This window comes from Pecten maximus, chromosome 15, assembly GCF_902652985.1.
Source record: "Pecten maximus chromosome 15, xPecMax1.1, whole genome shotgun sequence".
Classification (NCBI taxonomy): Eukaryota; Metazoa; Mollusca; class Bivalvia; order Pectinida; family Pectinidae; genus Pecten; species Pecten maximus.
The window spans coordinates 20,142,520-20,271,731 of NC_047029.1; the positions used below are offsets into that span (position 1 = coordinate 20,142,520).

General features: G+C 36.5%; 1 protein-coding gene across 2 annotated transcripts; it reads right to left on the reverse strand.

Moving 5' to 3' along the window:
• Positions 1-5,619: 5,619 nt before the first annotated feature.
• Positions 5,620-64,580, reverse strand: LOC117343907 (integrin alpha-9-like). 2 transcript variants are annotated; one of them, XM_033906462.1, is made up of 22 exons: positions 64,376-64,580; positions 54,887-55,154; positions 40,397-40,518; positions 39,237-39,301; positions 38,064-38,246; positions 36,693-36,750; positions 34,990-35,162; positions 33,570-33,626; positions 29,632-29,796; positions 27,992-28,097; positions 27,081-27,266; positions 26,064-26,249; positions 24,688-24,842; positions 18,264-18,416; positions 16,788-17,248; positions 16,409-16,586; positions 14,812-14,832; positions 10,882-11,046; positions 9,930-10,049; positions 9,008-9,115; positions 7,780-7,899; positions 5,620-7,202 (listed from the first exon to the last, which is right to left on the reverse strand). In XM_033906462.1, the coding sequence occupies exons 2-22, from the start codon at positions 55,066-55,068 to the stop codon at positions 6,924-6,926; spliced, it is 3,243 nt and encodes a 1,080-aa protein (XP_033762353.1). In that variant the 5' UTR covers positions 55,069-55,154; positions 64,376-64,580; the 3' UTR covers positions 5,620-6,923. The 2 variants fall into 2 exon arrangements, with proteins under 2 accessions (XP_033762353.1, XP_033762354.1); XM_033906463.1 differs by lacking the exon at positions 14,812-14,832.
• Between the last annotated feature and the right edge of the window lie 64,632 nt (positions 64,581-129,212).

Sequence of the window (129,212 nt, forward strand, 5' to 3'; positions counted from 1 at the left end):
ACATATGTTCTATGTAAAATCTCTTTAAACAATGACACATATATACTAAACACAGCAATGATATAAACTGTAACAAAGAAAGCAATATTAATAGTTTTATATTAGTCACTAATATACAAATTATACATTAAATTCATTAACATTCTGCCCAGTTTATATTATCAAAGTTCTTCGGAACAATACACAGCAAATAAAACTACTACTTGAAATAATTAATCCGTTTTCTGTTGAGAAGATATCAATTACTCTGTAAAGGAGATGGGTTAAACAGTTTTATTTTGGTACAGAAAGTGTTATCGACCATAGAACGGGTCATTTTGCAGTTGTGTGTCTCTCAAGAGGACCCACTGGTCAGAATTTGTCATACATGTACTTCCAAGATCTACTACAAGGGTTCTATATAGGGGTCTGTCTGGACAGGCTAGTTCTAATATAAATCCGTGATGGTTATCCACAATAGCAAAAGTTACATAATTTACTCTATAAACATTCTTTTCTCTTTTTATCTTTTAAAGAAAATAAATAGTTAACTTAACCCCGAAGAAATATTGTACTCCGCCTCTGTTTATTGTATGTGTAACCTTCGGTCTTGTAAAACGACCATATTGCATGTAGAACATGGATTTTATCATTTGTTGGTGCTCATTAGATTTTATGCATTTTGATGATAAGCATAGATTATGCTGTTGGCGGTGTAGAATGTGTAATTCCTTTAATATCAAATAATGTTGTCAAATGATTTGTTTTTATAAGTCATTATTGTTCAGACAATGACGACAAGTGCATAGTTAGTCTGTTGCTCAATCCTATTGTTCAGTCAATGAGATATATATGAAACGGTAAACGAACAATGAATCTAGAATTTTGTACTTATTTGGCTAATGTTGCTTACTGAACTGTAACTCGGTCAATCTGTCAACGTTTTCATGATGGGTAAAAAATATCCTGATCGTCCATGCTTAAATTACTACTTACAAAGCATTGGTCTATTACCGAGACCACTACACAACTCTCGCACTGCAGTGCAAACAAAGTTGGTCAATGTTGAATGGTTGCCCTCACTATATGTTTCAAGGATCTTGTTAAAATACTTGTACAACTATATATTACACAGAACTAAGTCTCTGGTTAATTCGTCATTTATCAATTGATACAAACTCGTACACAGCAAAACACTACTATCAGAAAATACATTTGGTGATTGCGATATGATCGTCTGCTAGCTACTATCACACAGGCACACAAAAACATTGCTGACTATTGACAAATCATTATCCAAGCAATATATTTGGAATTGAGACTGAAAATGACGTGTTTTCATTAACTGGCAAGGGAATACATGTAATCAAAACAGCAACGTATAAATCATCGTACCATCGATAAAAAACCTATTTGTCCTTGTTTAATACAAATTTTAGTAAAGAAGTTTTTAAATAATATTACACAGTTAACAAATTAGTCATTCGATGTATAAACTGAACTTGCAAGGGCATTATTTCACCAACCGTTACTTAGAGAAATTCAATTTTATGTCAATACATCTATCGTAAAATTTTACAACGAATCAACAAAACAGTATATATTTATCAACAACACCTAATGTGTAGCAAAAGATGTAACTAAATCCAGTAGATAAAAAATTCATTAAAACTTAATATATAACAGGGAGTCCGAATGATTCTGACAATCCAATTAAATATACTTCAGGTAGTGGATGACATTAGAATCATTCGGACTATCATATTTATCCGCAAATGAACCCCAGCCAACAAATAGCCCTCTTCTTAATTTTTGCAGTATCATTGATTTATTTAAATGCACGCCCACCCTCACTTTAATATTAAATTTTTACACTAGGTGAGGGGCCTATTTGAGGATAAATACGGTATATCTAAGACTACACGCATTACATACTTCATTCACACCACATCCACACCAGACCTGAGGCTATAATCATATCTATTATAAGCAGTATTATTGAAAAACATTAACATATACAGATTTATTCTTACAATATTACATAAAACATGTACTATATACAATATCAGTAATATATAAGTTTACATTTCACAGGTACTTGTAGACACAAGTGTAATATTTGTTTTTATTAGATGTAAGTGCGGTCTTATTGTAGGAGGAAACCAGGGTACCTGGAGAAAACTCACATGATCGGGCAGGTGACCATATAGATTCAGATTTTTTTTTTTAAAAGTATGTCAAAGGTCACAGTCAAGGTCAGCAGGTCCACAAATGCAGTACCAATGGAAAGATGTTGTCATAACGAACACCCAGGTCAAATAAGAAAGCCCGATCTCATACAGTTAACATACTGTGGCCAAGGTTAAACACTTTTTAAAGTAAGTCAAAGGTCAAAGTTAGGGTGCTGTTGATGAAGGAATGGAAGTATCATTCACTGCCATAAAACCAAAGACTCCATTTTTGTTATGATTGTTGGAAAATATAACTTTTCACCAGAAAATTTGGTACGCACAATGCCTCAAGCCTACTTTACCTCAAGGTGTAGAGAAAATGTAACAATCCTTACCCGACAATACAGGATTAAAACTGACTTTGGAGTTCTATAGGAAAGGATGTCATTCTCTCTACCTAGGGATGTGTCGGATAAGGAAAAGTGATATCAAGAAGGGGAGACAACTCCCTTGGATTACAGATTACATGGGCACCATTGTAAAGTTGATTATTTGTTGAGGACCAGTGTATGACTTGATGACCAGAGTATTTATTAAATCAGTCAATATCCAGATTGACTTAATTAGGAGTTGTCATCCCAACACTCCTGTGTATTTTTTCAGTCTGCACTTCCCTTTTAGACTTCCTCCATTTGTTATGTTTGCATTGGATCACTGACAAGTTCTAAAAAGGCTATGGTGATTTTTTTACAATATGTATCAATAATTAAGTAAAGGTGCAGTTCACATTTGTGCTAATTATACAAATATACAAGATACACATAGGTGTTTATTTAAACTGACCACCTATCAATAAACATATCTAATTACTGTTATCTTGAATCAATACTACATATAATATATATCTCTGGCAACAAAAACAATACGTATTGTATATAACATAACTAGAAAGATTTATTATTATAACATGCATCACTGGTTTTTTTTAGATGGATATGAAAGCAGTTTATAAAAGTGTAAACAATGATATAGCGAAATATAAGAATAGAACATTATGTAAAGAAAAAGCATATCTTATGATAAAAATAGGGCTTCAAGTTCTAAATTTAATACTATTACAAGGAAAATAAAAATGACAATATTATAATATATTCTAGAATTTGTTATTTTTACACTAATCTTATTTTTGTGGCATATAAACTTTAATCCAATATGCCCTACAATCTGGATTAATTAATCACTGGATTATCACCTATATGACTTCACATATGGCTTGTAACCTTATTTACAACATCGCCATATACTCTACATATTTAGTTGGATTTCTCTGTCACAGAAATAGATATTGAGCCAATAACAAAATCTAAACACATTTCATTCAATAGAATTTTGAACTTGTAGCTTCAAAGCTGGTTGGAGCTACTGCAGCTGATAACAATGATGTACTTTAGGAGAAAATCTAAGATTTTAAAACATTGGAATTATTTTTTTGAAATATTAATTGCTTTAATTTTAGTCAATTCCATCAAAATGTGTATAAATCATTGATGTAGTCACTATGTGTATTTTTTTCAAAATCTACACATATACAAATTATATGTGTATATCCTTACATCCATACACATACACATAAACACATTCCAAATGAACAAGTTGATATATTACATATATCAAATACTTGATCAAACATTTGTTAAATAAAAGTACAATACAATATACTCCAGATGATACATTTAAAACAGTTTGTTATACAATGTATGATAAATTTACAACAATACATTATATTTGCATTATTGTTCTACTATATTAACTACAGTTTTAACACAATGAAGCTAAATTCAACACTGACTTAAACTTATATATGAGCAAATCTGATAATGTACTATCTCCCTTACATTTGAGTGTTTTTGTTTCACTCTACAAAAGAACTGAGCTGTCTATCATTAGACTTCCAATCATACAAAACTGGCACTCTTCAATATTAAACAGAGCTGCACACCTGATTATGAAATATTTAAGGCGCTTTTCAATATGTTATATTTACCATTGTATGGCACTGCCACTATATAACCCTACCAATTCAGTTGCGAGTTCACCAGCTTATGAACTGCCAATTTGAATTTGAAAATTAAAAAAAAAATTGCACGACAAATAAAAAATCGCAGATGGTAAATATAAGCATTGAACAGCTTTCAGCGCGCTTCATGGAATTTGCCACTGTCAAGTTGGCATTCATATTGACTATGAATGCCAACTGAAAGCCGTTCAATGCTTAAATGAATCTCAAGTTCAAACAAATTATATGAAAGTATTTATACTTATTGAACAAGCACACATGTGTGTATAAGAAATCCACGACAACAGTGATTACACAAACACCTTGATTGTCACTGTGAGACGTACGTGGTGGACCGAACACATCACTGTCCCTGGTACCCAAACTGACCTTTTAAAACAAAACAAAAGGCTAAGATTATCTTTATCCTAGAAACTATCAATCAAATCTACCCACACTCATAGGAATGTTCAATTTGGTCTAGAGAAGGATCCATAGTCTCGGCTATCAATAATGTTTTGTTTTACATGCGACATTTATATTGTATGGTATGACAAATGAGTTTTGTTATAATGAAAACTGACTGCATTGATGAAGGGAAGGTTCGTGCAGATTTAATTCACTTCTGATCATTAAAAAAATTATCTATCTGGTTTTCTTTTAAAATTCACTTCATTAAAATAATTATCAATCTGTTTTTTTTTTCCAAACTAAAATTTTACAGGTGCTACATGTCTAGGAAAAGAGTAAATACATGCATGAAAAATTAAAACAATAATATGCTGTAGTTGTGTATATTTTTTATAAAATAAATAGAAAAAGTTTGTAAGACATAAATGCCCCCGCTGCCATGTGATATTTGTATCAAGTTTGACAAATTCTCATGAAAGAATGAAGTTGCTAAGAGTTAAAATTTAATCAGTTGATGATTTTCGATATATAGCAAGTGTGACCTTGGCCTTGGTTCAGGACGAGACATATATGCCAGGGATTTTCCTACCATAGACTCTGGGTCCAAGAAAAGAACCCATTCCCCTAAAGAAATCCTGTGAAAATTCCAAATTTGCCACTGAAAATGCCTGAAATAAAGGTCAATTTTTCAAGGTTAAAAGTAAGTTTGATGTGAAAAGACCTCAGGCAATTTTGAATAAATAACAGAAATAAAATATGAAGTAAAAAAAGCATAAAGGTAATCTCTATTACAATGTAAGAACATGAATTTCTTTGAATTTCTCTTTCCTCTGTTTTCCCAATTTCACATTTTGTCGAGTAAAAAATTCCGAATTAAATGGACTCTGGACATGACAAAAATTTGTAGGAAAATCCCTGTATGCCATTCTATGGGGAGGGCATAAAGAGTTACATAAAATCTGATATATTACAACCCGTTAAAAGGTAGAGCTTCTCTTTTTTAAAGTTGATACATAATTAATTGCATCCAGAAGAAGTTCTGTCGTAATCAGCCTCAAAATTTTGTAAATTAACATGCGTCATCTTAAAGTTTAAGCGAGGTATGAATGAGAAGTTTTTGAGCACGAATATAACAAATTTTTACAAATCATAGTAATGGCCTGACTTGTTTTATCATAGTAATGGCCTGACTTGTTTTATCATAGAAATGGCCCAACTTGTTTTATCATAGTAATGGCCCAACTTGTTTATCGTAGAAATGGCCTGTCTAGTTTAATCATAGTAATGGCTCAACTCGTTTTTAATTGTCCAAAAAATTACAAGATTGTACAACATATTTTGCCATTGCTATGACTTTCTTGTTCTGTCTCTACTCAGATCTTTACTTGGTAAAACTTACAACTTAATACTCATTAAAACACATGACCTCTGACCCCTGTATCATCTCTGTATGTTTCACTAACACTGACATGGCCTTCTTACATTACATAGTCACAAGTACAAATTAAATAAGACATTACCAGTAATCATATCGATACCAATTAAATAAGACATTACCAGTAATCATATCGATACCAATTAAATAAGACATTACCGGTAATCATATCGATACCAATTAAATAAGACATTACCGGTAATCATATCGATACCAATTAAATAAGACATTACCGGTAATCATATCGATACCAATTAAATAAGACATTACCGGTAATCATATCGATACCAATTAAATAAGACATTACCGGTAATCATATCGATACCAATTAAATAAGACATTACCGGTAATCATATCGATACCAATTAAATAAGACATTACCGTAATCATATCGATACCAATGAAATAAGACATTACCGGTAATCATATCGATACCAATTAAATAAGACTTTACCAATAATCATATTGATACCAATTAAATAAGACATTACCGTAATCATATCGATACCAATTAAATAAGACATTACCAGTAATCCTATTGATACCAATTAAATAAGACATTACCAGTAATCCTATTGATACCAATTAAATAAGACATTACCAGTAATCATATCAGTACCAATAAAATAAGACTTTACTGGTAATCATATTGGTACCAATTAAAGTGCAATACAATTAGATAAAATCATCCATGTGGGAGGGATCGGAAGCATTTTTCCCGAGAAAGAATAAAGGAAAAATTGAGGCTTTAACCCCATCTTCCATCAATTCTTAATGCAAGTGCCTCTCAACCCACCCACACAGATAATTCTAGAATAACACTTGGTGGCAGGTAATATTTTTGAGTTTTTTTTCCCATGAACTTTGACCTTTACACTTTATTGCTATCTTCTGTTATGTCATCCGGACTACTGTTGCCTACAAGCTTTTCGGTTTCATCTTGTTTCTCATTTTCATTTCCTACATCCCCATTAAGAGTCTCCTCCTCTGTGAGTTCTTTTTTGTCAACTGGTTCTCCATCAGCTTCGGCAGCATCAGCAGCATCAGCAGCTTCAGCAGCCTCAGCAGGTTTAGATGTGGTTCCAGTCTCCACCATGATAAGTTTGTTCCTTTCTTCTGTCGGAATCTGTTTTCTCTTGAAAAATCCCACCTAGCCACAAAAAATAATTCATGTGATCCTGATCGTGTCAAAATAATAATTTTACAACATGAACTGATAATACCCTCTATATTTTTACTTCAAGCTTTTATTTTCATATATGATTTTGTAATGATGCACATGTCCATTGTATAAACCAAATATCACTGGACAGTTACTGTTTGTTTTCTATAAGTGAGATATCGGTAATAAAATCTAACAGGACATTGACCATGAGAGGTTTGTTATGTATTACTTATATATATTAACATTAATGTATGTGATAAAAGCTGTGAAATATACTCAAACCATACTTTCACAATAATTTCAGGATTTTATGAGGCTAACTTCAGGGATATTTAGAACAGTTACTCAAATTCAATATATTGTTAAGCCTGCAATTTTGAAAGTAAAAACTAATTCACATATCAAAAATCAATATTCTACATTTATGGCCATGTTTTGATCATTATCAAAATTCTGTATTAATTAAACTACATTCTCAACAGACCAGTGATGTGACATCTGTGTTACTGTACACCAGCCACTCTTTGAAAATAAAAAACACTGTTAGAACTTCAGAACTTACCTTCCAGCAGGTGAGAATGATGATAGCAATGAGAACGCACGCTCCTAGTATGCTGAGGATGATGACCCACGCAGGAACACTTTCCTCTAATGGTTTGTTAGGAAGAACAGTTGTGGTTGCCTGTGATGTGAAAAAGACTTTCCTAGAATCTTTGTTTTGTCAGTTTACAGTCTTACCTTACTCTATATTAGCCAATCAGTTTCTCTTAAATTCAGTTTCCAACCTTACCTTATTCTATATTAGCCAATCAGTTTCTCTTAAATTCAGTTTCCAACTTTACCTTACTCTATATTAGCCAATCAGTTTCTCTTAAATTCAGTTTCCAACCTTACCTTATTCTATATTAGCCAATCAGTTTCTCTTAAATTCAGTATACAGCTTTACCTTACTCTATATTAGCCACTCATATTCTCTAAAATTCAGTTTACAACCTTGTTTTAATCTATCAAGAACTATGATATGATTGGCTATTCACTGTTAAGTGTATGATTTGATTGGCTGATTACTGATGAATCTACAATATATGTGGTGATCTGTGATGAATCAACAATTTCGTTGGCTGATTTAAGATATTAATGGTTATGACTAATGAATCGCTGGTCACTGATGACTGTATAATATGCCAATCACATTCTCTAATATCCACATTTTATGACCTTATTATACATTATTAACATATTTATTACAATTATGCAGAATCTTTTTCTGTATTAGCTAATCAGATTCTCTAAAATTCTATCTGCATAAGGTTGTCCATGACATGGGAGGGGGTGGCATACCTAATGTATTCTGTATTAGCTAATCAGATTCTCTAAAATTCTATCTACATAAGGTTGTCCATGACAAGGGAGGGGGTGGCATACCTAATGTCTCCATCCCGAAGATTATCAAAGTTACAAATGATAAAATTTTAAAGATAGAGATCATAATCACTTATTCCTGAAATTCTCCACATTCCAAAAAGTATGTGATCAATTGACTTCGCTAGGGTGTTCGATACGATACTCTCCTTCATGAAAAGGAGAGAATCAAATTGAACACCCTTGGCTAGTGAAGTTAGTGATCCATATCTTATTAGTATACATTTATCAGTTACCAGCGACACATTAGTCATTAGCCAATAATATATTACCTCATCTGTGATGAAATTGTAGACCCATCAGCAGGAATGTGTTTTCCCCTGTTCTTTAATATAAGCTCAAATCTATTACAGAATTAAATATCTTACCGTCTGGGTACTTTCCATATCCTCTTCTATCAAGGCCAGGTTGTCAGGGTAATTTATAGTCACTACAGATGAGATCTTCACTTCCTTCAGAACATCATTTTCACTGGCCTGCAATATTAGATGAGATGAAGATTGATTAAAAAGGAAAAATGTTCAATCAATGTAGTTTTATTTAGTTTCACTATTGAATGATATTTTGCCTTGTTTTATAATATTGAAAACAGGCTGGTTCTCCTGGCCAAAAATTGTTCAAATGTTTACTCTGCTTTTCCAATTTTATGTAGGAAAATGCTCTTAACAAGTCAATTCGTAGAATTCTATCCCCCGCTTCTGACATACATGTATAACACCACTATAAGGCTTACCTTCTCTTTTACCATTACCAAACCCTATTCTGAATTTTGGCTGATAATACATTGAATCCTTTTCCTTAGTTTGAAGACATCTGCATAGTAATTGGACAGAGTTACTTAATGATAAATAATAATGTTTTTTTTTTTAATCAAGGGATGATAACTATGTTACCAAGTTTGATGATGATCTGGTAATATTTGTGGGAGTTATTGCATGGATACAGCAGAAAACAATCTTTCTTTTTATATCCATACAGGGGCAATAACTCTGCCAAATAACTTCTAGCAGTCAAACTTGGCCTAGTCCTTAAGGCAGTTTGAAGAAAATCTGTTAACAACCGTTTCAGTTTCTTCAAGAAAACGGCAGAAAACAACATGTTTAGTTAACCAAGGGGATAATAACTCCTCCAAATAAAGTCCGGCAAAAGTGATAAGCATACTTGGCCAAGCCCTCAGGCTCTAAATCTTGTTACCAAGTTTGAAGAAAATCCTTTCATACTTTTCCCTTTTCTGACACAACCTTTAGCTTTACCAATAGTTCCAGTAATGCCATGGACACCATCACTTACCTGAACCGTAGCTAATGTGTTTGGATTGAGGGTAAAGTTCATCGTTATGGAGACAGCAAACCCCGCAGGTATGGGGTTCACCCCACATGTGAATGATTGACAGTCATCTGTCTGACAGTCCTGTGGAAATGAAAATAAAATAAATAATTCGAACAATGTCATTCATCTAAGTTTATAACCATCAACATCCTAGAGAATCTAGTACCAAACAAGAGGCCAGTGGGCCTAAATGGTCATCTGACATCATACATAATCAGTAGCAGTGTAGTGGTACTGAAAATGGAAATTTACAACACTTGGTAAGAACAATCTCATGATCATTTCTGGCAACTTTCAGTTGAATCCCACTTGAGGAATTTGAGAAGAAGTTTGAAATATGTTTTTCAAAATGGCGGCCATCTTACAATTTCAGACCATCCCAAAAAATTACAACACTATGTCAGGATCATTTTAGAATAATTCAGGAAAGTTAAGAAAAAAGTTGGATTTCAAGTCAACCTTAAAAATATAACAATATTTGTTCTGGACCATCTCAGGATCATTTCAGGCAAATCAGAATTGAATCCCACTGGTGGAACTGGAGAAGTTTGAAATGTGGAAAGTTTACACATGGCAGAAGGATGAAACATGATGGCTAGAGGTCATCCTGACCCTTCAGGTCAGATGACCTAAAATGTATAAATTTTTAGCTGTCTTTTGTCTGTCAAAATTCAAAATGGCCATTTTGTTGTTCAGTCTAAAAATGGAATCTGCCAAACTAGGGAACAATGGGAAACTATATCTGAAATTTGAGAAAGATCCAATGAAGTTCTTCCAGAGAAACAACAATGTCTATTGTAATCGATCAATAACATCTCTCTATTGTGTTTATTACCTGTCTGTTGTCATGTATATAAAGCACTTGTATATTGTAATCTATGTATAACACCTGTTCAATGACTTATCTACTTACCTTGTTCTGTGCATTGCCCTCAAAACTGAACGATTCTTGAACGTTGAATCTGTGACTGACCACACCCTCCCCATCCTCAGTGGTCGCTGCCATGTATTCCATAGAGTTGCCTCTATTCACCCAACACCGTACTGATGTATTTCTGGCACTCGACACATTTACAACCTATGGAAAAACACAGGCACCTTTTATAAACTTGAATATTTGTTGAAATAGGTATACGTACTTGAATTTTGTGAGAATAGATTAGTTTTGCCAAATGTTTGGAACTTACTTTCCAGTAAATATCATAGATTTGTTCCATTTTTTCAACATGAAAATGGGGATAAATAGGTACATATTTAAAAAAACAACATGATCATTGCTTTATATCAAATACAAGGCTTCTTTCAAACTGATATTGAATGCCATTTTTCAACATTTGGGCCAAGACTTATCATTTGTGCTGATCGAGAAGTAAAAATACTCAACCATTCAATCTCTATTCTGACCTGGACAACCCTATTAGACCTGATCAACAATGTTCTGAAGGGAGCCAATCATTTAGACAACATTGCATTAAATGCTCTGGACCAAAATTGGTCAAAAGCCATTGATCCATCGATCCATACATAAGAAGGATTTTGAATACTGTATTGGACTCTATAATTAGTCCACCTACCCCTATAACTACATTCAAAGTTCCTTACCTCACTGATCTGCCAATATTATATATCTTCCCACTTTTAACCAAAGACTCTAGATTGTTTTTCTTATACCAAGGTATGTAAACGAAAAGAAAAAAATACCCACCCAAATTTCTCTCCATTTATCAATGGTCAATATTTTGTACATGGTCTTATCAAGCACACCCCTTTGTGTTTTTGGTAAGTGCACTGTGCATGTACTAGATGGATTATGGTAATATTATATGGGTCTATTTCGGACCAGACCTTGCTTATCATACAACAGTACATCCCATTAACAGGTTAATTAACATCCCTAACCAAATTAAATCAAATTCCATTCAGGTATTCAGGACAAGTAGCACTAGGAAGAAAATGTTGATAGACAAACAGACCGACACCATGGCTTTAAAAAAGATGAGTTGTCTGAAACTACTAACACTGTAAAAAACAACATTAATGGTTAAATAAATCACTAAGTCTACTTGTTAACTAGCAAGCATGCAGGAAGCAAATATGCCTACATAATCTAAAACTATAAAGCTCTGTTTAACAACGGGTCCTTGAGGCTTATACTGTTAACATTGGGTATTCAATTATTATAAGGAAAATTATTCTCATTATCTTCTGAGTTTGATGTCTGATGTTCTGATTGTTTTATGACATTTTTGACATATCTGACCCTACTGATGATGCAAGAATGTCAAGGCCATTTGTATGAGGAAACTTTATGTTCAAGGTTGCAAGCCATTTTTTATAATGAAGAAACAGCTGGCTAAACACGGGATCTTCTAAAACAAAAGACTACCGGTAAGAAAATTCTTACAGTTCTAAACTCTTTTGACACCTCTGACCTTGAAAGAAATTAAAGGTAATTTATATCAGGGAGTTTTATAGCATCCAATCACAGGTACACGCTGACCCTGGATAATCCAGAACGGAAAAGAAAGATTCCTAATAAGGTTTTCAATGTATCTAAGTCCTTGGGAGTACAACAATGTCATATATATGAGTTCCAGAAACCCTGTGACCTTGAGAATAAGTCAAGGTCAGAAGAAGCTTTATAGCCCTCTATCCTAGCTATTTACTGACAAAATATCATCACCTAGGGTATAATACTTTTTTGAAGTTTTTGAAGTAAAACTTGATGGACAGACAGGTGGACAGACGAAGGATGAAAGATGCTGCAATTATAGACTCACAGCCTCTTTGTACTTTGTAAACAAAAACAACATTTTTACCATATCAATATTTGATGCTCCCTGACAACTGGATACAGAAATCATGTTAAGAAATTAAAAACCTGTATACAAATTAGGCACACTGTGTCAGCACAGACAAGATGACATCAATAAGGCTATGTTTAAAAATATCTTGGTTTGCTGTAACCCTGCCAGGGAGATTTACCTATGGTAAGTAGGTAGTACTGAACTTTTTTTTATTCAGTTCTGAAAACAGATTTTCAACCTTCATTACAAAAACAAACCAGAGTTTAAACTCTTTGGAAGTCATTATTTATTTTGTGGTCTTAAACAAAGAACCACACATTAAGCGTATTTGGGTTTGCAAGACATATTTTCAAATTTGAAAAGCAACTTCGGGACATAAATTTCAGGAATGGTCAAGTCATTAAAAAAAAAAGTTTTATTTTTCACAATAAAATTTTCTGGATAGGCACATTTTTTCTGGGTTGGGTGGGTTAAGGCAAACCAAATATATTTTTATTTTGGCCTTACTGATAGACATTCCACCAGGATGAAGAAAACCTAACAGCTTTGGCTGGTGACTCCACCAGTAAACATAGGGGCTCCAATCAACACTTTTGATTGTTCTGAATTTTTATATAATACTGCACTACCGTATAAAACCAAATAGATGTCCTATTCCTTTTACATGTAAGTGCCAAATTATTCTCAGTTTGCCATCCCTCCACCGTATTTTAATGACTACTGTGGCTACTATAGATATGTTTTGGTGAATTTATAGGCTTGGAAACATATCCTTATTCCATAAAAACTACTTAAAACCAGAAAATCATTAAAATCACTAACAGCAGTGAAAATAAGCCCTCTTTACTAATGTAAAAGTTTACCATATTTATTCTCAAATTAGCCCTATCCCCTAGTTCAAATGTTTACCATATTTATCCTCAAATAAGACCCCTCCACTAGTGTAAAGATCCCCCCCCCCCCCCCCCCCCCCCTTCCCTTAGTGTAAAGATTCAGTATCAAAATTCAGGGAGGGCTTATATGTGAATCATTTTTAGCTTACTATTGTAAGATTGATGATTCCGAAAAAGTGAAAGAGGGCACTTATTTGGGATAAATATGGTATGAATATTTCTATTAACCTGTTCATATGTCCATGTTTACCTGCTTCATATCATAGGTAAACAAGAAATTCCTACTTTATAGTAAAAAAAATAATTCCAAAATAAAACACAACACAAACTGGAATGAAAGGAATTCGCATAAGTGCATGAATGTTGGTCAAAACAGGATTCTGAACACAAATCACAGGGGAAACTGAAACATGTAGAATCATATTCAACTTTAAATTTTAGGATGGGATGAATGGAATTTATCTTGAAAGTTTCTGTTTTTAGAGTAATTTTAAAAAAATGGTTTCATATTTACAGTAGAAAAATACACTTTGATTGATTTTGTATTATTTACAATAGAATAATACAATTTGAATAATTTTGTGCTATTTACAGTAAAATAATACAATTTTAGTATTTTTGTGTTATTTACAATAAAATAATACAGTTTGAGTAATTTTGTGCTATCTACAATAAAATAATACAATTTGAGTAATTTTGTTTTTCTTACAATAAAATAATACAATTTGAGTAATTTTGTGTTACTTAATTACAATAAATAATACAATTTGAGTAATTTTGTGCTATTTACAGTAAATTAGTACAATTTCAGTATTTTTGTTTTTTATTTACAGTAAAATAATACAATTGGAATAATTTTGTGTACCAATAAGGTAATTTTATGAAAAGGAGATCTATAAAATACAATTTCCTTAGGCTTGAAAAGTTGAACATCTAAAATTTCCCCTGTAGAAATTCCAACACATGTTGACAAGCAAACTATCAGCATTAATTAGCTTTTAGTTTGTAATTCTATTGAAAATTAAAGACAAAATATTATGTGCTGTTGAAGCTAGAGTTGCCATGTCTATAATGTTGAATATGAGACTACAATAATAAATTGGTTAGATTAGAAGGCAAGGGAGGTTACAACACCAAAGTTACCTTGTCCTGTTGTGTGGTCACCTGTAAGAAATTGTGTAGGACTGAAATTTTATCCAACTGGACACTTCATTGCAGGTAATGACCGAATACATCACAGAAAGAATTCCCTATATATTCTCTCTGACTTAGATTAACCCTTTCAACCCTATATATTCTCTCTGACTTAGATTAACCCTTTCAACCCTAAGAAACATTAGTGGACTCTGCCATTCATTCATAATATGAAGTCCAATATGGTCAGTTGGGGTGAAACGGTTAAGAACACAGGATGACAGATGATGTTAGTTCTACCTGTAAATTTCCCTACCTTGGTATAATTACTTTGTATGCTGGTATCGAATGGGGGAAAATATATCATTATTGTGGCAGGGTCGCATTATAGAATCCAGCAAACTGAAAATAAAGACCCATGGTAGTCTCTGAAATATTTTTCCAGCTGATTTCTCTTTTTCTTATGAAGTACTTTTTTCCACACTACCTCTAACCAGTTAGATAAAATAAAATTGTAAACAGATAAATGCTTTGTAGAAATTATGTAAAATTGCGATTCAACTCTGAAGCAATGCACAAATAAGCAAATCAATACACAACATATCAATGTACTGAGGGCTTCTATTGTAGCAGCAAAATTTTAGAAAGTCATATGATGTTGATATGTTCAATGTTTGAAAAGTATTTAATTCAAAGGTTGAACAAGAGTTATTTGTCAAGAGACAACAATTATTAACTTGTTGAGTGGGTTGAAATTCAGAATTAGCTTTTTAAAAGAACAATGTAGGCTAAAGGTCATGGGTCAAGGTCAGTAGGTTTGCAAATGTAGAATCAACAGAAAGGCCTTATGACAAGGATCACACATGTTAAATATGAAAGCCCTAAATGGTACAGTTAATATACTGTGGCCAAAGTTAATTTTTTTCTAAAGTAGGTCAAAGGTAATGGTCAAGGTCAGCAGGTCCTGATCTGTCACAGAAGTAGGATATCTGTAAAGTTAATTTTCATTCTAAAACAAAATACCATTTAGGCCATGAAATGATGGCAAAAATTTGAGAAACTTAAATTGTGTCTACATTTAAATATGTAACAATTTTTAGTTTCATTTTTCATCGTCTATCTCATCACATTGAGAACTTTCATCACACTCTAACTCATTTTCTTTCAAACTTTGTTTTGGTTTTTGAAAGACTATGTTGTTAATTAAACGTGGTTCAATGTTTCTATTTGTGCCCTTATTCCATTAAGTTTGTTCATCTGTACAACTCTCGTCTGTCAAATTCATTCTAACAGCATACTCTACCTTCCACAGCGCCCAGAAATGATTTCATGTTTTTCACACAAACACTCCTCGGTATGTTAATAGTACCGTCCCGCCCACAACACCGACGACAAGTGGCATTTTCATTAGTTTTCTGAGAAACGCACAAGTGTGTACCAGATAATTGTAAACTTAATAATTGTTGTAAGAAATCAACATAAATTGATGATGTCACTGTGTTGAAGACATCACCATAATTCTAAACAAATTAAATACTTGGAAGATATACACTAGTTTAATAATTTTCAAGGGAGATAACCAGTGGAATCAACAAGTTTTACTCACAATGTACTGTTGAAGGACGAACAGGTCTTGATTGTTAAGTCGGAGGAAAGGAAATTTGGCAACAAATTCTGTTTCAGATGATAGATCACTGGGTCCATTGTTTTCAAAATCAAATTTATGAGTCACTAGCTTCATATCGGTTTCCTCTTTGGTAACATAGATCTCTGGAAACGAAACTCTGCAGAGAGACACAAATATTTGATAATAATTTTAAACATAATTCATAACTCATAGACATTTAATTCTTTCGACAATCATAATTTTTCATACTGGTTGTGATATTAATATTGTATCAACAATCACGTTTTTAAACAAAGGCTATAGGTCATTCTGACCCTTTAGGTCAGATGACCTAACAATTAAAATATATTGTTTTTACCCTCGAAATTCCTCGTTGACCTTTGACCTCACACTGACAGGTATCTCCTGTTGGTTGTTGGCGGGATTAGTATCAGAACTAATGGTCTCTCCGTTGACAGTGATTACAAAGTCCTGAACAGGAGCTTTTGAGGCGTCAAACTTTACATTGAAATATTTGACTTCCTGAGCTTTCAACAGCTCTGGAATCTGACAAACGAGCATTGTCGATGACTTTTGGTAACAGGCAACATCTGGTGGCTCCGACATGATAAAGTCAATGTATCTTGGGACCTCTATCTCTGTATATGGTGAATACGCCCAGTCCTGGCCGTTATTTATCATCTGAACATCTAGCTCAAACACGGCTTTTTCTCCAACAATCAAGTCAGTATCTGGATTTTTGAATTTGATTTTAGACTGGACGGTAACGTCTACTTGGCAGACGTTGTCTTCTCCACATCCTGGTCTTTCTAACATCAACTGAAATAACAAATCAGTATTTTTTACATCAACCATAATACCAGAGTCGTACAGTCTACCATCTTCCATTGACTGGTTTCACTTTCACTGACAAAACCAGTATGAAGTTAGAGTTCAGCCGCTAAAGATGACAATAACAAATTTTAGATATTTTCATCCATCCTTGCTGACATCATTAACAAACTGTACAGGTAACATCCTATTATCTTGCAATGAGCCTGGCTAGAGGTGGAACCTTTCTCAAGTCCTGAGAGACCAATTTATAGGCTTTTCACACAGTGGTTGGAGTGCTTTAGTGTAGGATGATAAAATAGTCTGTGTAAGCATTTTTTCATAACTCCAGCACACAAAATGATGGTTTTTTTACCAGGCATGGGCTTATTCTTTGATATCTATAATAAATAGAGGATATCTAACAGTGTCTTCAGTAATACCAAATATATTTCACGAGTGGGGCTAATATTTTGATATTTTTCACGAGTGAAAAATATCAAAATATTAGCCACACGAGTGAAATATATTTGGTTTTACTGAAGACACTGTTAGATATTCTGTTTATTACATTTTTCATCAACGAAAACCCTACCCCGTATGCTAACTAGGACTACAGCGATAATTTGTAAACAAAAAAAGTAGTTTCCCCTGTCCATGTGCTGACATATATGTCGGGCTTTCTGATTGGTCAATTATTTTGGTATTTTCTAATCATTAATTTGATTGGTCAAATCAGCAAAAGTGATATTCTTCACTAGTGAAAAATATCACTTTTATAGAATGAATAATTTTTGATATTTCACGGGTAAAAATGCAATAAATGGTAAAATGTAAAACTCACTCATTATATATTAAGCAGAACTGTTTAACTAATCACAAAATCACTGTGTTCTAGTTAAAAGAGATTAACAATATCACAGTCACATGAAGCCAAAATCTACTGTAGTCAATATATACCTACCTACAGGTAGATTTTAATGATCGAAGTAAGTGAAGTCAGAGTTTTGAATGTCTCACCTACCTCTTTATCGAATCCTGTTATGGTCGGGTTAGACCGCGCTCCATTGAACGTGTTCACGGTTGGACAGACATTGTTTTTACATGTACTGACTGTGTCATTCCGTATTTGATAGGTGGTGGAAAATACCAACGGCACAAACAGGTCACTATGGGACTGTCAACATAACAAAACTTTATACAAACATCACATATAGTTTGGTGGTCTTATCTGAGATCCTAAGTTTCATGATCTTTCCACAATTGATTAAGAAAACAAGAATACCACAGGGCAGAAAAACATACATACTCCCGTCAAATGCCATAAAGTCTTATATATTAACTTACATTTAAATAAGGTTTGAATCACCTTTAGTGTGGCAGACTGGCATGCTCTAAATCCCACGTTTTACAACAAATATTCAATTTTTTAGCAGTTAGAGGAAAGCATGTAATCAAAAGTCTCATTGTTATCAAGCTTAATTACTATGTTTCAAAGAAAGCAATAGAAAACAATAAATGAAAATGTTTACAGTACTAGAAATAACTTCTGGAAAAAAAGCTGATTCTTCTAATTTTCCAGAAAACAATTTGATATCATAATGCATTACAAGTTTCAATACAATCAGTTGAAAAATGCCAAAATGAACAAAAGGCAATAACTTTTGCAAAAATTGTCAAATCAAAATTCTATTACAGCAAACACGGCTTCAAATCATGATTATAAGGCCTACTAAGTTTCAAAGAAATCAATAAAAAATGTAGGAGACGATCTCTGCACAAAAAACCAAATACATATAATGAAATAAATAAAGAGCAATAACTTTTGCAAAAATAGTCAAATTAGTTTTCTGTTTTGGGAAACACAACAACATATGAGAAGCCAAATTTCTGTTGAAAAATGTCGGAGGAGATCACAAGAACAACCAAAAGCTTACCTACAATTACGGATGGACAATGCCATATATCATAATTCAAATATGTGGGGGTATAAGATTTCTTTTTCCTAAACTTCAGAAATTCTTTTCAAATGGAAATTCTTTTGTCTAGAAGCTGAGACAAGGAATGACCAAAACCATTAATCAAACATAGATTGGGTTAAAACTGAAAGCAACCAATAAAACAAGGATCTGATAATTTTTCTTTTTTTTTGTTATCTTATTTTTATATCAACTTAATTAACAGTGGATATCATTTCTAATATTCAATAACATTAAAAGTGTACTAATTGTTATTGGTGCAGCAGAACAAAAATTTACAGTCATCTCACCTGCAACAATTTATAGCTACTGATAATTACAAAATGATTGTGATACATGAATGTCCCTGGGTACAGAGGTAGGAAACTCACCTGTACTAGGATGGAGTACAGAGTTAGGACACTCACCTGTACTAGGATGGAGTACAGAGGTAGACACTCACCTGTACTAGGATGGAATACAGAGGTAGGACACTCACCTGTACTATGACAGTGTACGGAGGTAGACACTCACCTGTACTATGACAGTGTACAGAGGTAGGACACTCACCTGTACTATGACAGTGTACAGAGGTAGACACTCACCTGTACTAGGATGGAGTACAGAGGTAGGAAACTCACCTGTACTAGGATGGAGTATAGAGGTAGACACTCACCTGTACAAGGATGGAGTATAGAGGTAGACACTCACCTGTACTAGGATGGAGTACAGAGGTAGGACACTCACCTGTACTAGGATGGAGTATAGAGGTAGACACTCACATGTTCTAGGATGGAGTACAGATGTAGACACTCACCTGTACTAGGATGGAGTACAGAGGTAGGACACTCACCTGTACAAGGATGGAGTACAGAGGTAGACACTCACCTGTACTATGACAGTGTATGAAGGTAGACACTCACCTGTACTAGGATGGAGTACAGAGGTAGACACTCACCTGTACTAGGATGGAGTACAGAGGGAGACACTCACCTGTACTAGGATGGAGTACAGAGGTAGGACACTCACCTGTACTAGGATGGAATACAGAGGGAGACACTCACCTGTACTATGACAGTGTACAGAGGTAGACACTCACCTGTACTAGGATGGAGTACAGAGGTAGGACACTCACCTGTACTAGGATGGAGTATAGAGGTAGACACTCACCTGTACTATGACAGTGTACGGAGGTATACACTCACCTGTACTAGGATGGAATACAGAGGGAGACACTCACCTGTACTAGGATGGAGTACAGAGGTAGGACACTCACCTGTACTAGGATGGAGTACAGAGGTAGGAAACTCACCTGTACTAGGATGGAGTACAGAGGTAGGACACTCACCTGTACTATGACAGTGTACGGAGGTAGGACACTCACCTGTACTAGGATGGAGTACAGAGGTATACACTCACCTTTACTAGGATGGAGTACAGAGGTAGGACACTCACCTGTACTAGGATGGAATACAGAGGGAGACACTCACCTGTACTATGACAGTGTACAGAGGTAGACACTCACCTGTACTAGGATGGAGTACAGAGGTAGGACACTCACCTGTACTAGGATGGAGTATAGAGGTAGACACTCACCTGTACTATGACAGTGTACGGAGGTATACACTCACCTGTACTAGGATGGAATACAGAGGGAGACACTCACCTGTACTAGGATGGAGTACAGAGGTAGGACACTCACCTGTACTAGGATGGAGTACAGAGGTAGGAAACTCACCTGTACTAGGATGGAGTACAGAGGTATACACTCACCTGTACTAGGATGGAGTACAGAGGTAGGACACTCACCTGTACTAGGATGGAATACAGAGGGAGACACTCACCTGTACTAGGATGGAGTACAGAGGTAGAACACTCACCTGTACTAGGATGGAGTACAGAGGTAGACACTCACCTGTACTAGGATGGAGTACAGAGGTAGGACACTCACCTGTACTAGGATGGAGTACAGAGGTAGGACACTCACCTGTACTAGGATGGAGTACAGAGGTATACACTCACCTTTACTAGGATGGAGTACAGAGGTAGGACACTCACCTGTACTAGGATGGAGTATAGAGGTAGACACTCACCTGTACTAGGATGGAGTACAGAGGTAGACACTCACCTGTACTATGACAGTGTACAGAGGTAGGACACTCACCTGTACTAGGATGGAGTACAGAGGGAGACACTCACCTGTACTAGGATGGAGTACAGAGGTAGGACACTCACCTGTACTAGGATGGAGTACAGAGGTAGGACACTCAACTGTACTATGACAGTGTACAGAGGTAGACACTCACCTGTACTAGGATGGAATACAGAGGTAGGACACTTACCTGTACTAGGATGGAGTATAGAGGTAGACACTCACCTGTACAAGGATGGAGTATAGAGGTATACACTCACCTTTACTAGGATGGAGTACAGAGGTAGGACACTCACCTGTACTATGACAGTGTACGGAGGTAGACACTCACCTGTACTATGACAGTGTACAGAGGTAGGACACTCACCTGTACTATGACAGTGTACAGAGGTAGACACTCACCTGTACTAGGATGGAGTACAGAGGTAGGAAACTCACCTGTACTAGGATGGAGTATAGAGGTAGACACTCACCTGTACAAGGATGGAGTATAGAGGTAGACACTCACCTGTACTAGGATGGAGTACAGAGGTAGGACACTCACCTGTACTAGGATGGAGTATAGAGGTAGACACTCACCTGTACTAGGATGGAGTACAGATGTAGACACTCACCTGTACTAGGATGGAGTACAGAGGTAGGACACTCACCTGTACAAGGATGGAGTACAGAGGTAGACACTCACCTGTACTATGACAGTGTACGGAGGTAGACACTCACCTGTACTAGGATGGAGTACAGAGGTAGACACTCACCTGTACTAGGATGGAGTACAGAGGGAGACACTCACCTGTACTAGGATGGAGTACAGAGGTAGGACACTCACCTGTACTAGGATGGAGTACAGAGGTATACACTCACCTGTACTATGACAGTGTACAGAGGTAGACACTCACCTGTACTAGGATGGAGTACAGAGGTAGGACACTCACCTGTACTAGGATGGAGTATAGAGGTAGACACTCACCTGTACTATGACAGTGTACGGAGGTATACACTCACCTGTACTAGGATGGAATACAGAGGGAGACACTCACCTGTACTAGGATGGAGTACAGAGGTAGGACACTCACCTGTACTAGGATGGAGTACAGAGGTAGGAAACTCACCTGTACTAGGATGGAGTACAGAGGTAGGAAACTCACCTGTACTAGGATGGAGTACAGAGGTAGGACACTCACCTGTACTATGACAGTGTACGGAGGTAGGACACTCACCTGTACTAGGATGGAGTACAGAGGGAGACACTCACCTTTACTAGGATGGAGTACAGAGGTAGGACACTCACCTGTACTAGGATGGAATACAGAGGGAGACACTCACCTGTACTAGGATGGAGTACAGAGGTAGACACTCACCTGTACTAGGATGGAGTACAGAGGTAGGACACTCACCTGTACTAGGATGGAGTATAGAGGTAGACACTCACATGTACTATGACAGTGTACGGAGGTATACACTCACCTGTACTAGGATGGAATACAGAGGGAGACACTCACCTGTACTAGGATGGAGTACAGAGGTAGGACACTCACCTGTACTAGGATGGAGTACAGAGGTATACACTCACCTTTACTAGGATGGAGTACAGAGGTAGGACACTCACCTGTACTAGGATGGAGTATAGAGGTAGACACTCACCTGTACTAGGATGGAGTACAGAGGTAGACACTCACCTGTACTATGACAGTGTACAGAGGTAGGACACTCACCTGTACTAGGATGGAGTACAGAGGGAGACACTCACCTGTACTAGGATGGAGTACAGAGGTAGGACACTCACCTGTACTAGGATGGAGTACAGAGGTAGGACACTCAACTGTACTATGACAGTGTACAGAGGTAGACACTCACCTGTACTAGGATGGAATACAGAGGTAGGACACTTACCTGTACTAGGATGGAGTATAGAGGTAGACACTCACCTGTACAAGGATGGAGTATAGAGGTAGACACTCACCTTTACTAGGATGGAGTACAGAGGTAGGACACTCACCTGTACTATGACAGTGTACGGAGGTAGACACTCACCTGTACTATGACAGTGTACAGAGGTAGGACACTCACCTGTACTATGACAGTGTACAGAGGTAGACACTCACCTGTACTAGGATGGAGTACAGAGGTAGGACACTCACCTGTACTAGGATGGAGTATAGAGGTAGACACTCACCTGTACAAGGATGGAGTATAGAGGTAGACACTCACCTGTACTAGGATGGAGTACAGAGGTAGACACTCACCTGTACTAGGATGGAGTACAGAGGTAGACGCTCACCTGTACTAGGATGGAGTATAGAGGTAGACACTCACCTGTACTAGGATGGAGTACAGAGGTAGGACACTCACCTGTACTAGGATGGAGTACAGAGGGAGACACTCACCTGTACTAGGATGGAGTACAGAGGTAGACACTCACCTGTACTAGGATGGAGTACAGAGGTAGACACTCACCTATACTAGGATGGAGTACAGAGGTAGACACTCACCTGTACTAGGATGGAGTACAGAGGGAGACACTCACCTGTACTAGGATGGAATACAGAGGTAGGACACTCACCTGTACTAGGATGGAGTACAGAGGTAGGAAACTCACCTGTACTAGGATGGAGTACAGAGGTAGACACTCACCTGTACTATGATGGAGTACGGAGGGAGACACTCACCTGTACTAGGATGGAGTATAGAGGTAGGACACTCACCTGTACTAGGATGGAGTATAGAGGTAGACACTCACCTGTACTATGACAGTGTACGGAGGTAGACACTCACCTGTACTATGACAGTGTATGGAGGTAGGACACTTACCTGTACTATGACAGTGTACAGAGGTAGGACACTCACCTGTACTATGACAGTGTACAGAGGTAGACACTCACCTGTACTATGACAGTGTACAGAGGTAGACACTCACCTGTACTATGACAGTGTACGGAGGTAGGACACTCACCTGTACTATGACAGTGTATGGAGGTAGGACACTTACCTGTACTATGACAGTGTACAGAGGTAGGACACTCACCTGTACTATGACAGTGTACGGAGGTAGACACTCACCTGTACTATGACAGTGTATGGAGGTAGACACTCACCTGTACTATGACAGTGTACGGAGGTAGACACTCACCTGTACTATGACAGTGTACGGAGGTAGACACTCACCTGTACTATGACAGTGTATGGAGGTAGACACTCACCTGTACTATGACAGTGTATGGAGGTAGACACTCACCTGTACTATGACAGTGTATGGAGGTAGGACACTCACCTGTACTATGACAGTGTACGGAGGTAGACACTCACCTGTACTATGACAGTGTACGGAGGTAGACACTCACCTGTACTATGACAGTGTACGGAGGTAGGACACAGGTTTCTTCTAATGCTTTCTGTACAATCTTACTTCCACTGACATTGTAGCCTCCTGTCTCTAGAATGACTCTGCGACGTTTTCCATTAGAATTGGTATCAACATCCACTGTAAACTCCACAACTGTAAAACAAATAGTACTTTGTTACATTCAAGTGTATAGTTTTCACTGACTTTTTATAACTTGATAAATATCTAATGTGTTCAGCAAAAAGGTCTACATAGAAAGTACCGTATCAATAGTTGTTGAATTTCACAGCAGTAATATTTAACAGTTGTTGGAGTTAGACCTAGTTCATGGGTATCAAATTTTGAGCAAACCAACCTTCTTAATATTTTGCAGTAAAACCTTCTATAAAGTTGTGTGTTTATATATAGTTGTGTTGTGTATATATATATATTCACCTGGTAATTCACATTATATTTTATGGCAACAAACATAGAGAAATTAAATTCTGCACGAAGATATTATCAACTTTTTATTACAGAAAAAATATGAAGAGTATTCAGCATATCTTCTTAACAAAACCATATGACCTGGTCAAAAAAGGCCAAACTACATATTTGATCCTTAACAAGTTTTATCTGGCCGTACACAATATACTTGCATACCAAACATTGTACATGAAGGGTGACATGGAGGGTGTGGGTTTGGCATGAAGGGTGTGTAGGTTGGCATGAAGGGCATGGGTATTGCATGGGTAGGGCAAGGGTAGGGCATGAAGGGTGTGTGGGTTGGCATGAAGGGTGTGTGGGTTGGCATGAAGGGTGTGTGGGTTGGCATGAAGGGTGTGTGGGTTGGCATGGAGGGTGTGTGGGTTGGCATGAAGGGTGTGTGGGTTTGCATGAAAGGTGTGTGGGTTGGGATGGAGGGCAAGGGTAGGGCATGAGTAGGGCAAAGTATGACAAGAGTAGGGTAAGGGTAGGGTCAGGGTAGTACAAGGACAGAGATAGAGCCAGGGTAGGGCAAGGATAGGGCATTGGTAGGGCAAGGATGGGGCAAGGGTATGGCCTGAGTAGGGCATATGTGGGGAAAGGGTGGGGCATGGGTGGGGCATGGGTGGGGCAAGGGTAGCGCATGGGTAGGGCACGGGTACGGCATGGGTAGGGCAAGGGTAGGGCATATGTGGGGCATGGGTGGGGCAAGGGTACGGCATGGGTAGGGCACGGGTAGAGCATGGGTGGGGCAAGGGTAGCGCATGGGTAGGGCAAGGGTACGGCATGGGTAGGGCAAGGGTACGGCATGGGTAGGGCACGGGTAGAACATAGGTAGGAAATGTGTAGGGCAAGGATAGGGCATAGGTAGGACATGAGTAGGACAGTAGACTGATTGTCTATACTTACCTGCTGTTTTAGGGAGATCCTTTCCTTGGTAAGAGAAGCAGACTTCCACAGTGAACCTTTCTGTGCCCTCCTTCACAATGTCATTAGTTATAGGCCCACCTATCGCCATGGTAACCTGCATGTTGATGGTTGGCTGGGAGTAAACCAGGACTGCTTTGTCGGACATGAAGGCTCCAATCAGTGTGTCTGTAAACAGTAAAAGTGTGACATATAACGAATGAACAATTCTCAAGGTATGTCATTGGTTCGGTCCCATTCAGAAGGTAAAATCTGATCTTTGACCCTTTTATCTTGATTGATGACCACTAGTATATATCAGATGTAGAATTTCCTGTGATGATAATATGGGCTGGGATGGAGTGGAATGAAGAGACATTGGTAAAACTAAATGTAAACATGGTGGGGCATGGAAATATGAACACTGTAGGAAACTGGTATACATATAAATGAAACTAGAACTGTCATCCAGGGGCAAACACATAGTATTTGTATAATAATGAAATTAATTGTAGTCTTGTAACAAAGGGTCTGGGTCATTTTAGCTTTCCTAAATGGGGAGGTAAATTCTACATGTTATAGAATACACACAATGTATAAGGAATATTGCTGGTAAGTCTAGTTGAAATCTCATCACATTTATATGAAAAGGACTTATAGTAGTGGCACTCCTAGACATATAATGATGCATGCCTCCCCTCCTCTTCCCCGTCTCACGCTTTCCTGAGTAAAAGTGCTTAGTTTGTGAAAGAATACAGGAAAAACACATTTCTGCTAAGTGCCCAAACAGGAATTGAACCAGGGTCTCTGGCATAGTATTCCATATTAACCAACTTCCTTGACGAAAAAAGAATGCTCCACTAGTTGAGTGACAGAAACTGTATTTAACACTGTAAACCCCAAACTGATCCACTCTTTTCACAAGTATCAATGAATATAACTGATTTTGAATTTGCAAAACAATGATTTCAAAATGATAGAAGTTTCTGAACAATTACCAAGCCCCACTGGCATTCTCACCATAGTATGTGTCGTTGTTGTACAGGAAGGGCTTAGAAATGGCCGCCCCAAATGTCATCAGATCTGAGCTTATGTCTCGTCCCTTTATCCTCTGAGTCTCCAGGGGCCAGAATCCTCCTTTATAGCCATTATATATATACACAACTCCACGTCCTTCATCTTCATAGGGAGCACCAACGGCAATATCTGAAGATTTGTTTTTTATATGGTAGTCAATCAGGATTACTTTATATGGTAGTCAATCAGGATTACTTTATATGGTAGTCAATCAGGATTACTTTATATGGTAGTCAATCAGGATTACTTTATATGGTAGTCAATCAGGATTACTTTATATGGTAGTCAATCAGGATTACTTTATATGGTAGTCAATCAGGATTACTTTATATGGTAGTCAATCAGGATTACTTTATATGGTAGTCAATCAGGATTACTTTCATTATGATATATGATCTTCTTTAACTTTGCAAGCTTGCATTTGATCAAAGAATCCAGATGGCTTTTATACACTGTATATTGAAAATCTGAACCTCAACTTCCACTTTAACAAGTTAATGAATTGCTTTTTCCCTATAGGTTCATTTAACTTTGTTAGACATGTAGACTATATTTTATATTTACAATGGCAGTTTATTTATTATTTTATTATTTATTTATCATGTTTAATTAATATATAAAACAAAAAGTTCATGCATGCATATAATGAAGTGGAATTTGGGGTTTCAGAACATGATCCCCACAAATGGATTATCATTGATCCCCACAAATGGATTATCATTGATCCCCACAAATGGATTATCATTGATCCCCACAAATGGATTATCATTGATCCCCACAAATGGATTATCATTGATCCCCACAAATGGATTATCATTATGAGAACATGTGTTATCCTTGGTAACATGTATTACCATAGTAAGTGTCTCCATTGATGTCATTAAGACCTGCAATGGCCGTGCCAAATCGTGATCTTTGCGATTGACTTCCATTCAGTGCTTGTGTTTGTACCATCTTTCCCTACAAAACAAATATTTTATAATACAAAGACTGAATGATTGAATGACAATTTAAGATTTATCTTCAAAGAATGTCAAAGTTTAATATCGTAATCTCTTCAAAATGCTAAATCTTCATGAAAAGACTACATATGATTAATTATAAAAACAAGAATATATTAGGCATTTATATATTTATATACAATACCAAAAATTACATACTTTCACCCTATCAACATCGTCCAGAAATTTCAGCTTTTAATTTTATCTTTTGAAATTAAAGTTGATTACAATGGAGCCCATTACTGAATTTCCCACCAAACTACCCCCACAGTTGATAATGAAGCTTAAAGAAACCCCAACATTGTCTCTTATGTCATAATACCTTTTAACACCATATTTCATTGAAACTGAAAATCTAAATTTCCACCAATCAAAAGAGAGCAAAATGGGGCCATTTTTTTAATCAAGAAATGAAAGCCCAGTTGTATTTGTAGCATTGTGAATCACATACATACCAAATTAAATCAAAATTGGACAATATCTACATTTATGACCAATCAGAGGCTTTGATTTCATAATGCCATGGCATTCAAGCTTTTCAAAACTGCTGCCATTGTTTAAGGCATCCTTCTAAACTGATATATACCAAATTTCTAAAAATCCAAAATATTTTCCAAAATCAGGCAATACCTACAATTTGAGGCCAGAAACTGCCAGCAATTTTTTAAAATCCAAAAATAGAAATCTTAAACATCAGACAATTCAGTACTGTTTAATATTCCCACTGGAGTATGTCAAGGTAGTCAATCTATGTCAATTAAATTTAACATTTACATTTTGCATTTTCAGAAAAAGGTAAATTGTCCATTAACAAAACAGATTTCTTGGATGGTTTTCAGAAAAAATAAAAGTTGTTTGTTAAGATGCCATCAGCAATAATCCCTCAAAGTTTGTTTAAGATCCAACTTATGATTTTTTGAAAAGTGTCAAAAACCTTAACAGCGAAAATAGAGGAAAAAATACTATGATGAAGAAATAATAATATGATGAACAATCAGGGGGAAACAATAAGTTCAATGCTTCTTAAACCTAAATTAAAGGGCTATGAAAATTTCTTGGATACAAAAATTGTTAATATAACATTAATTTATCAATTCACAATTAATATATTAGATAATTAAAGTCATAATGATATTAATTATAATTTTTGCATCAAACTGAAGTTATGGCAGACATCTTGAATACTAAAACTTAATGTATATCCGTGTATCATTCTCGACCAGACAGTAAATGCAGAAACAAAACCAAGTAAAAAGGGAAATAACTCTCAGTAGACAGATCAGCCTAAAATCTGCAGTAACTTTAAATGAAGTTTGTCTGGCAGTTTTGATGTCAAGAAAAATGCACAGTAAAATATTTCTATACCAACATACTTTTAACTAATGCACTTTGATATTCTGTCCTACTCCAGGACATCTATCTCACAAAAAGAAATCTCGACAAGCTTTACTATGAAAAGTTCGAGATTTGGGTGTAGTAATAGTTTAACTTACAGCACCAGAGTCGTATTTATAGATGTAAACTTTGCCGATCTCTGCAATGGTATCCCAGTTAATCCTGTCATAGCCAGCGTACATAGGAGCCCCCACCAGAAGGTACTCCGGTTCACCAGTTTGTAGAGGAGTCGTGGCGAGGGCCGCCCCAAAATAACTCCCTACCTGTAACACAAGATTACGAGTCAGTAAACATAGAAACATCAACAATAAATACTTAGTACTAACAAACAACAGCATGTATGTAAAGTAAATGAGCTAAAAATGCCAGAATGTTCTGTTCACTGGACACTGTGAACATGCAGGTGAAAATGTCTGTCTACCTTCCCCTTAGATGTGTAAAAAGATTTATTGATGAACATTTTAACTACATATATATTGAAGGCTCACTTTTTGTAATTTTACAATTAATTTCATTAGTATTAAGCATTACAGAGCATAACAAGCAATTCATAAATTCCCTACCTCCAAACAAAATTCAGAATGACAAATGATAGACTAAACTAAAGAATCTCATTTTAGTGTGTGGTATTTAACCACATACAAAATCTGGGGATTGCAAAATGCACCTGGTGTTATATGAGATTTGTATCCCATATAAGGTAAGTACCAGGATACTAAAACAAACCTCCATCCCTTACCTGTTCTCCCATCACTATACTATATAACAGACAAGCCTCCGTCCCTTACCAGTTCTCCCATCACTATACTATATAACAGACAAACCTCCATCCCTTACCTGTTCTCCCATCACTATACTATATAACAGACAATTAAGCCTCCATCCCTTACCTGTTCTCCCATCACTATACTATATAACAGACAAGCCTCCATCCCTTACCTGTTCTCCCATCACTATACTATATAACAGACAAGCCTCCATCCCTTACCTGTTCTCCCATCACTATACTATATAACAGACAAACCTCCATCCCTTACCTGTTCCCCCATCACTATACTATATTACAGACAAGCCTCCATCCCTTACCTGTTCTCCCATCACTATACTATATAACAGACAAACCTCCATCCCTTACCGGTTCCCCCATCACTATACTATATAACAGACAAGCCTCCGTCCCTTACCTGTTCCGCCATCACTATACTATAACAGACAAGCCTCCATCCCTTACCTGTTTTCCCATCACTATACTATATAACAGACAAGCCTCCGTCCCTTACCTGTTCTCCCATCACTATACTATAACAGACAAGCCTCCATCCCTTACCTGTTTTCCCATCACTATACTATATAACAGACAAGCCTCCATCCCTTACCTGTTCTCCCATCACTATACTATATAACAGACAAGCCTCCATCCCTTACCTGTTCTCCCATCACTATACTATATAACAGACAAACCTCCATCCCTTACCTGTTCTCCCATCACTATACTATATAACAGACAAGCCTCCATCCCTTACCTGTTCCCCCATCACTATACTATATAACAGACAAACCTCCATCCCTTACCTGTTCCCCCATCACTATACTATATAACAGACAAACCTCCATCCCTTACCTGTTCCCCCATCACTGTACTATATAACAGACAAACCTCCATCCCTTACCTGTTCTCCCATCACTATACTACATAACAGACAATTAAGCCTCCATCCCTTACCTGTTCTCCCATCACTATACTATATAACAGACAAACCTCCATCCCTTACCTGTTCTCCCATCACTATACTATATAACAGACAAGCCTCCATCTCTTACCTGTTCCCCCATCACTATACTATATAACAGACAAACCTCCATCCCTTACCTGTTCCCCCATCACTATACTATATAACAGACAAGCCTCCATCCCATACCTGTTCTCCCATCACTATACTATATAACAGACAAGCCTCCATCCCTTACCTGTTCTCCCATCACTATACTATATAACAGACAAACCTCCATCCCTTACCTGTTCTCCCATCACTATACTATATAACAGACAAGCCTCCATCCCTTACCTGTTCTCCCATCACTATACTATATAACAGACAATTAAGCCTCCATCCCTTACCTGTTCTCCCATCACTATACTATATAACAGACAAACCTCCATCCCTTACCTATTCTCCCATCACTATACTATATAACAGACAAACCTCCATCCCTTACCTGTTCCCCCATCACTATACTATATAACAGACAAACCTCCATCCCTTACCTGTTCTCCCATTACTATACTATATAACAGACAAACCTCCATCCCTTACCTGTTCTCCCATCACTATACTATATAACAGACAATTAAGCCTCCATCCCTTACCTGTTCCCCCATCACTATACTATATAACAGACAAACCTCCATCCCTTACCTGTTCTCCCATCACTATACTATATAACAGACAAACCTCCGTCCCTTACCTGTTCCGCCATCACTATACTATAACAGACAAGCCTCCATCCCTTACCTGTTTTCCCATCACTATACTATATAACAGACAAGCCTCCGTCCCTTACCTGTTCTCCCATCACTATACTATAACAGACAAGCCTCCATCCCTTACCTGTTTTCCCATCACTATACTATATAACAGACAAGCCTCCATCCCTTACCTGTTCTCCCATCACTATACTATATAACAGACAAGCCTCCATCCCTTACCTGTTCTCCCATCACTATACTATATAACAGACAAACCTCCATCCCTTACCTGTTCTCCCATCACTATACTATATAACAGACAAGCCTCCATCCCTTACCTGTTCTCCCATCACTATACTATATAACAGACAAACCTCCATCCCTTACCTGTTCCCCCATCACTATACTATATAACAGACAAACCTCCATCCCTTACCTGTTCCCCCATCACTGTACTATATAACAGACAAACCTCCATCCCTTACCTGTTCTCCCATCACTATACTACATAACAGACAATTAAGCCTCCATCCCTTACCTGTTCTCCCATCACTATACTATATAACAGACAAACCTCCATCCCTTACCTGTTCTCCCATCACTATACTATATAACAGACAAGCCTCCATCCCTTACCTGTTCCCCCATCACTATACTATATAACAGACAAACCTCCATCCCTTACCTGTTCCCCCATCACTATACTATATAACAGACAAGCCTCCATCCCATACCTGTTCCCCCATCATTATACTATATAACAGACAAGCCTCCATCCCATACCTGTTCTCCCATCACTATACTATATAACAGACAAGCCTCCATCCCTTACCTGTTCTCCCATCACTATACTTTATAACAGACAAACCTCCATCCCTTACCTGTTCTCCCATCACTATACTATATAACAGACAAGCCTCCATCCCTTACCTGTTCCCCCATCACTATACTATATAACAGACAAACCTCCATCCCTTACCTGTTCCCCCATCACTATACTATATAACAGACAAGCCTACATCCCATACCTGTTCCCCCATCACTATACTATATAACAGACAAGCCTCCATCCCTTACCTGTTCCCCCATCACTATACTATATAACAGACAATTAAGCCTCCATCCCTTACCTGTTCTCCCATCACTATACTATATAACAGACAAGCCTCCATCCCATACCTGTTCCCCCATCACTATACTATATAACGGACAAACCTCCATCCCTTACCTGTTCGCCTATCACTTTACTATATAACAGACAATTAAGCCTCCATCCCTTACCTGTTCTCCCATCACTATACTATATAACAGACAATTAAGCCTCCATCCCTTACCTGTTCTCCCATCACTATACTATATAACAGACAAACCTCCATCCCTTACCTGTTCCCCATCACTATACTATATAACATCCCTTACCTGTTCTTCCATCACTATACTACAATTGTATATAACAGACAAACCTCCATCCCTTACCTGTTCCCCATCACTATACTATATAACATCCCTTACCTGTTCTTCCATCACTATACTACAACTGTATATAACAGACAAGCCTCCATTCCTTACCTGTTCACCGGGCAGTTGCTGTTCTAAGTTATTTGTCTTGTCCTGTAGGATTTTAACCTGGCAAAAAATATAATATACTTGTACATGTGCATGTATTAAGTTGTGGAACTTAGTGACATGAAAATCGAAAATTAAAAAAAAAAAAATTATTTGGGAAATTTTGAAGTAGAAATAAATGATAATTGGCTGGTCAAAAGCAAAAGCATTAAGTTTTATAGGAATTTCTTTTTCAGTAAGGGAATATTGTCAAGACTTTCTACATGTATGTGACTCTTCCTGTAAATAGTGTCAATTGTATTAATTCTTAAGTAATTTTTAGTAATACTAATTAATGAAATAGTTAGTTTTCTACTAGCCCAAGTTTCCTCTGGCCCTGACAACATGTCTAGCAGTAAGAATGTCCAAATCTGGTGTCAGGGCCTGAGGAAACTTGGGCTAGTATTCTACATATAAATTATTTCCTTATAACTCAGTGACTGATGAAACTCTTACTGAGAAAGTCATACTTCTGACCCCATTATTCTGATCACTGTAGTTGAACATTTGAATGATTTGGTTTAGTATTGTTTAATATCTTTAAAAACAGCTGTCATTTAAGGTCAGTCTTCCTTGTGTGTGAGATGCATGCGAGTGTTTTGAGAGGCTGTGTACCGGTGTTTGTCTCCTTGTGATAGCACAGAATTGATTCTATAGTGCTACCTCACTGAAGTATACTTCCGAAAACTTCCAGCAGGACACCCCACAAGGTCACATTATAGTGACAACAGGCAAACCAGTTCCAATTCACAAAATGCTGAGTGGTGAGCACTAGGAAATATAACTAGAATTTTACAGACTATACTATGTCTTGACCAGGGGACAGAACCAAAAGCATTCCTCTCAGGGACAAATGCTAAAAAAAATGCCAAAAGTGAGACAGGGATATTTGATGAAGAAGCAGTTGAAATCATAAACCACTTAGTTGATTTTCAATACAATATGTGCCTTTCAGGCTTAAAAATCTACTAACACTGCATAAACCTTTTCTGAAAATTAAACCAAACACATGAATAAATTTAAAAGCTAATCCTGAAATAAATTACCAATAATGATCCTAACCTAACATACACATTTGAGGGCCAACCTTTTCTTAATAATTTTTCATATTTAAAATAGTGTGCTAAATCATGATTGCCTAAATCATCATATTGATTTGTATTTCAATCATTGTGAATCCACCAATTAAATCACCAATGCACAAATCTGTTAAAACTTGAAAATGTGCTTAAATTCAAGTACATGTACTTCAATATATGTAAGTTTACGGTACTATCATTAACCTTTTAATTGTTTCCTGACAAACTCTTTTTAGTAACATCTTTGGCTGAAAAGTTGTCGCAGTATAAAAAGATTTCTAGAATATTTGGAACATGCGTGTTACCTGGCCGGTCATGGAATCACGAGGTCCGCCCGTTATCATGTTGTAAGCGTTGCCACCATACAGCTTTCCATAGGTCACTGTATACCCATACAACTGACCCTGGGTCTGGCTCAAGGTTGGGAAATTTATGACATCAGTCGTCTGATCAAAGGTCGTATGTTTGACCACACCCCCTGTCAAAGATAACAACCAATCAGTGATTATTTTACTAGACTCTTAATCATCTTTACTACAGTTCATAACCTCAAAAGCTTTTCTCTTGGTTGCATATGGACACAGGACCGAGAAGGACCCACACCCAAGCCTGTCCTAGGACACTCTGACCCTGAGGATGTAGCGGATGGATAGGACAAGCCTCCCCTGAGGAGGATACAGGTACTGTAGGACTTGACCACCGGCCCCCTCACGTAGCCTGAACACGGTCAACAAAAATGAAAGTAGACGTTAAACCAGTAACCAACCAAATAAACTCGTGTGTGTGTCCAGTTTCTGCAAACATTGAAACCCCTTGCACAGATTCTATCTAAGCAAATAATTTTTTTACAGCTGTTCTGATGTGTGATTAAACAAACAATATGTAAGTTTACTGATAAGGGAGGCACAACTAATATTTAAAATTTTAACAGGTGGCTTTTTACTGTTAGTATCAAACCGACAATCAAAATATGGAGATCATCATCCAAAAGTCTTTGGGATAAAGATCCAACATAGCAGTCAATCTTTACATGACATAGTAATATATCTCTATAGAATAAATCGTGTTCTGTCAGGATTACAAGCCTGTCTGTTTGTTTAGTCAATCTTCCTGTTATCCAGGAAGCCTCCAATAGTTTCACTTTAAGCTTTTACTTTAGGATCCTGCAAAATGTCTCAACTTTTCCAACTGGTTCCAATATCGAACTGATATGGCAGTGGGCAGGTTTTTCTATGAAAGTGGGCAGGTATGACATGGAAGTGGACAGGTATGATATGGAAGTGGGCAAGTATGATATGGAAGTGGACAGGTATGATATGGAAGTGGACAGGTATGATATGGAAGTGGACAGGTATGATATGGAAGTGGACAGGTTTGATATGGAAGTGGACAGGTATGATATGGAAGTGGACAGGTATGACATGGAAGTGGGCAAGTATGACATGGAAGTGGACAGGTATGATATGGAAGTTGACAGGTATGATATGGAAGTGGACAGGTATGATATGGAAGTGGACAGGTATGATATGGAAGTCGACAGGTTTGATATGGAAGTGGACAGGTATGATATGGAAGTGGACAGGTATGATATGGAAGTGGACAGGTATTACATGGAAGTGGACAGGTATGACATGGAAGTGGACAGGTATGACATGGAAGTGGACAGGTATGATATGGCAGTGGGCAGGTTTGCTATTATAATAGCACAGATGAAGCTAAAAATTAATTAGGCCATCAGAACATAAAGTATCACCTACAATGTAGATTGTCAGTAAGTCTTATTGTATAAAATTCAAACTATTTTTGTAAATATTATTACCAATTTGATCGCTGACCACAAACCTTTTTCCAAAATGATAGGGGAATTTCTTCTATGATTGCTAATTCAATATAAACGATAAGAACGTCAGTTATGGTTATAGAGGCACACATACAAAGTGTAATCATTCTCGGTAACCACATCTATCATGGCAAGGAATTTTGAATGACACAGTTCAAGTTAACCTACCTGAAGCTTCATATATACCAGGTGCTCCTATAGCTTTCTCAATCACACTTGACTGACCCTGAAAATAAAACCCACAGTATTATATACAGAAAAATTCAAATATATTTTGTATCAATTTGAAGGTTCCTTTCATTGACAACAACACTTTTTGTGATCCAATATACAAACAAAGTAATATTAGTGAGATTTAGCAAGCTGATATTCTCAACTCTAACACAAGAATTTAAAATTTAATGGTAAAAATCTTTATGAGTACAGAGCAACCCGCTTATTTGCATAGCCCTTTTTCCATGACAAAATATGCAAATAACCGGAGTATTCGTATAGGCGGAGTTTGGTTTTGGCCCCCTCTTATACACATGTAGATCGTCAGGTAGGTACTCAAAATTGGCACTATATGATTGTCTATGTTTTTTGTATTAAAAATATATTTAAAAAAAAACGAAATACATGGGTTGTTATTCTTTGTAAATGTACAAATATTTGCATACACTTCATCGTTTACTAGTCTACTGTACAATGTCATCGTTTCAATTAACATTCATTATCGTCTCGAGATGCGTTGTGTTCCTGCTATGAGTATATTAGTTGTTTGATCATAGATGATGAACTGCTGAAGCAATAGACTGTCTTAAATGACCGTGACATGTGTATTGTTGTTTGGGTTTGTTTTGGAAAATGGCACACACACACACAAAGAGTTGTCGTTCATTACACATATGCCCCCACAATGCAACGCGCCTAGTAAACAATCATTTCGATCGCAACCTGCCTCAGCGAGTGTTCAAGTGCACAGAACACAGGTTTGGATCGATGCTATAATAATTAAACAAATCTCATCAAAAGATGAGGCATATAAATATTTTATTCATAAATTCTTCTGCACATTGCTACTGATATGGTCTGGATAATAACTAAATGTCGATATCGATGCATCGAACGTAACCTGTAATGAGGAAGTGTGAACCAATGATAAGATAACGTTGTACATCGTGTCAAATCAATATGCAAGTTAAAACACATTTCATAAAACTTTTATTACGGGAAAATCACAAAAATACCCTTAAATCAATTAAAATTTTTCGATTTTTTGGAATTTTTATATGCATATAAGCGGGAGTCGGTGTTTTAGTCTATGCAAATAAAGAAGAAAGAAATCGGGACTTGAGAATTTTATGCAAATAAGCGGGTTTTTCAAATAACCGATATGCAAATAAGTGGGCTCCTCTGTACTTACTTCATTTATTGAATTCTAAAGAATGAACTTTTTAAATGTATAAACCTGAGGCCATGCAGAGCAGGACAGTTTTGACTGTGACCTTTAGGTTCGTAATGTTGTTGAGATCGTCTGTTATGCTCTTTAAGACTCACCGTGGGTGCATAAGCACAGGACATGCCCATAGCACCTATACCGTAGACAAGCTTATCGTCGACAGTCTGCATATTTGGATCAGTCAGATATTGACGAGATCGTATCTGATCAAAATCTCGTCCCAGCTCCACACAAAGTCCGTTCATGTTATTGTTTTGACTGATCCATCGATGGCCACATACCTGATGACAGAAATATTCAGCAATCTTTAACTTTTCATTAGAACATTAAAGGCAACATCCATAAGGTTTGTCTCTATCTGCTGCTGGTTTTACTACAACAAATATATTTTGACATAAAAAATGCTCTCTGAGTTATATGATATAAGTACATATGTATCTTAATTTGTTTCCAATTCAAAACCACATCATATACAACCATTTTGTCCTCCTAGGACTGGTCAATGATGCTAGGCCATAGCGTTGAAATCTAGATTCAGGATGTTGGGGAAAAAATGGACACAAACAAATGTTAGATAACAATTAGTAGGGAGGTACAATAACACTTATAATTCATCAATTCAATATTTTTGGATAATAAATATTCTTTTAGAAAAAAAGTTACGTATATTTTCAACAGATGCCACTATATCTCAATGTATCCCTAAACGTTTTAAGGACTGGCACTTGAAAAGAGATTAAAGTTAGCCAGGGTCAATTTTTTAGCATGTTGAGTTTTCCAATTAAGCTTGAGGATTTAGAGATATTATAGAGGGCTGAATGGTGACAGTAATTACACATCTGGATAGCTGGGTATCCCTGGACCATAACTCTCAGGTCCTTGGGAGCTCTACAGCAGAACAGGTTGATTATAGTTAAGACATCATCCAATTATGGATCTGTATAATACTGACAGGACAACCCAGTTTTAACTGGACAAGTATATAGCGATGACCACCCTCATTTGTATCAAGTGGTCATTCCCAGGGGCCTTTAAATGCTGTCATACAAAGGAAATGGACCTGCATGCTCATCAGTTTTTTTAAGATGACAGCAACTTGACACACTTGATCTGAATAATCACCATTATCTAAACAAGACAGTAATTTCACACAGGGACCTGATTCCTCAACAGTACCAGTATATAAAAATGACAGTAATTTGACACAGGGACCTGAATACTCACCATTACATAAAATGACAGTAATGTAACACAGGGACCTGACAACTCACCAATATAAGCTGTAGCCCCACATCCAATGATACGCCCATCCAGTTATTAGATGTGCTCCCAGTTCCTGTAACAGATTTATTTTTTTCACATGAGTAAATAAGAATTTTTGAAAATCAAAAAGGTCCTTCAAATAAATTAATGCCAGTTCAAATTTTGCAATATAAAGTTCAAATTCTGCTGTGTGTGTTACCAAAGTAAACCAGGTTTTTACGAAAGATGATTAATAAGAGGCCCATGTGCCTTAATAGTCACCTGAGCTCTAAATCTAATTAAAATTAGACTTGTAATTTCCATTCCTCTACAATACTCTACGATACACTGCAATACAAGATCCTTGTATTGCAGTGTATCGTAGAGTATCGTAGAGGAATAGAAATTACAAGTCTAATTTTAATTAGATTGCCTGAGCTCTGTAATACATACTGATAGTTGATGTTTTTGGGGTTTTTTAATTTAGAATTCAACACATTTGAAAGTGAAGTCAAAAAATGTAAATTGTTGAAGACAAACGACGACGGACAAAAGGTGATCACAATACATCACATACAGGTGACCTAAAAATTAATCAATTTTAATCAATCACAGGTGACCTAAAAATTAATCAATTTTAATCAATCACAGGTGACCTAAAAATTAATCAATTTTAATCAATCAGCGATTGGATAGACAAAACTGATGGTCGATTAGGAAATTTCAACCAATTCCTATCACTACAACATCCTTATGACCTCTCAGTCAGAAAATAACTTAATGTCTGATGACAGGAAAGAATTACTAAAAATATTTTGTTTTTAAATTTCCCACAGGCAATATCTGTCCAATTAGAAACTTTCAGTTTATGGGTGAATCAATTGGTACTCTAGCTAGAGTAGCAGATAACCACAATTGTTTACATTTGTGAATGTATTAATATGTATCTAGGTATATTAAGTATAATCATGGGAGTTATAATTCATGGTACCAATATTTACTTGGTACTTATCTATGTGCTAACTTCCTTAACAGTAAATATAGCAAAATCAGATCCATCACGAATATTACAAATTATACCGAACCGGCTGTCAAGACTGACCAGGTTATCATTTTGTGTCCACTAAGGAGGAACATCCCTTTCTATGAGAGTTTCATACTCAAATGGAAGAATTGAAAGTATACATACCTGAATTGATAGGGACAGGTGTACATTCGAAGGGCTGATCCTTCCGACATCGATACAGTATTCCTGGCTCTGATAAAAGCGGGGTAATTGAATCATTAGCTCGAGGAGCACCAATCAAAATCCTGGAAAATAAGCCACCAACTATTGTAAACATTACTGATGAAACAGGAGAAGCTAAATGCAACGACCACACAGGACTTAAACCCAGGACCTCGGAACTCTAGACAGACACTCCAACCATTTAAGCTACCTGGCAACTGGTGCTCATCCAAGTTCAGTTCCACAACACTGTCATGCTATAATAGTATTTGTACATGAACAGTTCATTTTTGTTTAATCATTGAAGTAAGATTAATTATACACAAGCACATGCAATTCCTTCACATGAATTTTTTTCACGTGAAATACAAGTTGAATTTACATGAAAATTTTCATGTGAATTTCACGTGAAGGAATTAATTTTTCCTGTGTATCTCTAGTTGTTCCTTAACTGTACTGGTAATTATGAGTGATTAAAACAAGAATAAATTGATGTTATATTTTAAAATTTACCAAAAATTATGCTGTTACCTATATGAAGTTCCATTTGTACTTTTCAAATATATTTAATAACATTCAAAAGAATTCTATACCTGACTCTGCATTTATTATGTAACTTTCTGTCTTAAAAGCAGTCATTTAAAGGACGGTGTTATAATTTTCATTTGTTGGTATTGATAGGTATTTTTGACTCTTTGTTTTCATAAATAAATGCATTGTTGTGACAAAGTATACACTGTCTGCAGTACTGTACCTTCTTGAACAAAACTACCACGGGCCGAAAAAACATATACCCATCCTATGCTAAAAGGAAATGCTTTACTGTACCAAGTGGATAGAAAAATTGTAAAGTTTGATCAATTGTCAAATAAAAATGTCACTGAGAAAGTAAAATTTCATGTCATAGCAAAGTCTGTAAAGCCTGAAAGAAATTACTTGAAGGTGACGATCTACAGACTGCGGCATAAATTATCATATCACTTGCCAGAGTGATGAAGGAAAAAAACACTATGCTGTCATAAAGTCAAGGGCATTAACTCTGACAAAAATAGTCGCATCACAATGCGCTCAGGAAAACACCACTATACAGTCATTAAGCCAAGGGCAATAACTCTGGCACAAATAGTCACATCGCATGCCGCTCAGGAAAACACCACTATACAGTCATTAAGCCAAGGACAATAAACTCTGGCACAAATAGTCACATCGCATGCCGCTCAGGAAAACACCACTATACAGTCATTAAGTCAAGGGCAATAACTCTGGCACAAATAGTGGTATCACAGAGTTCAATGCCAATAAACTCTGGCAAATATATTTCCGCTTAGGAAAACACCAATAAATGTTCCTTAAGCCAAGGGCAATAACTAAAAACAAAATCACAGCAACTCTTAAAATATTTGTTATTACATAATACATAGATTCATATATTATACAAATATGGCACATTGTCTCGACCAACATGATTTTTGGAGACCCCAGCCTCTGTCAATATTGGTTATGTTTGCAGGGCTTTTTCTCACTTGTTTGGGATGGGGCCTTTTCGTCTCATTTTGGGAAGAAAATTAGTGAATTGGGAAAGATTTTTCAGGTGTAAACTGCAAATTTTGGGAATTTGGCTTAAATATGAAATAATTTTAATTGGGAATAGGGCCCATTAACGGCCCCAAAAAGTCCTCAGAAAAAGCCCTGGTTTGGTCTATAAATCATCATATCTATATAGAAACAAAATGTCACAACCGTTTTATTACATGTCAGTATGATCCAGACCACAGAATACTAAAGGTGTTATTACATGTCATTTAAATTGTATCTTGTTGCATATTAAATATTCACCGCAACATTATACAAATGCGCAAATTGATCTGATTGGCTGAAATTACACAATGTCACAGAACACCCTGCCATGAGTATGTATTAAGAGGTGTTATTATTGTCATAGCGTGAGATTTGGTGTTAATTGGTATAAGACATGATTGGATATACATGTGGACCAATCAGCATCCGAAATAAAACTGAAAATGTAATAATTTAATGTCAAAGACAGTCACAGATAACAATGCACTGAAATTAATAGACTGGCTTTATGTTTTCATAACAACATGGCACATAGTTACAACACATAATATGATGGGAAAAAAATTCACATTTCATCAAAACTGTTACAGGATGGCAGAGGTCACAGAAGATGCCGATTGTTTACAGTCAAGAGGGAGCGGAAGCCCACTTTATGCTATGGTTTAGGACCTTGAAGTTTGTAGTGTATCTTCATAGGAAGTAGAGGGTGACAACTTTCAATACAGACATGCTTATATCATTGTCAACAGAGACTACACAAATTACCATCTGAAAAAACCCAGATTTTTTTCAAAAACTGTCTTTTTCAATTGACAATCATGTATATTTATAATCAATATTTTAATTGATAATTTTTATTTATATAAATGATCTACACTTAAAATTCATATTTACAATTTATATAAATAATTTACATGTATAATTTATAATTTATATAAATAATTAAAATGTATGATTTATATCTATAATTTATATTAATAACTTACATGCATAAGTATTACTATTTTTAATTTATTACATTGTATATTACTGGAAACAGTTTTTCGATTTATAGTAACAGTGACCTTGACCTTTGGCATTTGGACCAGTAAAAAAATAATACCAAGCAAACACTTGTGGAAAGGAAAAACTGCTTGAAAATTAAGTTTGATCGGCCCAAAGGAGCTTGAGTTATCACATGGAAACAAATTTTCTATTTTTAGTAATAGTGACCAAGCAAGCCCTTTTAGTTATGCATGAAATTGAGCTTGATCTCCCGAAGGTAACTTGGGTTATGTCATGGTAACCTCTGTGTGGACGCTGCGGACACCAACATGGTGATACCTATAAGTCACCTGCTTTTTGCAGGTGACACAAAAACTGTGGAAAGAGTTGTCAGACAAGATTCTGTTTACAATCACTGCCATAGAAAAAAAGGTGTCATAACAGAATTTAGCCTATGATCAAAGCTGAAAGGGGAAAACCAGATAAAAGCCCCAAAGCTGACTTAATGTCCGGACAAATTTCCGAAACAGATTGACCAATGGATGTCACAGACTGACCAATGGATAGATTGACATTCTGATTCAAGTTATATACACCCCTGGGGTTTAGATGTACATGGTATTGGGGTGGGGTGGGGCAGAGAGATATGCCCTTCACCAATCAAATAAATCTGCTAGTGATTCATCCTATTTGTCCAGGGACACAAGAGATAACTGGTATTCACAAGCTTTTTATTTCCAAAATGGTCAAACATGACTTTTGACCTTTATCATTTAGTGATGACCACCAACATCTAATGTGGTATGGACTTCGATGGCGTGATGCTAATATAAGTCAGTATTTAGATACATGTGTATATGCACTTAAAAATAGTAACAATGATATCTATTTACCGCTTTTAACCTCAGGCTTGGTCATCTGTTATTCTAAAAATCACAAGTCAGTTATTTTCGAGAATTACTGGATCATTATGAAGAAATTTATTCAAGAAACTGGCTGCAACAATAAATCTATTATACTCCACATCTTACAAATAGATAGCCCTTCTTTCCATTTAATCCTCAAGTACCACACCCTATGTAAATGTAATGTAGCAACCTTGAACCTGAACTCCTCCCTAAAACTTAGCCTTCTATGTTCTGCTTGTCTATAATATAAATATTGTGTGTTTGGTATCAGGTTATTTATCTAATAAATTAGAAACTTTGCAGTGCTGCAATGCATGAGGAGGAAAAATATACATGTATTTTGAATTTTATTTTTTTAAACTTTAAAACTATTACATCAATGATATAACTAGAAAATGTGTGTAAGATCGACATAAATACCCCCACTGCCACTTTATTGAGACCCTGAAACCTCAGCAGTTCCTGAGATTAGCTAGTTACATTGCATGGGGATGGGACGGGACGGGACGGGACGGGACGGGACGGGACGGGACGGGACGGGACGGGACGGGACGGGACAGGACGGGACGGGACATGACAGGACAGGATGGGACAGACATGGGTAACACTAAAATGCCCCCTCCCCCCCCCCCTCCCCCCGCCCTCATTCCATGGTGGGGGCATAAGAAATTAATTTGTTCACTAGGATCCATCTAATATCATACACACTGTACTATAATTAGTTATTAGTCTGAAAAAAAATATCTTACTCTATCAGTACATACATGTATACATAACAGGAAACTGTGGTCCCCCATATCATCCCGATCCTGGACAATGTCTCTAACAAGTGTATTTACACATTACAGACATTCCTGCTTTATCATACAAGGCTGGTATGTTTAGTGCACTATGTAAATTGTAACATGTTAGCATCATAATGACATCTAAAGGCAGCCACAAGCTCATTTAAAACTCAACCATGTAATATGAACTTTTCATCAATTTTAAATTTCAATTTAAAAAATTTGTAAAAAATATCTGATGATTTTTTTTAAAATGTTAAAGTTTAAATTCAAATTTAAAGCTAATGTTGTACCTTCTTGTTTCACAGCTTGCAGAGAAAAAAGATGGTAAAGTACACAGGGCTTCCATTTGTTTAAAACATTTTGAGGATTGAGAAATATAAACAAACACTGATTGTGTTTTAGCCAGGCCTCGTTCCCTCTATCTGCCGAGATATATAGACGGGGCCTGTGATAGCTCAGTGGTTAGAGCACGGCCATGTAACCTCAGGTGACGATCGAGGTGCGGTGCGTGGTTTGACATTCTCGACCCATGTCAGTTTGTGTTTCTCAGGAAGCTGAGAAATGGACCAGATGGTCAGTGCTGTCATGGTTGTATTCTTGTGCAAGAAACTCTACCGTAAATGCCTTTGCTGGCATGTGACTGGCCTCCCTAATGTTGTTCAGTAAGGTAGTCACCAACTACTACAAAGACTGACCCCACCTCAATATGACACTGGCTGTTCATGAGGCGATAAACCCAACAAATAGGATATAAGTTAATTAGCACGATATGACACTGACAGCTGGAAGAACATGTACAATGACAACAATGGATTATGAAATGATTGTGTTATGACAGGAACCTGACTCTTAATTGCTTGTTATCTAACATAAACAGAGGTCAGGGCCTAGTTGTTCAAAATGTGATTAGGCTAATCATAGTTTAACAACAATTTTAAAATCCTGGTAAAATAATTTCTAGTAAAACAAACTTGACAAACTTTTATAAAGCAACAACACTCGCCAGTCTCTTCCTACCTGCCTATTTCAAGGAATATACAGACATAGATTTTGAAGAAATGGAGAAATGAAATTTTCACTAATCAAGTGATTAAATTAATCACCCTTTGAACAACTGGGCCCTGATATTTAACAAACACATTTCTTTTGCTTATGAGTCATTTGATTAGCTAAATTCTTTTATTATCATTAATTAAAGTTTAATCTCTAGCTAAGTTTAACAAACACATTTCTTTTGCTAATGAGTCATTTGATTAGCTAAATTCTTTTATTATCATTAATTAAAGTTTAATCTCTAGCTAAGTTTAACAAACACATTTCTTTTGCTAATGAGTCATTTGATTAGCTAAATTCTTTTATTATCATTAATTAATTAAAGTTTAATCTCTAGCTAAGTTTAACAAACACATTTCTTTTGCTAATGAGTCATTTGATTAGCTGAATTCTTTTATTATCATAAATTAAAGTTTAATTAACATATTTCTTAAACTGCCATATATAATTATCAATCCCCCCCCCCCCCCCCCCCAAACATTTGTTAAATTAGAAATTACCTAATCATATGTGATAATTAACTGTTGCAGCCACACACATCATTTACATTGTACCTAACAAACGACTAAAGGGGGTCATTTTTACATCATTCCTTCCTGTCTGGAACATGCTTTTCCTTCCCTATTTTTCCATAGATGATCATGATGCCACTTGTACACATGTAGTTTGTCGAGATAGAGATCACACGAACTCCATGTTAACCTACACAGCCTCTCTACACAGATAAACATCCTAAGTATATGTAGGTAATTACAAACCCTTGATTAGACTCTTTCACCTACAGGTTGAAAGTTGCTATTTTTGCTCTACTGGGCTTGTGAAGAATGGAATGTTTCTGTAATCATATTTTTCTATAAATAGAAAAAATATTATTATAATAGGCTATACACTTCAATCTGAAACTGAAATCATAAGCGAGAAGTGAAGAAACTTTACGAGAGGAAACTGAAAAAAATACTCCAATGTCCATCAACAACATCCTTGAGGAGAAACATGGAACAACCTTCCAAAAGATATTGCATCTGCTACAAATAGTACCGCTTGTTATCAAGATAATCCTACGTATTCGGGAATAAGCCTCCCCCCCCCCCCCCCCCCTTTTCCATAATGTCATTGCAGAAGACCCATATTCTGGAATAAGCTTGTCCCCCAATTTTGAATGTCAAATTCCACAACGATTGCAAAAACGATTGTTTTCTATAAAATAAAAACCTTTCCTATGAAAAAAAACCCCAACCTTTTTACCAAGACTCTACTGTATGAAAAAACAACAACAATTTTTAACCTTTAAGAGCAGAATAGATGAACTTTGGCAGCCATGAAGAACTTTATCATAATCATAGGGAAAAGTTAAATAACAATGACTTTTTACTTTATTTACCACACACTCACACACAAAATATTTCACAGAAAGGTGTAGCCTAGTTGACAGTCCTATATAATATTCATGATGTCATACATAGGTAAGCTTCACATCAACCCATAAGCGGGACAAATAATGTATTACTATAGTATTAAGCTATAAATTAAGTTTGATATCCAGCGGTTCCTGAATAAGGGTGTAGTCATATGTTTCATTACTTTCAGTTACAAAGACGAAAGATTGGTTAAAAGATGGTGTTAATCTGTAGAAGAGCAGATGTTAAACATCAATCTCTATAAAAATACTTTATTATCATACAAAATGATTTGAAGCTATGCCCCGTGATCCCAAAAAGAACTTTCCTGAGGTCTTGTAATTTGAACTGAAATCCAATAACATAGAAGTCTTTTATATGTCAAGACTACAGGCTGAAATAAAGTTAATACTCCAGAAAGCAGACGACAACAACAACAACAACAAAATTAAATAAAAACAATACATATATAATCATTTTTCTTAGAGATTCTAACATGAAAAAAGAATAAAGAATTATTTTTCCAAAACATCTGAATACGTATCAATGCATGGAAAGGAATGATTATCTTTAAACATTTTTGCTTTCTGACTAGATGTTGTTTTACTTCTACACTTTTCCCTAATTGCCCTGGATAGCATGGTTGTCTCCCGTATAGTTGTTCAGTGAGGTAGCCACCAGCTACTACAGCCCCACCCCCACCCCCTTCAATCAAAAACAAATGTGTGAAAAGAAAACAATAATATAGCACATACTTAGTTGAAGAAAACACTGTATTGTCAGTTCTTAGCCATTGTTGAATGCATATTGTGTGTCAGATGTTATCATTAGCATGTACTAAAAATAATGAATTTTCTGAGCAAGCAAAATCAAAATTAAAATATCATCAAACTTTTAAAGCATTATTTATATTATGTTGATTTAAAACTGATTTCAACACGGAATACCTTAAACACCAACCTATGTCTCATTGCTACGACTTAATTCCTGTCAACATTCAACTGAGACAAAAAAAGATTTATATGTGGAACATAGTACTCTAAATGACGTCTCACATCACTTTCCCGATTCCAGCTTAATTCTGTGTAAAGGAATCAAATTTGCATGTGATTTAGAGCAACATGAATATCAACTAAGAAGAGAATATAAGTACATGCCCAAATTTGAATAATCACTACCAGGAAATTATCAATAAAAATATTCCTATTTTTGTACATATTTAGTAGGAAGAAAAAAGAGAACTGAAAGTACATGTATGTCCTTTTAACTTAGGGAAGTTTATATGAATATTATGACTTCCTGCACCATTTACCCCACCCTACCCAACACTTATATATAAACAGTTGCAGACTGGATCCATGCACTAACTAAATCACCTCTGACAAGTTACTTACTATCTATATCGTAATACAAGAATTACATGTAATGATATTTCTCCAATTTCCCACTTTGTCAGTATAACAAGTTTTAATGCAAAGTAATTATAAATATTCACAAAATTTTGGTGTTTTAATTTTCCAAAAACAACCTAAAAATCCTCTATCTGTCAGTATGGAAGCACCCTGTATACATTATAGACATGTGTAAATATTGATGCATTTAAAAAAAAATACTGAATTTCACAAAAGCGTTAATTCTCAAAATTCACCTACCAATGGCCCGTTAAATACGCCATTAATTGTTTCCCCCAAAAAACTAAAAAGTGAGAAGAAAATGCATTTGATGTGTTATAGAATTCATTCCAATTTGGCTAGCAACTGATTTGTAACTCAATTAAAGAATTCGAAGCAATAAAGATTTTACGTCAATTAAAATTTCCCAAGTCTAAGGTTCATAATCCAAACAAACCTAAACAAAACAAAACTCATGTAATCTACTGAGCATGTTAAGATGTCCATAAGCAATGCTATATTCCAGGTTTGTTTGGAATACTACTGATATTTTTTGAGAAATTAAGCGATCTCAAAACTTAATTTAAGTCAACATTCCCAGCTTCCCTAAATTCTAGAGTCACTGGACCATAAATTCTCAATGTAAATGAAGGGCGTGTTGAGGTGTCCACTAAAGGCGTAGTATGGTAAAACTGATACGTGATCTAATATACCAAGTTTGTTTAAAGCTGAAATTATACTTTTTGAGCAATGGATCTAAACTCAAAATCACAGGTAAAGTGAAATGCTGACAGCATTGTCGCCCCTGGAAAAGTACCAGTAACACCTGAGACTAAATAAAAAATGCTTCATGACTTTGGCACCTAGGTGAGACGAAACCTGTTAAGAGGACATTAATAGTGGACAATATGGCTCCTTTCAGGGCAGTGCTTGTCTCACAGTCATGTTGAACAAAGGTTTTAAAACTGATCATTATCTATATTCATGAACAAAGAGAAAGAGATGTAGTTTTGTGCTCATTAAATTTGCATAAAGCTGATAGATGAAGGAAACACCTTTCCGAACCTTTCATTATGAAAATTTTTCAGAAAATAAGGACCCTTGGCTCCAAAATAATTTTTACAAATATTTCTTATCTCATTTTGTGAAAATATGACAACTGTGCTATAACCCATATGTTTTAAAATTAATTCAGCTATTCAAAGTAGAAAATGTAAAGAAACTGTGATCTCTAGGAAAATATATACATGAAGCTACTTAATTAAGAAATAATTACTAAACCAATCATTGATGTTACGATGTCTCGTTCTCTATATGTTATGTTCTGTTGTATACGCTGTGCTGTAATTTACGTATTTCATGTACAATGTTTTTGTGACTGATAGGCCGTACAGCCGAAAGTAATAAAAGAATTGAAATAAAGGTAGATAATTCCTAAAACAATGGATCACTTCACTTTTCATACAGACACAAAATCAAATTAGAAAAATACTTCATTACTTGTTTTACAACTTGACCCAGCTTGTAGACCTAGATATCACAATAGTTGATGTACCGGTACCGTCTTATTCTGGAAGTGGTATATAACCCACAAACCAACAGCTGAGAAGGCCGAAAACCAGACGCCTGTTACAGTACTGACTGATGTCATTTTAACCAACTTATCTCAAAACTAGGCACCTTCAATTACTATCTTGTGAAAACATTTACAATTTTGGATTTCAATGTACAATGTACTTGAAAAGGTGTTCTATGTAAACCCACAGCTTTAGATATCAAAGCCTTTCTTTGGAACCTTATACAACATCTAGGTCGATCTCCCCAAATACTTTTATTATATAGTTGTAACATCTTGTTTCTTACTGACTGGTGCCACAATCATTCTCATGCATTCTTTTTCTGATGTGTTTGACCTAGAGTACACATATTCTGTGGAGGCCAGAGATACCTAAACCTGGTAGTGGTATTGTAAACATTTTATCATGTGCAGGAGTAAAAAAATACATCTGAAGTTATGACCTGGTGCCAGAACCAGCCACTTAGCTGTACCACAAATATTCTACATCCAACAGCTTATATGCATGTGTAAGTACACTTACACATTCATGGGAGAACATAATTGCAATTAGAGTACAGGATTTGAACACTGTTGTTCAGTTGTGATGTTTCACAATTGTAGCTGTCTCAAATGGTCACAAGGTCACAATAAGGTCATATTGAAATCTAAATATCCTGAGGATGGAAATACTCCAGTCCTAAACAGTTAAATATAATATAACTGATAATTATCTTCCTTACATTTTATTCATTTCATGTCCCATGCAGTCATGTAAAATTAATTCTGATGCTATTTTTATATTTGTACCCAAACTAAATGATAAAATTTTCTTTAGGAATCTGCCTGTGAGAAAACTGAACAAGTGAAGGAGTAATTGATCAATCTTTCATTTTGGTTTTGAAGCTGTATGTGATGTATAGTAGTGGGTATCGAGGAAAACATATCGTATCGACAGGCATTCAACCAAGTCCAAGTGTGATATTTTCCTGAGGGGTGAATACCTATTGTGACGACAGTTAAAATACCTACTTCACTGAACAATAGCAGATTTTGTTATAGACCAGTACAATGTAATGTGGTTAGAAAATGACTTCAGGCAAATCTGACAAAGTTAATCTGCAAATAGTTGAACGTTTTTTGTGTAAGGAAAGAAAATCGTCTTACAACACTTGTGAGATCGACAGCCTTTCCCCTTTCTATACACATCCACCATTAACATGGTAGTCTAACAACCCCCTGAAAGTTCAAGGTCTAATCCATATTGCCTTAAGTCTAGTAACTTTGGTGTAGAAAAGTTAACTAATGGTATATATATTTCCTGTATTCAAGTTCTGACGGTACAGAGGGGACATTTAATTGTAATATCAGTGGACTAAATGGGTGGGTGACTAATGTAGCTCAATTACTAGTAAATAAACTGATGGCCTAGTAGTGTTTGGAGGTCCAAGGTTCCACAGGATCCACCCTATTCCTTCCCCCTAAAGTTCCCAATCGGCACTCTCCCTATAACCCAACTACCATACTCTCTCTCTCTAGTCTACACGTCTATCCACCTAAAGTCATATTCCACACAACCTTTAAAATCTGATATGACTACCACCCATATCAGATTTTTAAAAGGTTGATAAAACATCAGAAATCTTCATGCTAAATCCAAGCACCCTCCTCCCTTTAATCCCCTGTCCACACCAGAGCATGAAGCATCGAGTTACTGCTTAGGTCAAACGGTAGATATACAGCAAAAAAAAAAGTGTATTGTTAGCTTACACTATAACCTCTTTGTAATACTCATCAGTTCTCTCCAAGATTGCATTCATAATACAGATATTCTCAATTATTTTTAAATAATACAACTGAAATGCAATTCAAATCAGCTAAATATGTAATTTGTAAGATAAAATAAATGATATAGGAATCAGTAATCTGCAGGTATGAACACATCACATCGATCCTCAAGCCAGCAAGGTATTACCAACTTTACCCAGGACAGGTACTCTGGTAGTGGAAATAATAACAGGTTTGATCAGAATTAATAGATAAAGGTCCCAGCCCACAGCAAAGTCAACTTACATTGGTATTCATACCCAATCATTAAACATTATATCAGCGTATAAAGAAATATATAATTTTCTTCAAACATGTTTTTTTTATCTTCTTGATAAATATTTCTAAACATCAAAATGGTGACATATATATAGCAGGTATATGAATACAGATATACATTTATATAAAATTTAGATATATTATAAAGTTGAGATAGGTTAATAAAGGCAGTGGCAGTTTTAAACAGACTACAGGCAAGACTAGGGGAGGGTACATCTATAAGTTTAAAGTTACATACACACTATGTGTGCTTGCTATCCTGATAAACCGTATGTAACAATATTTACTAGTAGGCTGCTTCAAAAGGCCAGGATGGTAAATAAATGGTTAATGGTTCAATTTGTAACAAAAGTACAACAAAAGTTTCTCGGTCAATAAGATATCTGATAATCAGTTTATATGAGATTAAACTTGAATGCAATACATACATGATAACAATCTCATTAACCTTTTTCATAAGGTACAAAAGAGAAAAACAGAAATGTCTGAGTGCAACTGATGATATCAGAATAACACTACAGTTTTCATCACCTCTGAGTGCGACAGATTTAACACCTGTGAGTGTGACTGATGACATCACGATGACACTACGACTTTCAACACCTCTGAGTGCGACTGATGATATCAGAATAACACTACAACTTTAAAACACCTCTAAGTGCAACAGATTTAACACATATGAGTGTGACTGACAAGATCAGAATTACTGTATGACTTTCAAGATGAGTCTGAGTGTGACTGATGACATCACGTTGACGCTACGACTTTTAACACCTCTGAGTGCGACTGATGATATCAGAATTACACTGCAACTTTCAACACCTCTAAAAGCGACAGATTTAACACATATGAGTGTGACTGATGACATCACGATGACGCTACGACTTTTAACACCTCTGAGTGCGACTGATGATATCAGAATTACACTGCAACTTTCAACACCTCTAAAAGCGACAGATTTAACACATATGAGTGTGACTGATGACATCACGATGACGCTACGACTTTTAACACCTCTGAGTGCGACTGATGATATCAGAATTACACTGCAACTTTCAACACCTCTAAAAGCGACAGATTTAACACATATGAGTGTGACTGATGACATCACGATGATGCTACGACTTTTAACACCTCTGAGTGCGACTGATGATATCAGAATTACACTGCAACTTTCAACACCTCTAAAAGCGACAGATTTAACACATATGAGTGTGACTGATGACATCACGATGATGCTACGACTTTTAAACACCTCTGAGTGCGACTGATGATATCAGAATTACACTGCAACTTTCAACACCTCTAAAAGCGACAGATTTAACACATATGAGTGTGACTGATGACATCACGATGACGCTACGACTTTTAACACCTCTGAGTGCGACTGATGATATCAGAATTACACTGCAACTTTCAACACCTCTAAAAGCGACAGATTTAACACATATGAGTGTGACTGATGACATCACGATTACACCATAACTTTAAACACCTCTGAGTGTGACAGATTTAACACCTATGAGAGCGACTGATGACATCATAATGACATTGTACAACTTTCAACACCTTTGATGTGTCTACCATGCCTTCTCTAATTTATCAGCTGTAAGCCATAATACACAACGTATCCTGACAGGAAGTGGCCATAACCTGTACTGTACACTTCGGCTAATGAGCTCCGATGACTCAAGCCTTAATGGACTCATACTAGGTGTTACAGTCACTGAATTGATTTTTTGCTGTATCTTTTGTTACCAAAGTATTTCCAACTTGCATCTTATTATAGCATAAAACGTTTTGGGTGTGGTTGGGGAATAAACAGGCATTCTGGGTATATGCATGTCCCCAATTGCCCCCCCCCCCCCCCCCCCCCCCCCCCCCCCCCCCCCCCCCCCCCCATTTAAAACAGTCAGTGACCTTGACCAAAAACCCTGAAATCGAAGTTGATCTGTAGCTACTCATATTGAAGTTATACATACCAACTTTCATACCTTGAATCATGGCTGAGAAAAAGTGCGGAAAATAGATGGAGTGGATGAACTAACAGACAGACAGACAGACAGATGAACAGGGTGGAAAACTAAAGCTGCCCCCCCCCCCCCCCCCTCCCCCCAGTTTCACTGGTATTGAAGTAATAATATACAACATCACTTACTTATATAATATAGCGCACTATGTAATTTGAAAAATAGCTGTAAGGAGCTTGACATGACATGATTATAGGACATCTTCGTAAGAGATTAAAAATTTAAGACAACGTAAACAGATGAGATTTTGTCTCCTAGCTAGAATCCTAACTTTTACTGTCCTTCCTTGAAAATGATAAAATAAGTGTCAGAGTATATATAGGCACAGAAATACAGGGTTAGAAGGAAAATGAATACATTTACTTTATACTAAAGGATTGGCTAGATTTTTATGTTCCTGAGCTATTAACAGATAAACCAGTCAAGTGTACTCTAAATAATCCATGTGAGTAAGTACAAGTTTGTAGCTTCATAACATCAATAAATGTATTCAAGTTTAATCCTTGTAATTTAATTGACATACATGATCCCTGTGGAAATCTACTATCATCGACAAATTCTATTCTCTTCGAAATTATTACGCCAGTCAAATATGACGTTACAAATAGCTGCATTATTTTTTTAGCAATATTAAATTATACAAAACTAAAAGTTTACTTACCATTTTTCATCTTTTCCGTTTTTAACGAAAGCCACTGAATATCCAAAGTAACTATTCTTTGGTCCAGAAAATATGTGTGCATTTCCAACATCCAGGTTTAAACTGTTGGTCTTTGTTATTGTAACCACAAGTAATATAAGAATTATTGATGCAGTAAAGATTAAAATCTTTTGGTAGATCATGTCTGCTTATTATGTCTTTTTTTTCAGTAAGATTGCTCACTGTATCACAGAGGTTATTCGCACATCCACAAATCACCGAAGAATACCTGAAAAGTAAACAATAACAATAAAAGTAAATAATATTTTGATAAGAAAAGTAGCATAATAATAGCATCAGCAAGATAAGGGTGTGTTATGTACATGACATTACTGGTCTTTAGAAATCATATTAGTTTAATTAAGTTGGTTTATGATTTAAAGAAAGATAATTCAAATTCCGGATATTTTTATGTTTTCTAATTTTGTTTTATTAGTTTATACTTGATCCGGATTCTCCGAATCCGTTTTGGAGTTAGTTGGAAAGAAGAATAAAAGATGGAAGCTGTTATAAAGATTCTCCTGTTTTATAGTACATTTTAGATAATTCCCTCACAGCCAAGCATAAACATTACATGGTGGAGAATCCTCAGGTCATCTTAAGCGAATATGTAAGGTAAATGTAGGTTATGGACAAGTGTATCGTTTTCACCGACTCGAGATTTGCCGGTGCTCGTTTGGGCGAGTTGACTCTAAAAGTTTCCCGGGGTTCGACGCTTGGGGACCACGCACGATTTTTACGGGATTTTGACCACTCTGGATATGAACTATATGTTATATGTGCTGGTATTAACGATATTCCGGACAATATTGCGGATTATTCAGACAACAACAAAAATACTAAATACAACAACATCATTTTGACAATTTTGGACATTGAACGTGAAATTCTAAATCGTAATCCTACTGCTCGCGTATTATTTGGCACCATTCCTCCAAAAGATCTCCAAAACTCGATCAGAAAGTACCCTCATAAATCATGTTTGACTCCATCAGCAGTATGTGTAAGATATCAAAAGCAATTTGAGGACTTTGTCATGAAATTGAACACTTTCATTTGTAATTTTAATAACACACACACAAGATCACACTTGGCCCTCCATACAGATCTTCGCATCCATAGATCACGTGGGAGGATTTCACAATTTTCTTACTTTAAACTGTATGATGGCCTACACCCACGACGCAGCCTGTTAACAGTATGGCAGGAGAAAATAGTCCATGTGTGTCAGGGGCTAGTTCAATAAATTAACATTTTGTGTTGTGTTTACTTAATTAACAGCTGACTAGTAATTTTCATATATATATTGTCGAAAGCCCACCGGCCGACATTCTTGTACTAATTATTCATTTATTGACATTATTGAATTTGTTCAATATATTGTTAATTTGCTTGTGTTTATTTTGTGTCGAAAGCCCACCGGCCGACTTGTATATTGTTTTTATTTTGTGTCGAAAGCCCGCCGGCCGACATATATTGATTATTTTGTGGACATATGTCGAAAGCCCACCGGCCGACTTATATATTGTGTTTATCTTGTGTCGAAAGCCCACCGGCCGACTGATATATTGTGATTATTTTGTGTCGAAAGCCCACCGGCCGACATTGTCATGCTGGGTATTGCCATAACATTATTGTTATAGTCTGTCGAAAGCCCACAGGCCGACAAAGTGCACTATATCATGCTATGAATGTAACACCAGTGACAGTGGCTGCGGACCCTGATGAAACATCTTTACAAATTCTTTCGGATAGCTTTTTGGAACTGAACACAAATTTTGTTACACCCTGTTATAATCAACGCCAACCAACTATACATGTCATATTTACAGTTGATTAGTAACTATCTACTAAAACTTTCATGTCCGCCACCTCCACACCACGTGGACGACACGTGGGCGGCAACACGATACAGACAATTTGCCCGTTATCACATATTTACAAACAAATAAGTCACTCCAAAATGTTACATACTAGTTCGTTTTTAGATTCTCCACCATGTAGTAGATTACGGCATGACGATTGGGGAATACATCGAAATAAATCTATCTAAGCTTGGCAGTGAGAGATAAAACAACCATTTTCTTTCCTTTGCAAACTTTTACTAACTTATTTACAGGAGAGTTCCACAAAGGGAGACATGTACACATGTGGATGGTTATAAATAATATATATATACCATATATATAACAGGTGGCTGTATGTAATACACAGGGACCTGGCACACATTTCCAATGAACAGTCCACAAAATAATACATGTAATATAATATCCATATATATGGACTGATGGGTTACTGGGAACTTAAAATTGTGACATGTCCCTGTGTATATATATACATGCAAATAATATTCACAACAATTTCTTTCTTTGTCTAAGTGTTCAATTTCATTTCGTTCTTGATGTAAATCGGCCTCATCCTATATTTACGCTATATTTTAAATCTACCACATCATTGACCTATTATGTGATGTTTAACACCAATATGTTAAAAATATTGCATGTCACAGACGTGATACATTTGTTACATAATTGCCCTGTTCTTCCACATCATCAATATCGTAAAACGCATGTAATTAAACTCTTAATTGTGACATCATCAATAATTTATGACATCACACTGTCAAAGTCAAACTTTGACTATCTTCTATAGAAATAAATTTGAAACATGTACTTATATTCTCATAAATTTATACAAGATCTGTAATAAACAGAATCCTGCACTCAAAGCTATATTTTAAGGAATTTACTGAACTCTCAAGTCGTTATATGATTTTACATGCCAGTCGCCTCATTTAATGCATATGGCATATCAAATTATTGAATCTGTTGAAAAAAGATCCTCTCTATATATTTTGATGTCATTAAGTTTAAGAGAAGATCTAGCTGCTTCACATATGAAGCATATATAAGGACAAAATTCATATACACTGACACAATTTGCAAGTAAGATATTTGATTTATGGTTTTAAAAATATGATATGTTACACAAATTTCCATTTCTTCTTACTGACTGTCTGCAAAAACTAATTTATCAGTATTCATGATCAGGGCACATGACACATTATACTACAACTTCATACATGTCTGTACAACAATTTACAAATAAAATTTTATTTCCTTTCCCCTGACAACCCCATAATTGTACAAACCCATTCCATCTGCTATCAGGACAACAGTTAATATAAATTGACATCTAAAATATGCATTCTCCTATTTTCCCTTTTTTTGTGATTACAGAAGAGTATAAGATTCAAATAGGATATCTTTTTTGTGAATGTGAAAAATATTTCATTTATTGGTCACCATAACTTTTCTGGCAATCATCACTTACAGGGGGAAACTGCAATATCTGGTGATTGCAATTAAGATATTCCAATTTTTTATTAAGATTCAAAAAAAAAAAAAGGCTGACAGGCATCCATCTCAAATTATGACGCTTTTAAGTTTGTCATTAGGGCCATTTCTTATAAGTATTTCATGGATGTTTCTAAAACATCATTCACAGATCTCCTTGGTTCCTTGTGGTGAAATTATAACTAAGAATACTAATAAAAAAAACATCTTTCCTAGATTTTATATGCAGATAGATATATGTAAGTGACTAAGTGGTGCCCTCAGATAGATGTTGCAGCCCTCAAATAAAAACATTTTCATGCCAAAAATATTTCAATTTAATGTGAGCCCCCTATGTTTTTATATTATATTTTCAGAATGCAGCTAACCCAAATTTAACAAACCGTCAAATTAAATGTGACATCAAAATTATTTTCATTCTATCTTCACACTCCCCTATATCACCTGACCTTCCCAGGTGACAGTATTGCACATGAAGGATTACACTTGAGGTGTAGAGATAACATTACAGGCGAGTCAGACTGTCCCCATCAGGTGTCAGTGTTATATAGGGGTTATAACAGGTGAGTCAGACTGTCCCCATCAGGTGTCAGTGTTATATAGGGGTTATAACAGGTGAGTCAGGCTGTCCCCATCAGGTGTCAGTGTTATATAGGGGTTATAACAGGCGAGTCAGACTGTCCCCATCGAGGTGTCAGTGTTATATAGGGGTTATAACAGGTGAGTCAGACTGTCCCCATCAGGTGTCAGTGTTATATAGGGGGTATAACAGGTGAGTCAGACTGTCCCCATCAGGTGTCAGTGTTATATAGGGGGTATAACAGGTGAGTCAGACTGTCCCCATCAGGTGTCAGTGTTATATAGGGGGTATAACAGGTGAGTCAGGCTGTCACCATCAGGTGTCAGTGTTATATAGGGGTTATAACAGGTGAGTCAGGCTGTCCCCATCAGGTGTCAGTGTTATATAGGGGTTATAACAGGTGAGTCAGACTGTCCCCATCAGGTGTCAGTGTTATATAGGGGTTATAACAGGTGAGTCAGGCTGTCCCCATCAGGTGTCAGTGTTATATAGGGGTTATAACAGGCGAGTCAGACTGTCCCCTCGAGGTGTCAGTGTTATATAGGGGTTATAACAGGTGAGTCAGACTGTCCCCATCAGGTGTCAGTGTTATATAGGGGGTATAACAGGTGAGTCAGACTGTCCCCTCGAGGTGTCAGTGTTATATAGGGGGTATAACAGGTGAGTCAGACTGTCCCCATCAGGTGTCAGTGTTATATAGGGGTATAACAGGTGAGTCAGACTGTCACCATCAGGTGTCAGTGTTATATAGGGGGTATAACAGGTGAGTCAGGCTGTCCCCATCAGTTGTCAGTGTTATATAGGGGGTATAACAGGTGAGTCAGACTGTCACCATCAGGTGTCAGTGTTATATAGGGGGTATAACAGGTGAGTCAGACTGTCCCCATCAGGTGTCAGTGTTATATAGGGGGTATAACAGGTGAGTCAGACTGTCCCCATCAGGTGTCAGTGTTATATAGGGGGTATAACAGGTGAGTCAGGCTGTCCCCATCAGGTGTCAGTGTTATATAGGGGTTATAACAGGTGAGTCAGACTGTCCCCATCAGGTGTCAGTGTTATATAGGGGGTATAACAGGTGAGTCAGACTGTCACCATCAGGTGTCAGTGTTATATAGGGGGTATAACAGGTGAGTCAGGCTGTCCCCATCAGGTGTCAGTGTTATATAGGGGGTATAACAGGTGAGTCAGACTGTCCCCATCAGGTGTCAGTGTTATATAGGGGGTATAACAGGTGAGTCAGACTGTCCCCATCAGGTGTCAGTGTTATATAGGGGGTATAACAGGTGAGTCAGGCTGTCCCCATCAGGTGTCAGTGTTATATAGGGGTTATAACAGGTGAGTCAGACTGTCCCCTCGATGTTTCAGTGTTATATAGGGGTTATAACAGGTGAGTCAGACTGTCACCATCAGGTGTCAGTGTTATATAGGGGGTATAACAGGTGAGTCAGACTGTCCCCATCAGGTGTCAGTGTTATATAGGGGGTATAACAGGTGAGTCAGACTGTCCCCATCAGGTGTCAGTGTTATATAGGGGTATAACAGGTGAGTCAGACTGTCACCATCAGGTGTCAGTGTTATATAGGGGGTATAACAGGTGAGTCAGGCTGTCCCCATCAGTTGTCAGTGTTATATAGGGGGTATAACAGGTGAGTCAGACTGTCACCATCAGGTGTCAGTGTTATATAGGGGGTATAACAGGTGAGTCAGACTGTCCCCTCGAGGTGTCAGTGTTATATAGGGGGTATAACAGGTGAGTCAGACTGTCCCCATCAGGTGTCAGTGTTATATAGGGGGTATAACAGGTGAGTCAGGCTGTCCCCTCGAGGTGTCAGTGTTATATAGGGGTTATAACAGGTGAGTCAGACTGTCCCCATCAGGTGTCAGTGTTATATAGGGGGTATAACAGGTGAGTCAGACTGTCCCCATCGAGGTGTCAGTGTTATATAGGGGGTATAACAGGTGAGTCAGACTGTCCCCATCAGGTGTCAGTGTTATATAGGGGTATAACAGGTGAGTCAGACTGTCACCATCAGGTGTCAGTGTTATATAGGGGGTATAACAGGTGAGTCAGGCTGTCCCCATCAGTTGTCAGTGTTATATAGGGGGTATAACAGGTGAGTCAGGCTGTCCCCATCAGGTGTCAGTGTTATATAGGGGGTATAACAGGTGAGTCAGACTGTCACCATCAGGTGTCAGTGTTATATAGGGGGTATAACAGGTGAGTCAGACTGTCCCCTCGAGGTGTCAGTGTTATATAGGGGGTATAACAGGTGAGTCAGACTGTCCCCATCAGGTGTCAGTGTTATATAGGGGGTATAACAGGTGAGTCAGGCTGTCCCCATCAGGTGTCAGTGTAATATAGGGGTTATAACAGGTGAGTCAGACTGTCCCCATCAGATGTCAGTGTTATATAGGGGGTATAACAGGTGAGTCAGACTGTCACCATCAGGTGTCAGTGTTATATAGGGGGTATAACAGGTGAGTCAGGCTGTCCCCATCAGGTGTCAGTGTTATATAGGGGGTATAACAGGTGAGTCAGACTGTCCCCATCAGGTGTCAGTGTTATATAGGGGGTATAACAGGTGAGTCAGACTGTCCCCATCAGGTGTCAGTGTTATATAGGGGGTATAACAGGTGAGTCAGGCTGTCCCCATCAGGTGTCAGTGTAATATAGGGGTTATAACAGGTGAGTCAGACTGTCCCCATCAGATGTCAGTGTTATATAGGGGTTATAACAGGTGAGTCAGACTGTCCCCATCAGGTGTCAGTGTTATATAGGGGGTTATAACAGGTGAGTCAGACTGTCCCCATCAGGTGTCAGTGTTATATAGGGGGTATAACAGGTGAGTCAGGCTGTCCCCATCAGGTGTCAGTGTTATATAGGGGGTATAACAGGTGAGTCAGACTGTCCCCATCAGGTGTCAGTGTTATATAGGGGTATAACAGGTGAGTCAGACTGTCCCCATCATGTGTCAGTGTTATATAGGGGGTATAACAAGGCTAGATTACATCCAGCAGATTATTGATTATTAAAATGCTTACTGATTCCCAACACTTAAACTTTCATGTATTACAAAACCTGTATAAAATTCTCTTAGCCATTGGTATATGCTACTACCACATATTCACCCTACACACTGGCTATACATAAGGGCTTGATTTAATTTGTACATAGATGGATATTCATGGAAGCGTTTGTACCTGGGGATAAAGCATATTTTGCTAAGTCTAATCTAAAGCCAGAGGATGTTACTATCAAATTGGAATCTACATCCCATTTTCACTCAAATGTAAATAGATTATTTATATGGAGCGAACTCAAGATCCATTTCTTGATGTATGTATATCTCACAAAATTTCTGTTTAAATGTCAAGACGAATAGTATAGGACACCAAATAACTCTAGTCTACAGACGCCTATCCTGATACTGAGGACACCTGGGTGTCCACCTCACTGATTTACAGGGAGTTCTGTAGTATTGCTAAACATTTTAAATGAATTACCTTCCTACAATATTTTGGGGATTTATCGTTCATCTGTTTAAAATGCACTGTTTCCAATGAGATGACATTTAAAATCTATAATTGTACATGTGTCCGTGAAACGCAGATGATGACATTTGTAGTAGAAAGGCATATATAGAGAGGGAGAAAATGCCTTCCATGGTAATCAGTGATCAAACTTCACAGATTTTCTTTGATGACACTATAATTAAAACAAACTTTTTCTGACCAATCAATTAAAGTGGCTTTGTCTATGTGTACAATACACCTCGTAAAAATAACCTCAAATATACACGATTTCCAAATTCATAACAATATTTAATCCTTATTAAATAATCAAAGCTTATGATGATGAACTTTTTTTCTGATTCCTTTTTTTCCATCAGATACCTTTTGAATTTATCGCAAGGAAATAGATGTAGCCATGCAATGACATCTATCTACCGCAACTGCCTCGATACAATTAGTTCCCTAAAACTGACCATATATAACGCAGCTTCCTAATTATAAATTTGTATCACTCATATGTTTATGTATGTCATAAACAAGTGACAGATCTGAAATTTGGAGTTCTGTGATTATGGTCACTTATAATAGATTTTCCATTTGACATACATTTTGTTTGTATGTATATACAAAGAGACTATATCATACATTTTATAATACTTATTTAATATGTTATCAGAAATTGTGTGTATATTATTACTGTATACACATTCTAGCATCTCTTTTCTACTTTCCTTCCGTTTTATCAATATTCCTTAACTTTATTTATTTATTTATTTTTTTTTAAATAAAATCATAACATTCAAGGAACACAAGACACTTTCCTTAAATTCTGCAATGCTTTCTTACATGGAAACTTTTGAGGAACAGTGAAGAAATTTGGGCCAGAATACAATGTACATGGAAACTTTTGAGGAACAGTGAAGAAATTTGGGCCAGAATAATTAACATATACAGTATATTGGTTCATTGTCAGGATAATCTGTCAAGACATTTCATGTCAACATCTAAGTGTAGAGGATGATGGATTGATTTTGTTAGAATTCTGTAGAAGCTGTATTATGTGTATTAAAGCCATCAGATATAGCTTGTATATATATATATTCACTCACCTGTTTATAAGTTTGCTCTATAAACCTTAATATCTATGTGTTGTTGACAGGTGTATCCTGTATACGAGTCCTATACCTGTGCTACACCTAAGCGTATACCCGGTGATATGTGTCGGCCCGATGTGAGTCGACCACTTCCGTTTATCTTTATATGGTGCTAATAGTAAATTGAGGATTGACCGCGCCCCCAAGATTCCACACATATGACTGAAGTGGTTGTCTCCGACTTGTAACTGTACATGTACAGTGCTTGTTTATATTAAGGACTTGTCGGTTTTAAATATGGTCTGCTAAGCCTGGGGACATACATGAACAGCTAACATATAAATTGTTGGTATTCTCTACAGGTGATCTTTTTAAATACACGATATGACACACTAGAGAATGTACACAGCTACAATGATACATTATATGTAGGTGTGTATAGATTGTTTCTTGTTATTTAACATAATAAGCATTTACAGGTAAACAACTTGTAAGTGCATAATATATACATTGTATGTAGCCATTCACATTTATATTATTCAAATTTGAGTTATGTGCATTGCTGTAGAATCACAATGTATAACCTGTCATATAGATCGCTTGTATTCTGAATTACTATAATCAACTCACTAGGGGTTCGCTACAAATTATAAAATAGACCTAAATAATTATGATTTCAGCCCGCACATAATATATATAGGCCTAACTGTTGTATTATCTCATACAGCATATCATTTGTAACGAACCCTTGTGCCTAGCTCAAGGGCAGTAATTATAAATATAAGTAATAGTTTTAGTTACATCTCTAACCATACGTAAGACACTTGTTTTTATAAAAGCTAGCCATTATAGTGGTGATACGTTCACCGGTGTGTAAATATTATAGAATGCAGGTCACAGTACTTACCGTACAGGCCTAGGCCCTATATATTTAGAGGCAGTACAAATTATTACAGCTCCGTTTTCCCCTCACCAAATACAGAATAAATGCATGATAATGAAATATTCCTAGATATGAACACAATTATCACTTCAGCAAATACAGCACACGTCTTTTCAGACACTCTTACACAGTTGAGAAATCCCACTTTCCCTTTGATTTGTCAGGAGACAACGACCTTCACCTCATCATTCGAAATGGCGCCGTCGTGGGCAGGGAATTCCCACACAAGACGATAACGTCATTTGATGCTAATTATAGATATTCGATTTTTACTGCTTTTGACATTGTAGTACCCGTTTCCGCTTTTAATACAACGGTAATGATATAATGACGACATACTAGGCCGACTACATATATACAAATATATACATGTACATATACATAATGTACTGTAACGTTAGTGAAGATCGTGTCAAACTTCTGGTGAAACTCGCTTCTAGTTCTTAAATTAAAAACAAAACATTTTGTCTTTAATTTTTTTCTGGTCGGTAATTCAAGCCTCTTGTCGGTAGATCTATTTTTCTCGTCGGCTCAATATTTCCTGTCACCACCATTACATTAGACAACAAAACAATCCAAATAGATAATAAATAACTAATAAATAAACAAACCAAATAGAGCATTGAACAGTCGTACCATGTTTTCGCGATAGCTCGATAAAACAGAAAAATACATTTTCTCGGATATCAACAACATCGTAAGTATGCTTGAAAGCGTTGGCGAAAGTTATATTTAATTTTCATAACATTAGCATCAGAGCAACGTTGGGGACAGGTCAGAACTCTGCGAAAAATAAGCAAACTGTAAGCAGAGACTTGTATATCAGGTATGTACGTCTCTGCTGTAAGTATGATAAATGAACGTTTGATGTGTGCAAATGTGTGTTTGAATGTTGAACACGACACACAACACTACCATGAATAAGGAAAGACCAAATAGCCATTGAAAATGTCCAACGACGAGCCACAAAAAGAGTACACTCCATAAAAGATCTGCCATATCACCAAAGACTAAAAAAACTTGGGCTACCAACACTAGAATACAGATGTAAACGCAATGATATCATTGAAGTTTACAAAATACTAAACAATATAGACATATTGGATAAAAACATGCTCTTCACGATGGCACAAACCAATACCAGAGGACATTCCAAAAAAATATATAAAAAACAGAGCAGAACAACAGTCAAACATGGAATTTTTAGTCGACGAGTGGTGGATTCGTGGAATTTACTCCCCAGTACAGTAGTAGAAGCCCCCACTCTAAATGTTTTTAAAAAACGTCTAAATAGATATTGGCACAAAGTACCTTTTAAGTTTTACCCAAGTTTTTATGATGCGCAACCGGATAACAGTGAGTTATTCATACAAGATGCGTCAATATTAGCTGATATCAGCTAACCAGCGACGTCGAAGAAGAGGTATCAGGTATATATTGTAGCTTCCAAACCAAACTTCATACGCACACACGAGACCGTCCTTAATGAATAAGCTGTTGAGTAGACTACGTTACACATGCAGTACTTAACCAAATAATAATAGAGTCATCCAATTGAATTATTATATGCATAATCACTGAAAAAACCCCAGCACATAGCATTAGCGACTCTGCAACTACAGCCAGCTACTCATTTTCTCTATTCACCTTTACGATGCACGGTATCAAATTATTTACACGTGCGTCTGGTGATTGGCTTGGGATGAATTTCTAAAATAAGAATAACCAAATGACAATTATGAGAATTTATTAACTTCTGTTTGAAATTAAGTGTTCATAACAAAATATACAAACTCCCATTCCAGCAGACTTACAAGAGGTAGGGCATGAGAGATCTTAGATGACTTGTTAGTTACTTCTAATTTCCTAACAACATATGATTTTTCATATTATTTCAAAGCATGTGTCCTCATGACCCTGGCTATTGCGAGGACGTTATTCCCCGAGAACAAACAAGTAAAAAATTCTTCGAAAAAAACCCCTCTAAATAAGTCCTGCAACTTGATACTAGGGTCACATCATCAGCTTATTGAGCTATACCATTCAGTAAATACTTCTTTAGAAAATTATGAGCATTCTTTTTTTTTTTTTTTTTTTTGTGATTTTTCAAAAGCCTTTGACCGTGTGTGGCACAAAGGTCTAATACACAAGCTATACAATCATGGTATCTCCGGACCTCTTCTTTGGTGGATAACTAGTTGGTTTTCTTTCTTCTCTAAAGCTGTTTTCATTAAAAATTCATTATCTTCGTTGAAGACTATTAATGCTGGTGTCCATCAACGTTCAATTCTCGTTCCACTTTTCTTCCTGTGATACATAAATGATATTTTCGTTGATCTTTCTTCTCTGTCTAGGCTTTTTGCAGACGACAACTCTCTTTCCGACTCTTCAAATAACTTATATATTATTGAAGCTGAGGCAAGAAGTGATCTTAGAAAACGAAGTTTGGTTCAATGAATGGCTGATGTCCTTTAGCCCTACCAAAACTGAGGCCCTAATTATCTTAAATAGATAACTTCCATTTGTTCCGTCCTTCAATTTTGACAATACCCCCCATCAAAATCACTTACCATCATAAACATTTAGGAGTTATCCTAACCAGTGGTTGTAAATGGAATATTCATGTAGAATACATAGTTAATTAAGTAACTAAATATATAGCTTCCCTTCGTAAATTAAAACTTATCTTAAATAGAAATTCACTAGAAAAATGTATCTTACTTATATACGACCTCTTGCATGCAAAGTAAGGAACAAATGCGGTACAACAAATTCCTTGTAATTAGCAAAAATAAATTTAGAAGCTGCAAGAATAGTAACAGGGCTACCCATATTTACAAAACTAGATTTCTTATATGAAAAAAACAGATGGTTACCGCTTGCGAAGAGAATAGACGCTCGAAAACAGTCTTTATTTTATTTTATTCCATAGTTAATAATCTGGCACAAGGTTTCCTCATCGATTTATTGCCAATGTATATTGGTTATGTAGTTCCTTATAATTTGAGAAATGCACATTTAGTTAGAGAACAACAAATTCGTTTACAACTCTCAAAAAACTTTTTTTTCCCTTTATTTCAAAAATTGGAACGACCTGAATAACAATATTAAAAACTCGCCTTCTCTAAGTTCCTTAAAGACTAATGTAAACAAACCCATGGCAGTAAATAATATATGTAACAAACAGTTTATTAGCTATGGTCCCAGAAAATTAAACATTTTTCACAGCTGACTAAGAAATCGAGCAATTTCCTTAAATTACGATCTCTTCAGAGCTAATCTCGTAGATTCGCCTGATTGTCAATGTGGGCATCCCTGTGAAGACTGCTATCATTTTTTCCCAATCTGTCCCTGGTATGTCAATTTAAGAACACTCACTGCTGATCTATTATGGTACGGTCCTATAAACGTAGCTGTTCTTTAACCCTAATATTTCTCCAGCTGACAATATAAAAATCGCCAAAACTGCATATTTCCTTGAAAGGTCGAGAAGATTCGACTAACTATCATTCTTAACCCCCACCCCCTCTCTCTCATAAAACTTGTTGACAGGTGTTTATTGCTATTTTTTGTGAACTTTTCCGATGGAGCCCCTGTGCGATTTATGGTTTTTGATTATGGTTAATAAGTGATTTATCTGCAATTTGGCACAGGGTTTCTATCGAAGTTTTTATAATATAGCTTATGGAGGACCAAATCTTCAAAAAAATCCATTTTGTAATACATGTTAATGTTGAATATGCATGTGGAGAATATGCCTCATGTAAAGCCATTTTTATATCTAGTATTAAAGCGAGTGTAGCGAAAATGAATTGTCTATATTTCATTTATATAGTAGAAGTATAAGGAATAAGTTAGAATGTATTGAAAATATCACAAATGAATTTAATATTTTGTGTTTTACCGAAACACACTTAGACCATCAAGTATCTTCAGCTGATTTAACTATACCAGGTTTTATGGAGCCTTTTAGGAAAGATAGAAATTTCTCGGGTGGAGGGATACTAGTTTACTACTCCGATTCTTTGAAATGTGTTAGAAGAGCTGACCTTTAATTTATGGATGGAGAAATTATATGGATAAAAGTTGAAATGCCGAATCAAATTTTATTATTAGGTACTGTATACAGACCAGAAGGCTCATGTTATCCATTTTGGGAAATTTTTTAAATATTCAGTGGAGAAAGCTTTAGAAATTACATCCAATGTGATAATTGTTGGAGATATTAATGTTGATTTACTTACCTTATCACATAATTATGTTTTATATCAAATAATGTTAGAACTAGATTTGACAAATGTTATTAATGGACCAACCAGGTATGGAATGACAAGACATAGTTTATTAGATCCAATTTTAATAAGTGATATTTCTAAATGTAATGATTCACATGTCATTGCAATTGACCGTACCATTAGCGATCATGACGCTTGTGTAATATTTTTGTCTGTACCAGTAAACCTTTTTCGTACTTATACCCCTGAAGTTTGGTCATACAAACATGCTGATTTTAATAAGTTTAACGTTTTGATAAATCATTTTGATTGGACCTCGTTTTTTCAAAATTTTGATTCCGTTGATATTGCTAGTGATAAATTTACCGAGCAGTTTTTATCTTTTACTGAAGAATGTATCCCTAAAAAATAGTTACTATAAGACCCCATGATAAACTTTGGATGAACTCTGAACTCAGGAAAGCTATGCGGTTACGAGACCGATTCCATAAAGAATTTAAACGTGTAAAATCAACCTCCATTCAAGTCAAATATAAAAACCAAAGAAACAAAGATAATAACATGAAAACGCACGCGAGGGAATTATTTTATGATAATGTTGGTGATGTAATTGATAAACTTGATACTAGTAATCCTAAATCGTATTGGAAACTTGTTCGTAAATTAGTTAAACAGTCTGGTTTACAGGAAGTTATTCCATCATTAGTAAATCCTGATAATGGAAATGTTGAACTTGATGATACTGAAAAATCTAATATATTGAATAATTAGTTTTGCTCCATTTCAACTATAGATGATAGGGATATTCCATTACCCACATTTAACTGTAGAACACATTCTTACCTTGATTCTCTTGTTGTTCGATTTGATGAGATTTGTGATATCTTAAAAATTCTCAGATTAGGAAAAGCCTCTGGTCACGATAGTGTTAGCCACCACATGTTAAAATACACTGCAAATTCCGTATGTAAGCCATTGGCAATTCTTTTTAATATGTCATTAAACCAAAATGTTTTTCCTACTATTTGGAAGAAAGGAATTGTTTTACCCTTATTTAAAAAGGGGGACAGACATGTGGTGTCCAATTATCGCCCTATTACTTTGTTATCATGTATCGGTAAAGTTTTCGGAAGAGTAGTGTTCAAGTATATTTATAATTACTTCCTTGATAACTTCTTATTTTATGAAAAACAATCTGGTTTTATGTCTCGTCATTCTACAGTACACCAACTAATAGAAATGTACCATAATATATGTTGTTCTCTTGAGGAAAAAAACACACCTGTCTTATTTTTTTGTGATATATCAAAAGCATTCGACCGTGTATGGCACAAGGCTTTATTGATTAAATTAGAAGCATATGGTATTAGAGGTAATCTATTACGTTGGTTAACAAGAGGCCCATGGGCCTTAACGGTCACCTGATTTTTGAAATATTTCAGTAAATTTGAATGAAAGAATGAATTTCAAAACAAATAAAACAAATGATAGTCAAAAATGTGATTTCCCTATAACTATAGTAAAGTTTATCCCCTCCCATGGGGCAAACGCGAGACCCCAGGGCTAGGAAATTCACAATTATGGTAAAGCGCCTTAAGACCCTTCGATCTGTGAAGAGTATTTAATTCTACCTTATTTGGGCTGTAAGAAGAAGATTTTTAAAATTTCTGTTAATTTGACCCTTTTTGGCCCCGCCCATCAGCCCCTGGGGGTCAGTCAGGGCCAACATGTACATACCATCAAACTGTCATCCCAAGCTGATATGTTAACGAAGTTAGAATGAATTCCAATAAAAATTCAACAAGTAATGGTCAAAAATGTGATTTCCCTATATACACTATAGTAAAGTTTACCCCCTCCCCAGGGGCAAACATGAGACCCCAGGTTCATGAAATTCACAATTTTGGTAAAGCACCTTAAGATCCTTCCATCTATGTAGAGTATTTGATTCTACCATATCTAAGAGTAGAGAAGAAGATTTTTGAAATTTTTGTCAATTTGACCCTTTTTGGCCCCGCCCACCAGCCCCTGGGGGTCAACCAGGGCCAACATGTACATACCATCAAAGTGTCATCCCATGCTGATAATTTGATACAAGTTAGAATGAATTCCAATACAAATCCAACAAATAATAGTCAAAAATGTGATTTCCCTATATAAACTATAGTAAAGTTAACCCCCTCCCCAGGGGCAAACATGAGACCCCAGGGTCATGAAATTCACAATTTTGGTAAAGCACCTTAAGACCCTTCCATCTATGAAGAGTATTTGATTCTACCATATCTGAGAGTAGAGAAGAAGATTTTTGAAATTTTTGTCAATTTGACCCTTTTTGGCCCCGCCCACCAGCCCCTGGGGGTCAACTAGGGCCAACATGTACATACCATCAAAGTGTCATCCCATGCTGATAATTTGATACAAGTTAGAATGAATTCCAATACAAATCCAACAAATAATAGTCAAAAATGTGATTTCCCTATATAAACTATAGTAAAGTTAACCCCCTCCCCAGGGGCAAACATGAGACCCCAGGGTCATGAAATTCACAATTTTGGTAAAGCACCTGAAGACCCTTCCATTTATGAAGAGTATTTGATTCTACCATATCTGAGAGTAGAGAAGAAGATTTTTGAAGTTTTAGTCAATTTGACCCTTTTTGGCCCCGCCCCGCAGGCCCCTGGGGGGTGGGGACCATATAATTCACAATTTTGGTTCACCCTCAGCCATGGAAGCTTCCTGTAAAATTTCATTGAATTTAGTTCAGCGGTTTTTGAGAAGAAGTTGAAAATGTAAATTGTTTACGACGCACGACGGACGACGCACGACGCACACCGCACGACGCACGACGCCGGACAAAAGGCGATTGCAATAGGTCAACTGAGACTTCGTCTCAGGTGACCTAAAAAAATATATATCGGGACGGCAGCAACAAGTTTTAGTAAAAATGTATATACTGATCAAGGCTCCACAAATGCAGGTCTTCCTCAGGGAAGTGTCTTGGGACCAATTTTGTTTTTAATTTACATAAATGATATTGTTGATAATCTGACTAGTGTTTCACGTTTATTTGCCGATGATACTTCCTTGATTTTTCTTCATCATCTTGTGTAGATATTCAACGATCTTTAGATAGTGACTTACAGAAACTTAATCAATGGTCCCAAGACTGGCTTGCTAAATTCAACCCACAAAAAAACTGATGTATTATTCATAACAAATTCTAAAAACGTGCCAATTATGCAACTTACTTTTGGAAATGAAATTTTGAATTGTGTTGAAAACCATAGACATTTAGGTGTAACTTTTAGTTCAGATGCAAAGTGGTCTCTACATATACAGTGGAACTTCGTTAACTCGAAGTCGACGGGACCACGAAAAAACGAAAAAAAAGTGTTCGAATTAAGCGAGTTATCGTTTTTGGTGAAAAGTTTGTTCAATATTTGTCAACATTTTATAATCATTATAACTTCGCTCTGTCGCTCATCAGTTTAGTGTGAAGACTGGTCAATACATGTAAGTATATATGTATCAGAAATCCAAAAAGCTTGTATGAAAAAATATCGGTATTAAGAAAATTTTAATATTTGTTGAATAAAAAGACACTATTGCGGATATACAAAGTATTTGTGCTGCCAGTATTAGAATATGCATGTGAATTATGGGATGGTTGTTCTCTGACAGACATAAACAAGCTCGAGCAAGTCCAACAAGAAGCAGCAAGAGTTATCACAGGCATGCCTTCTTTTTCTAGTAAACAATCTCTATATAAAGAATCCCAACTTCAACTATTATCAGAAAGAAGAAAATTAAAGAAACTTTCACTATGTATAAACTTCATAATAATCTAACTCCTTCTTATTTAAGTAATCTACTTCCTCCAAGAGTAGGGGAGCGTAATATGTATAATGTCAGAAATAACCAAAACTACACTGTCCAAAATTATAGATTACCCATTTCTTATGAATCTTTTTTTCCGTCTACTGTTAGGCTATGGAATAATTTACCAATCGATGTCAGAGAGCAACCATCATTCAATTGTTTTAAATCTAAAATCCAACACAGCCTTGACGCGTTGCTTTTATTTTATCATGTAGGAAACAGAAAGTTAAATGTTTTACATACAAGGTTGCGACATGTTTGTAGCAGTTTAAAATATGATTTATTTCGAGTTAATATAATTAATGATCCATCATGTGAATGTGGAAATGAATGTGAAAATGTTGTGCATTATTAATTAGAATGTATATTATATAGAAGACGACGTGAAATTTTATTCAACATTTCTCCATATTGTAATGTCACAATCAATGTTGTTCTTTGTGGTTCTCCAAACCTGTCAGACGAGCAAAACGGATATATTTTTAAATCCGTACAGACCTATATTATAAATAGTAATCGGTTCTAAGGTCACTTAAGAATATTTCTCTTCAATATACCCCCCCCCCCCCCCCCCCCCCCCTTTTTTTTGTTATTCTTTTTTTCTTCCTGACTTTTCAGCTCTCCTCTTCTTAACAAATATCTAATTCTAGAAAACTTAATTGGTGATAGTTTATATTATTGTAGATATGTTATAAATATACAATGTATTTTGGGAGAAGGCGTTTCTAAGTTGAGATAACTTGTGCCTTATCCTGGTTATATTGAACAATAAAAATATGTTTAAATCAAATCGAATCTCATAAAACATTCTGATAAGTCAATTACATTGTCGTTTCTTGTCTTTATCTTATCATACTTTATGATATTTGTATATTGCCATCACGTGATTACTGTATATTTATTTCATTATGTCATTATTACGGGAGAAGTCATTTTTAAGTAAGTAAAACTTATTTTAATGTCAACAAAATATGTTTAAACTAAAAACTAGGGCGACACTACGTAAAATTATACTAATTAATAATAAGATAAGTAGACTTCCACCGTTCCTAGTACTTTCTCTTTGTCGGCCGTTACTGGATAAAAATTCTAGTGACAAATTGTGAACTGTTAGTCACAGGACGTAGGAAAGGGCCTGTTTCCAAAATGGCCCCTTCTCTGATTCAAATTTCCTGTTGGTGGTGCATTGCCCATGCCGTTGTGGTCACAAATCTATAAAGTATAAAGATTTAGGTCACTTGGTTTGTTTTTTATGGCTCCTCAAAGTTGTACCTTTCAGAAGCTGTCTAAGTGTTGATAAAATGTGCATGTTATGTAAAATACTAATGAAAATCTAATCAAATGATGGTCACCGTAAAGAATACATTCATGGCATGATTGTGACAAAAAATCATGTTTCCATCGCGCCATTTGGCTGTTTTATGGAAGAAACAATCTCAAAAATGCCATTTTCGATGATAACATTTTAGACACAAAAACTGTGTTTTTAGAGAATACACCCTTTTATGGGCGTTGGATGCAAACCAATTTTTATCCTATTAAACAGTACGTAATATGCTATTGATGAGAGGAAAAATCATCAACATGTAAGTGGTGGAACATTTTCAAATCTTGGGTTGAATTAGCCTATGGTTGAATTGCCGATTTTCGACTTTCTTTAGATAATTAACAAAAACACGAGAGTATTTGCTCGGTATGTTGAGAATATGTACACAGATATGAAAAAAAGTGAGAGAAACACTTTTTCATAAAAAAAATCCAAGATGGCTACTTCACAAGTCCCCGTGGTTGAAGACATTGGCTGACAAATAGACAGAACAACAAACAAAACGTGTTCCTTATGATTTTGGTTAGTTTTCGCATTTACGGGAGTGTTCATAGCTACGGGCGATTGTATAATACCTATATTTATAAGTTTGGTTAGTCACATGGTAACGGGGATCTTTCATATCGAGCCCCAAACATACTTTCGACATATGCACTCCGTTGCCGGAATTTCTTCACCTGTGGTTGTAATGGTCGAGGGTTTTCCAGCGCCCTGTAATACCCAAGGTAGTACAAGATACTGGAGATGTGCCCATCGTTCTCTCTCCAACTGGGCACTGGCAGTAGTCGTTACCAATAAGGTGAATGGAGCAGACGCGGGATGAGGTGGGACACCACAGTTTGTGTGAATAGATCAGGTGATGTCTTGCACGTTTTGGTGAGACTGATGATTTTGTTCCATTTATTGCAAAGGTAACAAGACAGAGACAGCATTTTTTGTGTGAAGATGATCCATTCAAAAGATCATGAAGGGTCAGCAACGGCAGGATATGGGACGGGGAGTCGTCTTCTTCCTCTATTTCCTGGTTCTGCTCGGGTTCAGGTTCAGGCTGATTTTTGTTCCGAAGATACTTCATGTAGCACTTCTGGCAAATAAGTGCTTGTTCCTTTGCTGACATCAATCCTTGTTGCACCAGCGTATCTAGGAGCCATTTATATTGTGGACTATTTACATTGCGTGCACTTCTGTTCTTATTGCCACTACGTTTCTTGAAGTATAGTTGACAGCCTTCTCCAACACATTTACCCTCCATCTTGAAACAATAACGATTGGTTTATGAAGCGTCGATAAAGTAACAAAATAGCAAGCCACCGATGATTGCTGTAAACAGCTAATACTTAGTAGTTTGGTACAATTATGCGAAAATGTGTGATAAATAACGAACAACTAATTACACAAAATAACAAGACAATATAATAAATCACATTCAATACCTCCAAGAAGCGCAGAATTGATTGATTACTTAGAACAAAATAAAGTATTTCATATGGATAATCTATCTATTCGATGTGGCGTGGTCGGCAGGCACAAAGAAAGTGAGACAAGTCAGGGTCCCAACCCTGACAGAGCCACAACGCTTTGGAGATGGGACAATAAAACAAGGAAAGTGAGACAAGAATAGCTAGCGTCGAGTCAATGATTCCGTAAACGTATAGACAAAGACAAGAAGATACGGATAAATGTACAAGGCCACACGATCAGAAAATTCAAAAGAGGACAACTTGAGATAGAACAGTATTCATGTATCAGGGTGTCCTCAGTGTAAATCTTTATATCGATACTGTTTATTTAGTCGTTAGATATCATAAAACTGTCATGAAAATATCCGCTCTGATATTCAATATAAAATTTTGTATATAATAAGCTATATAATAGGGTTTCAGACAAGGTTGTTACTCATTTCCCCTTTTCTTTCAATTTACAACCACATTCAGGCGGCGATATGAGAACGTTCCACCACATGGAATTAGCTGATTTTTGGTACACATATGAAACAAGTAAAGCTCTATCCGATTTTGTGATGGAAATTTGCATCCAAAACTATATAACGGGAGAAAATTGCAATTTTATGGCATTTTTCTTCATAATTGTGTCTCTGCAAGTGCATTTTCATCCGAGAAAATTTTTGTTTTATGTTTTATGAATGAACACGATGTTTTGGAAATATTTATCAAAAGAAATTTATACTATGTTGCGAATTACAATTTCGAGATAACCTTCTTTTATTTACGACCTTATGTCTTTGATGCTCAAAATGACAACTTTATAAAAATACATTTTCACTGACATTATGAAATCTGGGTGTCGGAAAGGTGTAAAATTATTCTTCGGAAAAGAAAAAAACTGTAGTTGAGCTAGATAAGAAATTATACGGGGGCAGGCTCCTATGGAGAATTAACATTACTGGAAACAGGCCCTTTATCAGTTGCCCATGGATGTTTATACCCGGCCTTTAGCTAACATCTTGTCCTCGTATGAATTGGCTCCCTTATTTTCCAGTATAGCAACACCGCAGTGAATAACTCCAACACAATTGACAAACCATTAAATTATTCCAAAACTGTAGTGATATTTAAAATTCTGTACTAAATACAACATTCATCAGTATGGTACATCTTTGCCAGTACAGCATATCCCAAACTAACCAAGTTATCATATCATGTAAATTCAAAAAGTTGAAATATGCATGCAAGACACACGTCATGTCCGAAACGAAATAATAATACATACTGCGGGCTAGTGCCCAACTTTACGTTTCCGTTGAATTTTCTGTGAGTGCTCACCAATTCAATGCATCAATGAAGGATTCCAATAATGACGACACCGAGTTATTGGATTTACCGGATATTCTATTACTCTCACACGAAGAACGGCTTTATACACAGCTACTCCGTCCTTGATATTCACAATCCTTTATCCTGCAACTGCCACCGCATTGTCGGAATACACCTACCGTATATATTTTTGCTGTATACGGCAGTGACGGAAAACAGCTGTATTTTTTCACGTGCATGAATTCGACTAGACGGAACTACTTTTGAATGACCCACACCTTGACCTTTGGTCTCGGTTAAAAAAAATTAAAACGCATTACACATGTCATAAATATCATCTTGCTTTTATTTATATTTGTAAAGTTGTTTGTTCATGTCAAAAGCATCATGTTGCAGGATTTAGATTAGATCTATATCTGTAATAGATCTAGTACATTTTTTGATCTGCTTTGTGACGTGTTTGACGTCGTCGTGACGTCTGCTCAACTAACTTAACGTCACCGCTGTCAACAAACAAACAAACAAACAAACAACAAGAAGTAAACAAACAACAACCTACGCCAATATGTCTGAGGAACAAATTGAAGATGACAATTTCGAAATGGATGTTAGTCAGCAAACTTTTGAATTGCTCTGTGATTTAATTGATATAGAGCCTGACATGCCAAGAGAAGTATCATTAGATCTAAATCATGAACCTGTTGTTGAATATGTGAACAATGAATCGACACCCTCTGTCAGTCAAACTGTAAAATTAGATAGCGTCAATGTTACACCTCCAGAGACTCAGCGGCTGAACTTAGTAGAAATACCAAATGAATATGACCCTCAGTTAATGGCTGTTATCAATATGATCGATGATGATAGCATTAACGCCAACATGGACACGGGCACTCGGACATGATTGACGTCAACAACACCGCTATATCAGAACCCTAATTGCCGCAACCATTCAAGACAACTCCAGATAATGAACAATTTGTAAACATCGATATGAAAGAAATAGAAAGTTTCATTGAAAACCAAAAGAATGAAAATACCAAGAAAAAAACATTGCATGATATCGCTCTTGTCAAGAAATTTTTAGCTATGAAGAACGAGTGGAGAGACACAAAATTTCATATGATGAATTAGATTCAGTATTGGCCAATTTTGTTATTGCAGTCCGAAAAAAGGACGGCGGCGAATATGAACCTACCTCTCTCAGATCTATTATAGGCAGTGTAGACAGAAAATTACAGAGACAAAAATACGGTCACAAAATCATGAATGGGAATCCCAACGAATTCTGTCTGACGCGAGAGGCATTGTCGGCAAAACAAAAACAGCTGAAAAAACAAGGAAATGGTAACAAAGTAAACAAGTCGGATCCTATCACGGACGACGAAATAAATATTTTATATCGCAAAAACATTTTAGCGAAATCATCACCAGAGGCTCTATTGAACACTGTCTGGCAATTCCATACATTTTGGCCTTAGGGGGGTCAGCGAGCACTACAATTTAAGATGGGGCGATGTCACTCCAAAACAGGCATCCGACGGAAAGGAATATTTAGAGTTGAATGAAAGACAGACAAAAACGCGAACGGGTGTTAACATATGTGACGCAAGGGAAACTACACCAAAAATGTTCTCAAATGGAGGCGAAAATGATCCGGTACAAATGTACAAAATATATTCAGAAAAACGCCCAGAAGGCTTCTCTGGAAAGGACGATCCGTTTTATAGCCCCCAGGACAATTCCACTGACAGACGGGCGTTCTGTTAAATGGTTCATAAAACAGAAAATCGGGGAAAAGAAACTAGGCAGTCTCATGAAAACAATGGCAATAAAGGGAAAACTTGATCCACATAAGAAACTCACAAACCACAGTGCGCGTAAACATCTTATTCAAAAATCAAGAAATGAAAACATACCGCCAACCGACATTATGCAAATAAGTGGGCACAAAAATGTCCAATCCACATTAATTACAGTACCATCACTGACAATCAACAAAGAAATTACTCCAATATACTATCTACCCACCACAGTACAAACACGTGTCCAAATCCTTGTCCAGAAAGTTCTAATTCCTCAAATATTAACGTTAATCCGGTAACAAACAACACACTATCACAGATGTCAATGAACTCCATGTTCTATGGGGCAGTACTGAATGTCCAGAATCTGAATGTCTATATGTCGGGGAATTGATTATATCCCTGCATGACTTGAATGAATGTTGGAAATTGCTATGTTCATTTTTCCTTCTGTCATGTTAATTTCAGTGAGACGAAGAAGTCATTGACTCAGCTGAAAATGTCGGGAACTATATTTTTCCCGCGGAATACTTTAAAGTGTACATCATCTGACCTAGTTTCACGTCAACAGCTGTTCGCATATTTTCGTGCGCCAGAGAGCGTCAGAAATCAACATTGTTCATGCGAACATTTTAGGAACATCTTTAAATTAAATGTCAAATGTCGATGATTGTTGCAGGATAAATAGAATACATGGTCAGTGTCTTAAAATATAAGCTGTATTTTGGCTCGCCACTTTTGTCTTTCTTTACCCTCGCCAAAATACAGCTTATATTTTAAGACACTGACCATGTATTCTCTATTTATCGCCCTAATATATTATGGTTATATATAAACTTAACAATGTTAAAAAAAGTTTCCTTTAAAACAATAGTCACGGAGGGGAATCACGTGATCTGAAGATACGAATTTAAAATGGAGGCCACCAGTGTAGAAAGCATAAAATGAGGTAAGACACTAAAATTACTCATTATACAGGCGTTTCATTGTAGCGATCATATCATATACTATAATTTAGACATATCCATACCTCATGTATGCTGGAACAGCCCGTAGATTTCCGTAACATTCTGGCCAAAATTTTGAATCGAATTCGTCAGTGGAATCCTTTCGATTCGAAATTTTGGTCAGAATGTTACGGATAACTACAAACTGTCCCAGCACACACGAGGTGTGGATATGTCGTGATTATAGTATGACATATGCTCGCTACAATAAAAAACATATGCTATGAATATTTTCAATATCTTACCTCATTTTATGTTTTCTGCCATTTTGAATTCGTATCTTCTGACCACGTGATAGTTATACCTATAAAAGGAGGGTGACACGTAGAATGAAAGCTTTTACCTAAGCTTGTGCGATGTACGTGCCTTTTTATATTGTCCGGACCACAGACCATTGGCAATGAACAATGAATGCGATTATTGGCTGTAGGTTGCTGACATAACAATTCTTTGGTAAATATTTCGTATATTATGACCAGAATGCGGTTTGACTATCACTTACCAGGGTCAAACATTGACATACTTTATCACATTTAGATGTATGTCCTTATGTACCGACTTAGCTTGATAATCTTTGATTTGATTAATTTGCAAGAGCGTTTTCTGCGAAATAAACACATTTTCATTTTGTTTTATTTTTTTTCTACGTAACAGTTTATTGTCATCATTTCCTTTGTAATATTATTCTCATACTTGACCAATCGATGAAATCTGATAAAAAAAATGAAAATGCTTGAGCGACGACATATTTTGTATCAATACAAGCAGAGTAGCTTGTGTCTAATTTTGACACATTGTTTATCGATCATACGAAGTTTGATCAATATCCGTTTAAAAGGAACTTACTAGAGAATTTACGAAAGGTGAATACGAGCGTACGAATCCACCTGTCCCCGTGCGAACGTATCGTTATAACCCCCCTCGCCCTCTTCGTGAGGGAATATATACTCGACAATAGCCTTTTTACATTTCGAACACAGCAATATGTCTGAACAGGTCGTTTTGAATTCCTTGCAAAAAAGGAGACAAACAACTAAATTGCCTGAAGCCAACAACAAAGCAAGACTGTCCAGTGATGTACCTATCAAATCCCGTAAGAATTGTACCTGCTGCCCCTATTGCATGGATCGTAAGTGGCGACAAAATCTGGGATCTTATCTTTTCTCTTCTTTCTGAACAACTTTCTTCTTCCTGATGTCTCCCTTGACAATGCCTCACTTTTGGACTTTAGTCGCCGCTGTGAGGAAGGCTTTGGGTTCTGTCCCCTAGCCGAGTCTTTAACAAGAGCTGTTTGAGAAATAGCATAGCTCGTCTCGCAAATGTTTGTCAATAAATAATTAAAATATATTAATTGGAATGGTTTCGCAAATTGCATTTATCATTTTTATATTGTTTACTTGATCAGATTATGTTTTGTAAATTCATGCAATTTTCAAAACCATTACCAATATGCATAAATTATTTATTGACAAACATTCGGGAGCCAAGCTATGCTGTTGTAGATTAAATGAATATATTAAATACAAATGTAGTTGCTTATGGACACATTTCTTCAATTTTTTGACAAAATATTATCCTAATGAGAGTTGTCTCCCTTGAAAAATGTGGACCGGTATAAATTGTCTATTGTGAGCATTTTCACATTGTTTTATTTTCAGTTTCAACCCAAGAAGGGATAGTGCAACTCCATAGGAACTCTTTTACCAAATATCAGCACCCTAGTACAATCATAAAGTGATGTGATAATAGCTTTCAACATTTGCACAAAAATTTAAAAAATGTGCTTTTCCCCCCAACTCCGGCAAGGGATAGTTTAACCCCCACAGGGAACCTAATACCATGTATTACTATGCCTTTCATCACTCACAACATAAACTTAACACAAAGTCCAAAGCAAAAACTTAACGCAGAAATATTCTAAGTCCAAAAATTTGAACATTTTGGTTTTTTCCTACAAAAGTCTTTTAGATTAACTCTGGCAGGGGATAGTTTAACCCCAGAGGAACTCTATTGCCAATTATCAGCACCCTAGTACAACTGTAAAGTGGTGTACTAATACCTTTCAAAACTCGCACCAAAAACTTAACGCAAAAATTCCAAACATTTTCAAAAATCTGTTGTTTTTTTCTCTCCAAAAAATATTTTAGTTTAACTCCGGCAGGGGATAGTTTGACCCCCACAGGGACCATATTACCATAAATTACTATGCCTTTCAACACTTGCACCAAAAATTTTACATTTGAAAAAACAACGCCGACGCCGGAGTGACAACATAAGCTCTCACTCTTCTTCGAAGAGACGAGCTAAAAATGGTAGTTGCTGCTCCTGCTTAGCGCTCAGCATATTAGGAGTAGGACGACTGGTTCGCCCGTTGTCAGTATAATGTGACCGGGTGGGGTGTGCTGCTGGGTGTCTTCGGCAGTATGCTTCAGTGAGGTAGCACTATAAATCAGCTAACGTTCCGGCCTATCACTAGGAGACTTAACACGAACATACCACAGCCTCCCAAAACACACATACGCACTCACCACACGCAAGCATGTCGCACGCCCGGGAGGCCGTCCTTAAATGACCTTAGCTGTTAATAGGACGTTAAAAAAAATAAACCAAACCAAATTGATCGCGCATGTTCCTTTTGACTTAAGTATTCTTTGAACCCAAGATAGTTTTAATACCATTAGAAACTCTCCATATCAAACATCTTAAGACCTCCTTCTTCATAGGGTTTTATTAGTTGATTTCTCGAGATTTTATCATTTTTGTTATTCCATATGAATTTGAAGAAAGTTTGCTCTTTTAGAATATGCTGTTTTGGTTTATGGATGTATGTAAATAGATGAATTAGTTTTGGCATTATTATACTTTTTACAAGCTAACCGGTAATAAGTTTTTATATATGAAAGTATTCAAAATGTTGCCATATCCATCCACTTAAAGAATAAATATAAAAAAAATATTGTGTGACCAGTAGCATTAGAATCGAATACTTTTTCATCTAGGGAAAGCATGGTCTTTCGTTGATATGTACAGCATTTTTTCAATCTATAGTTACATTATCTTAAACATTATTATATCTCTGCAAGAAGGTAGAAAATTGTAGTAATCAAGACGAATCTGCCGTGGATAATATAAACATTTATTATGAAGTGTTTACGAAAGGATACGATCGTAACATGGACCTGTGGTCAGGGACAGCTGATCATGAGGGAAGTCGGATCAGACCAGTCAATTTTAAAAAAGATGCGCTGTACATGAGAAGTACAAATATTCTTATTAGAAAAAATCCCGCAGATAAGCAATTAGATCGACTATGGTTGAGACGATGAATTATTTAATATGACCATATCTGTAAACTGGAAAACGAAAGTAGGTCTAGCCCAACTAAGTGAAGCAAATACTGCTATTTTCGCAATAACTGTTCGTTTTACTTGATACGATAGCTATGAACAAAATCAGTGTTACATTACGTTGTATTTTAGCACATTGGTGTCTCAAAAAATGCGAAAATAATCCCGTAATGTTCAAGATCTTCTGTTTTTATTATCGTCATGTTTTCCGGGTTACGTTCTAATAGCATGTGAGCTTCCGGTTACGTCATCACATTCATTTCGAGCGAATTTATTGGGAAACCTAAATCAACACTTAAAATGAAATGAAGTGAAAGAAATAAAAAATGTCTGAAGAAAAATATTGTGATCAGTATTGAGTGCAACATTAAAGTTCCATCGTAAATATTTGCTAAAATTCGCTAACCTAAAGCAAAAGTTTTTTCAGTTTTGAATCACAAGATCGTTTTGAAGCTTTGCAGTACTGACTCTTTCAAACGCACAGATGCTTTGATTTGAACAAAGATGGCGACGAGAAGCTGTGAGGCGGTTTAGATTGGAATTAAATTCCGTATATTTCGGCAAGTAAACATCGTAAAATGTTCCCGTGTGGTCAGATCATCTAATTTTGTCATTATGTATTCAGAACAGTTGTTGTTTAGTCGCTACGGTCATTAACATAAAAATTTGGATTATTATATAAATATTTATTTAATTAATGTTATTCTACCTTTTGTACTTAAGAGTCTTTTAGACCATATATGAACGAGTGATTTAACTTCTTTAAGCTTTTCCAAATAATTTAGTTCGGTGATTTGGTCCGTGTCTACACTGAGTTTTATGCCTCAGAACATAAAAGGTTCGTCTGTCCAAATAAGTTTTTTTTATCTCTGCAAAGTCGATCTTTGCTATACGCTTTACTGCCAATCCAGATACTTTTATCAATGTTTGGATTAAGACCCGAGTATTTTGCATATTGGTCTAGTATATTTTGTGTATTTCTCAATGATTTATCTGTACCATCTAATGTGATGCTTGTGTCGTCTGCATATTGTGAAAGTATTATTTCTTTATTATTTATTTTAATACCTTTGATGTCTCTGTTATTACGAACCATGATTCCTAGTATTTCTACACATAATATAAACAAATAATGTGATATCGGGTCCCCTTGTCTACAGCCGCGTCCGATTTGGAAGAAGTTTGAAAATAATTTTATGTTGAGTTGAATAACGAATAAATTAGCATATTTTGTTAATGCTTTTATCATGTTTATAAAGTCAGAGCCAAAATTGAAAAAAAAATGAGTACTTTGTATATAAAACTCCAAGCTATCGAGTCAAAAGCTTTTTCGAAATCGATTAATATAAGTAAACCTGGAGTATTCGTTTCTTCAGTGTATTGTAATGTATCAATGAAGCGACCCTTTATAAAACCTTTCTGATCTTCATGAATTAGGTTTTCTATTACGTTTTTGATGCGTTGAGCTAGACAATTAGATACAATTTTATATGACAAGTTTAATAACGATATTGGTCTCCAATGTTTGATAAATACCCTTGGTTTATTTCCTTTCGAAATTATAGTTATGACTCCTTGTTTTTGAGTAATTGAAAGTTTACCTTTGTGAATTCCAAAGTTTAATGATGTTAGCAGATAAAATTTGATGTCTGTCCAGAAAAACTGCTGTAAAGCCATCAGGGCCAGGACTTTTGTTATTTTTGTTATTTCTTTTTATAGATATGCTTAGCTCATCAATGGTATTTTTTTCTTCAGTTTTGTTTTTGTTTGTTACTTAATTTCGGAATCGCAAATTCATTAAGAAGTTTACTTAAGTCAACATCTTCGATGTCTTCTTTGTTGGAGTATAGGTTACAATAAAATTGTTTTATTTCATTCAATGTTTTCTTGATCAGTCAACATCATGCCATTGTTATTTTAAAGTTTGGATACATTTTTGTTTATATAATTTCTTTTTTCCATACTACAAAAATACTTTGTAGGCTTTTCTCCATTTTTCCATCCATTGAGCCCTTGCTCTGATTAAAAGTCCCTTCATGTATTCGTTTCTCAAATCTTCATGTTTGGTTTTCAGCTTTGTTAACGTATCTCCCAAAACTGCATTATGTGAATTGCACAACATATCTTCAATTATTTTTATTTGATTTTCGATTCTCTCCAAAAAAATTTTCTGTTTCTTTTTCTTCCTTTTTTTTCCTTTCCACTTTATGGTATTGTCATTGTACGAATCTTCAATAACAACATTTCGAAAAACATCTGATCATCTATTGTTGCTTGATAATTTGCTGGATTCATGTTCACAACTTTTGATAGACAGACACCGCATATTCAATTTTGGTTTCCCTGATACATGGTTTAACTTATATATATAGTTTCTGTCTTTCAAAAGTGTATTATTGAATTTCCAGAATCCCTTTCCCTTTTTAAAGTTTGATAATTGTAATTGTAGCGTAATCATCGAGTGATCCGTTCTGTAACCTAGTTTTATTTCGGCTTTATTTATTGTATTTAATAATTGTGAAGTCAGAAAAAAATCTAACCTAGCTTTTTTAACATTTTTTTTTCAACCATGCGTATTGTTTTAAATTAGGGTTTTGTGCTATCTTTGGATCTTTGCTGCCCCCATTGCATGATCGTAAGAGGCGACTAAACTTGGGATCCTATCTTTTCTCTTATTTCTTAACAACTTTCTTCTTTCTAATGTCTCCCTTGAAAATGCCTCACTTTTGGCCTTAAATTGAGCGTTCGCCCCTGTGATGAAGGCTTTGTGTGTTCTGTCCCCTGGCATAGACATACAGGAGTCTTTAAAAATCGTACATGTAGTTGCTACTCCTGCTTAGCGCTCAGTATATTTGGAGTGGAACGACTGGTTCGCCCGTTGTCAGTATAATGTGACCGGGTGGGGTGTGCTGCTTGGTGTCTTCGGCAGTATGCTTCAGTGAAGTAGCACTATAAATCGGCAAAAGTTCCGGCCTATCACAAGGAGACTTAACACGAACATACCGCAGCCTCCCAAAACACACATGCTACACGCATACATGTCGCACGAACGGGGCCGTCCTTAAATTACCTTAGCTGTTAATAGGACGTTAAACAAAATAAACCAAACCAAACCAAACCAAACCAAATCCAATAAATAATAGCCAAAAATGTGATTTCCCTATATAAACTATTGTAAAGTTTACCCACTCCCCAGGGGCAAAACGCGAGACCCCTGTGTCATTAAATTCACAATATTGGTAAAGCACCATAAGACCTTTCCATCTATGGAGAGTTTTTGATTCTAGCAAATATGAGAAGAGGAGAAGATTTTTGAAATTTCAGTCGATTTGACCCTTTTTAGGGGCCCGCCCATCAGCCCCTGGGGGTCAGTCAGGGCCAACATTTCCATACCTCAAAATGTTATCCTATGGTGATAATGTTGACCAGGTTAGAATGAGTTCCAATACAAATCCAACAAATAATAATCAAAAATGTGATTTCCCTATATAAACTATAGTAAAATTTACCCCCTCCCCAGGGGGAAAACGTGAAACCCCAGGGTCATAAAATTCACAATTTTGGTAAAGCACCATAAGACCCTTCCATCTATGGAGAGGTTTTGAATCTACCAAATAAGAGAGTAGAGAAGAAGATTTTTGAAATTTCAGTCAATTTTACACTTTTTAGCCCCGCCCATCAGCCCCTGGGGGTCAGTCAGGGCCGACATATGTGTACTATTAAACAGTTATCCAACACTGATAATATTAACCAGGTAAGAATGAATTCCAATACAAATCCAATAAATAATAGTCAAAAATGTGATTTCTCTATATAAACTATAGTAAAGTTTACCCCCTCCCAAGGGGCAAACGTGAGACCCCAGGGTCATGCAATTCACAATTTTGGTAAAGCACCACAAGACCCTTTCATCTATAAAGAGTGTTGGACTCCACCATATCTGAGAGTAGAGAAGAAGATTTTGGAAGTTTTAGACAATTTTACCCTTTTTGGCCCCACCCCTCAGGCCCCTGGAGGGTGGGGACCATATAATTCACAATTTTGGTTGACCTTCAGCCATAGTAACTTTCTGCCAAATTTCATTGAATATTGTTCAGTGGTTTTGGAGAAGTCGAAAATGTAAAAAGTTTACGGACGCACGACGGACGACGGACGACGGACGACGACGGACAAAAGGCGATTAGAATAGGTCACTTGAGACTTCGTCTCAGGTTACCTAATAAAAACCAAACCAAATCTCAATGGATCTTCTTAATTTAATGCATCTTTGATATATATTCATTCTTGTTTTGCTTTGATATTGTTACTTGAATTATAATTGAAGCAATCTAATTTAAAATCTTGTACAATGCTCATGTCACTACACATAATAATGAATTCCTCCTCAGAATCTTTATTTGGTCCATAGATGTTTACAAGAGTCAGAGTTATTTTATTTTCTATTTCTATATGTAGTATTAGGTAGTTTCCACATTCATCATGTATAGTTTTATTTACTTTACACTCAAAATTATTGTTTAAAAGAACACAAACTCCTCTTGCATCTCTCTTACCATGGCTAAAGTAACAAGATTTAAGACCCCACTGAGTTTTGATTATATTTTCGTCGTTTTCCGTAAAATGGGTGTCTTGGAGACAGTAAATGGAGTAGTATTTTTTTTCGTAAGTAATCAGAAACATCTTTTCTTTTCAAGTTGTCTCTGAGTCCTCTACAATTGAGGCTCATTATAGTAATTCCCTGGGCCATCATATATAAAGTTTGCTACTTTCATATTTGTATATAAGTTTCCAAAGATCTAGTATATCATTGGAAGTTCCCGCCTACGCTTCTTGCATACTGATACAAACACAACAAATAAAACTTAACAACGCTAACGTTCTTCCAGCAGACACAAAAAACATATTATTTGACATTACTGTAATAACAGTCAACAACTAATGAGCGATAATGGATAGGGTTGAAGATATGCCCAATTTTTCAATTTGGTAATACATGTAATATATAAAATTTGTAAGGGTATTATTGTCTTTTTTGCAAGGCCTACAGCAAACTTGCTTTATATTTTCGTTGATATGATAGATGGGAAGATGAGTGTCAAAAGAGCAGTTACATGATATTTGGTTTGGTTTATTTTGTTTAACGTCCTATTAACAGCTAGGGTCATTTAAGGACGGCCTCCCGTGCGTGCGACATGCATGCGTGTGGTGATTGCGTATGTGTGTTTTGGGAGGCTGCGATATGTTCGTGTTAAGTCTCCTTGTGATAGGCCGGAACTTTTGCCGATTTAAAGTGCTACCTCACTGAAGCATACTGCCGAAGACACCCAGCATGACACCCCACCCGGTCACATTATACTGACAACGGGTGAACCAGTCGTCCCACTCAGCAACTACCATTTTCAAAGACTCTGATATGTCTCGGCTAGGGGACAGAACCGAAAGCCTTCCTCACAGGGGTGAACGCTCAACTAGAGGCCAAAAGTGAGGCATTGCCAAGGGAGACATGAGGAAGAAGAAAGTTAGTAAGAAAGAAGAGAAAAGATAAGATCCCAAATTTAGTCGCCTCTTACGATCATGCAATGGGGGCAGCAGGTACAATTCTTAAGCCCTACCTGCAGGGCATGTTTCATGATATACCTTTTCTGATGACTCGCTTCCGAGTACACAAGATTTCGAATTCATATTCCTACAGTAGACCATTGCATTGGAAATTGCATGATATCCAATCTATATTAGCAGTTTTGTTTGGTTTGGTTTATTTTGTTTAACGTCCCATCAACAGCTAAGGTCATTTAAGGACGGCCTCCTGTGCGTGCGACATGTATGCGTGTGATGAGTGCGTATGTGTGTTATGGGAGGCTGCCGTATGTTTGTGTTAAGTCTCCTTGTGATAGGCCGGATCTTTTGCCGATTTAGAGTGCTACCTCACTGCAGCATACTGCCGAAGACACCCAGCAGCACACCCCACCCGGTCACATTATACTGACAACGGGCGAACCAGTCGTCCCACTCCTAATATGCTGAGCGCCAAGCAGGAGCAGCAACTACCGTTTTTAAAGACTCTGGTATGTCTCGGCCAGGGGACAGAACCCAAAGCCTTCCTCACAGGGGCGAACGCTCAACTAAAGGCCAAAAGTGAGGCATTGTCAAGGGAGACATTAGGAAGAAGAAAGTTGTTCAGAAAGAAGAGAAAAGATAATATCCCAAGTTTAGTCGCCTCTTCCGATCATGCAATGGGGGCAGCAGGTACTACTCTTACGCCCTACCTGCAGGGCAGCTATATTAGCAGAGGTCAATAATTACATTAGACTATATTCATATACGCCTGTGCGCCTCTAATATAAACATAAACAAACTCTGCTGTCCGATTACATAAGACACCAGCTGAATACTGCAATTGACTTTACATGCGCATGCACGAGATGGATTTTCTGACTCGGAGTACGAAAGAGTTTCAACTCAAAATGTCACATGGAGAAATTTGGAGAGTAGAGCTAGTAGTGTAAATAAAAGTATCGTTGAAAATAAGATTAGTTTTTCGTGTTTTTTCCTAGCATTTTTACAGGAAAAGTGTATTGTACTGATAATGTCTACCCTATTGCCATATATATTTATATTCAGTTATCCACGGACATATCCACTGACAAAATAAAAACAACATTACTTTCAACCATAACGTTAGATATAATTTGGAAATGGGTAAGCTTACAGTAAATCACTCACCTTCATTTTACATGTGAATTTTATTACTCCACTTTACACACCTCGATTCACTTAAATCAGTTATCTTACACACAGCGAGTTTTTTCTTGTATTTTTTTAAGGATTGTCAACTCTCCTCAAGGGTCCTGACTTAATGTCTCTTATCTCCAACCACACGTCCTTTGCTGATTCCCTGATAGCCGTTTGTTTCTTCTCCCTGGTTCTGTATCTATAAACCATGGATGCTAGTTTAGCACGTTTTTCCTTTAACATTGACGGTAAGTCCGTACGGATGTTTATTTTGGAACTCTTTTTAATCTTCAGTCGTGCATTCCATACTTTAAATCTGTCCTCAAGCAGTGCAAACTTCACTATAATCGCGCTTGGCCTTTTCCCGTTCTCACTTTCTGTTCTGAAACTCGGCCTCCTGGGTAACCTATGAGCGATAGCAATGAGGATCGAGCCGGCTTCGTTTATTTCAAGGTCATTCCTAATGAACTCTCTGATGAGCGCTAGAGTCTTCTTTGGTCACTTTTTGTTCTGGTAATCCGTAAAAGAGCAGGTTATACTTTCGGCTCCTGCTCTCCTGGTATAGTCGGTCTTCTTCTAGTCTCTCGACTTTTGAAGAGAGGTCAGCGACCTCATCCTCCAGCCCTTCGTTACTTATTTCGTTAAGCTTATTGTTCACGAAATCGAGCGATTTCACGAGATTTTCTTTTCATGTTTTAGCTCTTCATATATTTTGTCCATTTCCTCCAACTTTCTACATGGTTCATGACCTCCTCTATTCTGTCTGACAATGTTTTTGTCGAAATATGTCTAATCTCTTTCATTTGAGATAGTATCTCACTGTTTGAAATCTCGGTCGTAGTGTCCGTGGTCGCAGGACCCGACATTTTGGTTTTGCTGGCCATGTGCAGGTCAACCTTTGGAGACTGAACAGTGCTAGTGTCGCTGTCACTTGTTCAGCGGCTTCGCAAAAGATATTTGGAAAATATTTCGAAATTTCCTATCGCATTTTCGTCCACACATCTCAACCCCGACTTGTCATGCCAGTGAGTCAACCGGAAGTCCCTCAGTTGTGTGTAGCTAGCCGCACCCTTTGACAACAACGATTAAGATTGGTTTGGTTTGGTTTATTTTGTGTAACGTCATATTAACAGCTAAGGTCATTTAAGGACGGCCTCCCGTGCGTGCGACATCCATGCGTGTGATGAGTGCGTATGTGTTTTGGGAAACTGGCAAGTCAGGAACTCTTGTCGATTTATAGCCTATGTTCCAGGCTTGGCAGATTAAAAGACAACCAAACTTCAGCGTAAGACATGAAATTAAAGTCGAAAAATGTTCCTTAAAACATTCAAAAACATTCGCTAAACAGCTTCGATCTGGTGGATAAGAAAATATTGGTGAGGGGACCAGGTCTGAAAACACTATTCTAGCTTGCTTTTAACAAGATTTGCATATACAAACCTTAAAACGGATACGTGAGTAAAATATTTACAGGTACGTTTGATAAATCCGAGCATTGGCATGGACTTGGTACCAGTATGTCTGATGTTTGTGATTTAAACTCATCGACGAGATTAACCATGCACCAAAATCTTCACACACATTTCATTCTTCAGGTTTCTCTCCTTTCATACTGTAACTAAAATTGATACACTTATTTCTATTTGTAAAAATGACCTGGCGGCATTTCCTAATAACGACTTCCATTTTTCCAAAACTTAAACCATTCATACACTATCTATGTCGCTCTGTAGTTACTCTCACTCAGGACAACGTTCTCACACACTTAAAACAACCAACTGTCGTCAGCAAATCCAAGATTTTTAGAAAATTTTGTAAGACAATAACCAAGGATTAAAAATGAGCCACCGTACTAAAAATAGATTTGATATGTCATTTCTCTACTACAAAGAAATGTGACAGCTGATGGTCTCTGAGAAGATAACAATGCCGTTTGTTTTTCATTTTAAACTATACTTGAGTGTACCGATGTATATATATCACAGTGGAAAATGAATGAAATCAATATGTTGACAATAAATTGCACTTTAATAAATAAAGCAAACATCGGTGAATGGTTTAATTCCTAGAGACAACCACTGAGACGAGGTTGTCTTAGCCTGTTTTCAGATATGCCTAAACAGCTAAATCCAAATTATGACCGTTATATATATATGACCATTGTTTAGAAGTGATAGAAAAAGAAGAGAGGGAGAAAGGTTTTATTGAATTTCATTGATCTACAACAAAAGCAAAGCAAATCAAAAAAAAAAAAAAAAAAAAAAAAACCTGTTAGCGTACACAAGATTTGAGACACCATAGCCAGTTTCATTTAAAACAATCAATATGTATCGACATTTTTACATGTTTGGTTTGTTTAATGTTTTGTCCGTTTTACTCGCAATTTTCGGTACTAATGATCTTTAAATGTAAAGTGCTGACGGGCCGGTAAGAACTAACTCGACCTGCCTGAATTCGTCTTTCATATTATGCATCCATTGGTTGGCTACGTGAGGTGTCACGGCGGTCATAAATATCGCATGGAATTCTAGAAGCAGACGTTGCTCACTTATACATATACTTATATATATCGTTGGTATAAAGTGTGATTTCTGTCGTAATATTTGATCTGTATTAATCCGTTCATTCGAGACAAAATCTCCATCATCCAGCTCTATGCAAGTTTAATATCACTTTCTCAAACGGATCCTTTATACAGTACAAAGTGGTAGTAGTTATTTTCAAGGAAGATGTTAATGCCAATTAAGTTTTGTTCAATATATTTGATACATAATTTACATCCAGAAAGCAAACTATATATTGTGCATTGATAATTCATATTTGTTTTCGCAAAACAAAAAAGTGAATGAATTATTAAATTATAGCAATGGCTGCCTGCAAGTCCAAGGTAACTCCTTTGCATATAGATAAGGATTTAGGTTCAGTATCTTTTTAGTTTGGGAATCGCTTGAGATTTCAACATCGATGATGAGATATAATCGAATGATCAACCGATCGATTTTCGATTAATCGGTTGGCCTACCATTACGTAATGCTTAAAGAAATGGTTTTTCATTAAATTAACACTACCAATGAGATTAATCCAAAACAATTTTTCATTTCTTTGTTTTTAGTTACTTATGCAGTGTATGTCTCAATGAAGAGTCACAAGTAGTTCCAAGATGGCGACCTGAAGGACAGATCGGTTACCTCTGTGAACTAAGTTGGTGTTTAATAGCCTGTAAGTGACGGGTGAAGATGTCGGACTAGTATCGATATGATCAGTACAATTACTGCATACACACGATATCATCAATTATTTTGTTCTTTGATGCTATAATTCTAGGTAGAATTAACTTTGATCTATACAAAATGGTGTACATATGTAAAGCTCTACTAACTGTCATTTTACACGGACTTCGAAAAAATCTTATTTTTTCGGCATAGCCGTATAATTTTGTTTTGTTTTGGCTACAGGGACCCAACCAATAAGGGACAAACCACGTGTTTGTTAATCTTCAAGTATCATTGTTTATTCATGTCCATATAGCGATACTTTATTAATACACTTTTATCGTCTGCCAATATTGCATATACTACTCAATCTATTTTTATGGATATTCAATAGGATATTCAATAATATATTACGTATTTTGTTCAAAGAAATAAGGTAAAAAATAATTGGTTGGTAGAATCATGAATTCCAAAGCACGAATATTAATGTCTACATTGACAACGATACACGAAGGACAATGGGTGTTGTTCTGTTGACAGGTAGGTTCCATGTCAAGGCATGCGGTTCTTTTATATTGATATTTCGTTTTTGATAAAATGCTTTTAACTGGCTTATGTGCGAGGGCGGCGTCCATCGTCTATCACTTTTCTATTGTCATGCAGGTAGGGCGCAAGCATTGCACCTCCTGACTGCTGACCAAATTGCATGACCGTAACAGGCGACTGAATTTCGGATCTGATCTTTTATCTCTTTGTTTCCTTAATACTCTCTATTGAGACTGCTTCACTTCAAGGTTCTGTCCCGTGGCAAAGACATACCAGAGTCTGTAAAATGACTGCATCGCCTATTGTCAGTATAATGTAATCGGTTGGGATGCAGCCCCCCAAAACACATACGCTCTCACCACACGTATGTATGTCGCACGCAAGGGAGGCGTCCTTAAATGACATCAGCTGTTAATAGGACGTTAAACAAAATAAAACCAACCAAACCAAAGCCCTGCTGGATTCCTTCAGCAGTACGTTCTCTAGAGATGAAGCAATATAAAGTTCGCTCTTTCAAAGACAAGAACGAACATACTGCAGCCTCCCGAATCTCCCAAAGCTGTTGATTGTTTATCAGGAGAGGCATATTTGAGCTTGTATGACTTGCTGTATAAGCGGTTTAAAGAAGTAGGCACTGACCAGCTAGGCATATCAAACCAATACTCCATGTTTTATCAATGGAGAACTAATGTGGGGTTTCCAGTAATGTTCATTTCATATAGGGGTCCAACTAAAATGAATTTTGAACACGTTAGAGACCACTCATCGGTACATTGCTTTATGCCATCAAAATTCGTTTCTTTTGACTATACAATTAACCTAAATCAATCGATGAAACACTATTTAATTAATTACGTAACTAAATTACTAAACTAGGAATGAAGATTGTCATAAAACAGACGAAAAATAATGATTTTTTGTTTGGCGGAAAAGTAAAGGAAAATGAAACTAAACATCAAAATATTAAAACAGTCAGTCGCTGACATTTATTTTTTAAGCATTTTGTTAAGGAAGGAAAGTCGAATTTTGACGAACAAATGACATCTGGAATGTGTTCCATATTCAGTCCATTCAAAATTATCCAGCGTAAAAATAGCTTTATCACTTATGCTAATCCTTCCATATTATCAAAGTTTCGCTATTAATGCAAAGTGTTGATTTTTGGCACCCCAATGACTTGTTTAACGATAGTGGACATAAGAGAAACTATCTTGTAACACTCCAAAACATAATGCTTACATGGGCCTTTCCTGATATATAACAACCCGAAGCAAGCATACAAGCAATGCCGACATGTTTAGGCCACTTTCTTAATAAATATTCCTGTAAATTATCATATGAACGCTAAATACGATATACACTGACCTTAGCTGTTAATAGGACGTTAAGCAAAATAAACCAAGCCAAACCAAACCAAACACTGCCCTCAAAAAGTTCTGTAACACTTGGAACGTTTAAATCGAATGATTGGCCAACAAACTATAAGAAAAGATGTTGTAGTCCATTTGTAAGTGACGAGTGCTAAATATTTGAAAAATACCTCACTTTTAAGTTGGAGGGAGAGGGAATGGAGGGTCTTATTTTCCATAATATTAAAAAAGGAATAAAAGTATGGGTTTTTTTTTTTACTGACACAAATAAAAGTAATTGTTTAACTGATTAACAGTAAAAAAATTAAGAAATGCGTTTTTGAAATTTATATTAAACAGAGGGAAATTTCTAGAATGTTGCATTTTGAGGATTTCCATTGTAAGAAAACATGTACTGTTGAAAATGAACATGAACATTTGAATTCACGAACAAAAACATCCTGTGAAATAATGATTCTAACAAGGGCCAAAATCGCTCACCTGCAATGCAGTGATCTTTTCATATAAATATATATATATATATGGATCCTGCAGTTATTTGAAAGCATGCTACAGGACCAATATAATGTCTCTCGGCACTTTGGCTATTCATTAAAAGTCATTTAAAGATTTCAGCATACTTGATCGACGTGACCTTGAATGTGAGTCAAGGTCATTCATTTGAACAAAGTTGGTAGCACTTCACCCCAGCTTGCTACAGACCTAATATCAACTCCCTGGGACGCTTGATTATTGAGAGGAAGTCGTTTAAAGATTCTAGCCTTTTTGACTTCTGTGACCTTGAATGAAGGTCAAGGTCATTCATTTGAACAAACAACAAACTTGGCAGCCCTTTACCCCAGCATGCTACAGGCCAAATATTAGGTATCTATTTGTTATTGAGAAGAAGTCGTTTGATTTTTTAAAGCATATTTTACCTCTGTAACCTTGAATGAAAATTAAGGTCATTCATTTGAACAAACTTGGTTGCCCTTCACCCCAGCATGCTACAGACCCAATATCAACTCCCTGTGACTCACATACGCACTCGCACGCACGGGAGGCCGTCCTTAAATGACCTTAGCTGTTAATAGGACGTTAAATAAAATAAACCAAACCAAACCAAACCTTGGGACTCTTGGTTATTAAGAAGTCGTTTAAAGATTTTAGCCTTTTTGACCCCTGTGACTGCTGGGTGTCTTCGGCAGTATGCTTCAGTGATGTAGCACTATAAATCGGCAAAAGTTCCGGCCTATCACAAGGAGACTTAACATGAACATACCGCAGCCTCCCAAAACACACATACGCACTCATCACACGCATGCATGTCGCACGCACGGGAGGCCGTCCTTAAATGACCTTAGCTGTTAATAGGACGTTAAACAAAATAAACCAAACCAAACCAAACCCCTGTGACCTTGAATGAAGGTCAATTTTATTCATTTGAACAAACTTGGTAGCCCTTCACCCCAGCATGCTACATGCCCAATACTAGGTATCTGGGCCTTTTGGTTATTGAGAAGTTGCTTGAATGGAAAAGTTGACGCCGGACGGACGGCCGGGCGGACGGACGACGGACGCCGCGCCACGGCATAAGCTCACTTGCCCTTCGGGCAGGTGATTGGTTTGGTTTGGTTTGGTTTGGTTTATTTTGTTTAACGTCCTATTAACAGCTAAGGTCATTTAAGGACGGCCTTCCGTGCGTGCGACATGCATGCGTGTGGCGAGTGCGTATGTGTGTTTTGGGAGGCTGCGTTATGTTCGTGTTAAGTCTCCTTGTGATAGGCCGGAACTTTTGCCGATTTATAGTGCTACCTCACTGAAACATACTGCCGAAGACACCCAGCAGCACACCCCACCCGGTCACATTATACTGACAACGGGCGAACCAGTCGTCCCACTCCTAATATGCTGAGCGCTAAGCAGGAGCAGCAACTACCATTGCTAAAAATTGTAATAATAAGACTTCAAGATTAACTTGACATGACCGATAGTGAATAAACATATTTTGCAATCATACACAACATCATTGTTCTATTGACATTACTTTTTACATTCTCTTTAAGTAGATAGCTTCTATGGCCACGATTTGGAATATTATATTTAAGCGCCTCAATCTTATTAACAAAATAGCAGCTGAAGGAGAATTTAAGCACCTAATAAAGTACCGTTTTCATAATACCAGAGTGATGTGTCGGTGAGGATTGTGAAGTTGTCTTTCGGAGAAATATTCAAACCAAAAATTAGCTAAAAGATAAGACTTTCAATCACAGTTGGTTGTTTGATGTTTAAAAAGCAGATTGCAATAACTTAACTGAAAAGTAATAGATTGACAATTGTGTGAAGTGTTTCATGAATTTTCAGAAACGGAAACCGTAATCAGAAAATCGAAATGATGATAATACGGGCGGAATATAATCAATAGAAGATAAATACTATGTAAGAATAGTTTCAACAAAAGCCAATACTATTTTGCAAAGGTGCAAATCATCAACTCATTTTTCAGCACAAATAACTTCGTTTAGTTATGAATTCTTAACAATTCTGGTCTGTAAGACCAAAAAATGGTAATGAAAAAAATACGAGCAAAACAGACTAAAAAGGGAAATGAATATTGGTGCACTTACGATTTGTTTAAAATCAAAAAGTGTCTATGGTTACTCAGATCTTGTATACAGACCATCAGTTTTCAGATATTTCATTTTGATATAACCTTGAGACTTGTTGCGCTGTTGTAAAATCTCTTGCAAGTTGTAGATTAATGTAATCCAATAAAACGTGATTAACGGGAGACGCTTCATTGCAAACGATGCACTGACGCTGGGCCTCAATCACAAAGTGATGTCCTAGGTCCTCACGTTTACATCATCTCATAGGTTAAGGTCGTTGGAATTTGCACTGATGAAGGAGAAATATTGACATCTCGGCTACCTTCTGAATCAAAAGGAATCAATGTTCGATAGGGGATACACATATACTATTGGTGCTGAAGGCTTCCTTTACTCTGCGTTTCTTATCGCTGTTAGATTCAGACTTCCGTTCAAGAATGGCGGTAATGTCCAGATCAGCAACACCTACTATCGTCTGATCCCACAGAAAATATGCTACCCACCACTTTGATATGTTGCTTTATTCAATCTCAGTAACGAAGTTAGGGGTGGTACACACATCTTGTGATATGTTGGCTAGTTAACCCCCCGTAACGAAGTTAAGGGCGATAAACTGGAATGGGCCTGTCTGTCCTTCCGTCATCCCATAATCTTGTCCAGACAACTGCTATTAAAGTACTATTTCGATTCCACTAAAAATGGTATGCAAGATTATTATATGGTATACAAGATTATTATTATAGCATATAGTTGTGCATCCAAATTAACCCTAACCCTGAGTAAGTGTAATGTAACCGGTTGATAGTATTGAATGTACTGACGCAATCAAAAAGCCGCATCCGCTCATGTTACAGTAGCTTCGATGGCTGCAGTTTAAGTGTTAATAATGTTGAAAACGCAAAACGAAATAAACAGCGGAACAATATTGTATTTGCATATTTCCACATTACTCAAAAAGTATTCTTTCATCTTAACATTAATCAATCTGGAATATAAAATTTACACACACAACATTACTCAAAAAAGCCACATAGAAATGAATTTAAAATATCCAGTGTGCTAACAACCACTAATTCAGTAAATTATGATACTTATCGGGGCCCAGCATTTAGTCGATGTCTCATAGTCTGAAATGGGGCTTGAAGACCAAGGAAATGTTATGATTGTCTAGCAAAGCTATTAAAATCCGTTCTACTTGGCGGTGATGGTGAAATCCGCATTTATCCATGACAATGACGTCACCCCTAGAAAATTTTAGTTTCTTGTAATGCCTCTCCGAAACAAGAGGCAAATGTGCCTTAAAGAGTTTTTTTTATATATTTGAACATATTTGACCACTGTGACTTTGAATTAAGGTTAAAATTCATTCATTTAAACGACCGTTAAAGCACTTTACCCATGAATGCTACACATCTAATAACAGGTTATCTGGGCCTCTTGCTTATCAAGAAAATGTTTGAAGATTTAAGCATATTTGAACATTGAATTTGAATGGGGATCAATGTCATCCATTTAACCTATCTAATAGCCCTTTACCCCAGAATCCTAGAAATGTAATAACAGGTCCCTGGACCTTTGGTTATCAAAAAGATTTTGGCATACTTAACCCCCATGACCTTGAATGAAAGTCAAGCTCACAACTAATTTTGGGTCTCCTGATCTTTTGGTTATCAATAAGTCGTTTAAATTTTTTAGATATTCTGCCCTGGCCCCTGTCATCATGTCGCACGCACGGAATGCCGTTCTTAAATTACCTTAGCTGTTATTAGGACGTTAAACAAACCAAACCAAACCCTGTCATCAATTTGAAAATACTTAGTACCCCTTCATCTAAGCATATTACAGGCCCAATAACAGTACCCTGGGCTTAGCGGTTATTGAGAAGAAGTCGTGTGAATGAAAAGTTTACGCACGAGTGATCAGAGTAGGTCTCTTGAGCAAAGCTCGGCTGACCTAAAATGCATCATCTCGAACGCGTTCGTTTGTCCGAAAATAATAATCTATTCCAAAATAACTACAGCAAACGTTAATTGTAAGGCTTGCATTGCTTGTGTATCGCTGAACACTCAATCCAGAAGTAGAAATCATCGAGGCCTCATAAAAATGCATTTGCTGTGGAGAAAAATAATTTAAGGTAAGAACATGTCAACTGTGCCTTCTTGATTAGGTTTCAGTGTAGTTCTAGAGTTTGTTAGATTGTTTTGTGCGACATATCAAAAATATGTTTCACAACTTAGTTTATATTTGATACTGAGGGTAGATTTTCCGCATTACATATTCTATTTTTTTAATAAATCGGATCGTTATTCACAGCAGTAAGTACTAACTTCATGAATCTCTTGGATGCCGAATGTATCATAATATCATACAACCCCATTTTCACTGGTCTACCGCGGGGAATAGTGATAGGATTGGTTTGGTTTGGTTTATTTTGTTTAACGTCCTATTAACAGCTAAGGTCATTTAAGGACGGCCTCCCGTGCGTGCGACATGTATGCGTGTGATGAGTGCGTATGTGTGTTTTGGGAGGCTGCGGTATGTTTGTGTTAAGTCTCCTTGTGATAGGCCGGATCTTTTGCCGATTTAGAGTGCTACCTCACTGAAGCATACTGCCGAAGACACCCAGCAGCACACCCCACCCGGTCACATTATACTGACAACGGGCGAACCAGTCGTCCCACTCCTAATTTGCTGAGCGCTAAGCAGGAGCAGCAACTACCATTTTTAAAGACTCCGGTATGTCTCGGTCAGGGGACAGAACCCAAAGCCTTCCTCACAGGGGCGAACGCTCAACTTAAGGCCAAAAGTGAGGCATTGTCAAGGGAGACATTAGGAAGAAGAAAGTTGTTAAGAAAGAAGAGAAAAGATAAGATCCCAAGTTTAGTCGCCTCTTACGATCATGCAATGGGGGCAGCAGGTACAATTCTTACGCCCTACCTGCAGGGAAATAGTGATAGGAATGTGACTGTACTTCATTAAGCGTTTTTCCAAGTTCTAGAAATAACGAGCAGTTTTCGCTGGATCATTGCCGCAAGTACAGTGGGCTATTTTAGCTCGTGTCTCTGGGGAATGATTCAATATTCCCTATGTTTACGTTTTTACTTCAATAACATTTTCAACGGCATCTTGCAGCGGTTATTTGTGCATGAACCTTACAATAAAACGTTTCTAGGGTCCGGTTTGGTTTATTTTGATTAACGTCCTATTAACAGCTAAGGTCATTTAAGGACGGTCTCCCGTGCGTGCGACATGCATGCGTGTGGTGAGTGCGTATGTGTTTTGGGAGGCTGCAGTATTTTCGTGTTAAGTCTCCTTGTGATAGGCCGGAACTTTTGCCAGAATTGGTGAGGACGGTGCCCGAACATCAAGACTTGCGTTTTCAACCAACCGTCAAGCGGTGTTTGTATTAATGAACAAATGAATACTAATTCATATCTCCTTGGTTATAATTGTATTGACATGTCCTCGCGCGTAAACGAACATGTACTTTCCTTTAATAGGCATATGTGTGACAGCGACGTGAATAGCCGTTCAAAGGATTAGAGGTATAACCCTAATTTACACCGTATCGAAACCGGTGTCCCGCGAAAATAATACCTCACTAATAAGTTTAGAAACACGAACATTTTGACACCGCAAAATTAAAGCACTTCCCAGTATATTGACTTTCCTGCATCTTTCACGAACCTTGGTACTCTAGGTATCATGGTTTATTCATATCCATTAAAGCTATACTGTATCAATATACTTTATCGATCTGCTAATGTACTTTTTACTGCTCAATGTAATTATGGCGGATCTTTAATTATGTACAGTGCAGGCCGTAGGAATGAACACAAAGTCACCATGTGCCGGTGTTTGATTTTCTATTCAAGGGGTCAATCACCGCGACTGATCACCCTAAATCCCTATCAGGGATCATGAACACGGCGTCATCGCGATCCCCGGTGGTAATGTGTTCATCAAAATCCGCGGTGATCGTTTCTCCGCGAAGCATCAAAGCAATTTGTCCGCCGCGAATCCTGATGATGCAGCCCCGGAGGGCCACGATTACATTCAGCCCTCGGTTTTACCTGTGGTGGTGTGGCTCTCAGTTGACCATTATCGACCCTTATCGTTGTACGTGTACCGATTTTTTTACCGCTAGCAGTCGAGACGATTGGTAGATTTTGTGACTTACATGCAAGTGTCCTATCCCTAATGTAAGACTCGAATTCGAAGTGATACGGTTCTCCGTGACGATCATGGGTATAACTAAATAAAAAAAACATCTGGATACCGTATAGTGAGTCTACGAAATTCCCTCAACGTCTCAATTGCTGCTGTTGATAAATGATGTGGTTTAAATGATCTGCAATTCAATACTTGTATATAGGCCTATGCATTTAATCACTACTGATTTAGCTGACCTGTTTATAGATGGCGCTTTGTGCATGACCTCAGATGCCATGACCTCGGAGAGGCCACATAAGGGGCTCGTTATTTAGTGAAAGATCTCGGACTTATTTTTACGTGATCTAGCAAAGTCCTTAATTGCATAATTTAGTCATCACATATATCTGAAGTATATAGCTAGTAAGATGTCTGTTTGAGAAATTGATCCATATACGTGTACGACCTGTGACGGATGAGAAGACGATAAACATTGATAAGATCATTACTTGTCCTCGCGGGGACATAATGTATGTTTTTTGTTTCGTAATTGTTTGAAGAAAACCAAATTTTATCCTGAATACTATAGCTTATAATTATTTCGTCTGACTTTTTGTAGCGGGTTTCATACATAGACTGTACAATTATTTAAACATTTCGTAGTTTAAATACACGACTTAAAGACGTTGTGTGTTTTCTTACTATCATTATTTATGTTGATATATATGCTACTTGCAGTTTACAGGGACGATTCCGGCGTGGCTAATAGCATAGACATACACTTGGGCGCATTCAAATTACCTGTAGATATAGAAATCCATGCTCATATTTTCCAAACTTTTTCACAGCAAAATCATTATGCGAGGTCTCTTTTTTTTCGATTACATGCATGATTGGAATCTATGTGTGTATACTATAAATGTCGTGTATATTGTTAAATGGAAATTGTCAAATAAATATTGTTTGAAATACATAGACTACAGAATGATGTGTATGTATAGTCCGATGTGCCCTCTTTATTGTGAGAAAACAATACATTGGTGTATGTAATAAAGAAATCTATAAAATACATTTTAACATATTTCAATTAATTATAAGCATAACATGGGAATCTTTCCCGTCCCTTTTATTTTGGAAGCAAAACAAAATAACGTACTAACAATACAGACGTCACCATTACGATCAAGACCTAACGTCCAAACAATGTGAACTATTTCGTCCTTTCTCTATCTACAGACCAGTCTATTTTACGTCCAACGAAGCCTGATGATAGATCATGTAATTTGAAATTTTCCATTGAACTGGTAGGTAACAAAGGAGTTCCAGAAGAAAATATTTATCTTCTGTGAAGAGAATGTCGGAGAAGAGTATATAATAGATATATTATATCATTATCGTGGTTTTGTTTTACCGCAATCATTGAAAATTCGCTAGGAAATCATATATTCCAAATCGTTACCGTTTAAAACCAAATGAAATCAAACTGAATGATCTATTAAACGGTCATACTTATAAATGAGTTATAAATGGTGTATCATTATTTTCTAGAAAAAAATCTCTATATCGCGTAATATAATCATAATTGAAGTTAGTGAAAGCGATATAGATTAATTCTCTATACACAGAACAATTACATGCCGTGTAATTACCGTTATAGAAATGTTTTCACCAACTGTTAACACCTGTCAATCACATATCTTAATTACAATAGAGAGTATACCTGTTTCGCAATGACCCCATCGGACCCCTTTGGGTTTTTTGCCCTGAGGGGAGTATATGTAGTTATCCAGAAGGATTTTAGGCTGTAGTTGGTCCATGTCTACTACCTGTATCTCACATCTTACCGTAGGATTTTTTTTTTTAAATAAATAAATGAAATTACACGTTTTAAATCGCAACAATTAGTGTTCGTGTATTATCCCAATAATTAATAACAAATACACGGGATAACAGCTACCGTAATTATTTAAGTAAATATAAACTAAATATTGTGAAATTATACCCTTATGTTTTGGGCGACACTCTCATAAATCCTAGCGTAAGACTTTTTTTACAAAGAATTAATTAGACAATAGATTGCTGGGATACCAGCATCGAATGGGGTGGACAGTTTACCTGATGACACACCATAATCAGGCACAGCCTACTATAGCTCCGCCCACATACTCTCAGATTTGTTGCCACAGGTGTGATTGACATGTCTAGATGATTTTTACAAAGGACATCGTCGAAGTTTTAATCGTTTGCTGATGTCACTGCACGTTTATGAAATTAATGTAAAGGCTATAAACAGACATATAGATTCGCTTGTTACCGTACATTGATTGATATATTTAATCAGAAGACAGTTACCTGTACAATAGCAAACTCGTAGAGACTCGGCAAAAATCAGACACCGCAGATCGTCAGTACCGACCGCAGTGCAATTTAATTAGGGTCATGTGATTATTTATTTATTACCATATTTCGTTCAATTAACGCATTAAAATCAGACACATTGTTGACTTGAACATTACAATAAGCAGACATCTGTCTCCGGCCGTATCTTCATCTGTGTACCATTGTCGTGGTCATTTATTTGCTACATAAAATACTGTGTTATCGAACATAAACATAATATGTCGTTACTAAAACCAAAGACATATATATGTCTCTGCTAAAACATATATATCATGTGGCATAAAACTTAGTTGTTGCTAGCCACATCGTCATTCACGATATAAAAATGGTACGCATTCTGCAGATATTTTCATTTATATTTATAACGTACCCTCATGTGAGCCCACAGGCGCTTGCATAGAAAATATTACTTTCAATTTTTTTTTGATATGACAGTGGTATGTTTAATCTGTTAGCGCCTGTGGTAGGACTGTGATCTAAAGTTTTCTGACTGCAGTTCAAAGGAACCTTGCAACTTACCTGTGATAAACGGTGACGAGTACACAACTAAATTCACACATGTTCCTAATAATTTTTTTTTTTTATATTTGTTTTATTTTTCCAAGGCATATTATACATAGGTACATATATATATTTTACTTCGGAAACATTTACATACTTACTCACTCACTCACTCTACATTCTATCTTTTTGACATTCAAATTTATGTATATTGCATCTATTCACTCAATTGTTCAGCTTTCACACTATATATTCTTCCAAAACCTTTCATATTTAACGTCATATGGTTTCACCCTCTCACCCTAACAAACATACACACCTAACATCAATGGTATAAGATAAAAACAAACACAGATACACGTGGACAGGATACAAATCATAACATTTATATTATTTAATCTTGAACAAAACGACAAAAATCCATATAGACATATACAGACATACATAAAGAAGAGGAAAGGAAGGAGAAGGAAGAGAAGAAGGATGAAAAGTGGAAGAAAGAAAGGAAGGAGAAGAAAAGGAAGGGAGTACTTTGTAATATTTTAAAGTATTTTTATTCAAAGATAGTACAAAAGAAAAAAAAAAAAAAAATAAATATCATACTTTACACAATTTATGCCAAAAGAGGAAAGGACTGGATGGTAGACTTGTTACTAAAAATGTAGATTAACTCAATTATATATATTTACTGCAATTGTCAGACACTGGGATTCCAGCAAAAGAAGAAGGTACCACATGTATGCGATTATTAATATTTAATACAAATAAATGTGTAATGTATAAGTCAATAAAACAGATTAAAAAAGTATTATTCCATAATCTGCAAAAGTTTATCCCATTTTCTCCATTCAGCCAAACATTTGTTTTTTTCTTTTTCCCCTTTTTTAGAGCTACAAAATTTTCTGACTTTATAATGATCATAGATACAATAGAGTAAAGAGTTGATATTTAAAGATTTATGCAGACATCTGTTTCTGTATATGTATTGTTTTATAATCAAAATAATTTGATTATCTACTTTAAAGGATGGATTTTTCTAATAATTTGATAGTTGTGTAATTGTCTGTAGCTAATTTCAGGTATCAAACGTCATTTTTTCAGCGGTATTATCAAGCAGGGAAAGTAACCATTTAGGAACACAAAATGTCAAACTTTTCAGGAAAATCAAAACCGAGAATAATATGCATAGAAAGAAAAAAATATTGGGAGAAAGATCCTATGGTCGGTTAATTTAAGTACATGTCTGTGATATTTAAATAAGACACACTAAAAAAATACCGAAGACGAGTTTAAAGTTCTTTATTCGAGGTCAAACTTTTCAGGAAAATCAAAACCGAGAATAATATGCATAGAAAGAAAAAAATATTGGGAGAAAGATCCTATGGTCGGTTAATTTAAGTACATGTCTGTGATATTTAAATAAGACACACTAAAAAAATACCGAAGACGAGTTTAAAGTTCTTTATTCGAGGTACGGACAAAAAGCCCCCCCCCCCCCCCCCCCCCCCCCCCCTCCTCATAGTACAAATGTATAACACAATTATTGATCACTTTAGCCACATACAATACCGACAAATGGATGTGATATCTAGCGTGTACTGTACAGAATGACCATGACATTATTATAGTAAATTGAAATACTTATACATTAACAATTGCTGGCATATTTGTAAAATTTTCAGATTGTAAATACCAAGTATACATCATGTATGTATATTTACTATATCTTCATCCAATACACACACATGTATGAATACGTGTGCCTGTTCACTCGTCTATACATATACAACACGTATCATTCAAAAGCAACTTAATCCAAAATGCTCAATTTTTTATACTCTCTTCTTTATCACATTTTTGAATTGAATATTCTTGTATTTTGTACCATCATGTGACTATGTTATTATTCATTGTTTTGTTAATTTTACGGGAGAAGTCGTTTATAAGTTGGTAAAATTTGCTGACTAATCCCTTTGTCATTTCTGTATATCAATAAAATATGTTTTAACTTAAACTGCAACACGTGTACAGTGGACCCGCGATAATCCGGACGCCGATAGTCCGGACAACTCACAGTCCGGACGGAAATGCACGGGAACGGATTTCCGTAACGTTATTTGTACTCACCAGTCCGGAAATTTGGATTCCGATTCCGGAAGCCCATTTTGGGAACGGAGCGTACTTTTCATTAGTAAATTTCCCTCAATAATCCGGACGATTTCTTCACCACGAGGAGAAAAAAATGTCGGGGCAAGTCACCCGTGTCGACAACTGTACAGACTATCACTTGACACTGTGCGTAGTCATAGCGACCGCTGCTAGGTCATAGCCCCGGGTGTTTACCTGTGTTACAATGTGTAGCTTTTGTTTTTATAACGGTACATTGCTTTTTCTCTACGACCTAAATGTTACAGTATTAAAGGATTTTATAGTATAGCCTGGTCTTGCTTTTATCAACTTGACGTACAATATCTATGATAGTTATTTTACAGACGGCAACTTTTATAGGAACACATATTGCTATTTCGTAGTTAGCAAGAATTTATGCACAAACATACAGTGCGTGATACGATAATTAATCAATCTCAAATACATGTAATAAATTTATGATCGGTAATTAACATCATTAACGCTTGTATTGGGTAAACACGGATATCGGCTTGTAACACCGTTACGTGAAACTCATTGAAAGATGCATGCTATTAATTACATACACATTTACGTATTAAGCAGTGATCACAAGAACTGGGTTGATTACACACAAATTAGTCAATAGTCGTCTGATACTTAATTAATTATGTAAGCGTCACATTGTTAAGTGAATACGGGTTTAATAATTATCGGACATCTTGGGTAGTTCTCGCTAGTGTCCCGTACTTTTAAATAGATATCTTGGGGTTTCTGGTACGTAAAAATCATAAAAAAAAAACATGGACTGATGGTAAGTTGTAAAATCCGGATCTTTTATTGTATACCTATATACCCTTACACATAGTGATATGTGATTATATGCATGTATATAACAATTAATTTACTATTTACATCATAAACAATATCCTATCATAGATTTGTGCTGGAATTGCACATACAGACAATTCAACTACTAATAAAAGTAATACAACAGATGTATGAGAAACATTATATGACTATACATAATTATTGGTTATTAAGCCATTCTAATTTTCTCTTCCTTGCAAATTTAATATATTTAGCAAGATTTGAGATATAACTTCTATTATTTCTTGTTAACAGCTCTATTAATTTGAACATGCTAGGTTTTCATACAATTATGAGATTTAATGCATTTCTTTCGTAATTAATACAAATAAGGACAATTTAAGATGAGATGAAATTGAATGGAGTGAAAAAAGCCTTCATAGCGTAATTGACTTAATTACGTGGTGGTCTTAAAGTGTACCCGTAACGATTTGCTATTTCAAGTTTAAATGTGATTTAGGATGAAACTAAAAATGCTGAAAGGCCGACTTTCACAGCGACTTTAGTTTTAGAGTAATTGCGATTTTTCTCGAACCCAGAGCCGTTGACTACGTTTCGTTGACCTCTGACCTGTGACGTCAGAGGTTTAATGGGATCAGAGCCGTCATATAGGAAATATATATAGAAACAAACGTGAACACGTGCCTGCAATAAATGCGAATGAGACAACAATAATGAAAGTACTGAATAAACTTTTTGACTTATATTTGTGAGTTAGTTAATAACAAATGTTACCGAAACCAGGGGCATATAATTTTCTATTATAACGTGCCATATACAACATGTAACATCTTATTAATTTTCTATTATACCGGGCCAAATACAACGTGTATCATCTTACTTATTTTCTAATATAACAGGTCGTATATAACATGTAAAATTTGAATAATTTTCTATTTTAACGGGTCGCTGTAACATGTATGGCATTTGAATAATGGGTCGTTTACAACGACTTACATCATATAGCCTTTATTATGAGGGCATTTCCGGGTTGTTACATACCAATATTGATTTCGGTTATAATACTTCTAGTAATAGAAATTTAAAATACAATTCATACACGATGTGAAATAAAAGTTAAAAAATTGGAATTTTTATTAGCCAAAACAGCAATAGATATGTTGCAAATACACTTGAAGAAACCGTTATTTGTGATTTTCGGAAAGATTCATAGAGTAAATTTTCAACATCGTGGGTTTATGAATGAGGCAACTTAGGTTAATCATTCTATAGACAAAAACCTTTAAGATACCTTTTTTTTTTCGCTTGAAAGGAAAACGAAACCCACTGAATTCCAAAAATAATATGTTTGATTTCAACAACTTAAAAATGCCTTCCCTATAGTAACACGCAATTCTTAATAAAATTCAAGCTCAATTTACGTACAACATGTGAAAGTATATCTTCGGAACTTTTTTGAAGTACATAGAAACCAAACGCGAGAACTCACAAGAATTATCGGCGTGTGCCGATTAGAACACCAGACACCTGTAGTGCAGTGACAGGTGTGACGAGCTTGTGGACCATAATTTCACACTTGGTAATTGTTTAGCGGTTATACTAAGCCACTCAATTCGTAATTCTCCGAACATGTTTCTAATCTTCTAAAGTCCTGTTTTAAGTGAAGATATGACTTGTGACACACGAATGGAAAGTAAAACCACAATGATCTCGATCACTTCACAATAATGACACAATAACAAAAAAAATTGTTTAATGATAATAAAAAATAAATAAATAAAATTTGAAAAATTCATACACGAAAATTATTGCGAGTTAATAAGTTTTAGTATTAATTATGATTAATCACGATGAACTAAATTGTATGTTTTCTATATATATATAAACAAACGGAGCGAAAATGATGGTTTTAATAAGAACCTATACTATGTACCTGTACATAAAGTATCAATTATATTATAATTGTTGCGAATCACTTTTATTTAATTTCACTGACAACGATCATATAAAAATTATATCTTTCTCAAGAATGTAATCGTCCGTTATCCCTGAGACCATGACATGTAAAATACCCTCGGGATAAAATCTGTATATGTAGAAGTTTGTTGCAGGCTCCAACACTGGTATTCATACGTGAGAGATTTAGTCTATTGTAGATCATGATGATTATAATATATTACTTTCTGAATTAAGTGTTCTTCATGACTTGAAGCGGGTTTTGTATAGAATATAATGCTTAGATTTTATCTCGGCACTCGGCCAACCGATTTTGATGTGGTTCGCGACATCATTCTTTGGTTTTTACAAAAAATACCATGTTTGAATATCGTTTTTTGTTCTTGGTACACTTTAACACCGAGTTTCACCACGTCAGAATTTGAACACCAAGAACTCTAACTCTGTACATGTACCACTTGTGATATATACTGAAATGACTAAAGTTTTATATACATGTATGACTAAAAACAAAAACCCACATTTTATGTTAAATATTTTATTAGAAAATGTTTTTAGATAATGCAATGAACTTTTAAAATACATGTCAAATACAATTGATGTAATTCATATATATTCATAAATATATATGATCTCTAGCAATATAGTCTTTGGAAAAAAACATTTGATTGTGTCACATGGATTCTAAAATAAAGAAATGCTTTAACAGCTTAATATTTAAATCACACGCTTCAGAAAAAAATATACGTTGAAATTTTATTGTTATCACATGAAATAATCAGCAAATATGTTTTTTATCTTCTAAAAACCACCGTGCTGTCTTCTTAAATAATGTTAAATAAATATAATGTTTATTATCAAAAATACGAAAGAAACTGTTGATGTAATACCATGTACTGACTTTCGTATGCGTGAAGTATCACTATCGAAATGGAGATCATTTACAAATCGTGTGCTTTTAACATGCATCTTATTGCCGTACTCAACAAGACAAACACCGTAACATGAATTAAATAACTTCCACAATTCCAATGATCGATGGTAAAATTATGGATCGATATACATGTATTTAACTCGTTATGGTCATAAACGTGATAAAACTAACTTTCTGATAGCAAAACTTTAAAAGAATAGTTATCAGTTATTTGAAAATATATTTATCTGTAAAAGATTGATGCATAGTAATAACAAGACATTTCGTAACTGTCTTGTAAATCTTACCTGTGCACGGAGAATGACTTGTCAATCATTCTTATCAACCAATGAAATACGCGCAAAGCCTTTCCGCGGCGTTTGATTGACAGCAACAATGCTCACTGAGGTGTGACGAACTTCAGTGTCATCTGCTTTGTATAAGGTGACTTGTCAATCTAACCGATGAAATTCGTACAAGTATTAAGATTTTATAAAAATCATTGAAATCACATTTTTGATAGAAACAGTAACCATTAAATAGGCCAGAGTGAAAAAAAAAATACTCAGTGACATGATATTAATGTGAAGACATGAAACTGCCGGTACATTTAACACCCATATTATATGGATGCCCTAAGATACGATATATTGCAGGTTTTTGACTATGCATTCAGTATCATTACACAATTAGTGTTATTCCCACTTTTGATCAGTTTCATATGTGGAATTAGCCAGAGTTTCTATTGGCCTCGTCTGGCACACTACGATATGAAAACGTGGAATTCTCCGACAGCTGACAATAAAATCGGGAATGACATAACACTTACATATATGGATAAATGAGATATTTATTTACCCCAGTATACCCATTTAGTCCCATCTAGGTGTTTTATTCAGTCCTTAAAGACCCTCGCTTTACGCTAGTCAATATTTCATTCTGGATTCGACGCCATGTTGCTAACTATACATTGTAGGTCGCGGTCGGCCTAATTACCTAACCATGTGCGATGATACAACTTTTATTTCTATAGATTTTACCGCTTATAATTAAGAAATTATGAATTTTTGAATTTAATATAACAGGTTTTGTGAAATAATAAGCTTAGTTTTCTTGATTCAAACTACTTTAGAAGAAAAACACAATAAATTATATATGGTCTTTTCGGTCCATTGCGTTCCGATTCGGGTTGTTAGTTGTACCGTCACTTACAAAATGGCAGGTCAACAGCGTGAAATTTTGACTAGCGTAAAACAAGGGTCTATACTGACGGAATAAAACACCTAGGTGGGACTAAATGGGTGATCTGGGGTAAATAAATATCTCATTTATCCATATTGGTAAGATACGTGCGATTTCACACCGGTTTTATTGTATTTACACCTTATATCTTAGCGACACCAAACGGTGACGGAACATTCAATGTTTTCATAGTAGGCTAGTGCGTTCTGGCCCTACACCAGAAATGTATGCAAATTATATCCTTACTTGGATTAAAGTTGTTTGAAATGATAAATGATCATCACACAGTGATTCTTAGATCTACTACTCAAGAAATAACTTCCATCAAATCTACTTTCTTTTACCTGTCAGCGACACACAGCGGAATTTTTACAGTTCTTTATATATCTAAATATACTAGACATTATCTATGTCCCCTCTAGACTACGACTAGTGACAAAAAAAAATCATCATATTTTCAAGCTAAGTAAAACTGATGTTTAATTCTACGGCATTTATAAGAGATGGAAACAATTAAAACCAATGGCAAATGGTTATACCGTACGTCCCTGGTCACATCGATCATAGCGTTGATGGGTGTCAGTTATATACATATAATTACTCCATACCGATTCATATTACAGGTAAATTTTATCGCATGAGTCGGCACCGATGAGTCCTGCTGATCCTCTGTGATCCTCTGTGGTCCTCAGTGTCTCGATCGCGGAGGTTCACCGCGGCACGCTTGGTCACCGCGATCTTTGATGATTTAACCCCGGTGATCGATCGGCATAATTGGTCTATCACCAGGAAACACGGTGATTATTTCTCCATGTACACTCGTCACCATAAATCGCGGGGGAAAGGGTAGAAGTATTAAAAGCTACGGTCCTTACTGTATTTAGATTTCTTTTAATACAGGGCACAAATAAATTCTTTGGCAGTGTCATGAGCTCATATCAACTTGTCGGTTCCTAAGTACAGATACCACAGACAAACGGACAATGACTGCTGTTCTGATTACAGGTAAGATGATTATTTGTCAAGGTATCTGCTTTTGTTATATTGACTTTTCGTTCTTAATGAAATGTTTTAGTGGATTAGGCGGTAGGCGTCGTCCTTCACTTTCCTCTAACGACTTTGTTCGGATATTCTCTTTAGTTCTGAATTCTTTCTTCTCCTAATGTCTCCTTTCACAACGTTTCACTTTCGGTGTTTTGGTGAGCGTTCCATGATGAAGGCTTTGTGCTGTGTCTCCTAGCAGACATTTACTAGAGTCTGTAACAAGAGGCCCAGAGGGCCCCCTCTGGGAGTCAAAAGACCCCGATAATTTGTTTCTACAACATGATGGTGTTTAAAGTAACTTAGGTCCCTTAGGGGATGCTGCATATAGTTATGGTTTTTGAATCTCAACAGTTTGAACACTACAAAAAGTGTGTATAGCATTATGGCCAAGTTGCTCACTTTTGGCCCCGCCCCTCAGTCCCCTGGGCGTCAGCTGGACCATTTGTAGTAAGTTTGAATACCCAGCCCTTAGGGATGCTACCAGTCAAATATGAGTGATATTCATCGTTTAGTTTCAGAGAAGATGTCGTATGTATCAAGTTAGCCAGATTGGCCCCTTTTGGCCCCGCCTCTCGGGCCCCCGGACGGTCAGCCACACCATTGGTACAATTTGAATCTCTACCACATATGGGTGTTACCAGTCAAATATGAGCAATATCCATTGCTTAGTTTGAGAGAAGTTTTTATATAAATAGAGCCAAATTGACTGATTTTGGCCCGCCCCTCCGGCCCCAGGGGATCAGCTACACCATTTGTACAATTTGAAATCCCTTACCCTACAGTCAAATATGAGCGATATCCCTTTAGTTTAGTTTCAAAGATATTGTATATATCAATTGAGCCAAATTGACCCCTTTTGGCCATGCCCCTCAGTCCCCGGAGGGTCAGCCCAACCATTTATACAATTTTGAACCCCATAGTGATGCTACCAGGCAAATATGAGCGATATCCATTGCTCGGTTTCAGTGAAGAATTCGTTTATATTAATATAGCGAAATTGACCCCTTTTGGCCCGGCCCCTCAGCCTTATCATTTGTACAATTTTGAGTCCCCTACCCAAAAATGGTAGTATTTACACATGCTTAATGCTCAGTATTGTAGGAGTGATACGAATGGCTCGCTCGTAAGCAGTATGTCAACGAATGGGATGTCATTAAATGATCATAGCTGTAAGATAGTGTAACAGGCGAGAGATATGTATCTGTATGACTAGTTAAATCCATGATATGATAAAAGTAATAAGTACTGACCAGCTAGGCATATGCAGCCAATCACCCTGCCTTGTTTAATAAGCTAGAACAAATTTACGAAACTCGACAATAATTGAGAAACGCTAGAAACGGATTACCTGACAATACAAATAATGTTCCAGTTTGTAACAGACGATATTCCACCTGTCTTGTCGTAAACAAGTATATTACCCGGGTTCTGTACTGGTAGTAGAATATAACTGAACTATAATATACCTATCTCAACCTGCCCTATACAGTAGCTACTAAACAAATTCGACTACACATGTGGATTAATGTTGCGTTCATAATTAAACAAAAAAAGAATGCGTTTATAATTAAACAGTGGTTGGTTGCGTTCATAATTAAACAGTGGTTGGTTAAGGTCATAATTAAACAAAACAAAGATCAAATATTTGAAAAAAATGCATTATCTAACATTTCCTCGTTAGTTTTGTCTGTTTTCAGACCAGGATTTCATTTACTGTTCGGTGTCCAACATCCCTTTCTGGACGTTGTTTACGGTCCTCGTGTTCGTGTTAAGCCTCACAGCTATATTCCGTTGTCAGTAGTGTGACCAGGTGGGGTGTTTTGGGTAGTATGCTTCAAGTGAGTTAGCACTTTACATCGTCAAAAGTTCGAGACTATCAAAAGGAGACTTAACACTGACATACCGCAGCCTCCGAAAACACAAACCTACTCACGCACGCATGCACAAATACCTTCATGTTCTTATCTGTTATATCCGTAGCGATTTGAGGTAATTGGATGAGCTGGGACGATTTATAGAGCAAGTGTAAATGTTCATGCTACGGTATCCGAACTCTGATGTTTAAAGCATGGACGTCTGCATAGAAACGAACAAACGACATACGAATGTAACGGGTCATTATTAATTCAATCAATCATTTATTAATGGTTTCCAAAAGTGATAGGTATTCTGTAGAACGTTTACGATCGTCGTTCGTAGATTTAACACAGTAGATAATATACCGTTGCCATGTCAGCTGATTAAAGCTGCGATCACGAATGCATTGACAAGTGAAAGCTGATAGCTTTTCGCAACAAAGCGTTTTTTTTCCGTAAAATATATAAATGCCTCGTATTGATTGATGTCATTTTATCATATCTGGTAAGTTGAAGTTGCTTATACATGCGCGTGCTTTTTCAACAGAGTAATCTTTATTTAATGGAACTCGAAAGAATAATCGTAACTTTGAGCAATTTTGTTTTGCCGATCTAACAAATGAGCAGACAACATGTCGATTAACTATTTGCACCGATTAGTTTTATAGACTATGTATATTATTTATAACAAAAATAGTGAATAACACCTTCATAATGTCTCCCTTGACAATGCCTCACTTTTGGTCATCAGTTAAGTGTTTGCTCCTGCGAGGAAGGCTTTGGGTTCTGTCCCCTGGCCGAGACATACCAGAGTCATTAAAAATAGTAGTTACTGCTCCTGCTTAGCGCTCAGCATTTTGGGGGTGGGACGACTGGTTGGCCCGTTGTCAGTATAATGCGACCGGGTGGGGTGTGCTGCTGGGTGTCTTCTGCAGTATGCTTAAGTGAAGTAGCACTATAAAGCGGCAAAAATTACGGCCTATCACAAGGAGACTTGACACGAGCATACCGCAGCCTCCCAAAATACACATACGCACTCACCACACGCATGCATGTCGCAAACACAAGAGGCCGCCCTTAAAAGACCTTAGCCGTTATATATGGCCTTAAACAAATAAAACCAAATAAAACCAAACTGACACAAGGACGCCGAACAATATAAAACCAAACACAAACGAGTGAACAAAGTAAAAATAAATGTATAAGAATTTCTGAAATATTTTAACATTGATATAAGTTCTGCAAATTAAACCACGCTTGTTTGATGATATATATTTGTAATATCGTGTTTTGCAGGTCTTGTGCTGTTGTACATGCTTCAATATATAATTTCTCATGACGGCTACTGGCAAGAGTTAGTATTGCTCCGGAACTCTTTACCCGTCTCCAACTCCGAGTTCAACTCAAATTTGACCTCAAGCATGTTTGCTTGTATGAGTTTCTGTATGGTGACGGATGGATGCAATTTTATCTCCTACGTAGCTGTCAGCTCTGAGTGTGGGCGTTATCGCAACTGGATTGGATTCCAGCCATTGTCGACTTCATCTATCTGGAGCCTTAGTAAGTTATTGGTCGTCTTTATAGTGCTACCTCGCTGAATCACTCTGGCGTAGAAAATAAGGAGGACACTCCGCAAGGGGTCACATTACACCGACAACGGCCGAACCAGTCGTCCAGCTCCCAACATTCTGAATTTTAATTTGCAGGGGCCATGGGCAAAAGGTCATCCTCGATCATTCAGAAAATGTTATATCTTAAATGTTATTTCTTTCAGTTGATGCAGAAAAACAAATATAACAAGACGCCCATTGGGTATATATCGCTCACCTGGTTGGATTTGACCAAACGTCAAAAAATGGTCATGTTCATTTCGTTAATAGCTTTATTCGTCGATGTCGAACCATGCTATATATGGTTATAGTGTGGGGATCTCAACTGCTTGAAAGAAATAACCCAGAAATGAAGTCCAGACTCTCGAAGGGTGTGAAAAGACCCCGGGATCGCTTTTACAACATGAGTTTGTTTAAAGAAACTAAATCCCTTGGGGTGGGGAAAGATGCATGGGTATGGGATGGAGATCTCGGTTTCAAAAATATAACCAAGACACTACTGGTTAGGGTTGTGGAAAGATCCCAGGGCCCACTTTTTACAGCAGGATTGTGTTTATCTCTTGATGCCCAACAATACTATATATGGTTATGAGGTGGGGCTCTCAACAGTTTCGAAAGTATTTACAAGAAACTAAGTCACCATTGGTGGGAGAGATTAGGGACAATATTTACAACATTATTTTTTTGATCTCTTTATGCCGAACAATGCTACAATTTGTTATAGGGTGGGGATCTAAATGGTTTTTAAGATATATCAATAAAAATAAGTACTTAGAGGTGGACAAATACCCCAGGGCATATTTTCGGGTTGGTCAGAGTTACCATTTATGAAATAAATCGGTTTCCCTTCTCTAAGGATGTTTCCAAACAAATTGGTTAAAGTCTGTTTCAGTACTTTATGACTAAGTAGCGATTAAAAGACTTACCTCTATTTCCACTATAGGGCCAGTGGGGTCAGTCACCATTCAAAATCTGTTCCCTTTTTCCAAAGATGTTTCTGACCAAATTAAGTTAAAATCCATTCAGAACTTTTACAAGTAGCGATTTAAACACCGTTGATGCACCCCTCTCCCAAAGGATGTTTCTGACCAAATTGGGTTCAAATCCATTCGTAACTTTTATGACTAATCGCTATTTAAAAGCATTACCTCTATATCCCCTGCTGGGCCCCGCCCCTCTGGCCCGTTGTCAGTATAATGTGATCGGGTCGGTTGTCTTCGGTATTGTGCTTCAGTGAGGTAGCACTATACATCGGCAAAAGTTCCGGTCTATAACGAGGAGACTTTAACACAAACATAGCACAAGCTCCCAAAACACAGATACGCACTCACTACACGCATACATTTAGCACGCACGGGATGCCATCCTTAAATGACCTAAGCTGTTGATAGGACGTTAAATAAATAAAACCAAACTAAACCAAACTTCTGGGGGTCAGTCACAATTTATGCAAAAATTGCTCCCCTTCCCTCAAGGGCGTTTCTGACCAAATTGGGTTTAAATCCATTGATAACATTATGACAAGTAGCGATTTAAAGGAATTACATGTATTTCCTCTTTAGGGTCCCACTCCTTTGGCCCCTTGGGGTTCATTCAGCCTTTATGCAATTTCCCTTCCAACAAGGATGTTTCTGACCAAATTTGGTTAAAATCCACTAAGTCATTTATGACTAGTAGCAATTTAAAGCAAATGCTGACGGACGGACGCTGAAATATGGCTTTGGCCCATCAATATTAAAACACAAATTAATTCAGTCCGACCCCCCTGGGATTGGCATGACAAGCAAGTTCGAATTACCTATATGAAAAGAAGCTGGTATTGAAATGTTTTGGTAATATACTCATTATGGTCTGGTAGAACAATTTTATGTTCTTTGGATAGTCGAAGGGGAGACAACCCATACATTAATATTTCAATTTCTACTCAATGAAACCACTAAACTTAATATGTTTCATTTGCTCATGAATTTGACCAGATTAACACTGATCAGTGCGTATGAATACATGGTTAAAATCCTTCCGCGGAACTAATTCACTTTTTCTACATTGTTGTTATAAACATGGAATAATTATTAAAATTATGAAATTGATAATTTATTCTTGTATTTTATAAAAGGCCAGATATGCTACTTATATTTTGACAAAGTAATACTGTTTTTAATCCTAAATTGGCAGACTATTTTACTCGACCGACAAGACATGCACAATCCGGAACTCCTCCGGCCTTTCCCCCATTTAGACTTGCACAAGCTACGAGACATTAATATATACACCGACTTTGTTATTCGAAAAAAAAAAAAAACAGTTGAAATATAAGGATCGAATCTTGATTTGGTCGATTTCATGGGGTCATGAATTGAGTTGCTCTTGAGACAAATTCACCATGAAATAGACCAAATCAAGATTCAATCCTTAAATAAGTTTCTACTTTCACTTTGTATCCGGCCTCTGTTTTTATGTTTAGTATGAAATAAAATGAAGTGTACGACACATCCCTTTCGGGTTGTGCTCTCAGGTTTTCCCCTAAATCATTATCGAAAACAACCCGAGATCGGTACAATCATACGTAGTTTTTTTTTACATGTTTCATCCGATCACACTGTTAAGAAGGCATGCTTTCTAATCCAATTGATGTTTATATCAGTCAAATACATTTAAATAGAGAGAGAGAGAGAGAGAGAGAGAGAGAGAGAGAGAGAGAGAGAAAACGAAACAAAGAACAAAAAAACAATTTAACAACAATATCAGGGTTTCGTCTTTAACCATGGCTTTTTCCTGGATGAAAAACCCCGGAAAACGAGACAAAACTCGTTGCACTACGGTGATACATTTTCCTCCTATGCCTTGGTTACCATGAAGATATGATTTTGTCTTCGACCTCATTTCGATGTAATGTGATTTCTGTACTATTGCTTCACCATGTTGATGATTTTGCCTCTGCCCTCGGTTACCATGATGGTATGATTTAGTCTACATCTTATATATCTATATATTTTGCAATCAATGTAGTTGTAAATTTTAGCCACGTCGAACTTATTCATGTTGTCTGAATTATATTTTAATATTTTTTGTGGATAATTTAGAGAAAGGTGATGGCTGCCCAAGTGGATGGTACAGCTTCCAAACCTCGTGCTTTCTCCTTCCAAACATACAGTTGAATTGGATGGATTCCGTGGTGAGTACATTTGTATCTTTAGTAGTTTGGTGTAAATGTATAGGTAGTTAGTTCAAGTGCTTCGCGGCCCATCAAAAGGTCATAAGAGCAAACAAGAGATCCCAGAGGGATCTTGGCGCCCACCATTGAATGATCTTTATAGGTTCCATGTCAGATGGAACTTTTCTCTACTTTTCCCTTCCTCTAAGTCTTACTAATCTGTGTAAATTCAGAAACAGCCCTCTAGTACTTTTCAAACAAGGGGAACCTATATATAAAATTTAAGATTTAGCAATAATGGCTGCCTGTCGGCCATGTTGTTTTCGGATTGGTCCCAAAATGCAACACCAGGGACCAAGGGGAACCTACATATGAAATTTGAGAAAGATCCCTTCAGTACCTTCTGTAAAATAGCGATAACAAACTTCAATTGTCAAAATACAAGATGGCTGCCTGTCGGCCAGGTTGTTTTCTGACTGGTCTCAAAATGCAATATGCATAACTAGGCACCGAGGGAAACCTACATATGAAATTTGAGAAAGATCCCTTCATTACTTTTGAGAAATAGCGATAACAAACTTCAGTTGTCAAAATCCAAGATGGCTGCCTGTCGGCCATGTTGTTTTCCGATTGGTATCAAAATGCAATATGCATAACTAGGCACCAAGGGGAACCTACATATGTAATTTGAGAAAGATCCCTTCAACACTTTCTGAGAAATAGCGATAACAAACTTCCAATTGTCAAAATCCAAGATGGCTGCCTGTCGACCATGTTGTTTTCCGATAGGTCTCAAAATGTGATAGGCATAACTAGTCACCAAGGGGAACCTACATATAAAATTTGAGAAAGATCCCTTCAGCACTTTCTGAGAAATAGCGATAACAAACTTCAATTGTCAAAATCCAAGATGGCTGCCTGTCGGCCATGTTGTTGTCCGATTGGTCTCAAAATGCAATATGCATAACAAGGCACCAAGGGGAACCTACATATGAAATTTGAGAAAGATCCCCTCTGCACTTTCTGAGAAATAGCGATAACAAACTTCAATTGTCAAAATCCAAGATGGCTGCCTGTCGGCCATGTTGTTTTCCGATAGGTCTCAAAATGCTTTATGCATAACTAGGCACCAAGGGGAACCTACATATGAAATTTGAGAAAGATCTCGTCAATGCATTCTGAGAAATAGCGATAACAAACTACAATTGTCAAAATCCAAGATGGCTGCCTGTCGGCCATGTTGTTTTCCGATTGGTCTCAAAATGCAATATGCATAACTAAGCACCAAGGGGAACCTGCATATAAAATTTGAGAAAGATCCCTTCAGTACTTTCTGAGAAATAGCGATAACAAACTTCAATTGTCAAAATCCAAGATGGCTGCCTGTCGGCCATGTTGTTTTCCGATTGGTCTCAAAATGCAATATGCATAACTAGGCACCAAGGGGAACCTACATATGAAATTTGAGAAAGATCCTTTCAGTACTTTCTGAGAAATAGCGATAACAAACTTCAATTGTCAAAATCCAAGATGGCTGCCTGCCGGCCATGTTGTTTTCCGATAGGTCTCAAAATGCGATATGCATAACTAGGCACCAAGGGGAACCTACATATGAAATTTGAGAAAGATCCCTTCAGCTCTTTCTGAGAAATAGCGATAACAAACTTCAATTGTCAAAATCCAAGATGGCTGCCTGTCGGCCATGTTGTTGTCCGATTGGTCTCAAAATGCAATATGCATAACAAGGCACCAAGGGGAACCTACATATGAAATTTGAGAAAGATCCCCTCTGCACTTTCTGAGAAATAGCGATAACAAACTTCAATTGTCAAAATCCAAGATGGCTGCCTGTCGGCCATGTTGTTTTCCGATAGGTCTCAAAATGCTTTATGCATAACTAGGCACCAAGGGGAACCTACATATGAAATTTGAGAAAGATCTCGTCAATGCATTCTGAGAAATAGCGATAACAAACTACAATTGTCAAAATCCAAGATGGCTGCCTGTCGGCCATGTTGTTTTCCGATTGGTCTCAAAATGCAATATGCATAACTAAGCACCAAGGGAAACCTGCATATAAAATTTGAGAAAGATCCCTTCAGTACTTTCTGAGAAATAGCGATAACAAACTTCAATTGTCAAAATCCAAGATGGCTGCCTGTCGGCCATGTTGTTTTCCGATTGGTCTCAAAATGCAATATGCATAACTAGGCACCAAGGGGAACCTACATATGAAATTTGAGAAAGATCCTTTCAGTACTTTCTGAGAAATAGCGATAACAAACTTCAATTGTCAAAATCCAAGATGGCTGCCTGCCGGCCATGTTGTTTTCCGATAGGTCTCAAAATGCGATATGCATAACTAGGCACCAAGGGGAACCTACATATGAAATTTGAGAAAGATCCCTTCAGCTCTTTCTGAGAAATAGCGATAACAAGAATTGTTTACGGACGGACGGACGGACGGACCACGGACCACGGACGCAGGGCGATTTGAATAGCCCACCATCTGATGATGGTGGGCTAAAAATGTGATTAAATACACGAGCAAAATGGCCAAGATACAAAATTACATAAAAACCGAAACATAAAAATGTAGAGATATAATGGTACACTCGCGATCAGTTTAAAGCATTAAAAAATGACTATATGGTTACTCAAATCTTGTGATAAAGACGTAAATGTATAGAGTAACAATATTATTCAAGAGTATCGTAATGTGACTTTGGAGGCCCAGGTTTTTGCTGTACAAACTAAGCAAGGATAATATATATAAAAGCAAGATTAAATGTTAATATTTCAACTCAACAGGCTTGTTTTCCATCACATCGTGCTCTCACAAGTCAATAATGACTAGCTTGTGGAAGTCTATGAAAAAAGAAAAAAAAGGGAAATAGATTTTTATATTCGTTTGGCGGATTAATGATAACGGAATTTGGTCCTCATATAGCTTGAAGCGTTACTGGGAGGGAAGAAACAGCTCAAAAGTAGGAAGTTATTTGAAATATTTGAAATATTAACTTTAATGAGATTATTTCCCATATAACCGAAATACCCAGGCGATACAGGTCCTTTGGGGCTGCCGTTTTCCAATGAATAGTTAGACGGCTTAGAATATATGGAGGGTAACTGTTTATTAAATGTTAAAAGTTTTATTTTTCGTCGACTCCTTTGGTCACTTTAGGCAACAGGAACGCGCTAACACAAGGCCAACAACACAAAGATACCGCAGCCTCCAAAAACACGCACTCACCACAAGCATTTACCTCGCAGACATGGGAGGTCGTCCATACGAGCTGAGGACGTAAAACGACACAAAACCAAGCACAACCCTTAACGTTATTGACGAGCCCTAGAAGGATGAAATAGCTGTATGATGCAATATAATTCAATTTGGTTCAGTTTGTTACTCTGCATCTGTTTTGAAACGTGCTAATATCTTATGTTTTGTACAATTATTTCTAACCAAATTTGAGGTTAATCTTTTAAAGCAAAATCTTAGCTAAGTGCCCTCTTAGGACCCCGTCTCTCTGTTCGCAGGTTGAACAATGGTCAATTAGGACATAGGTGTCCTCCACATTGATCACAGGGTCGGCTTTAAGTGTATTTTAAACTTAGAACCCAAAGACCGATGCTTGCTTTGTGCCATCATAGTTGGTCCCCGTGGCTCTACAATTAGCCCGAATTAATCGATAATTAACTTATAACTTAAATTACTAAACTTAGATTGTCACAAAACAGATGAAAAATAATCATGTATTTTCACGAAAAAGGAAATTTTGAACCATTTACTCTATACTACAGACCCGTGTACGTTCGTAGTTGGCCCTACAGGTAGGGCGTAAGAATTGTACCTGCTGCCCAATTGCATGATCGTAAGAGGCGACTAAATTTGGGATCTTATCTTTTCTCTTCTTTCTGAACAAACGTTCTTCCTAACGTCTCCCTTGACACTGCCTCACTTTTTGCCTTTAGTTGAGCGTTCGCCCCTGTGAGGAAGGCTTTTGGTTCTGTCCTCTAGCCGAGACATACCAGAGTCTTAAAAAATGGTAGTTGCTACTCCTGCTTAGCGCTCAGCATTTTTGGATTTGGACGACTGGTTTGCCCGTTGTCAGTATAATGTGACCGGGTGGTGTGTGCTGCTGGGTGTCTTCGGCAGTATGCTTCAGTGAGGTAGCACTTTAAATCGGCAAAAGTTCCGGCCTATCACAAGGAGACTTAACACGAACATACCGCAGCCTCCCAAAACACACATACGCACTCACCACACACATGCATGTCGCACGCACGGGAGGCCGTCCTTAAATGACCTTAGCTGTTAATACGACGTTAAACAAAATAAACCAAACCAAACCAAACGTTCGCAGTTCCGATTTAAGCGTAGCGTTTCCGTTACATTTGCGTCCACTCACTGTAGCATTACTGTAACACTTGCGTTTACCTATTTTACTCGCAGCCCTTCACATAACTGTTCGGCGAAATGTAGCGACAACAAATACTTTTAAAAGGAGGTGAGAATTAAATAGATGCGGCCTTAAATCACGCTCACAAAGAACAGGTCAAGTCACAAGGTCCATCGATCTTGGTGTCACAAAATGGCGGATCCTATTAGTCGACGCATTACGATGAAAACCTGTAAGGACAGTTGCATGTAATATGCACTGATCAGTTTTCATGTGTAGGGTACAAATGGTCAGAAACAATATCACATAGGTAAACTAGGGTATTTAGACTTAATTGTCATCAATTTTACAAACAAAGCAGTATGTTGTACACATGTTAACTAACTACTTCAACCTGGTGTACGATTGTTGCTTGATATGGTAACCATATTTCAGAGCAGTATTGACTGCACTAATGTACAGAGAGCAAAACATAATGTAAATGGCCTGCAAGTACCTGTTGAAAAACCACTGGTTTGATATGTAATAAAAAGTTAAGATTCGGTGTGAGCCATACACCAGTCTTTAGCACGTGTTTTTTTCTTAAGAGATTCCCCGACAAAACTATAGAGATACTCGGTTATATATCTTGTCCTGCTAATCGTTATGTAATAATTTTCTTTATATTAACGTAGATTTTCAAGTTTTACACCAGGATAGGAGTTCGTCAGTCTTTAATATTACGTGCTGCTTTACAAAATTTGCCATTATCGCCAAAAAGGAAAGTTTTGGAAGAATTTAAAACGGAGGGTAAATCATTCAATCGTATTTCAGGACAGATATGATATACATTTTTTTTGTATCATCACACTAACATCATCATCAAAGTCTCTATCGTGGTGTTCGCCTAATACATCGTAAAAGATAGTTGGAATAACACAAACTTTTCTTCATGGCAACGTTGCTTTACTTCATTAAGAAAAACAACCGCTGCTAGTTTGCATATTGTTAATACATCTTTTGTTAAAAGCATAATTTAAACTCTTGAGATAAAGGTTCATATTATATGTTAATTTAATAAATTTGGGAATTTACGGTAAATATATTTTATAAGTAGCCTACATCAATTCATTTGAATCTTTATTTTTCATATTTTATATGTCATATTCAACTTATTTTCTTGCATGAAAAGTAAAAACGGGCTGCAGTTTAATCTCACACAGGTGTAGAATTTGACATGTTGGCCAGGTAATATATGTACATTTCAGAATATTAGCTATAAATGAAAATGAACAATAATTGGACCCCGGGGGTTAATTGGGGACGGGGTCACCTGGCCAGGTGGTGTACCATGTATCAGATACGAAAGAGCTAGACTGATTAGAAGGTGCGATAGGATGCATGCCCTCAAGGCTGTGGAGTTAGTTTTGGTTTATTTTGTTTAACGTCCTATTAACAATTAAGGTCATTTAATGACGGCCTCCCGTACGTGCGACATGCATGCGTGTTGTGAGTGCGTATGTGTGTTTTGGGAGGCTGCGGTATGTTCGTGTTTAGTCACCTTGTGATAGGCCGGAACTTTTGCCGAATGATAGTACTACCTTACTGAAGCATACTGCAGAACACACCCAGCAGCTCACCTCACCCGGTCACATTATACTGACAACGGGCGAACCAGTCATCCCACTCCTAATATGCTAAGCGGTAAGCATCAGTAGCAACTACGATATTAAAGACTCTGGTATGTCTCGGCTAGGGGATAGAATCCAAAACCTTCCTCACAGGGACGAACGCTCAACTAAAGGCCTAAAGTAAATTAATGTTCAATAAAAAATATCTGAAAATATTAACATGAAGAATATGTTTACCTGAGTCAGCCATCATTAGGCCTCCTTCACAAACTGATGTGTTAATTGAGGCGTGTAAATGATTAAAATGATCGCGAACAGTAAAAGCATTTTCTTCATTTTACACGGTCGAAGTCTTAATGTTAAAACAAAAACAGCAATGCACTATTTATAAATTTACTTCAGTGGTTTAAATCTTGTGCACTCTTCACTTCTACTGGGATGCAAAGGTTAACTGATCGACACTGAACTGAGGTGTACGGACCCCTCCCCCTCCCCCGTCATTAGCCCTAGACAAAGGGACAAAGGCACCCTCATACTATAAGCCAATTAACTTTAAAAACTCCATGCATCTTTTTCAATCGAGTTTAATATGTTTGTATCAAAATGATTGTTAAATCACAAAACAAATTCATTAGTGAAGATTTTCATGTTATCAACCATCACATAAACACAAGAGAGGCTGCTTCATTGTTCATGTTTAATTTTGAGTATATTAATTATGATTTCTTTTGTTTTAATTTCATTGGATTTTTAGCTCGTCTCTTCGAAGAAGAGTGAGAGCTTATGTCGTCACTCCGGCGTCGGTTTTTCAAATGTTAAATTGTTGGTGCAAGTGTTGAAAGGCATAGTAATTTATGGTAATATGGTCCCTGTGGGGGTCAAACTATCCCCTGCCGGAGTTAAACTAAAATATTTTTTGGAAAAAAATCAGATTTTTGAAATTTTTTGGACTTAGAACATTTTTGCGTTAAGTTTTTGGTGCAAGTGTTGAAAGGTATTAATACATCACTTTATAATTGTACTAGGGTGCTGATAATTGGCAATAGAATCCCTCTGGAGTTAAACTATCCCCTGCCAGAGTTAAACTAAAAGATTTTTTGGGGAAAAAATCAGAATTTTCAAATTTTTGGACTTAGAATATTTCTGCGTTAAGATTTTGGTACAAGTGTTAAGAGGTTTTAATACATCACTTTATAATTGTACGAGGTTGCTGATATTTGGCAATAGAGTCCCTATGGAGTAAGACAATCCCTTCCTGGAGTTAAACTTTAAAATCTGTTTTTTTTTTTTTTTTTTTTTTTAAATCTTTGGAATTTGTGTTAAGTTTATGTTGTGAGTGTTGAAAGGCATAGTAATACATGGTATTAGGTTCCCTGTGGTGGTTAAACTATCCCTTGCCATAGTTAAACTGAAATTTTTTTGGGGGGAAAAAACACATTTAAAAAAAATTTTTGTGCAAATGTTGAAAGCTATTAACACATCACTTTATGATTGTACTAGGGTGCTGATATTTGGTAAAAGAGTCCCTATGGAGTTACACTATCCCTTCTTGGGAGTGAAACTGAAAATAAAACAATGTGAAAATGCTCACAATAGACAATTTATACCCGTCCACATTTTTCAAGGGAGACAACTCTCATAGGGATAATATTTTGTCAAAAAATTGAAGAAATATGTCCAAAAGCAATAACATTTGTATTTAATATATTCATTAAATCTACAACAGCATAGCTTGTCTCCCGAGTGTTTGTCAATAAATAATTTATATATATTAATTGGTATGGTTTTGAAAATTGCATGAATTCACAAAACATAATATGATAAAGTACAGTAAACAATATAAATATTATTAATGCAATTTGCGAAACCATTATAATTAATATATTTTGATTATTTATTGGCAAACATTTGCGAGACGAGCTATGCTGTTCTCCAACAGCTCTTGTATGAAAAAAAAATTGTTTACAGACTATGAATCTAGGAAGCGATATATTTTTCATTTTCAAAATGGTCCGTGTAGCATTTAACGAATTTCTATTACATTTTTCCAAAAACCTAAAAATTCAAGTTCTATAACAGTTTTGAATTATCAGGCTTTAAAAAAACAGTTTTGAAAGTTAAAGTTAAAATGTTACAATGTTCTTCAACAAGAGGCCCATTGGGCTTAACGGTCACCAGAGATTTGAAATATTTCAGTTTATCTAATTGACCCCCCCCCCCCCCCCCCCCCCCTTAGGGGTCAGTCAGGCCAACCAACATCTGCTTATTTTCGAACTTTCATCCCATGCTGAAAATGTTTACCAATTCAGAATGAATTCCAATAGAAATCAAACAAATCGGTCAAAAATGTGATTTCCCTATATAAACTATAGTAAAATGTATCCCCTCCCCAGAGGCAAACGTGTGACCCCAGGGTCATGCAATTCATAAATTTAGTAAAGCACCATAAGACCCTTCCACCTATGAAGAGTATTTGATTCTACTTTATTTGAGTCTTTTGAAGATTTTTGAAATTTCAGTCAGTTTTACACTTTTTAGCCCCGCCTATCGGCCCCTGGGGGTCAGTCAGGGCCAACATGTGCATGACATCAAACTGTCAAACCATGCTGACAATTTTAAAAAATTTGAATGAATTCCAATAGAAATGAAATAAATCATAGTCCAAAATGTGATTTCCCAATACCAACTGGTAAAATTTACCCCCTCCCCAGGGGTAAATGTGTGACCCCAGGGTCATGAAATTAACAAGTTTGGTAAAGCACCTTAAGACCCTTCCATCTATGAAAAGTGTTTGATTCCGCCATATCTGAGAGTAGAGAAGAAGATTTTTGAAGTTTTAGTCAATTTGGCCCGCCCCTCAGGCCCCTGGGAGTTGGGGACCATAAAATTTACAATTTTGGTTGACCTTTAGCCATAGAAGCTTGCTGCCAAATTTCAGAGAATTTGGTTTAGGGGTTTGGGAGAAGAAGTCGAAAATGTAATTTGTTTACGGACGCACGACGACGGACAAGAGAGGATTAGAATAGGTCACTTGAGACTTTGTTTCAGGTGACCTAAAAATCTAAAAACTCAAAACTTTTTTTTTTTTTAAATATGATACTGTATAATTTTGATTACACAAACCCAAGATAATTTTAAATTATAGTTTTGCATTCTCAAATAGCATTAGCTGTTGATAGGACGGTAACAATACTAAAATATAACTGACTATAGTAAATATCAACTGGAATATTAAATACATTAAATAATGTATCCAATAATACTGACGAATCAGTTATGCCGTAACGTGTAACAAAAATGCTCTTGTTAATAAAATTTACCTACATATTTCAGAAATACTGTCAGCAAATTGAAGCCAGACCGGCTGAGGTGAACACTCAAGCTAAAGACAAGTTTCTTCGAGGAGTTCTGAACAATAAAAAAGGTATGTTATACCACTAAATGAACAGGTTTGTCCTGTAGGTAGGACGTATTAATTGTACCTGCTGCCCCCATTGAATGATCGTAAGAGGCGACTAAATCTGGGATATTATAGTTTCTCTTCTTTCTGAAAAACTTCTTTCTTCCTAATGTCACTGCCCTGCAGATAGGGCGTAAGAATTGTAACTGCTGCCTCCATTGAATGATCGTAAGAGGCGACTAAATTTGGGATCTTATGTATTCTCTTCTATCTTAACAATTTTCTTCTTCCTAACGTCTCTCTTGATACTGCCTCACTTTTGGCCTTTAGTTGAGCGTTCGCCCCCGTGAGGAAGGCTTTGGGTGCTTTCCCCTAGCCGCGACATACCAGAGTCTTTAAAAATGGTAGTTACTGCTCCTGCTTAGCGTTCAGCATACAAGGATTTGGACGACTGGTTGGCCCGTTGTCAGTATAATGTGACCGGGTGGGGTGTGCTGCTGTGTGTCATCGGCAAAAGTTCCGGCCTATCACAAGGAGACTTGACACGAACATACCGCAGCCTCTCAAAACACAAATATCCACACACCACACGCCGTCCTTAAATGACCTTCGCTGTTAATAGGACGTTTAACAAAATAAACCAAACCAAACCACTATACCGCCTATTGCTTAAGCCTTTGTAGTCAGATGATCGTTTAATGGCTTATTGTTTCTTCAAGGTATACACAGACGAATATGGGCTGGCGGGTCGGACAGAGAAGTAGAAGGCAGATGGATTT

What these genes read in the sequence shown, in the direction of transcription:
- LOC117343907 (XM_033906462.1), bottom strand. Translation starts at nt 55,068, where the DNA reads ATGATCTACCAAAAGATTTTAATCTTTACTGCATCAATAATTCTTATA. An exon ending in CCTGTGCTTATGCACCCACG is followed by an intron (nt 36,751 to 38,063) that starts GTGAGTCTTAAA and finishes TTTTATTTTCAG; the next exon opens with GGTCAGTCAAGTGTGATTGA. An exon ending in AGCAACTGCCCGGTGAACAG is followed by an intron (nt 29,797 to 33,569) that starts GTAAGGAATGGA and finishes CTTGTGTTACAG; the next exon opens with GTAGGGAGTTATTTTGGGGC.